Source organism: Bos taurus, chromosome 12 (genome assembly GCF_002263795.3).
Source record: "Bos taurus isolate L1 Dominette 01449 registration number 42190680 breed Hereford chromosome 12, ARS-UCD2.0, whole genome shotgun sequence".
Lineage (NCBI taxonomy): Eukaryota > Metazoa > Chordata > Mammalia > Artiodactyla > Bovidae > Bos > Bos taurus.
This window is the reverse complement of record NC_037339.1, coordinates 11,372,965-11,474,645: the sequence shown is the minus strand read 5'-3', so window position 1 is coordinate 11,474,645 and position 101,681 is coordinate 11,372,965. Positions and strand designations below refer to the sequence as shown.

At 41.9% G+C, this 101,681-nt stretch overlaps 2 protein-coding genes across 3 annotated transcripts; both read left to right on the top strand.

The window, feature by feature from the left end:
- The first annotated feature begins 11,378 nt into the window (after window positions 1-11,378).
- MTRF1 (mitochondrial translation release factor 1) lies at window positions 11,379-53,019 on the top strand. 2 transcript variants are annotated; one of them, XM_059891970.1, is made up of 11 exons: window positions 11,388-11,444; window positions 13,802-13,898; window positions 14,377-14,805; window positions 20,056-20,147; window positions 21,909-21,990; window positions 23,970-24,077; window positions 32,279-32,451; window positions 36,484-36,601; window positions 41,530-41,666; window positions 44,363-44,461; window positions 51,734-53,019. In XM_059891970.1, exons 3-11 carry the CDS (start codon window positions 14,385-14,387, stop codon window positions 51,845-51,847), a joined length of 1,344 nt encoding a protein of 447 aa, XP_059747953.1. In that variant the 5' UTR covers window positions 11,388-11,444; window positions 13,802-13,898; window positions 14,377-14,384; the 3' UTR covers window positions 51,848-53,019.
- Window positions 53,020-60,217: 7,198 nt separating this feature from the next.
- Window positions 60,218-98,977, top strand: KBTBD7 (kelch repeat and BTB domain containing 7). Its single transcript, XM_059892185.1, has 2 exons — window positions 60,218-96,752; window positions 98,640-98,977. The coding sequence occupies exon 1, from the start codon at window positions 60,498-60,500 to the stop codon at window positions 62,538-62,540; it is 2,043 nt and encodes a 680-aa protein (XP_059748168.1). The 5' UTR covers window positions 60,218-60,497; the 3' UTR covers window positions 62,541-96,752; window positions 98,640-98,977.
- The last annotated feature ends 2,704 nt before the right edge of the window (window positions 98,978-101,681 follow it).

Here is a 101,681-nt window from a genome sequence, read left to right as displayed (position 1 = left end):
CATGTTTTGCTGTCCTGGGAGATGTAAGAATTTCTGTAAGGGAAATCTATGTATCTTCAGCTTAATTTTTTTGTGAACCTAAAACTGCTCTAAAAAATAAAATCTTTTTTTTTTTTTAATCCCTAGCCTTACAGTTCCTTGGTTTCATATCCAAAGAACTTCACTTTCTACCCCATTTTAGCTACCCACTCACATGGCCAAATTTAGAATCAGCAAGACCTGCCCCACCTCCTAAATCATAAATTCTAGCAATCTACTACCTTATTTTTAAAATTATTTTAAATGAGAAGACGTTTTCCAATAACCTTTTAACTCCAAGGAAACTTGTTACAGCAGGCACAACTACCTGTTATTGAAGACAAGATGCCAGCTTCCAGGATTAGTAGCCTATCAGGGCGGCATTGAGAGATGTCTTTCTGCCATTACCTTGAGGCTCCAGCATCCGGCCAGCATGAAGTCAAGAGCTGTTGTACTCAGTGGGCTGTTTTGTGTATAACACTGATTTCTGATGCTAGTGACTCCAGTCAGATTCTTTGAGAGACAATCCACGTTCTAATGACAATTACATATCTTTCCTTCTGCAAACCTATGCTGATTCCTTAATAAGAGTCATTCACTTTTCAAGATGCAGGAGATCTAAGCAAGCTCAGTTCAGTTCAGTCACTCAGTCATGTCCAGCTCTTTGCAACCCCATGGATTGCAGCACACAAGGCCTCCCTGTCCATCACCAACTCCTGAAGTTTGCTCAGACTCATATCCATTGACTCAGTGATGCCATCCAACCATCTCATCCTCTGTCATCCCCTTCTCCTCCCACCTTCAATCTTTCCCAGCATCAGGGTCTTTTCCAGTGAGTGAGTTCTTCGCATCAGGTGGCTAAAGTATTGGAGTTTCAGCTTCCATATCAGTCCTTTCAATGAATTTTCAGGACTGATCTCATTTAGGATGGACTGGTTGGATCTCCTTGCAGTCCAATGGACTCTCAAGACTGTTCTCCAACACCACAGTTCAAAAGCATCAATTCTTTAGTGCTCAGCTTTCTTTATAGTCCAACTCTCACACCCATACATGACTACTGGAAAAACCATAGCCTTGACTAGACAGACCTTTGTTGGCAAAGTAATGTCTCTGCTTTTCAATATGCTGTCTAGGTTGGTCATAACGTTTCTTCCAAGAAGCAAGCGTCTTTTAATTTCATGGCTGCAGTCACCATCTGCAGTGATTTTAGAGCCCCCCAAAATAGACTGCAAGGAGATCCAACCAGTCCATTCTGAAGGAGATCAGCCCTGGGATTTCTTTGGAAGGAATGATGCTAAAGCTGAAACTCCAGTACTTTGGCCACCTTATGCGAAGAATTGACTCATTGGAAAAGACTCTGATGCTGGGAGGGATTTGGGGCAGGAAGAGAAGGGGACGACAGAGGATGAGATGGCTGGATGGCATCACTGACTCGATGGACGTGAGTCTGAGTGAACTCTGGGAGTTGGTGATGGACAGGGAGGCCTGGCGTGCTGCAATTCATGGGGTCGCAAAGAGCCGGACACGACTGAGCGACTGAACTGAACTGAACTGACTGAAAATAGTCTGTCACTGTTTCCATTGTTTCCCCATATACTTGCCATGAAGAGATGGGACTGGATGCCATGATGTTAGTTTTCTGAATATTGAATTTTAAGCCAGCTTTTTCACTCTCCTCTTTCACTTTCATCAAGAGGCTCTTTAGTTCTTCTTCACTTTCTGCCATAAGAGTGGTGTCATCTGCATATCTGAGGTTATTGATATTTCTCCTGGCAATCTTGATTCCAGCTTGTGCTTCATCCAGCCCAGCATTTCTCATGATGTACTCTGCATATAAGTTAAATAAGCAGGGTGACGATATATAGCCTTGACATACTCCTTTCCCGATTTGAAACCAGCCTGTTATTCCCTGTCCAGTTCTAACTGTTGCTTCTTGACCTGCACACAGATTTCTTAGGAGGCATGTCAGGTGGTATTCCCTGGTTTTCCATCTCTTTAAGAATTTTCCACAGTTTGTTGTGATCCACACAGTCAAAGCCTTTGGCATAGTCAATAAGACAGAAGCAGATATTTTTTTCGGAACTCTCTTGCTTTTTCAATGATCCAATGAATGTTGGCCATTTGATCTCTGGTTCCTTTGCCTTTTCTAACTCCAGCTTGACCATCTGGAAGTTCACGGTTCACATACTGTTGAAGCCTGGCTTGGAGAATTTTGAGCATTACTTTACTAGCGTGTGAGATGAGTGCAATTGTGCGGTAGTTTGAGCATTCTTTGGCATTTCCTTTCTTTGGGATTGGAATGAAAACTGACCTTTTCCAGTCCTGTGGCCACTGCTAAGTTTCCATATTTGCTGGCACATTGAACAGCACTTGAACATAGTGCAGCATATTGCAGCACTTGAACAGCATCATCTTTAGGATTTGAAATAGCCCAACTGGAATTCCATCACCTCCACTTTGTTTGTAGTGATGCTTCATAAGGCCCACTTGACTTCACATTCCAGGATGTCTGGCTCTAGGTGAATGATCACATCATTGTGGTTATCTGGGATGTGGAGATCTTTTTTGTATAGTTCTTCTGTGTATTCTTGCCACCTCTTCTTAATATCCTCTGCTTCTGTCAGGTCCATACCATTTCTGTCCTTTATTGTACCCATCTTTGCATGAAATGTTCCCTAGTATCTCTAGTTTTCTTGAAGGAACCTCTAGTCTTTCCCATTCTATTGTTTTCCTCTATTTCTTGGCATTGATCACTGAGGAAGGCTTTCTTATCTCTCCTTGCTCTTCCTTGGAATTCTGCATTCAAATGGATATGTCTTTCCTTTTCTCCTTTGCCTTTCACGTCTTTTCTTTTCTCAGCTATTTGTAAGGCCTCTTCGCACAACCATTTTGCCTTTTTGCATTTCTTTTTCTTGGGGACGGTCTGGTCACTGCCTCTTGTACAATGTCACAAACCTCTGTTCATAGTTCTAGGGCACTCTGTCTATCAGACCTAATCCATTGAATCTATTTGTCACCTCCACTGTATAAATCGTAAAGGGTTTGATTTAGGTCATACCTGAATGGTCTAGTGAACGGTCTACTGAATGGTGCATGAAGCCAGCTCATGCACCCTTCTATTCTCAGCATACCTCCTCTTCAACTGCATCTAACTTGCCAGTTTCCATGTACAACATTTTCTCCTTATCTATTCACTCATTCAATCCACATTTGTTTTCAGCCCTTCAGCACCCATCGGTTTACTTCTTTCTTCCCCTTTCAGCAAAAATGGCACCTTCTAAACTTCTAGACTCTTGAGAGTCCCTTGAACTGTAAGGGGATCAAACCAGTCAATCCTAAGGGAAATAAGTCCTGAATATTTCATTGGAAGGACTGATGCTGAAGCTGAAATTCCAATACTTTGGCCACCTGATGCAAATAACTGACTCTTTGGAAAAGACCCTGACACTGGGAAAGATTGAAGGCAGGAGGAGAAGGGGACAACAGAGCAACAGAGCATGAGGTTGGATGGCATCACCGACTCGATGGATAAGAGTTTGAGCAATCTCTGGGAGTTGGTGATGGACAGAGAAGCCTGGCATGCTGCAGTCCATGGGGTCACTAATAGTCAGACATGACTGAGTGACTGAACTGAACTAGCCTATGCAGAATTAATTCTTCCATCAGTGCTTTAAGCACCAGGATTCCCTGGTGGCTCAGACAGTAAAGAATCTGCCTGCAATGCAAGAGACCTGGATTCAATCCCTGGGTCAGAAAGATCCCCTGAGAAGGGAATGGCTACCTACTCAGTATTCTGGCCTGGAGAATTCCATGGACAGAGGTCTATGGGGGTTGAAAAGAGTCAGAGGCGACTGAGCAACTGACACTTCCACTTTCACATGAATAAAGAAACTGCCAAAAAAAAAAAGGAAGAAAAGAATAAGAAAAAGAAAGAAAAAGCTGACACAATCACAGAAATTTAACACTGACTAGCTCTTTGTGGGTTTCCCAGGTAGTGCCGTGGTGACGTATCTGCCTGCCAATGCAAGAGACCCAGGAGATGCTGGTTCAATCCTGGGCTGGGAAGATCCCCAGAGTAGGAAATGGTAACCCAGTATTCTTGCCTGGAAAATTCCATGGCAGAGGAACCTTATGTGCATGGGGTCACAAAGAGTCGGACATGACTGAGTAGTTGAGCACACAAGTAGATATTTGATATTTGATATTTAGGAAGTTATTTTTATTTTATAAATAAATAATTTTTATTTAAATTATAAAATAAAAATGTTATAAAATATAAATATAAAAAATAAAATAGAAATATAAAAAATTATAAAATAAAAAAATTATAAATATTTGATATTTAGGAAGTTATTTTTAATTATTAAGAGTGATCATATGATTTAAAAATCTTTATCTTCTGCAGCTATATACAAAAATGTTTACATATGAAAATTATGACATTTTTTTATTTGTTTAAATTAATCCAGTTAGTATGAAAAGGTGGAGGAGGGCAAGTAAAATCGAGTTGATTAACACTGAGAATTCATGATGAATGCACAGGGGGTTGTTTTACTGTTCTATTTTTGAGCTTGTTTGAAATTTTTCATAATAAAAAGAAAAAAATAAAAAGATACATATTTACACACAGAGTATAGATTACAGAGTGTTCCTCAATGGAGGATTTGGAAATCAGTTGGAAAGTACTTCAATGCTTCTAGAGGATATTTGAAGACTACTGTTAGTAGAAAAAGATATAAAGACAATTCATTGAAATGCAAATTTGAAATGTAGAATTCAAGCCTGAAGTAAAAAATTTAAGAAAAATACTTAGCCTGATACTTAGGTTGAAAAGAGAAGAGATGAAATGTCAAGAAGTTGTAGGAGACAACACTAAATGAGCCTGTTAACAAAGCTGACCTCATCCTAGGATAATACCAGTTTATGGGATAAAAGATGAATTCCCGGATCTACCCCTCCCCCCCCCCCCTTTTTTTCTAGAGTAAAAGGAATACAGTATAAGTTGACATTTCAGGACCTCTTAATTAGCTTTCGACTGTGATCATTATTTGTGATCTGTCTCAGTTAACACCAGCAGGTGGCGTGTTTGTTAGGTTTATTTTTTTTCAAGCTCCAAAAAATTTGAGAACCTGAATGAATATATGAAAATAAGAAATGCTGGTTTTTCATTATTCATAACCACTTCTCTCAGGAAAGATTGTTTATGAGAATACAAGAAGAATAATCTTTGTTTTTCTACTTTACCATCTTATTGAGAGATTGAGTTTTGTATTAAATTGCTAAATAACTTCTTTCACTTTTCCTCTAGTAGAATATATCTGATTAAAATCCCAGGCCATTGCTGATCTTTCCATCGTGAAATGTCTGAATATGTGGTCAAGAGGCCAAACTCCAGGGAACCAGAAAAATATGTATTATAGCTTGTGTGCTGGAATTTAACGTTGCTTCCAGTGCTTTTGAAAATTTCCCACATAGGACCAAAGGTTTCAGCTCAGCCTGGAACAGTCTCTATACCTACTCTTGTCGAGCTCCCCAAGGAACATCCAGGGCTAAGGAAAGTCTGCTGCTCTGCCTCTTGGAAAGCCCTAAGCAGACACTTTATTGATGTGAAGTTTCTGCAGAAGGGCACAAATCAACCTCCTATTGGCTTCCCTGGTGGTTAGGAATCTGCATGCTAATGCAGGGGACGCTGGGACGTGGGGTCAGTTCCTGGTCTGGGAAAATTCCGCATGCCACGGAGCAACGAAGCCACTGTGCCACAGCTACAGAAGCCCAGGTGCCTAGAGTCGTGCTCAGCAACAAGAGAAGCCGCCGCAATGAGAAACCCATGCATTGCAACTAGAGAAAGCCCACACGCAGCAACGAAGACCCAGCACAGCCAAAACTAAATAAGTAAACAAATCTTAAACAAACCAAAACCTCCTGTGAGTACTCTAGGCACGGGAGTATCCTCAGAACCTTTAAAACAAACCAGAAGTCTCTGAAAGAAAGCCAAGTGAAAATCTCCATTCCCTACTCCTTTGGGCTTGGGGCAGATTTTGCTCTAAATGGAGCTGAAAAATGGCCCCACGAATTTTGGTGTCTTAGCGTGCTCCAAGATGGGGTGGGGGTAGGGGGAAGCAGATCATTTTGTTTATGACAAAGAAATACCAAATTGCATTGCCCATTACAAACTCATTCAACAAAAAAAACTGTTCATAGTTGACTTGATTTTCAGAAATATGCTTTCCTAATTTAATCAAAATGCTATTTTTTTCCCCCACTGAAGAAAACCTCTGTTATTACTATTTCTGGAAACTTTTTTGCTGTAATGTATCAGAATATTTGGAAATAGAAGTTGTTTAACGTCATAGAATGATTCAACAATAACTTCCATAAGGCTTTTCAATCAAACATAAAAGAATGTCTTTTTTTTTTTAACAGCTTTCTTACTTACAATACCCATCACAAAATTTCTGTAAATTTGTAATATTATAAAAAGGAAAGTACAGTTTACCTATAATTCCACTGACCTTTTTTTTTTCCCTGCCTCTCTGCATGACTTGCAGGATCTTAGTTTCCTGACCGGGGCTGAACCTGGGGCAACAGCAGTGAAAGCGTAAGTCCTAACCACTGGACCACCAGGGAATTCCCTCCACCAGACTTTTAAATATATATACATCATATATATATATATAAAATAGAATAGTTTGATAAGTTTTTTAAACATCCTCTTTTACTAAATGTATTGTAGACATCTTTGAATACTAATAAATACAATTATAGCAACATTACTTTCTTTAAAAAACATGGAGTAGGAAGCAATATTTATTCTTTAGTGATTTTTTAAATAGATAAATAACATTCATAAAGTATATAAAGTTTTATGTACATCACAATAAATTTTTACATATTGTCTTACAGTTTTGGAGGCTGGCAAGTCCAAGATCAGAGTGCTGGCAAGGTAGATTTCATTCTGAGGCCTCTTCTCCTGGCTTGTAGGTGGCTATTATCTTGCTGTGTGCTCACGTGACCTCTTTGCACTCCTTGTGAAAGAGAAGGGAACCAAGAGAGACTATGCAGACTCTCTGGTGTCTTCTTGTAAGGGCACTAATCCTATCAGATTAGGGTTCCACTTATATGACCTCATTTCATTTAATCACCTTAAAGGCCTTATCTCTAGTACAGTCATACGGGGAGTTAGCTTCAATATATTGAATTTGGGAGGGATACAATTCAGTCCATAGCACTAAAGTTTATTTTTTAAAAAGAAAGCTTTATAGAGATCTCTTCAAGAAAATTAGAGATTCTAAGGGAACATTTCATGCAAAGATGGGCTCAATAAAGGACAGAAATGGTATGGACCTAACAGAAGCAGAAGATATTTAGAAGAGGTGGCAAGAATACACAGAAGAACTGTACAAAAACGATCTTCATGACCAAGAAAATCATGAGGGTGTAATCACTGACCTAGAGCCAGACATCCTGGAATGTGAAGTCAAGTGGGCCTTAGAAAGCATCACTACGAACAGAGCTAGTGGAGGTGATGGAATTCCAGTTGAGCTCTTTCAAATCCTGAAAGATGATGCTGTGAAAGTGCTGCACTCAATATGCCAGCAAATTTGGAAAACTCAGCAGTGGCCACAGAACTGGAAAGGTCAGTTTTCATTCCAATCCCAAAGAAAAGCAATGCCAGAGAATGCTCAAACTACTGCACAATTGCACTCATCTCACATGCCAGTAAAGTAATGCTCAAAATTCTCCAAGCCAGGCTTCAGCAATACGTGAACCATGAACTTCCAGATGTTCAAGCTGGTTTTAAAAAAGGCAGAGGAACCAGAGATCAAATTGCCCACATCCACTGGATCATGGAAAAAGCAAGAGAGTTCCAGAAAAACATCTATTTCTGCTATATTGACTATGCCAAAGCCTTTGACTATGTGGATCACAATAAACTGTGGAAAATTCTTCAAGAAAGGGAATACCAGACCACCTGACCAGCCTCTTGAGAAGCCTATATGCAGGTCAGGAAGCAACAGAATTGGACATGGAACAACAGAGTGGTTCCAAATAGAAAAAGGAGTGTGTCAAGGCTGTATATTGTCACCCTGCTTATTTAACTTATATGCAGAGTACATCATGAGAAACGCTGGGCTGGAGGAAGCACAAGCTGGAATCAAGATTGCCGGGAGAGATATCAATAACCTCAGATATGCAGTTGACACCACCCTTATGGCAGAAAGTGAAGAGGAACTAAAAAGCCTCTTGATGAAGGTGAAAGAGGAGAGTGAAAAAGTGGGCTTAAAGCTCAACATTCAGAAAACTGAGATCATGGCATCTGGTCCCATCACTTCATGGCAAATAGATGGGGAAACAGAGGCTGACTTTATTTTGGGGGGCTCCAAAATCATTGCAGATGGTGATTGCAGCCATGAAATTAAAAGATGCTTACTCCTTGGAAGGAAAGTTATGACCAACCTAGATAGCATATTCAAAAGCAGAGACATTACTTTGCCAACAAAGGTTCGTCTAGTCAAGGCTATGGTTTTTCCAGTGGTCATGTATGGATGTGAGAGTTGGACTGTGAAGAAAGCTGAGTGCTGAAGAATTGATGCTTTTGAACTGTGGTGTTGGAGAAGACTCTTGAGAGTCCCTTGGACTGCAAGGAGATCCAACCAGTCCATTCTACAGGAGATCAGTCCTGGGTGTTCTTTGGAAGGAATGATGCTAAAGCTGAAACTCCAATACTTTGGCCGCCTCATGCAAAGAGTTGACTCATTCGAAAAGACTCTGATGCTGGGAGGGACTGGGGGCAGGAGAAGGGGACGACAGAGGATGAAATGGCTGGATGGCATCACCAACTCGATGGACATGAGTCTGAGTGAACTCCGGGAGTTGGTGATGGACAGGGAGGCCTAGAGTGCTGCAATTCATGGGGTCGCAAAGAGTCAGACATGACTGAGTGACTGAACTGAACTGAAGTTATATATTTGCATTGTTGTTGTTGTTTAGTCACTAAGTCATGTCCAGCCCTTTCACCCCCATGAAATGTGCACATCAGTCTTCCCTGTCCTTCACCATCTCCTGGAGTTCACTCAAATTCATGTCCTTTGAGTCAGTGATGCCATCCAACCATCTCATCTTCTGTTGTCCCCTTCTGCTCCTGCCCTCAATCTTTCCCATCAGCAAGGCCTTTTCCAGTGAGGTAGCTCACTGCATCAGGTAGCCAAAATATTGGAGCTTCAGCTTTAGCATCAGTCCTTCCAGTGAATATTCACGGTTGATTTCCTTCAGGATTGATTTGGTCTCCCTTCTGTCCAAGGGACTCTCAAGAATCTTCTCCAACACCACAGTTCAAAAGCATCAATTCTTTCACGCTCAGCCTTCTTTATGATCCAACTCTCACATCTGTACATGACTGCTGGAGAAACCGTAGCTTTGACGATACAGACCTTTGTCAGCAGTGTTAGCTGTAATATATTGAATTTGGAAGGGATACAATTCAGTCCATAGTACTAAGGTTTATTTTTTAAGAAGAAAGCCTTATATATACTACTTAAGTTATATATTTGAATAATATATCAAAATAAAAAGTCAAAAGCTTTTGTTGAATAATTTAGGAGAATGATTTACGTGGTTTCTCTGGAATTTGTGGGGCTTCCTTGGTGGCTCAGCTGGTAAAGAATTTGCTTGCAGTGCAGGAGACCTGAGTTCGATCCCTGGGTTGGGAAGATCCCCTGGAGAAGCAAACAGCTAGCCACTCCAGTGTTCTTGCCTGGAGAAGTCCATGGGGTCGCAAAGAGTCAGACAGGATTGAGTGACTTTCAGTTTCTGGAATTTGTGAGGTCAAAGATTTTTGTCTTTTCTATTCATTGCTAAATTCTCATGTCTAGAACAGTGAGAAGCACATAACTAGCGCTCCGTATTTACTGAATGAATGAATGAATGCTTTCCTTTCTTTTTTTTCTGGAGGAGGGAGCTAGTATCAGAGCTTAAGAGCCATAGATTATTAAGACAGGTAAGCTTTTTCACTAGTTCTTTTCCTTGGACAAGTTACTAAAATTCTCTGTGCCATAGTTTTCTATTCTGCAAAATGGGTTATTTTAGGGTTGTTGTAAGGATTAAATTAATTAAAAGGCTTAAGCCATTTAGAATAGTATCCAATATGTAGTTGGTAGAAGTGGGTACCTTGATATAAGCAATAAATGCTAGATATTTATGTTTATGCCTAATTCCCCTTTTTATATTTATGTTCATAACCTAAGAAAATATCCTGTGAAGTCGGTAATATTGAATTCTTGTTGCCTCTGCTTTTCAGGAAGAAATACTGAGGCACAGAGTTCAAATGACTTGTAAATATGATCTGCAACATAAATAAGTATACTACTTGAATATTTAAAGTAAGGCAATATATTTGCATTTTGCTGGAATTGTTTATTATTTATGTTTTTTAATGCTTTACTTAATTGATGGTTTACAAACCTAAATTGAGCCCCCAAATTCTGTTTATGCGTATACAACAGATATAAAGTCACTAACTTGTGGCTATATATGGTCTCCCATATTTTGGATCCTCCTTGTGACTTTTAGGGCTTCAGTGGTAAAGAATCTGCCTGCAATGTGGGAGACCAGGGCTCCACCAGGGTAGGGAAGACCTCCTGGAGGAGGAAATGGCAACCCACTCCAGTATTGTTGCCTGGAGAATCCCATGGACATGGGAGTCTGGAGGCCTATAGTCCATGGGGGTAAACAAAGAGTGGAACACAACTTGCTATCTGAGCACTGCTATGAATTTTTTAAAGATATACATTTACAGTCTCAACTAGCCATTATGTATTTTCTCAGGCAAGGAAAGCTGAGAAGTACAGCTATTAACGTTCAGAATCCTGTAAACTTTCGAATCCTCATTTATTAAAAAAAAAAAATCAGGAATCCGTGCTCTAGTGGCTCCACAGGTAAGGAAATTTTTGTATATCAAGAGCTCTTAATCAGAACTGTAGAGAACTTCCCTTTTGAGCTTGCCTGAAACTGGGAAAACCGAAGCTGCAGCTTCGGCCTAGGGGGTTGGGGGCGGGGCGCCTGTCCGACATAAACTACAACTCCCAGGACTCCCGGGCAAGCGCTCCCGGGAGTCATGGTTCATTCAACACCCGAGCCCGCGTTGCCCGTCCCTTCTCCCTCCCCTGGCAAGCCACACTTTGGGTTCTGACTCCAGATGAGCAAGCCCACGGCCGTCTCGGGGAACGTTTTCTTGCTGTACCGTTTTCTCTCTTGTTTCCTTTGATAGCTCATGTTGCGCACACTCAAGAACTCCTCTGCCGCAGAGGAGTGGCGACGCCCGAGGAGGCGGGGTCGGGCTCTAACCCAGACTGGGTGAACCCGGAGGTGAAAGGGATCCGGTGACCGATGGGCTGAAATGTAGTGGATCCCAGAAGGTTCCGACTTCAGTAAGGAAACCTAGTGTCCTTAATTTTTTTTTAAGTACTCACAGTTCATGTCTCTTTTCTGATCTTAAAAGTCTATTTTCTTTCTCTAGCTTTTTTTCCCCCTGGTGCCTCCCTGTGGGATCATTCTTGATACCGAGTAACTCAGTGTAACTTACACGTGATACCCTCGTGCGGGCTTAGTGTCGCTTCTGATTTGCCGAGGCTGAGAGTTCCTAGAATTTCAGATTAATCTTGTTAACTGCATGTATGGGGGCGAGGGGGTGAGGGGTGAAGGAGAAGACTTGAAATTCTCAAGTATAGATAACCCTAGAGGGTGAAGGTCTTAGGGTTTACTTAACATTGAAGTTCATGACCTAGAGAGGTATTTTACTTGTTCAGCCGCTCAATGGTGTCCGACTCTTCACCAGGCTTCCCTGCCCTTCACTATCTCTGGGAGTTTGCCCAGACTCCTGTCCATTGAGTCGATGATGCCATCTAGCCCTTTCATCCTCTGTCCTCCCCCTTCTACTAACTGTTCCTAAAAAGGAACTCTAGCTAGAAGTGTTTCAACAAAAATCTTTTTTGCCGTTTTTTACTCTGTCCTTTTTCAAATGGACACACCTGTGATGGAGACTAGATGTTGCTACCCATCAGGGTTCTTGGCCTCCTTAATCACTAGAAAGTGTTCAGAGGCTAGTCGGGATATTGAAACAAGGCTTTATTGAGGCCCCTGCTACAGCAGGGGTGAGCCAGAACAAGTTTGCTTGCTTGCTCACTTGCTGGGGGTGGGGAGAGACAGGCAAGCTTGTTCGTGTCCAGGAGTCGGAAGGAGGGGTAGATTAGGTGGTTCGTCCCTCCCTTTGAGGGGTCATGCTGAGGACCATGCTTGTACTCCCAGCTCTTCAGGCTCTTGGGAGGTGGCAGGTGGGCTTTTTGGTCTCTTTGTATCTAGGTGTCCAGAATTTGCCCCAACTGCACATGCACGCGGTTAAGTCCCTTGTAGTTTCTTTGTGTTGTGTTGCTCCTGGAGATGTTTGTCCAGGGGCAAGCATGGTAGCCCTGCACCAACAGGGTCCCAGGTCCCAGCCCCCAGCCTGTCTCAATGTGAAGAGGAGTAGTAACTCCTGCTGGAGGACTAACATTTGTGGCTACTGGACCCTGGTGCCCTCTTTAGAGTGTGATTAAGTTACATTTTGTTAGCAGAACCCTGCAAATTTTGAATATTTTAGATACCATTCTATTTCTTAGAAAATAATGATATCCAAGTTAGCTGACCTGCAATGATCAACTGAACTAATATATTAATACACCTAGCATAGTAGGAGGAGAAGGCAATGGCACCCCACTCCAGTACTCTTGCCTGGAAAATCGCATGGATGGAGGAGCCTGGTAGGCTGCAGTCCATGGGGTCGCTAGGAGTCAGACACGACTGAGCGACTTCACTTTGACTTTTCACTTTCATGCATTGGAGGAGGAAATGGCAACCCACTCCAGTGTTCTTGCCTGGAGGATCCCATGGACAGAGGAGCCTGGTGGGCTGCTGTCTGTGGGGTCGCACAGGGTCGGACACGACTGAAGCGACTTAGCAGCAGCAGCAGCAGCATAGTAGGAACACTGGAGATAATAAAGGTTGATTCTGATCAGTTTTGACCCTTACTTCAGATTTGAACCTCAGGATTGTAGGGGCAAAGTATTTTTCTTAGAACACTTTATCTTCTCCCTTTCTTATTCAGTAATCACAAATGTGTACATTTGTTAGCTCTTTTGGTTATCTCTGTTAGAGGGAAGGAGAACGGATAGTTATTGGACACAGCCAAATTCACCTAACTTGAAATTTTTTAAGTAATTTTTTCCTTGATTGTAAAAATGCTATGTGCTGTATGTATAGGAAATTCAGAAAACACTAAAAAGTAGGGGAAAAAGAAAAAGTATCTATAATCTCACAACTAGAGACCATAGTATTAACATTTTGGTGTGTATTTTTATCTAGTTTTCTTTTTTCAAAATAAAAATTGCCCTCAATTATGAGGGGTTGCTGCTGCTGCTGCTACTGCTAAGTCGCTTCAGTCATGTCCGACTCTGTGCAACCCCATAGACGGCAGCCCACCAGGCTCCTCTGTCCTTGGGATTCTCCAGGCAAGAATACTGGAGTGGGTTGCCATTTCCCTCTCCAATGCTTGAAAGTGAAAAGTGAGTAAATGTCCCCATAAATCCATGTATTCCATATGCTGTAGAAAATTTGAAAACCTAATTGATAATATATTGTTTTTGAGTATGCTTTTTTCATTTAGTGTAATTAGCTTCATTGTCTTTTTTTAAAAGCCAAATTTCTACATTTTTACTATTAATATGTAAAGTTTTTATCCTTTAAATCTCAGCTAAAAGGGAAGCATCTTTGAAGGGAGATTGCATAGTTGGGAATGAAAAACGCTGAGCTCTGAACAGGCAACTTGCATTCAACTCTGCCTGAAACAGGTAGAATGAATAATCATGATTAAGTTACCTGACTTCTTGGGCATCTGGGTACCTAAAATTAAAGTATTAGACAAGGAAATAGTATTTCCTTCAAATTTAGAAATCTGTTAACATATGAGACACCTAAGCTTGCATGGTTATTTTGTACTTGTGCTTATTCACACACTCAATTTTAGATTCTGGATCTGTTATAAGAAATAGGTGATGCAACCTATTCTATTGATATATTTATTCATTATACTCTTACTCATTTGCCTTAGTTAATTATATATGGTGAGTGGGTGGAAAACAGTGCTGTCTTCATTTATTTTGTTTGATTCAGAGATTTGAAGAATCGTTTTCCTTTGTGGGTTATTGAATTTGGGGACTGTGTGTGGAGCTGGCTGAGGCAGTGAACTGAGCTAGATTGCTCGAGGTTCCTCCCAGTTTTTCTCTCTGTGGAGTTGATATTTTTCAACTTGCGCTTATTTTGTTTCAGACGCTGAAATGAATCGTCGTCACCTATTTGCTTGGCTTTTCAGACATCTGTCTCTTAATGGTCACCTCCAGTGTCATGTCCATCGCCATTCTCATCAGCTTACACAGATCCCTCTTGACACAAGGCTGTGGGTCTTTAGGCGAAACAGGAATCACACTGTCCATCGTCTGTTAAATAAGAATTGCTCCAGGAGATACTGTCATCAAGATACCAGCATGCTGTGGAAGCATAAAGCACTACAAAAATATATGGAGGACCTGAATAAGGAGTACCAAACACTTGATCATTGTTTGCATCACATCTCTGCCAGTGAAGGGGACCGGAGGTCCTTGACTCGACGGCATGCTGAGCTGGCCCCGCTTGCGGTCATTTACAAAGAAATTCAGGAGGCTGAACAAGCCATTGAAGAATTAGAATCAATGTGTAAAAGTAGGTAAAAGATGTGTGTGTGTACAAGTACAGGATTGATTCTCTAAGTTAAAGGTATATTGAACTCGAGCTCTTAAAAAAACGACGAGTAATAAGCCCTACAATTGGAAAGGACAGGACTCTGTACTGTAAGTCTGGGTGTCTGACAGCTTCTAAAGAGTAACTCCTACTATGAGACTGAGGTCCTCACAGTCCTTGCCAAGATGCTGTTAAGGTCTGGGAAACTGAATACTGACCTTTTCAGAAGCTTTAATTTATTGGATAGATCTTTGTTGAGCACTGTCCTGGATGCTACATACCATGGACACAAAAATACAATTTCTACCCCATCAGAAGGCTCATGTAGTACGGGCATTGTTTCATCACCCTCGGAGGAAACCCTGCACCCTTTAGCCATCTCATCCCAATCCCGCCATCCCTACCAGCCTTACTTTCTGTCTCTACCCAGTTACTTATTTCAGGCATTTTATATAAATGGAATCATCCAATATGTTAGCTTCTTTCATAAGCTAAGATTGGCTTCTTTCACTTAGGATATGTTTAAGGTTCAATTTCATTGTAGCATGTTTCTGAGCTTCATTTCTTTTCATTGATGAATTATGTCCCATTGTATAGATATCTCACCTTTTATTTATATCCATTCATGAGTTGTTGGTTATTGAGTTGTTTCCACTTTTTGGTAATTATGAGCAATGCTGTTACGAATACTTGTGTACAGTAAGTTTTTGTGTGGACATATATTGCCGTATGGTAACTCCATGTTTAATCTTTTGAGGAGCTGCCTGACAGGTTTTCCTAAGAGGCTGCACCATTTTACATTCCATCTCCCATGTATGAGAGTTCTGGTTTCTCCACATCCTCTCCAACCTTTGTGATCCACCTTTGTGATTCTAGCCATCCTAGTGTGTGAAATGTGATTTTGACTTTCATTTCTCTGATGAATGTGCCTATTGTATGTCACCTTTGGATAAATGACTGTTTAAATCCTTTGCCCGGTTTTTAAATTGAGTTGTCTTTTTTATTATTGAGTTGTACGAGTTCTTTATGTTACAGATACAAGTTCCGTATCAGAAATATTATTTGCAAAATTTTTCTTCCATTTTGTGGGTTGTCCCTTGAAGCACCACCATTTTTAATTTTGATGAGGTTTATCTTTTTTTTTCCTCTTGTTTGTGTTTTGGTGCCATATCTAAGAAACCCACAGTCACGAAGATTCAGATATGTGTTTTATTCCAAGAGTTTTATATTTTTAGCCCTTATATTTAGGTCATTGATCTATTTGAGTTAATTTTACATACATAATGTGAGAGGTGTTAATTTTCAATTTTAGTATCTCTTAATATTATTGTCTTAACATTTTTCTTTTATAAACAGTTTCCAGAATATATAGAAGTTGAGAAGTATAATGGATTAACCTGGGATTTAACACGTACTTTGCTATTAGCTTTCAGTTTAATTTATAAGCTTTATTCAGTGTATCATCCTGGGTATCATCTGTGTATCAAGCTTTATTCTGCGTATCATCGTTTTTTATGTACTTGTTGTATTGTTGGCTGCACTGGGTGTTTCTTGCCGTGTGCAGTCTTTCTCTAGTTCCGGGACTACTCTCTCGTTGCGGTGCGCGGGCTTCTCATTGCAGTGGCTTCTCTTTTTGTGGAGCACAAGCCCTAGGGCTTGCGGGCTTCAGTGGTTGTGCACAAGCTTAGTTGCCCCGAAGCGTGTGGGATCTTCCCAGACCAGGGATTAACCCGTGCCCCCTGAATTGCAAGGCGGATTCTTAACCACTGGACCACCAGGGAAGCCCTTCTCACCTCTTTTAATGAGTATTATTTTTCACTCTTTTGCATAATTCCTCTCAAATTTGTAATTATTTGGGAAAGTTGCTTGCACATATTATACATGTTAGTCACTCAGTCATGTCGGACTCTTTGCAACCCCATGGACTGTAGCCCACCAGGCTTCTCTGTCCATGGAATTTTCCAGGCAAGAATACTGGAGTGGGTTGCCATTCCCTCTCCAGGGAATCTTCCCAACTCAGGGATCGAACCCTATTTCGCATAATAGAAGCTTACTAAATGTTTTCCAATTAAACTGACACAAACTCTGTCAGCCATGTTTGTATCATGCAATATTAGTAGATTCAATTAGTAGATTGCTTCTAAAGTTTCTACTACAATTCTGCTATTTTATAATAATAGTGATAATAGCTACATTTACTGAGTCTTATTATGTGCCAGGCACTAAGCTAAGTATTTTGCAAATATTAATCTCATTTGAATGCTCACAATGACCTTATGAGGTAGGAATTTTTATTAATATTCCCACTTTATAGATGAAACCGAGAGGTTAAAGTGCCAAAGGTCACTTACCTGGTCCAGAGAGGAGCAGGGATTTGAACCCAATCAATGAGATTGCACAGCTGCTTCTCTTATTCACTGCCCAAGGATTCGAAGTCCAATATACAGTCTACCTCTGTAATATATCTTGCATGAGTCTTCTATCCTTTCCACTACTTTATATCTTCGTTATAGCTCATCAAAGATGTTTACAATAAATTCCTAACTTGTAGTCTCATCTCCAAGCTTTTCCAGCCTAGTGAGTGAGTGCTCAGTCATGTCCAACTCTTAGTGACCCCATGGACTATGCAGTCCATGGAATTCTCCAGGCCAGAATAGTGGAGTGGGTAGCCTTTTCCTTCTCCAGGGGATCTTCCCAACCCAGGGATTGAACCCAGGTCTCCCACATTGAAGGCAGATTCTTTACCAGCTGAGCTACAAGGGAAGCCCAAGAATGGGTAGCCTATCCCTTCTCCAGCGGATCTGCCTGATCCAGGAATCAAACTGGGGTCTCCTGCATCGCAGGCGGATTCTTTCCCAACTGAGCTATGAGAGGTTCCCAGCTTAAGTATAGCCTTAACTATACTACTTTCCTACTGTGAATTTTCAGTAAATCCCATTGCCTATAAATATAGATTGTTTGGCTTGGCATTTAAGAGTCCCTGCAGAGTGACCCCCACCTCTCTGTGTAGTCTTATTTCCCTTTGCATGTTCTATCTTCCAACCAAAATAGACCAATTTGCCATTTCCTGAATATACTCAGACCATCCCATGTCTTTGCTCATGTTCTTAACCCACCAATTTCATCTTCTTGAAATTCAGTCCTCTTACAAAGTATGGCTTGAATATCATACTCTGGCTTCACTCCCCTCTGTAAAATAAGTATGATTACCTTTCTCTGTTTTGTATTCTAATCTCTTATGTAAATGTCTTAACTTCAGTCCCTTTCCCTGAGCCTCAAGTACAGGGCCTGTGTCTTCTTTTTATTTCCTGCAGCACCAGTCACAGGGTATAATAGACTCTTGACTCTGTTGACATTGAATTGAATCTGGTGAAATTGAATTAGGTTGGATTTTACAGTTCAGCAAGGAATGATTGCAAATCAGCAGGTGTTTCTGGTATACCTTTGACCCAGCCAACACATTGAGGTGTTTGACTCAGCCGACACATGACTCAACACATTGAGTCACGGCAGCCTGGCTGCCGTCTGAGGCTTACGTGCACAAGGCGAGGCCAGCAGTGATAGTACAGTTCTGCAGCAGGCCATTTATAGTTAGAAATTGAGGTCAGGGGCTTCCCTGGTGCGCCAGGGGTTGAGACGTCACCCTCCTGACCCCTGGTCAGGGAGCTAAGATCACACACACACACACAAGGAAGAGATTCGCACCTTATTTGGGAATCTTCCTTAAGGGTCAAAGTCTGGGTTAGACTACCCTTAGGCCTCAGTGGCACTGCTTTTACTACCTATTGTAACAAGGTGAATGTGTCCATCTTTGCCAGCAGACTGAGCCCCTTGAGGCCTGAACCATGTTTTATTCATCCTTGGGTCCCCAGCAACTAGAGCCAGCGTTAAATGTTGAAAAACGGAATGAGGCATAGAATTCCACCAGACCCCAATGACTTCCATGGCTAGAGAAGGATTTTAAAGAGCCTTCTCTCTTATGAGTCTTCATTTCTAATTTTTTAATTATTTAGTATCAAAAATGTCTACCTCATTTAGCACACATCACCACTGACAAATGGAGTCTCTAGGCATCTAAAGCAATGGGGTCAAAGGTTACAGGATTCACCCTGTTCGGCCACTATCTCATTGACAGCTTGTTTTGTGAGAGTTCCAGGATTTAATTTTCAGCTTTGAAATGTGAAAAGAACCACTCTTTCCATAAAGCAGAGGTTGCCAAGATATGTGGGTTTTTGACCCATGTGGTTGTTTTAAAAAAATGTTTACTAAGGATGAGCATTTTTAAGAGTGCTCAAAATTTATGGAGGTTCTAGCCGTGCTAGATTACTCAGTGTGCTAACCAATGACTGCCACCTTTAGACAAGTAGTCACCCCAGTTTACTCTAAAACTTAGCTTATTTGGGTCAGGAAGATGTCATCACTGATTTTTATATTTACTTATAGACATTCATATCACCAGCTCTTTGGAGCAAGATTATACTTATTTTCACACAAGTTTTTTGGACATACTTAGCATAAGGCAATGGCACCCCACTCCAGTACTCTTGCCTGGAAAATCCCATGGACGGAGGAGCCTGGTAGGCTGCAGTCCATGGGGTCTCTAGGAGTTGGACACGACTGAGCGACTTCACTTTCACTTTTCACTTTCATGCATTGGAGAAGGAAATGGCAACCCACTCCAGTGTTCTTGCCTTGAGAATCTCAGGAACAGGGGAGCCTGGTGGGCTTCCATCTATGGGGTTGCACAGAGTTGGACACGACTGAAGCGACTTAGCAGCAGTAGCAGTAGCATATACTTTGGAGAAGGAAATGGCACCCCACTCCAGTACTCGTGCCTGGAAACTCCCATGGACGGAGGAGCCTGGTAGGCTGCAGTCCATGGGGTTGCTAAGGGTCGGACATGACTGAGCGACTTCACTTTCACTTTTCACTTTCAGGCATTGGAGAAGGAAATGACAACCCACTCCAGTGTTCTTGCCTGGAGGATTCCAGGAACGGGGGAGCCTGGTGGACTGCCGTCTATGGGGTCGCACAGAATTGGACATGACTGAAGCGACTTAGCAGCAGCAGCAGCAAATACTTAATTGATATTCTCTAACTATTGTTGTAATAGTTCTTTTTTATAATCCCTTGCCTTCACAACATAAAATTTAGTAGATTGATGTTAGGTAGCTATTTAAGAGTTTCTTGGTGAGTATTTAAACATTTTTACTATTATTTGATGGTTTGTAGGTCTAAATAAACAAGATGAAAAACAGCTACAAGAACTTGCATTGGAAGAGAGGCAAACCATTGCTCAGAAAATCAACATGTTATACAGTGAGGTATGTTTTAAGAGGTAAACTAAACATAATACTGTGAATATAAAGGAATACTGTTCTTGCTCAATTATGTTTTGGTGCTTAAAGTACTTTCTAAACACCAGTTTTATTAAGTTTTCTCTTAGAATGATTGATAATGTTGGGTTTAGTGCTGTAATTTACGACAGAATGAGATTGAGGTGAAGAGATTGTGATGGCAAAGAAAAGAACAAGCTCCCTATCTCCAGACAAAAGTATTCCAAAGCTGAATCTACTTCAACAAGGGGAGGAGTCCAGGGTTTTTAAGTCTTAGAAAAAGGGAGCGGCTCATGCTGCTTAGGTTAAATATGGAATGAATCCAAGACTGTAGAGACAATGGGTTAATGTAAGTCTTTAGCCCCTTCTGGCTCAGCGGATGGATTGTCTAAAAGAAAAGGAAGATCCAGCACTTTGTCTTATGTTCCCCTTTGCCATGTCTGCCGTCCGCCTACCTTCAGTCTTCCCTACTCTGGGAACCCAGTAGATGGGCTTTTGTTTTTAACTGAAGTACGGTTGATTTACAATGCTGTGTTCGTTTCAGGTGTACAGTACAGTTATTCTGTTACGTATACACATACACACATATATCTTCTTTCTCAGCTTCTTTTTCAGTATAGGTTATTACAAAATTTTCCGTATAATTCCCTGTTCTATACAGTAGGTCCTTGTTGTTTATTTTATATATAGCAGTATATATTTGTATATGTTAATCCCAAACTCTTAATTTATCCCTCCCACTTTTCCCTTTGATGACCCTAAGTTTGTTTTCTATGTCTGTGCATCTATTTCTGTTTTGTAAATAAGTTCATTTGTATCCTTTTTTTTTTTTTTTTAAGATTCCACAGATAAGCAACAGTGTATGATATTTGTCTTTCTCTGTCTGGCTTACTTCACTTCGTATGATAATAATCTCTGGAGGGGCTTTTTGAGGGGTTGAGGAGGATGTGGTGGAGGTATCAATATTTTTTATCCCTGATGTAAACAGCTAGTCAAAAACAGAAGTCAGACGTCTGACTCCTAGTCTAATATTCTCTCCATCAGGGCATATCATTTCTAGCAGAGATGGGCTGTTTCAAAAACTGTCAGTAGGAAGAGTCCATGATACATGAGTAATTTCAGTTTGATTTGAAATTTTTTAGTAATAATAAAAAGAAAACTGCTTCCATTTTCTTCCTAAGAGGGAAATTGGTTACTTTCTTTATCAGAAAGTCCCTCTTTTTCTTATTACACTGAGAAAATATTTGAGCCTTATCTTGGGAGTCCTCAATCTACTCTTTAAACAGCAACTCTGCTGAGAAGACAGGGCATGGCCTGGCACTGGCATTTATTGCGGGAGAGAACATGTAATCATATATAAAAAGTCCTCATTTTCTCCAAATGAAGACTTTGAAAGCTTTCTTTCATTACATGAAAGAAGCTACTGTTCAGGACTACTAGAAGCAGAATCTGAAGAAAACTGAGTGGAACACTGGACTTTGATCTGAACTTCTGCATTTTAGAAAATTGAGATAATCTGATAGCATTGTAGAAACTATCCCAACAAGTAACTTCATTGTTTGACATAAACTGATTGCTTATCTTAGGCCTAATTAGGTCTGCTTATTAAAGCCAGACCTCTTTTGGGATGATCTATGATTTTATTAATTACTGATTTTATTAATATTTGCGAATCTCTTGTCTAAGTTCAAGTAATAACAGCATACCTGGAAACTATACACACTAATACTGATTTTTCTCCCTTTTCAGCTTTTCCAGAGTCTACTGCCAAAGGAGAAATATGACAAAAATGATGTTATTTTAGAAGTGACATCTGGAAGAACGACTGGAGGTCAATAAAATAATTTTTTTTTTTTTTTGCAAGCTTACCAAGAGAATGATTTATTTGGTGACAGAAACTAGTGAGTCACTGAAGAGTCTCCTGGGACTGATGTCGGAGTGAAAGATGAACATGACAAATGGGTTCTAGCTCCAGTGATTCTAGAAAGCTAGCAGCATCTCAGAAAGGAAGCAGCGGGTTATGAGTCAGAAGACAACGTCCCAGATGGGCAGCACTCAGTTTCCACTCCTGTGGAAACAGCGATACCTGGTAGTTTGTGGCTAAATGACACAATAGATGTATTATACGTACTACTGCTGCTGCTGCTTCTAAGTCGCTTCAGTCGTGTCCGACTCTGTGCGACCCCAGAGACGGCGGCCCACCAGGCTCCCCCGTCCCTGGGATTCTCCAGGCAAGAACACTGGAGTGGGTTGCCATTTCCTTGTCCAATAAAATAATTTTATTGTAAATGATCTTAAAAAATACTTGAAGGTTACCTTGATTTGACACACTATAACTTTAAAAGTTTGTTAAATGTGTTTCCCTTTGGAAGCAGTTACTTCTCAACTCCTAAGGGGCCTTGTATCAATACTTAAGGAGGACTTTCCTAAAATTTCCTGGAATTTCTTCTCCTAGAAAAAGCAGAAATTTTTTTTTTATTGAAGTATAGTTGATTTATAGTGTTGTCTTAGTTTCTAGCATACAGTGATTCAGTTACACCTATATATATATTCTTTTTCATATTTTTTTTAATTTGGTTTATTACAGGATATTGAATATATTCAATTCTAGTGTGCTATACAGTAGAACGTTGTTGTTGATCTTTTATGTATATAGTATTATATATCTGCTAATCCCAGACTCCTCATTTATCCCTCCTCATTCCCTATCCTGGAGAAGGCAATGGCAACCCACTCCAGTACTCTTGCCTGGAAAATCCCATGGACGGAGGAGCCTGGTAGGCTGCAGTCCATGGAGTCATGAAGAGTCGGACATGACTGAGCGACTTCACTTTCACTTTTCACTTCCATGCATTGAAGAAGGAAACGGCAACCCACTCCAGTACTCTTGCCTGGAAAATCCCATGGATGGAGGAGCCTGGTAGGCTGCAGTCCATGGGGTCGCTAGAGTTAGACACGACTGAGTGACTTCACTTTCACTTTTCACTTCCATGCGTTGGAGAAGGCAATGGCAACCTACTCCAGTACTCTTGCCTGGAAAATCCCATGGGCTGCCGTCTGTGCACTCACACAGAATTGGACACAACTGAAGCAACTTAGCAGCAGCAGCATCCCCTATCCCCTTTGGTAAACATAAATTTGATGTCTGTTTCTGTTTCATAAGTAAGTTCATTTGAGTCATAGTTTAGATTCCACATAGAAGTGATATCATCTGATACTTGTCTTTCTTCCTTTTCTGACTCACTTCATTTTGTGAGATAATCTCCAGGTCCATCCATATTGCCGCGCAGATGGCGTTACTTTGTTCTTTTCCAAGGCTGAGTAGTGTTCCATTGCACATGGATGCCGGACCTTCTTAACCCATTCATCTCTCAGTGGACATTTAGGTTGTTTCCATGTCTTGGCTATTGTAAATAATGCTGCAGTGAACACTGAGGTGCATGTGTCTTTTTGTATTAGAGTTTTCTCCAGGTATATGCCCAGGAGTAGGATTGCTGAGTCATATGGCAAGTCTATTTTTAGTTTTTTAGGGAACCTCCATACTGTTTTCCATAGTGACTCTACCAGTTTCCATTCCCACCAACAATGCTGGAGGGTTCCTTTCTCCCCACACCTTCTCCAGCGTTTGTTATTCATAGATTTTTAATGGTGGCCATTCTGAGCAGTGTGAATTGATACCTCCTTTGTAGTTTTGATTTGCGTTTCTCTAATAATTAGTGATGTTGAACATCTTTTCATGTGCCCATTGTCCATCTGTATGTCTTCTTTGGAAAATGTATAGTGACTGAATATTTTTTTATTTTCTTTTAGGTGATATCTGCCAACAATTTACCCGAGAAATATTTGATATGTACCAGAATTATTCAAGCTACAAACACTGGAGATTTGAACTTCTGAATTATACACCAGCTGATTATGGTAAGTGTGTTTGAGGATTTTGTCCATAGACGATGCTGAAAATTATTTTTTCTCTGCTTTTGATTAGAACCATGTTGTCCTGTTTTTTAAAACATATGGTCTGTATCTACTAAATATTGTGACATGGACTCATGAATTACAGTGGCTTACTATAGTAGAATTCTTGCTATAGAAGAAGAGAATGGGAGAAAGAGAAGCATCCTCTCAGGAAGGAATATATGAATTAGCAAAACTTTTCCTGTGGAGGGTTGATAAATGCCTTGCCTGGGAAATCATTGTTCTGTTATACAAAGCCAAGATGTATTAAACTTTTTACTCTAAAGTACTTATAATGTGTTAGATGTTTATGGGAATGCAGAAAAAGTTAGTCATTTATCTTTAGTTTCAAAATGCTCCCACTCAAGCTGGACTGATAAAAACTTAGACAACATAAACAATAAGAAACTAGTGCAAGTCTTTAAAGTTTTAAATACTCAGAGTATGTTAAATTAGAACAGCTGATAATTCTGTTTTGTTCCATTCTTTTAATTCATCTGGAAGTTTTTTAATCTGCTTGGTTACACAGAGATACACCATGGTAGACAGAGGGCCCATGAGTAATAAGTCACAAATGATCAAAGTGGGGAAAGAAGGTTCACATAAGTGACACAATCCAGGGAAATGAACACCAGTGGCGAGCATAGGAAGTGTGTGCTCAGGACAGGTTTGAAGTACAGCCAGTGGTCAGGAAAGAGGAAGACCAGGAGAGCAGAGGGAAGGAGTAGTCTGAGCAATGGCATGATGGTGGGGAACATCTTGCAGTGTGTGTAGAAGTGGGGAAGCCAGTTAATCGGGATATTTGTGATGAGAAGTCAGAGGAAATAGGTTTGAAAGAGTAGATTTTCAGCAGACAAGAAAGCTGAACAAGCCTTGATTATTAGGGAGCTATTGAACACTTTATTAATAAGAATATCATTTGATAAATATATATTGTAAGAAGATTATTTTTTCTTTTTTATTGAAGTATAGTTGGTTTATAATATTTTTTCAATTTTTGATATATATCACAGTGATTCATACACACACACATATAATTCTCTGTGCTATACCATAGGTCCTTGTTGGTCTTCTGTTTTATGTCCACAAAGTGAAAGTCACTCAGATGTGTCCGACTCTTTGTGACCTCATGGACTATACAGACCATGGAATTCTCCAGGCCAGAATACTGGGGTGGGTAGCCTTTCCCTTCTCCAGAGGGTCTTCCCAACCCAGGGGTCAAACCCAGGTTTCCCGCATCGCAGGGAGATTCTTTACCAGCTGAGCTACAAGAGAAGCCCATTTTATGTATAGTAATGGCACCCACTCCAGTTCTCTTGCCTGGAAAATCCCATGGATGGAGGAGCCTGGTAGGCTGCAGTCCATGGGGCTGCTAAGAGTTGGGCACGACTGAGCGACTTCACTTTCACTTTTCACTTTCATGCATTGGAGAAGGAAATGGCAACCCACTCCAGTATTCTTGCCTGGAGAATCCCAGGGACAGAGGAGCCTAGTGGGCTGTTGTCTTGGGGTAGCACAGAGTCAGATACGACTGAACGGGCTTAGCAGCAGTGTATGTATGTTAATCCAAATCTTCTAAATCTCTTCCTCTCTTTCCACTTTGGTAACCAAAAATTAGTTTTAAGGTTATTTTGACAACAGTGTGAAAGATGGATTGAAGAGGCTAGATTTAAGGCAGGTGGCTGAGAGGTTATTAGAGTAACCAGGTGTGACTAAGAGTTAGAATTGGGAGTAGACATATGAGAGACCTTCAGAGGAAGAATGGGCAAAATTTGGTAACTGATGAGAGAAGCTATTGCTTGCCAACTGTGTCTGGCATGCAGTGTGGGTTATTTGATCCTTAAAACCCTGTGAGATGGGTATTGTTAATCCTATTTCACAGATGAAAATCTAGGCTCAGAGAGTAAGTAACTAATCCAAGATCACACAATGAGGAATGGCAGTCCTGGGGTTAGATTTAAGTCGACACTACATCCCATTAGTTTATTCTGACACAAAGGAAATGAGCCACAGGGACTTAATCTTTCTAGCTGAGACGATTGCAATATTCATTCATTCCAAATGAAATACAAATTGGAAGGCAGACTTCACTTGGGAAGAACAGTGAAAGTGGTTTTTGCATGATTGTGTGTGTTGTTATAGTGAACATCCCTTTAAAAATATCCAGTAAGTGCTGAAGTTGTGTAATCAGAGCTTTGGTGAGACAATAGAGTTGAGGAGAGATATTTGATAGCTGTTAGAACAGAGATGGGGGCTTCCCTGGTTGCTCAGCTGGTAAAGAATCCGCCTGCAATGCAGGAGACCCTGGTTCGATTCCTGGGTTGGGAAGATCCCCTGGAGGAGGACGTGGCAACCCACTCTAGGATTCTTGCCTGGAGAATCCCTATGGACAGAGGAGCCTGGTGGGCTATAGTCTGTGGGGTCACAAAGTGTCGGACACGACTGAGCAACTAAGCACAGCACAAAACAGAGATGATGTCTGATGCTGAGAGGGAATAAGTGAGGGAGAGTCTATAGAGAGGGTACCAAACCATGGAGAATGGCCACATTTAGAAAAATAGACTAGCTGGCAAAAGAAAAAAAGGGGTCAGGTAAGCAGGAAAAAGAATGGGGACAGTATATACTGTGGACGCAGGAGAGAGAGTTTCGAGAATGTAATCAGAAGCAGCATTAGAAAAGAAAGAGTGTCATCTCTGAGATGCATATTTTGAATTCAACTTTCAGCAATGAAAGGGAGATGCACTTGACATCAGGAGGAGAGTTTCTGCTCCAGGGACGCAGAGCAGACAAACAATGGTTGGGAAGTCTTTTTTTAAGATACACTGACTCCCTAGCAAAATAAAATAAAAGACATTTTAAAAAGTACAAAGTTGAGCTTTCCTGGTGGCTCAGTGGTTAAGACATGGTTTCAATACCTGGTCCGGGAAGATCCCACGTACCACGGAGCAACCCGTGTACCTCAAGGACTGAGCTTGTGCTCTTGAGCCCACAGCCGCAGCTGCTGAAGCCGGTATGCCTAGAGCCCATCTCCACAGGAAGAGAAGCCACAGCAGTGAGAGGCCCAGCACCACAACTAGAGAGAAGCCCCTGCTCCCTACAGCCGGGGAAGGCCTGTGCCCTGCAGCAAAGACCAGCACAGCCGTGAATAAAATAAATAAGTCTTTTAAAAAAGAAACAGATTAATGTATACAAAATAGAAGGGGAAAAACAAGGTAAAAATCCTTTTATCAAAAACGAAACAATTGGGGGAATTCCATGGCAGTCCAATGGTTAAGACTCTCTGCTTTCATTGCTGTGGGCCTAGGTTCGCTCCCTAGTGCGGGAACTAAGATCCATGTCTCACCCGCCACCAAAAAAAAAGGAAAAAATTTAATACTCTATTCATATACCTTTAAAATTAAAACCTAAGAATAGACCTTTATCCATTAAAATTATAAAATATAATTTATTTACTATAATGAGGAGAAGACAAAGATATGGATAGAGAATAAAATAGAGACGGGGAAAAAGTATCTATCTTACAAAATATGTATGTTAAAGTATATGTATGGGGCTTCCCAGGTGGCACTGGTGGTAAAGAGCCTGCTTACCAATACAGGAGACTTTAGAGATTCAGGCTTGATCCCTGGGTCAGGAAGATCCCCTGGAGGAGAGCATGGCAACCCACTCCAATATTCTTGCCAGGAGAATCCCGTGGACAGGGGAGCCTGGTTGGCTACAGTCCATAGGGTTGCAAAGAGCTGGACATGACTAAAGAGACTTAGCACAGCATATATATATATATGTATATGTATATATATATATATGTATATGTATATGTACATACTTGGGAGGGATTGGGGACAGGAGGAGAAGGGGACGACAGAGGATGAGATGGCTGGATGTCATCACCTACTCGATGGACATGGGTTTGGGTGAACTCCGGGAGTTGGTGATGGACAAGGAGGCCTGGTGTGCTGCAATTCATGGGGTTGCAAAGAGTCGGACACGACTGAGCAACTGAACTGAACTGAATGTTTAATTGAAATATAGGGAACTCACAGAGATTCACATAGCACTAGAAGCTAAGATTGGGAAAAAATACACTTAAATGTAAAAATTCATGTATCAAATGACTTGAAGTGTTTTAGTTTTGTGATCTTGGGACAGATAGGGAAAACCCTCAGCCATTACACAAGTAGTCAGTACTAGGTGATTACAAGATTAGTCTTTGCAGGGTGGTGGCTCTTGACGTGTAGTGTAGGTCTATCACTGTCATTCTGTATTCCTGAGTTCTAGGGAGTTGAGAAAAATGTCTTTCAAATTGAAGGGGGCTTCCCTGAGTGACTCAGTGGTAAAAAATCCACTTACCAATGCAGGAGACTCAGGTTCAATCCCTGGGTTGGGAAGATCCCTGGAGAAGGAAATAGCAACCCACTCTAGTATTCTTGCCTGGAAAGTCCCACCATGGACAGAGGAGCCTGGCAGGCTACCAGTCCATGGGGTCGCAAAAGAGTCAGACACGACTTGGTGACTAAACAACAACAACAAATGAAATTTATTATATTCTCTCTTCCCTCCCAACCGATTAATGTTTATAATTATGTTTTGTTATTTTCTGCTCACCAGCTGAATTCAGGGAGAGGTCATTAAAGTAATGTGGTGGTTGGGACTTCCCTGGCGGTCCAGTGGTTAAGATGCTGTGCTCCCAGTGCCGGGGGCATGGGTTCCATCTCTGGTTGACGAACTAAGATCCTGCAGGCCACACATCGAGGCATAAAAAAATAACTAACTAAATAAAAATAACGTGGTGGTTAATTTAATGTGTCCAGATATTATACTTTCACCACAACTGTTGAGAAGTAAATTTATGAAGGGAGCCCTGGCGTCACTGAAGAGCTCTCTGGTAGCTTTTTCCCGCAGCCAGGACCTTACAGTGGGAACTCTAGTAGATGAATTGAGAAACCTAAGGGCAGTTGGAGTAAATGGATCTCAAGGTAGCAGTGTTGGCACTTAGTGGCCAAAGGCAATATGGGTGTGGTTACCATAATGGCCAACAGAGTAAAAGGAGCAATCGGAATAGGCTGACTTACGCAGACGGGGCATTGGCTGGTTGACATGTGTCCCTGGGAGTAAAGAATGGAAGCCTGCTAAATTCTTATTTGATCTGTATAAGCAGAAAAGTTCTAGGTCAAATGAACAAAAGTCTAACCTGTGTCATAAAACCAGAAGTCATGGCCCCTTAGTCAGTTCCCAGACTTGAGCCAATTTGTAGACCTAAAACCCCTTGAATACAGGCAAGAGTGAGTCCTCTTGAGAAAGTCGGTACATGCCAGAAATTTATATACTGCCAGCCTTTCTTCCAGGCTTTCCTGGTGGCTCAGACAGTAAGAATCTGCCTGCAATGCAGGAAACCTGAGTTCTATCCCTGGGTTGGGAAGATCCCCTGGAGTAGAAAATGGCAATCCACTCCAGTATTCTTGCCTGGAGAATCCCATGGACAGAGGAGCCTGGCAGGCTACACTCCATGGAGTTGCAAAGAGTGAGACACGACTGAGCAACTAACACTTTCACTTTCCCTAAAGGGGAGTATTAAATGCATGATTGTCTATAGAACTAGGTCTAACTGAGGACTAAGAGGAAAAAGTACAGTATATAAGGACTGTTAGATCTGACAGTATAGAGTACAGTCATTTGCAAAACGGGGAGGAGAATGGGAAGAACACATGCAAAAAGTTTTATAATGTTTTTAGTAATCATACTGGTGGCAGAACTAATACTGGCATTCTGAGACTGTTGTTTATGAAATATGGGATAAAATAGAAGAGTAGTTATGAGATACTCTGATTCTGGTATCCTCTCTGTCTTTGGGAACCAAGATTCTCAGTATGGAAAGCAAGTGATACAGGAATGTTAGAGAAGACATTGTGATCTTTAATTTATATTAGAAGTATCAGTTATCAAGAACAAGTTGTCTGAGATTTTATCCTATTTGCAAGACAGAAATTTAGCAAGTCAGTTTCTTGGGTCAGGGACAAAGGATGGTTTATGACTCATGGTAGTAGCAGCAACCAGAATATCAGCATTTTTGTGCTGGTTTCATGAACTCCACATCCCAAAAGGCAACTGGAAGAAGGTCAATGACACCTGCCCCCATGGTGGGTTTAAAAACACGAGAAGAATCCTGAGCTTGGGGTTCTCAAGTGTATTTTATTTTGCTGAGTCTCCATTGCCATGCACGCAGGCTTAGTTGCCCTGCAGCATGTAGGATCTTAGTTCCCTGATTAGGGATCAAACCCATGTCCCCTGCATCGGAAGGTGGAATCTTTTCCTCGGCTGTGCTGGGTGGGCCACGTGGGCTTTTCCTCTAGTTGAGGTGAGCAGGGGCTCCTCTGTAGTTGCGGTGGCTTCTCTTGTTGCAGAGCACGGGCTCTAGGGTGTGTGGGCCTCAGCAGTTGTGGCTCCCCGGCTCTAGAGCACAGGCTCAGCAGCTGTGGCGCACAGGCTTAGCTGCCCCACGGCATGTGAGATCTTCCTGACCAGGGATGGAATCCGCGTCTCCTACATTGGCAGGCACTTGTCCTTAGCTCTAGAGGGAGACATTGTCTCCAAAGCTTTTTTATTTGTTTGTTCACTAAACAAATACCCTTAAAAATATATTCTGGAACAAAAGGGCAGGCAGTTCCTTGTTTACAAGATGTGCAGAAATGCAAGAATTTGATAAGGAATTGTTTCTCAACATCTCTGTAAACTCATGAGGTATTTCCTATCTCTGTCCATTGAAAAGGTTTGGAAACAATGACCAACCCAGTATTAGTAAATATCCCTAGTCCCCAAATATTGAAAACATTGAAATGTTATTTTCCTTCGAAAGGAACCAGGGGTTCTTGGAGAAATGGCTGAATCTAGGTCTTTTTTTTTTTTTTTTAAAGTCACTCAGTCATGTCCAACTCTTTGTGACCCCATGGACTATACAGTCCCTGGAATTCTCCAGGCCAGAATACTGGAGTGGGTAGCTTTTCCCTTCTCCAGAGGATCTTTCCAACCCAGGGATCGGGCCCAGGTCTCCAGCACTGCAGGTGGATTCTTTACCAGCTGAGCCACAAGGGAAGCCCATAGAATTGGACTATCACCCTTTTACAACCTCTGTGGTACATGAAGCATCAAACATTGTCAACACCATAAAAACAGACAGCCAGACATTGTCTGTCTCCTGTTGTCTTGCCAGAGTTCAATCTAGTTTCTGGATCCAGCTGCCCAGTAGCAGCCAGTACAGAGGGCAGAAAAGAGATTGAAGCATGCCAAGAGTATGCAGTCAGCAAAACCAAGCTGTGGGAAATTTCTATATGTCAACAGCCCTGATTCCTCAATGGATAACTTGAGATGGGTGATGAACTTATAGACTAGAGGCTTGAAAGACATATCAACTTTTTTAAATGGACAAGACTATACTGTAGTGCCTAGGGCAGCACATTAGGTAATAAAATTATAGTAGAGAAGGAAATAAAAAATACTGGTTACCTGAGAAAGGGAAGGGATTGTAGGAAAGGCAGGCCTATGGGAGGGCTTTGCAGGTGCCTAATAAAGTTCTTTTTCTTAATCTTGAACCATGCATTTGATTCATGTGGTTTTCTACGTCTGTATATTATTTTACAATAAAAATATTTTTTTAAACAATATGTTCAATAAGAAGCTAGCTTAGGCATTGTGCTTATTTTCCCGCTTCACAGACAAGCAAGAATTAAATTTCAATAGATTTTGAAAGCTTGGGAGAACCTACAGAATTATTCATCATTATCATATTGCTGTGTTATTGAGCACTCATATATGGCACCAAATTAGCCTAAGATTGCATCGATTCAATGCAGAAAATGCCCCAGTATTCTTTTTTTTATAATACTATTTTTATAAAAGTGAAATTTGTTCATCATATAAAAACTTTACAACAAAAACACTTAAGATGAAAAACATGCTGCTGTTCTATTCTCCAGAGATAACCATAAGCAATCGTTTGGCATGTTCCCTATTACATATGCACATACTTAGGCTGGGAAGTGTCTTTGGGATCTACTTTCTGTTCTCATCTCAGGCTCTGTGCTCACAGAGGCCTTTCATGGAGGCCATTTAAGGTCCTGGTCCCTTCCAAAGTAGAATGTATTATCACTCTGGAACATCTTTTTTCATAGGTGGGCTACATCACGCAGCGGCCCGAATTTCTGGTGATAACGTCTATAAGCACTTGAAGTACGAAGGTGGGATTCACCGGGTTCAGCGAATCCCCGAGGTGGGGCTGTCATCCCGGATGCAGCGTATTCACACGGGGACAATGTCGGTGATCGTCCTCCCCCACCCAGATGAGGTAACCCCCTGCAGGAACCCCGTTCCATTATCCGTGAAGATCCACCGCAGTTTCACTGTCCACGAAAAGCTCCTGTGCATTCTACTTACAGAATGCTTCTGCACCCCAAACATGTGAACTTCTTTCCCCCCACGAAGCAGTCCCTCCATTCTCTGTGGACAAGTGACTGTCCTACAGTTCAGCTCACGTCTGACACCGTCTCCCTGGGGAAGTTCCACAAGCTGGACTCAGCCCCATAGGACAGCCGCCCCAGCCACATCAGAGCCAGACGTGAGACCAGGCTGTCTCCTGTGCTCCTGCATCTGGAGGGTCCCGTGACCCCCTCCTTAGTCTCAGTAATTTACTAAAGGGGCTCAAAAACACAGGAAAACAGTGTCCTTACTAGTGCGTGCATGCTGTTGTGTCCAACTCTCTGTGACCCCACGGACCTCTGTCCTTGGAATTCTCCAGGCAAGAATACTGTGGTGTGGGTTGCCGTGCCTTTCTCCAGGGGATCTTCCCAACCCAGGGATAGAACTCGAGTCTCCTGCATTGGCAAGAGGATTCTTTACCACTGAGCCACCTGGGAAGCTCATACTTACTAGACTACTGCTTTATTACCAAAAATATAGCTCAGGAAGGGCCAGATGGAAGAAACTCAGAGAACACAAAGAGGTGTATCGCTTCCATACCCTCTCTAGGCTCACCACCCTACCTTGCAGCAATCACGTGGAAGTGCTCTGAATTCTGTGCTTGGGGGACTTTTATGGAGTCTTCCATACATAGACATGATTGGTTAAATCAATCGACTTTGGGGATTAATTCAACCTCCAGCCCCTCTCCCGTCCCTGGAGATTGGGGTGGAGCTGAAAGCTCCAGCCCTCTAGTCCTGTGTTTGGTTCCTCTGGCCGTAAGTCCGCAAGCTGTGGTTATCTGGGGTTTTCCAAAGGTCACCTTATTAACATAAAGTCAACTGTGGCTCAGAGGGCTTGTTACGAATACCAAAGGACAGCTTTGTCACTCTCATCACTTGAGAAAATATCCAAGGGTTGTAGGAGCTCTCTGCTGAGAACTGAACAATATATATTTCTTACCATAAATCACAATGTCACAACTAATGCTTAGTCCAGTTAATAGTTTCCTCAGTCATCAAAAAGTATCTTTATAGCTATTTTCTTAAACCAGGATGCTATCAAGTTTCACTTATTGCAGTTTGTTGTTCTAACTCTTTATGCCTGGAACAGTCTTCCAACCTTTTTTTTTTTTAAATGACATTGACATTTTGAAGAGTCTAGACCTTTTGTCTTGTAGAATGTTCCACATTCTGGATTCGTCTGTTTCCTTATAACGCTCTTTAACTTGTTCCTTTATCTCCTGCATTCTATGAAAAGTTGTATTTAAATATTCCATTCTATTCAGGTTATACATTTAGAGCAAGAATACTTCGCAGGTGTTGTTATATTCATGTTGCGTCTCATCACAAGTCATAGAATATCAGATTGCCCCACTTTTAGCAAGGATCACTGTGAGCATTTAGTGAAGTTGGTGACCACAAAAAAAATCCTGATTGTGAAAGTGTATTTCTCCCTTGATAATAAGGGAATAATCCAAATAATATAATAATATAGTAATATAAGTAATATATCCTATTCCCAACAACTTTTCTTCCATGGTCTTTAACATCCAGTAGTGATCTTTGCCTGAATTAGTTATTTAGTTTGGTGTTTCAAAATGATGATTTTCTAATTTCATCATTCCTTCTGCATGTATTAACTGGCATTCTTCACTGTGAAGAACTTTCCTCCCCACTACCTTCTCTCCTCCTTTCTTCTCTTTCTCTTTCCATTTTTATTTTACCTCATTGTAAACTCATATATTGAATTTTGTATGTTTGTGACTTCATTATAGACTTACAGATTTATTTTTTAAATTCAATAAAATATAATCACTATTGTTTTTCTTTTTGAAAAAATTGAGGTGTAGTTGATTTATACTACTATGTTTCAGGTGTACAACAAAGTGATTCACTATTTTGAAAGGTTGTTAGCCACTTATAGTTATCATAAAATATTGGCTTTCTTCCCTGTGCTGTACAATATATCCTTATAATTCATTTATTTTATACATAGTAGTCTGTACTTCTTACTCCCCTACATCTATTCTTCTCTTCCCCTTTTCCTCTCCTCACTGGTAACCACTAGTTTGAGTCCATTTCTTTTTTGTTATATTCACTGCTGCTGCTGCTGCTAAGTCACGTCAGTCGTGTCCGACTCTGTGCAACCCCATAGACAGCAGCCCACCAGGCTCCCCCGTCCCTGGGATTCTCCAGGCAAGAACACTGGAGTGGGTTGCCATTTCCTTCTCCAATGCAGGAAAGTGAAAAGTGAAAGTGAAGTCGCTCAGTCGTGTCTGACTCTTCGCAACCCCATGGACTGCAGCCTACCAGGCTCCTCCATCCATGGGATTTTCCAGGCATGAGTACTGGAGTGGGTTGCCACTGCCTTCCCCAGATCAGATCAGATCAGATCAGTCGCTCAGTCGTGTCCGACTCTTTGCGACCCCATAAATCGCAGCACTCCAGGCCTCCCTGTCCATCACCAACTCCCAGAGTTCAGTGAGACTCACGTCCATTGAGTCAGTGATGCCATCCAGCCATCTCATCCTCTGTCGTCCCCTTCTCCTCCTGCCCCCAATCCCTCCCAGCATCAGAGTCCTTTCCAATGAGTCAACCCTTCACATGAAGTGGCCAAAGTACTGGAGTTTGAGCTTTAGCATCATTCCTTCCAAAGAAATCCCAGGGCCGATTCAAAAGCAGTTATATTCACTGCTGCTGCTGCTAAGTCGCTTCAGTCGTGTCCGACTCTGTGCAACCCCATAGACAGCAGCCCACCAGGCTGCCGTCCCTGGGATTCTCCAGGCAAGAACACTGGAGTGGGTTGCCATTTCCTTCTCCATTGCGTAAAAGTGAAAAGTGAAAGTGAAGTCGCTCAGTCGCAACCGACTCGTGGCGACCCCATGGACTGTAGCCCACCAGGCTCCTCCATCCATGGGATTTTCTAGGCAAGAGTACTGGAGTGGCTTGCCATTGCCTTCTCCAGTTATATTTACTAGTGTGTTTTAATTTTTAGACTCCCTATATAAGTGATACTATACATATTTGTCTTTCTCTGTTTGACTTATTTCATTAAGCACAGTACCCTCCAAGTTCATTTATGTTATTGCAAATTGCAAAATTTCATTTTTTCTGGCCGAGCAATATTCCAGTGTGTGTTTGTGTGTGTGTGTGTGTCACATCTTTATCCATTCATGAATACTTATGGTTGCTTATGTATCCATTCATGGATAATTATGGAAGCAACTATGGTTGCTCCATATCTTGGCTGTTATAAACAGTACTGCTGTGAACATTGGGTGAATATATCTCTTTGAGTTAAGGTTTTTATTTTCAGATATATACCCAGGAGTGGAATTGCTGGATATGTTAGTTCTATGTTTAGTGTTTTGAGAAACCTCCATGCTACTTTCCCCAGTGATGCACCAATTTACATTCCCACCAACAGTGTACAGGGGTTTCCTTTTCTCCATATGGTTCTGATGTTAGATGATAGCCTTTCTTTCTGATGATAGCCATTCTGACAGATGCAAGGTGATGCCTCACTGTGGTTTTGATTTGCATTTCTCTGATGATTAATGATGTGGAGCATCTTTTCATATGCCTGTTGGCCACTTGAGTGTCTTCTTTGGAAAAATGTCTATTCATGTCTTCTGCCTTTTTAAAACAATGTATTTTGTATCTAATATAGCTTTGTAGGATGATAGATAATAAAACTTTTGAAAGATTACATAACTCAGCGGTCTCATAAATCAGTGTTTAAAATACCATCTATTGGAATAGGGTGTTTATGGTTCTTTCTTTGTTATAAGTTATTTCACCTCTTAGTCAAATGGCTGTGATTTAAAACAGTACAGTTTATTTGAAAGACCTTGGGATCAGTTTAATATTTAAGTATTTGTTGAGTATGGAATTTACTCATGCTGTACTTTTGGTTCTAGGTCGATGTGAAAGTGGACCCTAAGGACTTGCGAATAGATACATTTCGAGCCAAAGGCGCAGGAGGGCAGCATGTTAATACAACCGATAGTGCTGTCAGACTTGTCCACATCCCCACAGGTGAGCTAGTCCTTTTGCCTTTGTACTTTTAACTCTTTTTTTTACATCTTATAAAACTGTTCGGCATTTAGAAAGAGTTTTATGTTAGTGTCTGTGTTCTTGCACAAACCCTTTAAAGATGACACTGGAGGGACTTCCCTGGTGGTCCAGTGGCTAAGACTCCACACTCCCACTGCAGAGGGCCCGAGTTCAATCCCTAGTCAGGGAACTAGATCCCACGTGCCACAACTGAGAGATACTGCATGCCATGATGAAAGATCCTTCGTGCTGCAAGTAAGACCCAAAGCTGCCAGATAAATACCTAAATAAATAAATACATAAAAGATTTTCTGAAAGAAAAAAAAAAAAAAAGGTGACCCCTTTGAACCCATGACTGGGTCATGCGTTTGGGTTCAAAGTCTCCAGTGTGTTCATATTCCCTTCTGTTTGGACAAAGTCCCTCCTTGGCTGTGTATATACATATAAGAGTGAGGTAACTCTTAAACTCTTAAAAGAGTGAGTAACTCTCAGTGCGTGGGCGCCACTTACCCAGTAATAAGTTTCGACAGTCGGGGAGTGAATCAGCTTTTTTTTATCAGGGCCCCTGAAATGTCAGCATTTGTAGAACTTTTTCTCTTGGGTAGTTTTCTCCTAAGCAGGTTTACCAGGACACACTTGACAGTAAAGTCAGGGTCTCCCCATTCAGTAAGCAAACTTTCACTTAATCGTTTTTTTCAGTCTTGTGCCTCACACTTGCCTTCCTTTGTACCTTTGAAGACTCAAGTCTGGAACTTTCCTTATTTAATTCTCTGAAGACTGTACCTTCTGCCTCTTACAGACTGAGGGAGGGGACTTGAAAATGTAGTTGTTATATAGACTTTCTGAGTCTAGTCCCCAAACGGTCAGCCCCAGTCTCTGGGAGTCCTCAGTATAGTGCTTCATAAAAGTCTTAAGGATCTATACGTATATCTTAAAATATAAAAAAATACAAGGAAACAGTTATTTTAAAATTTTAGGTAGTGGTTACTTCTGGGAGGCATGACATAGCTTCTGGCTTGGAAGGGGGCAAATGGGAGGTTTAAAGGGCATTTAGAAATATTCTTTGTGGCTCAGCTGGTAAAGAATCTGCCTACAGTGTGGGAGACCTAGATTCAGTCCTGGGTTTGGAAGATCCCCTGGAAAAGGGAAAGGCTACCCATTCCAGTATTCTGGCCTGGAGAATTCCATGGACTGTATAGTCCATGGGGTCACAAAGAGTCAGACACGATTGAGGGACTTTCACTTTCAGCAATATTCTATTTAAGCTGCGTGGTACATATATATTCTTTTACATTATGCATATTCTTCCCTATGTGGAGTATACAATTGACCCTTAAACAACATGGGTTTCAACTGCATTTTGTTGTTTAGTCACTAAGTAGTGTCTGACTCTTTAAAACCCCATGGACTGCAGCCCGCCTGGCTTCCCTGTCCTTCGCTATCTCCCAGAGTTTGCTCAAACTCATGTCCATTGTGTCAGTGATGCCATCCAACCATCTCATCCTCTGTCGTCCCCTTCTCCTCCTACCTTCAATCCTTCCCAGCATCAGGATCTTTTCCAGTGAGTCAGCTTTTCCCAGCAGGTGGCCAAAGTACTGGATCTTCAGCTTCAACAACAGTCCTTCCAATGAATATTCAGAACTAATTTCCTTTAGGATAGACTGCTTTGATCTCCTTGCAGTCCATGAGACTCTCAAGAGTCTTTTTCAACACCACAGTTCAAAAGCATCAATTCTTCGGTGCTCAGTCTTTTTTGTCCAACTCTCACATCTGTACATGACTACTGGAAAAACCATAATCTTTGACTCTACAGACCTTGGTTGGCAAAGTGATGTCTCTGCTTTTTAATACACTGTCTAGGTTTGTCATAGCTTTCCTTCCAAGGAGCAAGAGTCTTTTAATTTCATGGCTATAGTCACTGTGCAGTGATTTTGGAGCCCAAGAAAATAAAGTCTGTCACTGTTTCCAATTTTTCCCCTTCTATTTGCCATGAAATGATGGGGTTGGATGCCATGATCTTAGTTTTTTGAATGTTGAGTTTTAAGCCAGCTTTTTCACTCTCCTCTTTTACCCTCATCAAGAGGCTCTTTAGTTCCTCTTCACTTTCTGCCATAGGGGTGATGTCATCTTTATATCTGAGGTTGTTGATATTTCTCCCAGAAATCTTGATTCCAGCTTGTGATTCATCCAGTCCAGCATTTCACATGATGCACTCCACATAGAAGTTAAATAAGCAGGGTGACAATATACAGCTTGACGTATTCCTTTCCCAATTTCGAACCAGCCCGTTGTTCCATGTCCGGTTCTAACTGTTGCTTCTTGACCTGCATACAGGTTTCTCAGAAGAGAGGTAAGGTGGTGTAGTATTCTCATCTCTTGAAGAATTTTCCACAGTTTCTTGTGATCCACATAGTCAAAGGCTTTAGTATAGTCAGTGAAGCAGAAGTAGATGTTTTCCTGGAATTCCCTTACTTTCCCTATGATCCAAGGAATGTTGGCAATTTGATCCCTGGTTCCTCTGCCTTTTCTAAAACCAGCTTAAACATCTGGAAGTTCACAGTTCACGTATTGCTGAAGCCTGGCTTGGAGAATTTTGAGCATTACTTTACTAGCGTGTGAGATGAATGCAATTGTGTGGTACTTTGAGCATTCTTTGGCATTGCCCTTCTTTGGGATTAGAATGAAAACTGACCTTTTCCAGTCCTGTGGCCACTGCTGAGTTTTCCAACTTTGCTGGCATATTGAGTGCAGCACTTTAACAGCATCATCTTTTAGGATTTGAACTAGTTCAGCTGTAATTCCATCTCCTCCACTAGCTTTGTTCATACTAATGTTTCCTAAGGCTCAATTGACTTCACACTCCAGGATGTCTGACTCTGAGTGACCATACCATCATGGTTTTCCAGGTCATTAAAATCTCTTTTATATAGTTCTGTGTATTTTTGCCACTTCTTTCTAATCTCTTCTGCTGCTTTTAGGTCCACCTTTTCTGTCCTTTATTGTGATGATCCTTGCATGAAAGGTTCCTTTGATATCTCCAGTTTTCTTGAAGAATTCTCCTAGTGTTTCCCATTCTATTGTTTTCCTGTATTTCTTTGCATTGTTTGCTTAAGAAGGCTTTTATCTCTCCTTGTTATTCTTTGGAACTCTGCATTCAGTTGGGTGTATCTTTCCCTTTCTCCCTTGCTTTTCACTTCTATTCTTTTCTCAGCTATTTGTAAAGCCTCCTCAGACAACTACTTTGCCTTCTTGTATTTCTTTTTCTTTGGGATAGTTTTGATCACCACCTCCTGCAGAATGTTATGAACCTCCATCCGTAGTTCTTCAGGCACTCTGTCGGCCAGATCTAATCCCTTGAATGTATTGGTCACCTCCATGCATAATCATAAGGGATTTGATTTAGGTCATACCTGAATGGCCTAGTGGTTTTCTTTTTCTTCAATTTAAGTCTGAATTTGGCAATAAGGAGCTCATGATCTGAGCCACAGTCAGCTCCAGTCCTTGTTTTTGCTGACTGTATAGGGCTTCTTCATCTTCGGCTGCAAAGAATATAATCGATCTGATTTCGGTATTGACCATCTGGTGATGTCCGTGTGTAGAGTTGTCTCTTGTGTTGTTGCAAGAGGGTGTTTGTTATGACCAGTGTATTCTCTTTACAAAACTCTGTTAGCGTTGATCCTGCCTCATTTTGTACTCCTCCAAGGCCAAATTTTCTATATTCTAGGTATCTCTTGACTGCATACTTTGCATTCCAGTCCCCTATGATAAAAAAGACTTTTTTGGTGTTGTTCTATAAAGTCTTATTGATCTTCATAGAACTGTTCAACTTCAGTTTCTTTGGCATTAGCGGTTGGGTTATAGACTTGGATTACTGTGATATTGAATGATTTGCTTTGGAAATCAACTGAAACCATTGTCATTTCAAGATTAATTACACTCAAGTACTGCATTTCAGACTGTTTTGCTGACTATGAGGGTGACTCCATTTCTTCTAAGGGATTCTTGCCCACAGTAGTAGTTATAATGGTCATCTGAATTAAATTCGCCCATCCTGTCCATTTTAGTTCACTGATTCCTAAGATGTCGACGTTCACTCTTGCCATTTCCTGCTTGGCCATGTCCAACTTACCTTGATTCATGGACCTAACATTCCAGGTTCCTATGCAATATTGTTCTTTACAGCATCAGACTTTACTTTCAGCACCAGACACATTCACAACTGAGCATCGTTTCCCCTTTGGTTCAGTCTCTTCAGTGTTTCTGGAGCTTATAGTAATTGCCCTCTGCTCTCCCCCAGTAGCATATTGGACACCTTCTGACCTGGGGGACTCATCTTCTGGTGTCACATCCTTTTGCCAAGAATACTGGAGTGTTGTCATTCCCTCCTCCAGTGGACCACTTCTTGTTAGAACCACCTGGGTCTATATAAATGCAGATTTTTTTTCAATAAATGTGTATTTGTATTATAAGTTGAAACACCTTATTTAGATATCAGAATCTAGAGAGCCATCTACAAGAATTACCGTCATAACTCATGTATAGTTTCTGTGTACTTCATCTAAAATGTTTTTCATTCTTTTCCTGATTAACCTTTCCCCCTTTAAAACGTTCCTCAGTTCTATCTTCTTTATCAGTTTTATTGTGATATAATAGACACCTCAGGGTTTCCCAGGTGGCTCAGTGGTAAAGAATCTGCCAGCAATGCAGGAGACACCTGTTTAATCCCTGAGTCAGGAAGATCTCTTGGAGCAGGAAATGGCAACCTGCTCCAGCATTCTTGCCTGGGAAATCCCATGGACGGAGGAGCTGGGTGGGTTGCAGTCCGTGGGGTCACACAAAGAATCAGACGCATCTGAGCGACTGAGCACGTGAGCACGCACTCTTTACCTCTGATCCCTGTTATTTTTCAGGACTTGTAGTGGAATGCCAGCAAGAACGGTCACAGATAAAAAACAAAGAAATAGCTCTGCGTGTGTTGAGAGCTAGACTCTACCAGCAGATTATTGAGAAAGACAAGTGTCAGCAACGAAGTGCAAGAAAACTGCAGGTAAGATTTATTAGGTGAAATAACTTGATGGCTCTGTACAGAAAGCCATCATCTTGTATAGGAAAATGGAGTAAATATTCTTAATCTAATGGAAGTACCTTGGAGCGCTGGAAAACATGTTCATTTGTAAACAGCAATAATTTAATACAGTTGGTTATGGCTAAACTCAGACATGCCAGTTTGCAAATAAGGAGAGGAGATACGTATAAATTAAAAATTATTTCCCAGTTGTGTTCTGTGTTTATATCATAGTTATCTTTAAGAGGAAATCAGTGTAAAAGACAATTCTCTAGAAATTAAGAGACTTTACAGGTTTTTAATTTAAAAACCTATGCTTTTATTATAATTTTATGTAGAATCAAAAATATATGGCATGCAAAAAACTGGTAATAGTGATTGCTTCTGATGTGTCTGGGAACAAAGACTAGAAAAGAGATTTATTTTTTGTTTATACTCTTTTCTACTTTTAAAATTTTGTACTATATACATTTATATTATTTATACAAATATATACATAGATAAGTTTTAAGCAAAATGAATAAATGTCATTGTTTTAAGTAAACCAAGTGTTGTATGATTTTAACTTCTGAAAAAATAAAGTTTGTCTTTGAGAGAAACTGGAAGAGACAGTGGAACCCAGAAATAACTGTGTTTCTGTGTTATTTACAGGTAATTATACTTCAGTAAATGTGGGAGATTTTGTGGCCTGTTAGGATAATGAGATTGTATAAAACTAAACATCAATTATTCTTTTCACATAGGTGTCCTAGTCTTTCACACTTTTGCCCTTTTCATTTATTTCCCTTACTAACTTGCAGATAGTAAAAGTGCCAGAATAAATAATATATCAGTCTTAAACACTATCAGCTGTGCCACATTTAATGAAAGACATTAGGGTTTTTAAAAAAATATTTATTTATTTATTTGGCCGCACTGGTTCTTAGTTCCGGCACGTGGGAACTAGTTCCCTGACCAAGGATCGAACCTGAGTCCCCTGAGTTGAGAGCAGAGTCTTAGCCACTGGACCACCAGGGAAGTCCCAGACATTGGGTTTTACTTGCCATTTGACATTTTGGCATCACACAGTAATTTTCAGAGTAAGTATTGGCAATCGGCCTGTTTTGCAGATTTGGGGGGTTGTATCTACTTCAGTAGTTTGGTTTGAAAGACCAGAAAAGACCTTCTTGCCTCCCTTTGTCCATCTATGTGAAGTTTTTTAGCAGATGTTTCTAATGCTTAGGAGTTTTTCTTCCGCCAGTATATACAGGAGCTTTTCTATGGGAGGCATTGTGCCAGGTTCTGAACCCTGGCTCCACTTGGCACCTGAAGAGCTTTGCAGATGTTGAGATTCTGATATAACTGATCTTGGTGGGATCCTAGGCACTAATATGATACTTTGGGATAGTGGTTTCCAGACCTGGCTGGTTGCAGAATGGATGGCCTGGGGAATGTTTTAAAAATACATTACCCATAATTTAGTATTTCTTAGGTTAGGCTTTGGAATCTTTCAACAATTTCCCAGATACTCAGCCATACTTAAGAGTTTAGTGTCATACTGTTTGCTTTGTAAGTTGTAGGAATGTCTTTTTTTTTTTTTTTAATCTTAAAAAGTGAAAGTGATATAGTTGTAACATATTGCATAGCAACTGTGCTTCAATAAAAAATAAATAATACAATAAATTGTCAAATCAAAAGTGAAAGTGAGTGAGACAGGATATTGTGCGCCTTGTATGTGAGGGATGGAGGGCAGGTGAGCAGACGAGACTATGAATAACCACCACCTAAGGTAGACCGGTGTGCCGTGAAGAAGATTCCAGGTGCATGGGTTTTGAAGGAGGAAGATAACATATTTTTCATGTTGGGACCAGGAAAGTCAAGATGGTACGAAAGTGCTAGGAAGCGCATCCCTTGAGGTGATGTTTTAGCTGGGTTAACAGACTTGCACATAATAATGAAATGGCATACTAAGTGGAATTTTTGAGGTTCACATATTTTCAGAAATAATTTTGGGAAAGTTGGCCACATTATGAAGTACAATTGAATGCTGAGTTGAGTTGTGAGTGCTTAGTAGTCAAGGAGCCAAAGAAGGAAATTGACCAAAAAACCCAAAACACTGTGCTTTAGGAAAACTAAGCAGGGCAATGCAATGTAAACAGGGAAATGGAAGATTAATTTTTACAGGAATGTAGTGAAAGTCATGAGCCCTAGAATGATAATAAAAATGGCAAGGGCAGGATATAATAAAAGACCCTTGAATCCTTGGGAATTGGGGAGAATTGAGATAAGCTGAAGGTCCTTTCAGTGTCTATATCAAAGCCTGCCAGATAGTCAGCCCCCATGAAATGTCTGTCAAAGTGTATAGGATGTCAAGTTCCCTACTTAGGTCAAAAGAAACATTGTGGGGTCATTTACAGAAACCACAGGAAGAACTGACTGATATAGAAAGATAATTTGGTTTTAAATATTTGGGGTTTGAGGTACCAAAGAAACATTCATTCTTATCCCATAACTAAGCTTTACAAAACTGTAGTCTTCAACAGTAAGTTCTGCCCATTCTTATTCCTGGTCACTTTGTATCTTGGAATTTAGAAAATAATTAAACTGTTAAAATAGAAAAGTAATTTGCAAGCCCTTTTTCCATTGTGATAAAGATAATGATAAAGTTAAAATATGAATTGCTTTTTGTTATGGCACAGGTGGGAACACGAGCCCAGTCAGAGAGAATCCGGACATATAATTTCACCCAGGATAGAGTCACTGACCACAGGATAGCATATGAAGTTCGAAATATTAAGGTAACAACACTGAGTATGTTTCATTTGCCTTTGATTTTTGAAGAAAGTACAGTCAAATTCTAGAGTAATCTTTGAAATATTACCTTTAAAATATTACTGAGTTTATGTTAGTATCCCAAATCTGCAAACATTTTTCTTAGTTTGCTGATAAGAAATACACTCTTTGTGCCAATATGAAAAAGCTGTCTTTTAAATTCAAAATTCTGTTATGCAATCACAGTGTATTAATGGATTTTCAATATGTCTATCAATTTTCTATTGCCGTATAATGAGTAACTGCAAATTTATTGCCTTAAAAGAATGCCTATTTATCATCTCAGTTACTGTATGTCAGAAATCCAGGAATGACAGAGCTGAGTTCTCTGCTCTAGGTCTCACAAACCTGAAATCAAGGTGCTGGCCAGCCGGCCTGCTTTTGTAGAGCTTGGAGTCCTCTTCTGAGCTCATGTTGCTGGCAGCATTCTATTTCCTTGAGTTGTAGGATTGAAGCCCCCATCTTCTTGCTGGTCATCAGCTGTGTGCCGCTCTCAGCTCCCAAAGGCCGCCCACAGCTGCTTGCGGTCTAGTCCCCTCGATGGGCCCTTTCCCACTGAAACTCTTGCAGAAATGGCCTTTTTAAGGGATCGGCTGTTTAGGTCAGCCCCACCTGGAAAAGCATCACTAATCAGTCATCTGATCACTGGAGTGATCATCATCACAGCTTCTGCCTGCTCTAAAGGAAGGGGATTTTGCCAAGGTGTGGACTCCAAGGGGCATCTTAGAATTCTGTTTACCACAATGTGTATCATTAGATTCAGGTGTTCAATGATGCTTTCAGGAAAAAGACCCTGTCAGTTTGATTTGAACATTAACCTAACTAAATCCCATGTCACCAGGATCATTGACAGTAATCCATTAACAACAAAGCACAGGAAAAAATTTTTTTTTCTTCCACTGAAGGGGAAAATAAACTGGTTCCCATAAAGGACTACATGGAAAAGGCAGGAGGTAGAAGGTTTTGATCCTTGTCCTGGCTACCATGTGATACCTCGGGCTTCTTTCACTTGATTCTGTCTCATACACAGAATTAAAGTCCTGATTTTACAGAAGAAATATCTATGGTTTTAACATATTTAGAAATTTCTGTGTTTCTTAGGCCATTTCCTCTGTCTTCTCAGCAATTTCAGGCCGTCTTGCATAGGAACATAATAGCCTGTTGAAAAGGAGAAAATATTTACCAACTTCCCTTTCCTCAGGAAACACACAGTAATAATACCCAAACACGTTTGGTCATGGTGTTCTAGTTACAACATCATTTTTCAGTTGTTTTTCTTACAGTGGTGATGGTTTACCATGAGACAGCTACATTTTTGTGACCAGTAATATTTTTTAGAAGGGCACACAGGTGTTCAGCAGTGCATTCAGTCATGAAACAGAGGTTAACTGGTTTTTATAGTTATAAAATATATGCTGCTGCTGCTGCTGCTGTGTCGCTTCAGTCGTGTCCGACTCTGTGCGACCCCACAGATGGCAGCCCACCAGGCTGCTCTGTCCCTGGGATTCTCCAGGCAAGAATATTGGAGTGGGTTGCCATTTCCTTCTCCAATAACTTTGGCCTAAATACTAATATGTTATTACTAAACTAGCATGCCAGCCTCAGAAAGAACAAGGACAGTCATATTGGTATGCTCTACTAATCACTAACCAACTTAAAGGGAAAGAAAGAAAATGCTCCATATTAGTGAAGGGAAAAGGCTTGAAAATGGTATGAAAACAAATTGTTGAGGTAAAACATTAAAATCTGTGGAGAAGGGAATGGCAACCCACTGCAGTATTCTTGCCTGGAGAATCCCATGGACAGAGGAGCCTGGTGGGGCTACAGTCCATGGGGTCGCTACGTCCATGACTTAGTGACTAAACTACTCAGACTCTTAAGGTAATTTCAGTGTTGGTAACCTGATACTAGGATGTTTTCCATATTACTCATTTTTTTTGGTCCTAGTTGAGACAGAAGCTCATCAAATCCTGACATCTCTCCTGCGGGAGAATGTCCCAGACCAAGGGGGTGGGCAGGTCTTGAGGTGAGAGCAGTTACTAAACAGAACTCCCTCTGTGCTCGTTCTGGTATCGAAGAGGCAAGATAACTGGCAGCAGGGTTCCTTCTCAGGATCACGTTTGCTGCCACATCAGTTAATATCAGAGCCCTTTAATCTGGAGGTGATACTGTAACTTGATTGCACTAATTCGTTTTTCATTATTGATAGCTGTTTTATTTACACCCTCCCACATACAGTCCTGGGGACCACTGTAAACCTCTCAGACGACTTGTATTTTTGTAGCACTACGAGATTTATTTACATCCCTATAAAGACAACTGTGAAAATCACTCAGTTGTGTCCAGTTCTTTGCGAGGCCATGGACTATACAGTCCATGGAATTCTCTGGGCCAGAACACTGGAGTGGGGGCCTTGGACTTTGACAGACGTCCTGCTGTGTGTTTGAAACAGGAAAGTCAGAGTATTTCCTGTGTGTCAGCCTTCCCAGGTAGCGAAATGCAGGAGCAGGAAAGTCTGCCTTTCGCCACATGCACAGCCACTGACCCGGAGCGGAGGCTGTGTGGGCAGTGAGTGGCACCCATGTGTGGCTTCCAGCTCTGCTGCCGGCGGGGCTCAGAGCGGCACAGAGGGAGGAGGGTCCACGATCCTCAGCCACCCGCCAGACTGAAGGCCGGAAGCAACTTGACGTAAAATTCGGCAGGATCTTCCCTCCCCTAGCCCCTTCTCTGTTAGACCTATTCACTTACAAATGGTCGCTTTCCAGGCTGAAAGATCTGTTGCCTGAGGCGAGCAGAGAGCTTAACCTCCAGTTTCTACACCGATCTCAACCCTGTGGTCTCTCAGCATCTGTTGTGTGAGCTACTGAAGTGACCTCTTCCTCCCTCTGATTGGAAACTCACCTGGCAGTTTTTGGATTAGAGAATTCTTATCTCCTGCCTTGTCACTTTGGGAATTTTGAATTTCTTTGCTTTTGTTTTTAAGAAGTAACCTAAAATTTCCTACAGCACTAAATAAAATGGTACTGGTCCTGTCCTTCAGAAAAAAAAAAAAATTAAAATCTGTACACAGGACAGAGAAAGAAACTAGTCAGACTGCATGATTTAGGAACTGAAGAGTTATATTGGTTGCCCAAAAGTTTGTTCAGTTTTTCCGTAACATCTTATGGAAAAACCCAAATGAACTTCTGGCCCAACCCAACAGATGAGGCAGGAAAAGTGATAAAGGCCTTAGCCCCAGGGCAGCTGCTGTAGGACTGAGTGGAAAGGAAAGAAAGTCGGCGCCTGAGGGTCTCTGCTCAGCCCTCCTCCGCCATTCTACAGCCAGGCCTCCTCCCTTCTCCATGCACAGAGCTCTTCATGGAGTGGCTGTATTCTTCCAAGATCATGATCTTGACCCAAGACAATAATTGGTTTGTTTGGTAAGGAAGTCCAGACAAGCCCCAGCCAATGAGCTTCTTCCCAGGATTTTTAATTGAGACAAATATGCTCCTTCTCTCTCGGTGGATGAAGCTGAAATATGTAAAGCTTACAAGAGGTTAGAAGCCGTATTTCCAGCCATGGCGAGCAGCAGTCTTCAGTGAGGGAACACTGGAAGCTCATATATTGATATTTTATTTTTTTTAACAGGCATTTATTTATTTGGCTGTGTCAAGCCATAGTTGCAGCACACGGGATCTTCTTGTGGGCTCCAGAGCACATGGGTTTAGTTGCCCTGGGACATGTGGGATGGTAGTTCCCCCAGCAGGGATTGAACCCGTGTCCCCTGCTTTGGGACGGGGATTCTTAACCACTGGACCAGCAGGGACGTGCCACAGCTGATGTAGTGAAAGGAGCAAAACTGGGAGAACGGGATACAGAGAACCCTGATGGTATTGTTAGTGATCGGGGTTCTTGGCCTTCCCTAATCAATAGAAATTGAGTAGCCACCAGATTAGGAATTCAGGTAAGGCTTCATTCAGGCCCCTGCTGCAGCGCAGTTGGGGCAGGAACAAATAACAGGTTCCCAAAAGTACTCTCTTCTGGATGCAGGGATGAGCTTATTTTTTATGTGGGGTGAGGGTAGGGGTGGCTTAGGTGTTTTGCCCACCCCTTAGGTGGTGGTATGGTGTTATGCACAGTACCAAGCTTTTTTTTTTTGCTCCAAGCCCCTCAAAAAATCACAGTTGGGTTTTTTGGTCTCTTTGTATCTTTTGGGTCCAGAATTTGCCCCAGCTGCCCATGCACGCAAGTTATTTTTAGGCCCATACAGTTTCTTTGTATTCTGTTGAGAGGTGTGTCCAGTGCAGCCAGCATCGCAGCACTGCAGCAAAGGGTCCCAGCCCCCAGGCCTGTCTCAGTATGAATTCCCACGTAATTTATACCTGAGGCTTAGCTTCATTCCCAGGGTGGTAGCAGTTCAGTTCAGTTCAGTCGCTCAGTCATGTCCGACTCTTTGCAACCCCATGAATCGCAGCACGTTAGGCCTCCCTGTCCATCACCAACTCCCAGAGTTCACTCAGACTCACGTCCATCGAGTCAGTGATGCCATCCAGCCATCTCATCCTCTGTCGTCCCCTTTTCCTCCTGCCCCCAGTCCCTCCCAGGATCAGTCTTTTCCAATGAGTCAACTCTTCGAGTGAGGTAGCCAAAATACTGGAGTTACAGCTTCAGCATCAGTCCTTCCAATGAACACCCATGACTGATCTCCTTCAGAATGGACTGGTTGGATCTCCTTGCAGTCCAAGGGACTCTCAAGAGTCTTCTCCAACACCACAGTTCAAAAGCATCAGTTCATCGGTGCTCAGCTTTCTTCACAGTCCAACTCTCACATCCATACATGACCACTGGAGAAACCACAGCCTTGACTAGATGGACCTTTCTTGGCAAAGTAATGTCTCTGCTTTTGAATATGCTATCTAGGTTGGTCATAACTTTCCTTCCAAGGAGTAAGCGTCTTTTAATTTCATGGCTGCAATCACCATCTGCAGTGATTTTGGAGCCCAGAAAAATAAAGTCTGACACTGTTTCCACTGTGTCCCCATCTATTTCCCATGAAGTGATAGGACCAGATGCCATGATCTTAGTTTTCTGAATGTTGAGCTTTAAGCCAGGGTGGTGGCAGTAGCCTTGTACATTCCTGCCCTTGGGTTCTCTGAAGTCAGCCAGAAATATGTTTATTATGAATTCCCTTGTAGATAATTTTCTTTTTAACTTACCTAAGTTGTAAGCTCAGATTACCATGTAATATCTGAGCCACTTCCCTGGGGGCTCAGTGGTAAATTACCATGCAAGCAGGAGATACAAGAGATGTGGGTTTGATCCCTGGGCAAGGAAGATTCTGTGGGTCAAGAAATGGCAACCCACTCCAGTATTCTTGCCTAAGAAATCCCATGGGCGGAGGTGCCTGGAGAGCTACAGTCCATGGGGTCAGAAAAGAATCGGACATGACTTAGCGACTAAACACCACCACCATCATGTAATATATTATTTTGTATTTTTATTCTGTTTCTGAAAGTCCCTGTGCAGATTGCTTTCCACCAGCCTCTCCTGTCCTGTATTCCAATTACACTGGAAATTTACTCTTGCCCTGGGTGTTCATTGCACTGTTTCCATACCTCTCTTCATACTCATTCTTTTGACTGAAGTGCTCTGTTTGTCTCTATTTGGAGAAATACTATTCTCTTTTTAAGATCTAATTCAAAATGTTCTTCTTTTTTTAAAAAATTTCTTACCCTGTATTATGCTTATGTGTTACCTAACTTTCCCACTAGATTGTAAGCTTCTGAAAGCTGGAAACTACAGCTCCCTCATCTTTGATCTTTTCCCTGGTGGCTCAGAGGTTAAAGTGTGTGCCCGCAATGCGGGAGGCCTGGGTTCAGTCCCTGGGTTGGGAACATCCCCTGGAGAAGGAAATGGCAACCCACTCCAGTATTCTTGCCTGGAGAATCCCATGGACAGAGGAGCCTGGTGGGCTACAGTCCACAGGGTCGCAAAGAGTCAAAGACACTTTGACACAGAGACTTAACTAGCACTCTGGTTAATCCAATTGAACTCTAAATGTGATGTGATTATCAATAAGAGTAATGACCCTTTTAACATAATTTTCAGATGATTAAATCACACTGGCAATAATCATAATAATTTGAGCTTACAGGGCACACTAATTTTATAAGCAATTTTCGAATTATGTTCAAAATGGTATATAAATCAGTTTTAAAATTTCATCAAGTTTAATCGACATTTTACTCTATGCTAGTGTTTTGTAGAATACAAAGATAGTAAGGCATATCTTTCCTCCTACAGTTTAATTTGAGAGATAAATGTGTACACTTAATCTGAAATTGAACTTCAAGACTACTCAGGAAAGACTAAATATAAGAGTAGTTCATGCCTACATCTAAACTTTAAATGGTCTGTGTTCCAAATGTCAGTATTAAAATATTTCTGTTAAGTGAATGTCTGGATTTTGAGCATTTCCAGAAGAGGAGACTCTGCTAAATCACTAATTCCAACAACTCTGTTACACAGAAACTTTATAACACAAGAAAGGTGCTCAAAGTCATTATTTTACTCATTTCTACTTCAGGGAGGACTGCTGGGAAGTCTTAACTGAAACAGTTTCCACCCAGTGGAATTATTTGGAGGTTTAATAAATGAGGGTTTTTTCCCTTCAACTTTTAATTTTGACAGTTCAAGCACACATGTTTAACGATTAGCTCATATATATATTCCTAGACCTGGATGGAACCTTTGTTAATACTTTGCTATTCTTGCCTTCTCTTCCGCCTCCACTTCGTCTATGTATACACTTGTGTTGCCGCTGAACCACTAGAAAGCAAGTTGTAGGACTCAAGACAATGTCCCCCAAATATTTCAGCATAAATATTTTTCAATACACAGGACTTCCAGATTTTAAAGCCAATGTGTTCCTAATTTAAGAAAAAACAGAACTATTATAAAGCACTTCTGGATTAAATAATTTGAATTTGGAAGATTGGCTAATTTAAAAATGCTAATTTAAACTATTTAAGAAAGAGTATAATTCCATTTACTTAATTTTTAGATTCACTTTTTACATAAAAAGTCAATATTAACTAGGGAATCCTCCCAAGTTAGCAATTGTGTTCATTACATTGTAGATTAGTAATCCTTTGTTGCTATTAAATAATGATTTTAAAGAAACAAAATATATAAATGCTTAATTCTTTGTTGTGTTTCTATCTAGTAATCAAGTTTTCATGGTAACTGTCTTTTACCAGGAATTTTTATGTGGGGAGAAGTGCTTGGATCAGCTAATTCAGAGACTGCTTCAATCAGCGGATGAAGAAGCCATTACTGAATTTTTGGATGAAAACCTTAAATCAGTGAAATAAAGTCTGATTTATAATTTATTATTGTAGAAATGAAATGAGCCTACATCAAGAAGTAGACCCAAGCAAGGAAGTCTTTTTGAAAGTTGATAAAGTGCAGCTAAAAATACACAGTACTCACAAAAATATTTTTTTAATGAATCAAGTCACGTTTCTTGACCTAAGAGTTTTATTTTAGGTTTCCTGTAAAGTACAGTCCAACTTTTCATGTAGAACCAAAGTATGCCTCTTCAGAAAGAGACAGTATTGAGAATTGACTGTGTGATTTAGAGCAGATCATTTGTTCTCTGTATATACCTTTTTTTTTAAAAACCATCTATAAAGTACTTTTGCCTGGAAAATCCCACAGATGGAGGAGCCTGGTGGGCTGCAGTCCATGGGGTCGCTAGAGTCGGACACGACTGAGCGACTTCACTTTCACTTTTCACTTGCATGCATTGGAGAAGGCAATGGCAACCCACTCCAGTGTTCTTGCCTGGAGAATGCCAGGGATGGGGAAGCCTGGTGGGCTGCCGTCTATGGGGTCGCACAGAGTCGGACACGACTGAAGTGACTTGGCAGCATAAATTAATTTAAATACATTTAAAATCTATTACTTCAGGACTTTCCCCATGGTAGAATCTAGTGATATAAACTTATAAACTTCCTTAAAGACAACGTACTGTTATTCACGTCAGTGTTAGGACTTAAACTACTACTTTTAAATAAAATAAATAAAAGTTGTGAAGAATATGAGTCAATAACGATGAGCACTAGTATACAGATGGTCGAGCTCTGTGAGGGCTGAATGAACTCTGTACTGTGCAAACTACAAGTCAATATTTAAAGCAGACTCTCTGGCTTCTGTTTCTTATTGTTCTGACTTCATAAGCATTCACAAATGTGGTGTGATGTGAGTAATTCACTGGGGCCGGTTTTGTGCTGTGACATGTAAAACCTAGTCCTTACCTTAGAGAGCTTCCAGCTGAACAGGGAACCAAAATATGTCACCAGCCCTAATTCCAAGTAGCACACTGTATTTAGTAATCGTTCTCGGGAAGCTTTTTGAGTAAAAAAGAAAGTGGTTGTTATTGTAGACAGTTCCTCAGAAAGGAACTATATGCCAGAAAAGACTGGTTAAAATAGAGTTTTAAGACCAATTGAATTATTTGGAAATAAAGATGAGAGGAAAATTTTCTCTGAAGCTTTTATTTTGAAAATCAAGTACTCAGAAAAGTTTTACACATAATTTTAAATAACCAGTTCAATGAATTGTCTAGATTCAACTATTGTTAATATCTTGTCATATTTGTCTTTTCTCTTTCTCTGATTCATACACATACAGCGGTTGTTGAACTATTTAAAAGTTTGTTATTTTTTTAAACAATTTTATCTTTTGGATGCACTTCACAGCATATGGAATCAGTTCCTCAACCCAGGATCAAGCCCAAGCCCCCTGCATCGGCAGCATGGAGTGTTGACTACTAGGGAAATCCCTGGACTATTTAAAAGTTAGTGTCTAATCTTATAACACTACTAAATATTTTATCACATCCTAAGAATAAGGGCATTCTCATACAAAATTATAACTCTGTTATCACACTGAAAATTGGAAATGTTAGTTGCTCAGTCATGTCCAACTCTGCGATGCCACGGACTGTAGCCCAATTCTTCGGCGCTCAGCCTTCTTCACAGTCCAACGCTCACATCCATACATGACCACTGGAGAAACCATAGCCGTGACTAGATGGACCTTTGTTGGCAAAGTAACATCTCTGCTTTTGAATATGCTATCTAGGTTGGTCATAGCTTTCCTTCCAAGGAGTAAGCATCTTTTAATTTCATGGCTGCAGTCACCATCTGCAGTGATTTTGGAGCCCAAAAAAATAAAGTCTGACACTGTTTCCACTGTGTCCCCATCTATTTCCCATGAAGTGATGGGACCAGATGCCATGATCTTAGTTTTCTGAATGTTGAGCTTTAAGCCAACTTTTTCACTCTCCTCTTTCACTTTCATCAAGAGGCTTTTTAGTTCCTCTTCACTTTCTGCCATAAGGGTGGTGTCAACTGCATATCTGAGGTTATTGATATTTCTCCCAGTAATCTTGATTCCAGCTTGTGCTTCTTCCAGCCCAGCTGGATGTACTCTGCATATAAGTTAAATAAGCCGGGTGACAATATACAGCCTTGATGTACTTCTTTTCCTAAAGATGAGCTAAATTCAGATTAAACACGTTTGGTAAGACTACTTCATAGATGATATTGTGATACTGTATCATATCAGGAAGTCCCTGCTGTTAGTGATGCTAAGTTTGGAAGCTGGCAGACTCTCCATCGTAATGGAAATGGAGTAAGCTCTCCATGCTTTCTTTAATAATGAGTATATAATCTGCAGGGTAATACTTTGTCATGAAAAACATTTGATTTCTCATTGTGCAAGGCAGCTTCTGAAATGACCCCAGTGATCCCCGTTCCTGGCATTGCACACACTTGTGTAATCTCCCTTTGAATGTGCACCATGTTTATTGACTCTTTTCTAACAGGTAGAATACGATGGAAGTGGTGGGATTGTCACTCCTGATACGAGGTTGTAGAAAGCCTCGCTTCTGGCTCTGTTTCTGCCTCTCTCTTGGGTCACTCGTGCTGCTGGCAGCAAGATGCTGTCATTAGCAGCCCTAGGGAATGAGCCTCATTGTTTGGCAAAACTGAGTCCCTTGGTCCAGCAGTCCTCAACAGCCTGCCAGCTGGCACACGAGTGGGCTTGGGAGTGGACCGTGTACCCCTAGTTGTGTCCTGAAATGACTGTGGACAGTCTTAACTGATTTCAGGAGAGCCCTACTCCAGGACGTGACCCTCAGACACAGAGTCCATTATGGTTTCTTGGTTTCAGCCACTAATGGGGTAATTTGTTACAACCCAAATATGTAACTGATACACCCAATGACCTTTAATCTCATTGATTTAACCTCAAGGAATGATTCTTGCTTTGCCTGAGACATCTGTTACATTTGGAGTTACCAAATGGTGATGTTCTCAGACTTTCATTCTTTCTAAATTTATTAGCTGACGTTCTTTTAAAATTATTTATTTATGTATTATTTGGCTGTGCTGGGTCTTTGGTGCTGAGCAAAGGCTTTCTCTAGTTGCAGTGGGAACGGGGCGGGGGACGGCAGGGCTACTCTCCCTTGTGGTGTGCAGACTTCTCATTGCAGTGGCTTCTCGTTGCAGAGCACAGGTTTTAGGCTTGTGGGCTCAGTAGATGTGGTGCACGGGCTTAGTTGCCCTATGGCATGTGGGATCTTCTCGGACTAGGGATCAAACCCATGTCCCCTGCATCAGCAGGCAGATTCTTATCCACTGTACCATCAGGGAAGTCTAGAAACAGATTTTTGTTTTCAGGCATGTTACGTAACAGAGAAACGTTTATTTAAGGAAATGTAAATATCAATAACCTCAGATATGCAGATGACACCACCCTTATGGCAGAAAGTGAAGAGGAACTAAAAAGCCTCTTGGTGAAAGTGAAAGAGTAAAAAGTTGGCTTAAAGCTCAACATTGAGAAAACTAAGATCATGGCATCCAGTCCCATCACTTCATGGGAAATAGATGGGGACACAGTGGAAACAGTGTCAGACTTTATTTTTTTGGGCTCCAAAATCACTGCAGATGGTGATTGCAGCCATGAAATTAAAAGACGCTTACTCCTTGGAAGGAAAGCTATGACCAACCTAGACAGCATATTCAAAAGCATAGACATTACTTTGCCAACAAAGGTCCATCTAGTCAAGGCTACGGTTTTTCCAGTGGTCATGTATAGATGTGAGAGTTGGACTGTGAAGAAAGCTGAGTGCCGAAGAATTGATGCTTTTGAACTGTGGTGTTGGAAAAGACTCTTGAGAGTCCCTTGGACTGCAAGGTGATCCAACCAGTCCATTCTAAAGGAGATCAGTCCTTGGTGTTCTTTGGAAGGACTGATGCTAAAGCTCCAATTTTGGCTACCTCATTCGAAGAGTTGACTCATTGGAAAAGACTCTGATGCTGGGAGGGATTGGGGGCAGGAGGAAAAGGGAATGACAGAGGATGAGATGGCTGGATGGCATCACTGACTCGATGGACATGAGTTTGGGTGAACTCCGGGAGTTGGTGATGGACAGGGAGGCCTGGCGTGGTGCGATTCATGGGGTCACAAAGAGTCGGACACGACTGAGCGACTGAACTGAACTGAACTGAAGTATTAAAACATCATGTGAAAGAAGGCAAAATGAAGATAGTCTACCTTAATGTTTTTCATTAGTCTGCCTTAATGTTTTCTCAAACCTTGGTGTTTTTACCAATCACTTGGGAAACTTGCCATAAGGAAGATGCTGATTCAGTAGGTTTGGGGCCTGCGATTCTGCATTTCCAACAAGCTCCCAGGTGATGACCGACAATCATGATGGCCCACAGACACCACTTGGAGTAGCAGGGATCTAGGACATCTGTTAGTTACTGAATACTTTCAGTTGTTCTATACTTTATTTTTGGACAATGCAATTCAGTTCAATTCACAATCCTACATTATGCAGATAGACCTTTAGTCCCCCAAACTAGAAAGGTAAACTTGACATTTTTAATTGTAAGTAGAAAAATATTAGGAATGGACCTTTAACCATGCCCTCCTCCAGGGGATCTTCCTGACCCAGGGATCGAACCAGTGTCTCCTGCATCTCTTGCTGGGCCTTTAAGCCAAAGATAAATCAGGGTTCTTGTAAAACAGTCTGGAAAGCCAAAGTTCATTGCCTCGTATAATCAACACCTTTAAAATAGCAAGGAGTACCAAACTTTATTTAACAAGTACATTTTGGAACTTCCCTGCTGTTTCGGTGGCTAAGACTCTGCACTCCTAATGCAAGCAGCTGGGGTTTGAGCGCTGGTCAGGGCACTACAGGGGCTTCCCAGGTGGCTCAGTGGTAAAGACCCTGCCTGCCAATGTAGGAGACACCGGTTCGATTCCTGGGAGGGGAAGACCCCGCCTGGAGGAGGAAATGGCAACCCACTCCAGTATTCTTGCCATGGACAGAAGAACTTGGCAGGCCGCATGCAGTCCGTAGGGTTGCAAGGAGTCGGACACGACTGAGCAACTGTGTACCCACTCAAACAAGGAACTGGATCCCACATCCTGCAACTAAGACCTGGCCCAGACAGATAAATAAATATTAAATAAACAAACAAACCTTAGAGATAGTTTGAAATTGAGTCAAGGGACCTGGGATCACCAAACTACTACAAAGAAATTGTTTTTAAAATCATTTGTCTCCAGTGTTGGGGGGCAACAGTGATTAGGAAACGCATTGGCAAGGGTAGAGCTTCTGGGCTGCTGGTGATGTTCTATTTCCGGGCCTGAATGAAGGCTACATGGCTGTGTTCATTTCGTAATAACTGTATTTACAATTGAGTTCTTTTGGACAGTTGCATTCACCTGTGTAACTACCAACCCAATCAAGAAGACAACATTTCCATCACCCCTGAAAGCTTCTTTGTGTTCCTTTCCTGTCAACCGAGCAATCTGTTACCTCCACCCACTCCCCCAACAGTGGCTGCCTCTTTCATGATTTTGATTCATCAGAACTTATTTTCACTGTTCTGGAACTTCACATAAATGGTCATAGAGCATATACTCCCTGTATATCTAGTTTCTTCTGTTCAAAATTTTTGATATTCAATTTACAATTGCAGGCATCAAAGACTGTTTCTTTTTATTTCTGAGTAGTATTGCACTGTATGAATATAGCACAATTCATTTCTTTCATTCTATTGATGCATATTTGGATTATTCCAAGTTTTGACTATTACGGATAACGCTTCTATGAACATCCTTGGACAAGTCTTTTTTTAAAAAAAATAACTTCATTTATTTCTTTTTGGCTGTGCTGGGTCTTTGTGCTGAGTGGGCTTTTCTAGTTTCAGCAAGTGGAAGCCGCTCTCTAGCTGCGGTGCTCAGACTTCTCTTGCTGCAGAGCGCGGGCTCTCGGGCACTTGGACTTGAGTAGCTGCGGCTCCTGGACTCTAGAGCACAGGCTCGGTAGTTATGGCGCACGGGCTTAGTTGCTTTGCTGCATGTGCAGGGATCGAACTCATGTCTCCCACACTGGCAGGTGGATTCTTTACCACTGAGCCACCAGGGAACCCCTGCACAAGTCTCTGTAGACGTGTTTTAATATCTCTTAGGCAGATGCATAGGTGTGAAATTGTTGGGCATTTAACATTCAAAGAAACTACCGAACAGGTTTTAAAAGTGGATATATCAATTTATAGTCATAGTAGTAATATATGAGGGTTCCAAAGGCTCCCTATTATCACCAACATTTAAATTGTCGACCTTTTTAAAAAAATTTTTAATTGAAGGATAATTGCCCTACATACAATGTTTTTGTTGGTTAGTATTGTTGATCCTTATTTTTAATATTATTGATCTTAAGTTTAGTCATTCTAGTGGGTGTGCAATGTTTTCTCATTCTGACTTTAATTTGCATTCATCTGATGATGAACAACACTGAAGGTTGAACAGCTTTTTATATGTTTATTGAATATAATATAATATATATTACAGATAGTTTTTCCTAGTCTCTGACTTGCATTTTTATTTTGTTTTTCACTGCTTTTTGATGGGCAAAGCTGTAATCTTCTTGTTGTTGTTGTTTTTACCAAAAAAAACCATTTTATTTTTACTTATTGAGCACACAGAGTAGTCAAATTCGGAGACCTGAAGTAGAATGGTAGTTACCAGGGATTTTAGGAAGGAAGACAGAGACATTATGAATGGGTACAAAGTTGCAGTTTTGCAAGATATAAACAGTTGGATGGTAGTGATGGTGGCAAAACAAGGTGAATATACTTAATCCCAAAGCAATTAAAAATTTTAAAATTGTTAAAATGGTAACCTTTATGTAAAGTATGTTTTATAGACATTAAAATTTTTTTTAATTGTTTTTTTTCCCAGCTGGTGTTAGTGCAGGAGAGAAAGCAATCATGATTACTAATAACTTAGTTCTCTCTGGTGTACCTGAAAGACACACAAGGAAGGTACAGAAGAGATATTGGGGCCCAGAGCCCCACTTAGTTTAACGTCTCTATCCTGGAGTACTTCCATTAGGCCCTCGTCAGTTAATCAGAAAAGAAAGACAGTTTGACTAAGAGTTATTCTTTTGTGTGTTATTCACTGATTCATGTACTAATACTAAAGATTTAATTCACTAGGTTATGGTAACACATGGCAGGCAAACTAGCAGCAGGAGCAGACTGGTTTTTAAATAAAAGTTCTCTAACCTTAACCCCTAACTTAACTTTAAAAAAATCTAAGCACTTGATTTTGAATATTTAAATGTTGATCTGTCATATATAAACACTTTTGTACAGCATAAACTACTATATTATTTCAAGGAATGTGTAAGCATGTATGAATACCATGTTTTGAGGATCTTGGGGTTTTGTACAGTACAAGGTATGTTTGTTTAAATATTTTAATTTAGAACTCTTCTTTGTAACTTCTTAGTAAAGACAATTATAGAATCCTTAATTGATTTTTGGAAAAGATGCAAAAGAAGAAATATGAGTAACCCTCTTATTAAGAAGTTATGAAAATAATTTTGCTCCCTAGTTGATGAAGTGTTGATTAGGTGAGAGGTCAATGTATCTGTGAATGTGCCTGATTTGCCCATGTAAGACCATCAGAAATGCTGTTCTCTAGCTGCCGTCTATGGAGTTGCACAGAGTTGGACACGACTGGAGCGACAGCAGCAGGACCTCATCTTTGTCTAAGATATCCTGCTCAACCTACATATCATTTAGTACTGAAAATACTGTAATACTCTTCAGAACCTTGGAAAAGAAGCCACAGTAAACACTGCAAGTTTTCTTTGTAGAAACTGCTCATGGTTTCGAATAAGTGGATGCCTCATTTTTCATAAATTCTAAATGAAAAGCCAACAGTTACTCAATATTTGTGTTTTAGTCACAGTGTAAACAATTATTGATCTAATCAACAAGTATTTATTGAAGCATCCTATGTCCTATGAAATTTAGATCATTCCATTCTCCCAGAATCCAATGAAATGCTATTATCCCCAATTTCCAGACAGGGAAAAGTTCTGACAGAAAAGTTGCACGACTAATGAATATTAAAACGGGACTTCCACTCTAGACTTCAAACCCACAGCTCTAAACCATCAAACCTGGAATAAACGCTTGCTGATTCTGTTAGTTAAACCAGTAGACCCCCAGAAGCCTCGCGATATTACTGGAACTACTGATCCCAACATGCACAGCGGCTCCTGTGAGGCAGCCTAAGCCGCAGAGTCCGCGGGGTCCCGGCATGCCTCGAGGCGCGAAAGGCAACCTGGGAGTCGTAGTTCTCCTGGGCACCTACCGGTATTGCCAGCGCGGCGGTGGCGGATCACTTGGTTCCAGTTTGTAGGTCCTGTGAGGGCGAGCTGAGGCGGAGAAAGGGCGTGGAACTGGAACCGGGTGAGTCAGGCACTGTCTACGCGATAAAGGGAGGCGGCACCGCGGAGCAGGGCTGACTTAAATCAGCGCGGCAGTCTTTTCAGGGACACAGCGGTCTCGGCGTCAGCGAAAAGAGAGCGAGGAGGCGCCAGAGCCTGGTTCTCGTCCTTCGCTCCCCGCCGCCCTCTCCACTATGCAGTCCCGGGAAGAAGCTCCGCGCTCTCGCCGCCTCGCCAGTCCCCGCGGCGGGAGGCGTCCCAAGAGGATTTCCAAGCCCTCAGTTTCGGCTTTTTTCACGGGCCCGGAGGAGCTGAAGGACACGGGCCATTCTGCAGCCCTGCTGGCCCAGCTCAAGTCCTTTTACGACGCGCGGCTGCTCTGCGATGTGACCATCGAGGTGGTCACCCCCGGCAGCGGGCCCGGCACGGGCCGCCTTTTTTCCTGCAACCGTAACGTGCTGGCGGCCGCGTGTCCCTACTTCAAGAGTATGTTCACCGGCGGCATGTACGAGAGCCATCAGACGAACGTGACCATGCACGACGTGGACGCCGAGTCCTTCGAGGTGCTGGTCGATTACTGCTACACCGGTCGCGTGTCATTAAGTGAGGCCAACGTGCAGCGCCTTTACGCGGCCTCCGACATGCTGCAGCTGGAGTACGTGCGGGAAGCCTGTGCCTCCTTCCTAGCCCGCCGCCTTGACCTGACCAACTGCACGGCCATCCTCAAGTTCGCCGACGCCTTCGACCATCACAAGCTGCGATCACAGGCCCAGTCCTTTATAGCCCACAACTTCAAGCAGCTCAGCCGCATGGGTTCGATTCGGGAAGAGTCCCTGGCAGATCTGACCCTGGCCCAGCTGCTAGCTGTCCTGCGCTTGGACAGTCTAGACATCGAGAGTGAGCGGACTGTGTGTCACGTGGCGGTGCAGTGGTTGGAGGCGGCTCCCAAGGAGCGGGGTCCCAGCGCTGCAGAAGTCTTCAAGTGTGTCCGCTGGACCCACTTCACTGACGAAGATCGGGGCTACCTGGAAGAACTGCTGACCAAGCCCATTGTGAAGAAGTACTGTCTGGACCTTGTTGAAGGGGCCCTGCAGATGCGGTATGGTGACATGTTGAGCAAGTCTCTGGTGCCCAAGCCAGAGAGCAGCAGCAGTAGCTCTGTTGTGTCCATAGCAGAAAATCCACCCCAGAGGCTGGGTATGTGTGCCAAGGAGATGGTGATCTTCTTTGGCCATCCCAGAGATCCCTTTCTGTGCTATGACCCATACTCGGGGGACATTTACACAATGCCATCGCCTTTGACCAGTTTGGCCCACACTAAGACTGTCACCTCTTCAGCTGTCTGTGTCTCTCCAGACCATGACATCTATCTAGCTGCCCAGCCCAGGAAGGATCTCTGGGTGTATAAACCAGCCCAGAATAGTTGGCAGCAACTTGCTGACCGCCTGCTCTGCCGGGAGGGCATGGATGTGGCATATCTCAATGGCTACATCTACATCCTGGGTGGGCGTGACCCCATTACTGGAGTGAAATTAAAGGAAGTGGAGTGCTACAGTGTTCAGAGGAACCAGTGGGCCTTAGTGGCTCCTGTACCACATTCCTTCTATTCCTTTGAACTCATAGTGGTTCAGAACTATCTTTATGCTGTGAACAGTAAGCGCATGCTCTGCTATGATCCTAGCCATAATATGTGGCTGAACTGTGCTTCACTTAAACGGAGTGACTTTCAGGAAGCCTGTGTCTTCAATGATGAGATCTATTGCATCTGTGACATCCCAGTCATGAAGGTGTATAACCCAGCCAGGGGAGAATGGAGGCGTATTAGTAATATTCCCCTGGACTCAGAGACCCACAACTACCAGATTGTCAATCATGGCCAAAAGTTGCTCCTCATCACTTCCACAACCCCTCAATGGAAAAAAAACCGGGTAACTGTGTATGAATATGATACAAGGGAAGACCAGTGGATTAATATAGGGACCATGTTAGGGCTTCTGCAGTTTGACTCTGGCTTTATTTGCCTCTGTGCTCGTGTTTATCCTTCCTGCCTTGAACCTGGTCAGAGTTTCATCACTGAGGAAGATGATGCACGGAGTGAGTCTAGTACTGAATGGGACTTAGATGGGTTCAGTGAACTGGACTCTGAGTCAGGAAGTTCAAGTTCTTTTTCTGATGATGAAGTCTGGGTACAGGTAGCCCCTCAGCGAAATGCACAGGATCAGCAGGGTTCTTTGTAAATATTTTGAAATACTAAGATGTTTCTATTGCTATGAATATATCTTAAAAAGATGTCCTTTCCTTTTCTGGGGAAAAAAGAAAACTTTGATTAGGATTGCATATTTGGTTTAGAAAGGGTAATGTTTGAATTGCTAATGTAATGTTACAAAATGTAAACAGTCCATGAAATAAGCTATATAATAATTTACTGTGCTGAAAGTGGAGATTAAAATATGCAAAAAAAAAATGAACCATGTAATTGATGAGAATGCTTGCTGGTTTTTTTCCGTGTTCAAGAATTTGTTGCACTAGTGAATTGTTTTCATTAATTACATGGTTTATATTTTGATTATCTAATTTAGTCTTCTGTTCATTTTAAAATTCTGTTTAGTGTTGTGGGGGGAAGTTAGCTTTTTCATTTTTGTGTAGAAAATTGGACTAGAAATTGTTGGCAGGTTTCGAAGATTTATATCTTCCCTCTGAATAATGAAAGTAGTAGATTTCCCAAATTCTCACATAGTTTTTAGTATTCTAAGTTTAATATAGTTTGTTAAAATTTGGTTTGGTTTTCTTCTCTTCTGCAAAGAAAAACAATTGGACATATAATTAAGGTTATCAAAGAGTGATTTCATTTTGATAATGGACAGAATGGTCTTAAGCACTCACAAAAAGTAAGGGAAAAAAAATCAGGATTCCCCTGTCTTACAAAAAATTTTCCTTTTTATTTTTGGAATATAAAATGTGTACTTGCTAAATGTGACCATTTTTCTGTCTTAAAAAGCATCCATTCTAGTAGTACCACTATTTAGACCCTTCTAAACCAAAAACAATAGATAACTTGCCGTATTTTTTCATTTATACCTGATACATGTTACACTGAATCAGAGGAGCAGTTGTTTTTTCACTGGACTGTGATTGGGTAATGTAAAGTTTTAATCCATTGGTCATGCCTTGTCTTAAAACGTTTATATGCTTTCCTACAACATTTTGGCTGTATAGTTTTGGTGTTTGTCTTAGAGAATTCTTTGGCAGGAAGTGATTTTTGTGAGGTGATATGGCTTTGAAGATGTGTATAAGCTAAAAACAGTATTTTATTGAGATCAGTAGTAGTTATTGTGTCTATCAACTCTAAAATCAAGTGCCAGAGAGAACTTTAAAATTTTAAGCTGTGTATAAAATTGTTTTATGTAGCATTGAAATTTTCTGTCAGTTTTGTAAGTCACTGTAAATGATTATCAGCTTGAAGTTATTTTTATATTAAAAGTTGACAAATAACATAAGTGGATGATGACATTTGGGGCCAAAAGTGAGAATATGTTTCCTCTAAAATACTTCCCTAAGCAGTGGTGTACCTGGTTATTTTATTTATTTGTTTCTCTCCTATATTTCTCTGTGAACCATGCTCCAGTCTGATTTTTGGTTTTTTTTTTTTTTTTATCACCATAATAAGGGAAGATGTAGAAATAGAGACTTAAGTTGCACAAATTTGATACTGTTAAATACGAGAACATATGGGTACTTACTTTTTGAGGGTCTGTTAATACATACGGTTGTCACAATACATAAACATGATAAATAGTGTATATGTACAAATGCTTGTGGTCTATACATTTTTTTATACTCACTTAGTTTATCTTCTTGAATCGTTGTTCAGCAACATACTAATTCCTCGTCTATACTTATTCTCTAGTGACCAAGTGCTGACATTTCTTTTTACCCAGGCAGAGTACTGAGGAGTGTATTCTGGAGAACAGAATTTTGAAACTAAGCAAAGGGAGGGAGAGAGAAAATGGTTTAAAAAAGCCAAACACACAAATAATGTTTTCTTAGCCATTTCGATGGGCCACTGGAAGAATCTGCAGGAGGTTCCTGTCTAATATTATTTAGTGAAATAAGATTCTTACTCCAGCAGCGTATGTTCCTTCAAAACAGCAAACAGTGCTAGTTTTTGTTCCATAGAGGGACGTCAACAAGCACTGCTCCTAACGTGGAAAGCTCTATCTTAATTGTATTTTTTGGCCCACTTTTCTTCACCAGTAACTTCTTGTTGATAGTTTTTTGTTCTCTAAGATTGAAATAGAAACAAGCTGTTCACAACCACGTTATCCATCTACAGAATTAAGCTGTGCAACCAGTTGATAAGAGACATTCTCTCATGTGTCATTCTCATCCTCTGAGTTAGGTATAAGCTAATTAGTAGTAAAATATTGGTTTACAAAGAGCTTTTCTTAGAAAGGATTTTGGTTTCTTAATATGTTTGTGAATTAAGGATAGATGTTAACTTTTTTTTTTTTTTAATAGAAAGTGATTTGTACATGGTTAGTTACAAATAAAACTGGCACTAGAACCCCAGGCCTTCTGACCTCTTGATTGAGTTTGTGCTAAATGTACAAAACCCTTGCTTACATAGTGACACAAGCAGCAGAGCAGTGTTGAAATCCCTTCATCACAGGAAAGCTCCTTTGTCTCAGTTTCACAATTAATCGACACAGATTTTAGCAAATGCTTAATATAATGTCATTTGCAGGATTACTGTGTGTAAAACTTAAGAATGATCTTACTTATTTTTTGTATCTATCTGCCTGTAGTCTGAAAAACTCAGAGAACCCAAATTATTTCAACTAATTTAAATATTCAAATGGTTAGCATTGGTATTTTCAAAAGGACAAAAAAGGGACTAATTTAGTGAACAATTTGGGTTTAGGATTACAGTTAAATTATAATTTCCTTCTATATCCTCTAGTTGAGCAGTGGTGTGTGTGTGTGTGTGCTTTTTTTTTTTTTTAGCCTGTTTCATACCTGGATCTTACTGATAATCTGATGAAATCTTTTGACCCATTCCCTAGAAAAATGTACATGTTTATGTTTTCATAATTTCAAAGGTGTTAGACATTTCTGCAGTTCATTTGCACACCCAGGGTAAGAACACTGTAACAGTCCCAAGAACACTTCTACAAAAAAGGAATTAGCATTTTGCAAGAGACATATTGCTCAAATGTTTGTGAGGGGGGAAGGGCATTATTAAAATAGAGCTTAAAGAAATCATATGCATTTTCCACCTGAAAGGGATCTGAGTATCAGAACAAAGACAAAATTGACACTTGGTGAATTTCAAATTTCCTCATGATGTTATGCCTGAGAACAGTGAGTGAAGTAACTAAATGTAAGTGGCTTAAAGAAATGGGTCAGATGAGCTAATGTATATGAAACCTTTGACATGTGATATGATTATTGTCTAAAGTGAAAGAAAGTGAAGTCTCTTTGAGACCCCATGGACTGTAGCCTACCAGGCTCCTCCGTCTGTGGGATTTTCCAGGCAAGAATACTGCAGTGGGTTGCCATTTCCTTCTCCAAGGGATCTTCCCAACCCAGGGATCAAAGCCAAGTCTCCCTCATTGTAGGCAGACACTTTACCATCTGAGCCACCAAGGCAGTCCAGGGATTATTGTCCAGGAAGGCTGCATATATATTAGTCTTCAAAGTAAATTATAAGTTGCAGGTATTTCAAACTTGATATCACAGCTGTTTATTAGGTATCTAAATTACAAGAGTTCTTTATCTCACGATGACCAGGTAAACAGGTGCTTGGAAAGGGCGTCTACCCATAAGGAATTTATTTAAGGTATCATTTAAAAATACAAATTTGCTATTCACTGCTCATTAAACTAGAAACCAGTATTTTGCCTGATGTCATTTTCACCAATTTGTGCTGAAATGAGGAAAATAGATAAAACAATGGGCAAAGTGAAGTCGCTCAGTTGTGTCCGACTCTGCGGCCCCATGGACTGTAGCCCACCAGGCTCCTCCGTCCATGGGATTCTCCAGGCAAAAATACTGGAGTGGGGTGCCATTGCCTTCTCCAGGGGATCTTCCCGACCCAGGGATCAAACCCCGGTCTCCCGCATTGCGGGCAGATACTTTAACCTCTGAGCCACCAAGAAAGCCCAAACAATGGGTAAGTTGTAAACTAAAAGTGTTTAATTGATTTTTTTTTAATGTTCATGAATTGGAAATATAAAAAGTTTGCAGTTCTATGTCAGTCCCCTAAACTTGAAAGTTAACTTGTCTTTGAAATCCTAACATCTATCGCTTGCTTCTTAGTTGTTCTACTTTACTCAGTCCTCTCATTTGATCTCTCCAATATGTGCTTAAGAGTGTCAGCATCTTTTCATCATAATATTAAAAGAATAGAGCAGGAACGTGTAGGAAACAAAATTGTTTATATAAAATATGGCTAAGACTGAGCGACTTCACTTTCACTTTTCACTTTCATGCATTGGAGAAGGAAATGGCAACCCCCTCCAGGGTTCTTGCCTGGAGAATCCCAGGGACGGCGGAGCCTGGTGGGCTGCCGTCTATGGGGTCGCACAGAGTCGGACACGACTGAAGCGACTTAGCAGCAGCAGCAATTCTAAGAGCATTTATTGATAAACTGTTTTAGAACCATAGAGATTGATAAATGTATACAAACAAAAAATTTTAACAAAGCGAAACAAGATACAGTGTTCACAGAAGCTGCCAAGTCTTCCAGTACCAGATAGACAATACATTGTGTCAGTTCAGTTCAGTTCAGTCCCTCAGTGGTCCGACTCTTAGCAACCCCATGGGCTGCAGCACGCCAGGCCTCCCTGTCCATCACCAACTCCCAGGGTTTACCCAAACTCATGTCCATTGAGTTGGTGATGCCATCCAACATTTCATCCTCTGTCATCCCCTTCTCCTCCTGCCCCCAATCCCTCCCAGCATCAGAGTCTTTTTCAAATGAGTCAGTTCTTCGCATCAGGTGGCCAAAGGATTGTTGTGTGCTCCCTCCTTAACCTGGACCGTTTTGTCACCGAGGTCCGTTCTACCAGCTCCTGTTCTCACTTATTTAACCTTGTGAACTCAACACTGTCCAAGACACAGGGTGTAGGGAACAGTATTGTTGCAGACCATTCCCCTCCTTTTCTGAGGCATATTTTCTCAGAAAGTGTTCTACCCTGTGAGCAATCACCTCTCTATGACAGAATGAATCTTTTACATTTTCCAAAGCAATTTTAGCTGCTCAGAACCACTATATCTTCAGTTCAGTCACTCAGTTGTGTCCGACTCTTTGAGACCCCAAGGACTGCAGAACGCCAGGCCTCCCTGTCCATCACCAACTCCCAGAGCTTGCTCAAACTCGTGTCCATTGAGTCGGTGATGCCATCCAACCATCTCATTCTCTATTACCCCCTTCTCCTCCTGCCTTCAATCTTTCCCAGCGTCAGGGTCTTTTCAAGTGAGTCAGTTCTTCCCATCAGGTGGCCACAAAGTACTGGAGTTTCAGCTTCAGCATGAGTCCTTCCAATGAATATTCAGGACTGGTTTCTTTTAGGATGGACTGGTTTGATCTCCTTGCAGTCCAAGGGACTCTTAAGAGTTTTCTTTAACAACCCTGGGGGTGGGGAGAGGTGGCAAACTGTCCCTTAATTCTGGGGAAATTAGCAAATAGCAGTGGCTGTCACTTCAAGGCACAGCCTGATCTAGTCTCAGTATCCTTTTGGCTTTCCTTGTACAGAGAAGGTATCATGGGGCCATGTTTTCCTCTCACTTTATACTTTAGGGATCTGTGTATGGTTTGTTCAACAGAGACCCTATAGTTTTGAGGGTTTTTAAAGATTTTTTTTTATGTGGACCATATTTAAAGTCTTTATTGAATTTGTCACAATATTGTCTCTGTTTGACATTTTGGGGTTTGGGGCCTCAAGGCATGTGGGGTCTTAGCTCCCCAAAAAGTGATTGAACCTGCGCCCCCTGCATTGGAGGGCTGAGAATTTTTAAGTAGAGACTTGACAGTTGAATCTGTTTTGTCAAGAATCCTCTCCTGGAGGTGTTGACAGTGCAAGGCAGAGGGGCGAGACCAGTTAAAGGAAGGCAGATGGAGTCCAGACTGCGAGACTGAGGTAGGAGATGGATGGGCTCCTGGGCCAGACAGCGGGTGTTTGTCAAGTGGAGTAAAAGTCAAGCTTCATTCTCACGCAGACACTCCAAGGACAAAGCTAGTGGCAAGAGCTGAGCACTGCTGAAGTAGAGAGAGAAAGTGCCCACTCCGAGATCAAGGAAAACTTCCCTACCTGCACATGTGCAGAAAGGCTCCTTGGGGGTTGAAAAGGGAGAGAGCCCCACTCCATAACAAGTGTGCACAGGTACCCACTATCCATCTTAGCAAACAGTTGCTCATGCATCTTGGGTAGGGTCCAAGGATAAGTGAGGTACGGAGAAAGAAACTAGATAATTGGCCAAATGTAAACAAAGACCCGGAAGAACTGTCCCATATAAGTGAGGGAAGTTGCCTTCTGACTACTGCAGTCTTGGTTCAGGACTCCGCACTCCTCTCTGGGCTTGTATCTCTGCCTGGTTTCTGAATGACTCTGTTCCTTCTCACTCAGGATGCCTGCGTTCCTCTCCAGGTGTATATCTCTCCTTACTTTCTGGCTTGCTGTGCTCCTCCTCGTTAGAGAGGATGCCCATACCTTTTCTCTCTGGGTGTGTATTTCTTCCTAGCTTCTGTCTTAAATAAACTATTTCTCTGTGTACTCTCCCAGATGTTATGCTGTCTCTAATAATAAACTTTGTACCTATTACAGTTTTTGCCTCCTTGAAACATTCTTATTTGCAAATGGGGTAAAGAGCCAGGGCCACATTGCTTCTAGCTTCTAGCCTCTAGTCAGCTGGTGGCTAGGATTCCTCATTTGCATCCAGGCTTCCCAGGTGGCGCAGTGGTGAAGAATCTGCCTGCTAATGCAGGAGACACAAGAAACAAGGGTTCGATCCCTGGGTTGAGAAGATCCCCTGGAGTAGAAAATGGCAACCTACTCCAGTATTATTGCCTGGAAAATTCCATGGATAGTGGAGCCAGTCCTTGCAATTGCTGAGCAAAGCACACACACCCAACCCAGATTGAATTCCTGGGCAGGGAACTAAGATCTCTCTTCAGGACTGCTCGCGACTGTCTCCTAGCGCAATTGTGGGCTTGATGAGGAAGGGTCAGGCATACGAGAGACTGAGCTGGATCTGTATTTGTATGTTTAGAGGTGAGGGAGCTGAGAAAGGAAGTATGAAAGGACTCTGAGAAAGGAAGGACTGCAGGCTATTTCCTAAGCTTCCGGCTTGCCTTTCATGTGAGGGTACAGGCCAAACTCCTACACAAAAAAGGCCCTGAGATGTAAGGCAGAGACTCAGAAGTGAGCTATGAAGTGTCGGCAGGGTGGTTCTGACCCGCTGAGGTTCTTCATGAGCCTGGGTTCGCTCAGCACTGTCCCCACAGCTCCTAATGAGTGAGTTGTCTTCATTCTCATGGACAAAGCACACCCACCAGGGTTACATCTATGTTGCAGCCTGCAGGGATGGGCAAAGAGAGGAAATGGAGAGCGCAAAATTCCTTTTTAAAGCACTTTTACACCACTTCTGCCATTTTTTCACGGGGAAGAATTTCATCATATCACCATATCCAGCCACATGTTTACCTGAGAAATATCATTAGATGAATAGTATATGTCCAGCTAAAACTCAGGGTTTCTGTTATTAAATAGATGAATAAATGAATAGATTTTTATATAGATGTGCCAGGCTTCTGTATTCAAGTGTAGACAATTCACAACATGAGAGCTTTGTTACTCTGATGGTCATTTCAAATCTCCCTAACCCTCCTTCTATAGTAAATTCACAACCAAAAGTTAAATTCCATATAATGCTGAATATTTAGAAAAAGCAGAGGAACCAGAGATCAAATTGCCAACATCTGCTGGATCATCGAAAAAGCAAGAGAGTTCCAGAAAAACATCTATTTCTGCTTTATTGACTATGCTAAATCCTTTGACTCTGTGGATCACAATAAACTGTGGGAAATTCTTCAAGAGATGGGAATACCAGACCACCTGACCTGCCTCTTGAGAAATCTGTATGCAGGTCAGGAAGCAACAGTTAGAACTGGACATGGACCAACAGACTGGTTCCAAATAGGAAAAGGAGTTCGTCAAGGCTGTATATCGTCACCCTGCTTATTTAACGTATATGCAGAATACAGGAGAAACGCTGGGCTGGAGGAAGCACAAGCTGGAATCAAGATTGCTGGGAGAAATATCAATAACCTCAGATATGCAGATGACACCACCCTTATGGCAGAAAGTGAAGAGAAACTAAAAAGCCTCTTGATGAAAGTGAAAGAGGAGAGTGAAAATGTTGGCTTAAAGCTCAACATTCAGAAAACTGAGATCATGGCATCCAGTCCCATTACTTCATGGCAAATAGATGTGGAAACAGTGGCTGACTTTATTTTTCTGGGCTCCAATATCACAGCAGATGGTGACTGCAGCCATGAAATTAAAAGATGCTTGCTCCTTGGAAGGAAAGTTATGACCAACCTAGACAGCATATTAAAAAGCAGAGACATTACTTTGCCAACAAAGGTCCGTCTAGTCAAGGCTATGGTTTTTACAGTGGTCATGTATAGATGTGAGAGTTGGACTATAAAGAAATCTGAGCACCGAAGAATTGATGGTTTTGAACTGTGGTGTTGGAGAAGACTCTTGAGAGTCCCTTGGACTGCAGGGAGATCCAACCAGTCCATCCTAAAGGAGATCAGTCCTGGGTGTTCATTGGAAGGACTGATGTTGAAGCTGAAACTCCAATACTTTGGCCACCTGATGCGAAGAGCTGACTCATTGGAAAAGACCCTGATGCTGGGAACGATTTAAGTGGGAGGAAAAGGGGACAACAGAGGATGAAATGGTTGGATGGCATCATCGACTCAGTGGACTTGGGTTTGGGTGGACTCTGGGAATTGGTGATGGACAGGGAGACCTGGCGTGCTGCGGTTCACGGGGTCGCAAAGAGTCAGAACGACTGAACCGAACTGAATGCTGAATAATGACAAAAATAATTTGTTTCACAAACAAATGCATCCTTGAATGCCTTTAACACACACGCACATACGAACGCTTGTCACATCCTCACCCTTAAGTCCTATGTCAGTTCAAGTATTCCTAGAAATAACAGAACTTAAGCCTCCAGAGTTAGGTTCCCTCTGCCTAAATGCCTAAGCTCTTTTCCAATCCCTTCCTCCTCTGGGAACTTACCAGTATAGTCCTCTTACTCATCCATACAACACTCCCACTATTACAAAAGAGAGGAAAAAGAGAATGAACTGAGTTTGAGAATACAGGAGCCAGGTAAGATTTGGAGACACCAGGGGATGATGCGGTGCCCCTTGGGCACCTCTGACCCACTGTAACTAGGATGGGCACTCTCAGGCAGTGGTAATAGGACACGCTGTTTTTCTGCCTTAGGGCTTTCTCTGAAGGCTCATTCTCCAGGCAGTGCTTCTGCAACCAGAACACAAGAGTTCAAGGGAAGTCCTCATTCAGCGAAGGATGGATATCGGTAGATACATGCCTCAGTAGCCCAACTTTAAGAAAGGGACAATTTGGAAATGCATTCTGTGTGGATCCTCAGAGGGTGCCCTCCTGGACTCAGCCCCAGTCTCCCACAGCAGTAACAACCCAGTAACACATCTTCCCTGTGTCACTTTCAGGGTATGGTCAACCATGTCACATCGCAGAAATCTGATTTGGCAGTTAGAATGTCACTGGTGCTGTTTTGATTTCCCAGGTGGCTCAGCAGTAAAGAAGTCACCTGCCAATATAGGAGATGCAAGATATGCAGGGAAGCTCCCCTGGAGTAGGAAGTGGCAACCCGCTGCAGTATTCTTGCCTGGAAAATTCCATGGACAGAAGAGCCTGGCGGGTTACAGTCCAGCTGGGTTGCAAAGCATTGGATACGATTGAAGCGACTGAGCATACACACACACATTACCTCCTTAATACTTATTTAGCTTACAATGTGGGAGATCTGGGTTCAATCCCTGGGTTGGGAAGATCTCTGGAGAAGGGAACAGCTACCCACTCCAGTATTCTGGAGAATTCCATGGGCAGAGGAGCCTGGCAGGCTACAGTTCATGGGGTCACAAAGAGTCAGACACAACTGAACGCCTTTCGCTTTCACTTGTTTGAAATCAGGAAATGTGCATACAACACTCACAAAAATTAAATGGATTAAAGAGTTAACCATAAGACCTGATACTGTAAAACTCCTAGAATAAAGCGTTGGGAACAATTTCCTTGACATTGGTCTTGACAATGATATATTTGAATATGAAACCAAAAGCGCAAAAGAAAAAAGAAATCAAATTATACAGCAAAAAAAGCAACAACATGAAAAGACAGTCTACAGAGTGGGAGAAAAATGTTTGCAAGCCATATACTGGATAAAGGGTTAATATATAAAATATATCAAGAACTTGTACAACTCGATAACAAGACACAACCTGATTTAAAAGTAAGCAGAGGACCTGAATCAATATTTTTCTAAAGAAGACATGCAAATGGCCAACAGATACAAGAAAAGATGCTAATTGCCAGGGAAGTGCAAATCAGAACCACAATAAGATATCACTTCACATCTGTCAGAATGGCCATTATCAAGAAGCCAAGATATAACAAGTGTTGGCAAGGATGTGGGGAAAAGAGAGCCCTTGTACCCTGCTGGTGGGAATATACATTGGTTCCAGACTATGGGAAACAGTATGGATGGTCCTCAAAAAAAAAAAAAAAAAAATTAAAATAGAGCTACCATAAGATCCAGCAATTCCACTTTTTGGTGTATATCCAAAGGAAATGAAAATAGGATATTGAAAGTGTATATACAATCCTGTGTTTATTATATAGCATTATTCACAATAGCCAACATATGGAAACAACCCAAGTGTCCTTCAGTGAAGAAATGGGTAAGGAAGATGTGATTGATACATATCTATACAATGGAATATTATTCAGCCATGGGAGGGAAGGAAATCCCGCTGTTTGTGACAAGATGGATGGACCTTGAGGGCATTATGCTAAGTGAGATAAGCCAGACAGAGCCTATCATATATAGTATGGTATCACTCATCACTTAATGTTGAGTCTAAAAAAGGCAAACTGGTATAGAATAGAATGGTGGCTGCCAGTGGATGGAAAATGGGGGAATTAGCACTCTTGCCTGGAAAATCCCATGGATGGAGGAGCCTGGCGGGCTGCAGTCCATGGGGTCGCTAAGAGTCGGACACGACTGAGCGAGTTCACTTTCACTTTTCACTTTCCTGCATTGGAGAAGGAAATGGCAACCCACTCCAGTGTTCTTGCCTGGAGAATCCCAGGGACGGGGGAGCCTGGTGGGCTGCCGTCTATGGGGTCGCACAGAGTCCGATACGACTGAAGCGACTTAGCAGCAGCAGATGTTCTTAAAGGGTATAAAGTTACAACTAGAAGGTGAATAAATTCTGGGAAATCTAACGTGCATTATAGTGACTATAGTCAACAATACTGCATTTCCTTTTCTTTTTTTCTTTGCCTTGTGGCCAATGGAATCTTAGTTCCCTAACCAGAGGTCAAACCCATGCCCTTGGCAATGAAAACACAGAATTCTAACTACTGGACTGCTAGGGAATTCACTAATCCATAGCCTTTTTTTTAAGGTATAACTGAGGTAACTGTTAGCATCTTTTTGATGAACTCATACTAATATCTCTAAAACAGAATTCCTCTAAATATGTAATTTCTCTAAATTCCTCTAAGAATGTATTTTCCTCATATACTTGCTTAACTATGAAGCCATAAATAAAAGCATGAGATATGCCCCAGGTCGCTAGGTGAAAGAAAAGGGTTTCTACTGTTCTACTGATTTGAATAAGCACCGTGGTAATGGAAAATCCCATGGACAGAGGAGCCTGGTAGGCTACAGTCCATGGGGTCGCAAAGAGTCGGACACAACTGAGCACACTTTTAATTTAATTTAAGTTTTTCATTTTAATCCTAGTTTGACCTCATAGGGTCAGATACTCTCCTACCTGATATGAAGGAGGGGCTAGTAAGCCTGATTTCTACTCAAAGAAAAGTCTTTCCCTCCTCCCCCACTTTCCTTTGATTATACAATTGTAGCCCACTTAATTCTCGGGGGAGAGCTCTCTTGCCTGCTTGCTTGCATCTCTCGGTCTCACAAATGTCTTATCTTAATGAAGCTGCTACTTGCCTGTCACTTTGCCTCGCGTTGAATTCATTCTGCGCTGAGATACGAGGAACCTGAGCCTCAGTAAGTCGGCACTAGATCCATGTGTGCTAAGTAGCCTCAGGCGTGTCCGACTCTTTGTGACCCCATGGACTGTAGCCCCCCAGGCTCCTCTGTCCATGGGATTCTCCAGGCAAGAATACTGGAGCGGGTTGCCATTTCCCTCTCCAGGGATCTTCCTGACCCAGGGATAGAACCTGCATCTCTTACGTCTCCTGCATTGGCAGGTGGGTTCTTTATCACTGGGAAGACCACTAGGTGAGTGATTCTAATTAAAAGACTGTGGGTTCATTCCCAGATAAGGTATTGGTTGGCTTAAAATCCCAGCGCTTGGGTTCAAGTCCCAATCTGAGGCGCACTGTTTCACAACCAAGAAACTGACATTGATACAAATCATTGACATTCATATATTATCACTTTTAGCCTAAGGGCGGGAGTTCCCTGGAGAAAGAGAATCAGGCATGGCTTTCTTGACAGATTAGAGGTTGTTTTTGGCTTAAGCCATCTTGTGATCCAAACCTGGCTTGACTTTGAACAGGTCTTAGTAATTAATGATCTTAAGGGGAGGAAAGAATGCAGAGGCAAAAGAAGTAACAATAGCTAAAATAATGTATCTGTAGTGAACACTCCCAGTTCTATTTCAATGGTAAAGATCAGCCTAAAGCACTCAACCACCAGATAACTGGAACCTAAGGGTGATGATGTCTGTCTTTTCTGACCCTCAACTAAACTTCAATCAAGTAAATACTCTATTCTGTTGACTGCCCAAGCCCCTTCATGAATATGCATATACCCTTAGCTTAAACTCTTCCATATGGCTCAAATGGTAAAGCGTCTGCCTACAAAGCGGAAGACCTGGGTTCGATCCCTGGGTTGGGAAGATCCTCTGGAGAAGGCAATGGCAACCCACTCCAGTACTCTTGCCTGGAAAATCCCATAGACGGAGGAGCCTGGTAGGCTACAGTCCACGGGGTCGCAAAGAGTAGGACACGACTGAGCGACTTTGCTTTCACTTTCACTTAGCTTAAAAATCCCCCAACCTTCTGTTGAGTGTTCTCCTTACTTGCTGCAAATAGTGAATTCTTCCTTCTGATGCCAAAAGCTTGACCTCTGTGCACTGGTGCCGAATCAAATCTCAGAGACAGAGTTTTGGGTGAAGTAGAATATCTTTACTGCTTTGCCAGGCAAAGGGGACACATGCTCTCAAGACTGTGTATCCCAATCCAGGAGGATTTAGTGGAGAATTTTATAGCAATGGTTCCGGGTGAGGGGGAGGTTGCTGATATAAGGATCAGAGTGTGTGCAGGGCCTGCAGTCCTTGAATCGGGCCTCAGGTGGTCTCCTGATGAGCTTCTGTGGTTCTCAAGGTTCTTAAACTGTAACGTTCTCTCTGGAATGAAGAATGCTTCATCAAGTAGTTAACATCTGCATTTATCGGGGGCTTTAGTTCTGCAGAAGAGCTCAAAGATATTGCCATGCGTATCCCTTGAGGCAGAGGGCCCTGTCCCAGGGCCACGCTGTTGTTGCTGGACTGCTCCTCCCTGGTCTCTACATCCCCTCTCTTCTCTGATTGGCAACTATATGAATCTGCCCTTTGGAACTCAGGGAAGGTTATTGAGTCTGAAACCTATTTCCTACAAACAAGAAACAAGGACAGAGAAAAGCTTTATGCCCAGGAGCCCCGCAGGGTCCTGCTGGCTTTCACGCCTCCTGATCTTTGTGTCCTTGGTTATGTCTTTTGACTTGACACCTACCAAGAGGTGAACCCAGTTTTCAGCTAACACTACTTTTATATGCATGCATGTGTGTGTGTCTATTTAATTCGTGAAATTAGACTACAAGTGCAATTAAGATACAAAACTGTTTTATTGCAAATATTCCTTGTACTATGCTTTTATAACCACAACTTTTTCTCTCCTCATTTCTCTGACCTTTTCCACCCAGAGTCTGTAATCCATCTGTCTAATTTTTTAACTTAAAGAATGGTACATAAATGAAATCATATGATATGTAACCTTTTGAGGTCATTTTTTTTCACTCAGCATAATTCTCTTGAGATTTATCCAAGTTATCTTGTGTGTCAGTGATTCATTTCAGGGAGTGTGTGTGTGTGTGTGTGTGTGTGTGCTCAGTCACTCAGTCATATCCGACTCTTTGTGACCCCATGGACTGTAGCCCGCCAGGCTCCTCTGTCCATGGAATTTTCCAGGCAAGAATACTGGAGCGGGTTGCATTCCAAACGGTTTAGCAGCAATCCCACCCGACCCCAAAATCTGTTTCTCCATAAAAGCAATGAGAACACAACAAAAACTCTCAAAATAAACTTACTAGAACTCTGGAAATTAAAGGCTTGCAACATTCCGAGAAGTGTTTGTTCAAGAAAAACAGTTGAATATTGGTAAGAACAGTGAGCCTTGTGATTTTCTTACCATGCCCTCCACCCATCCCTCTGTCAACTGAAGAAAAACGCGCAACTTCAAAGTTATGAATTAGGGGTCTTACTAAGGACTCTAGCCTGGGAGGCAGTGTTTCAGATAGCTCTGAGGAACTGCTCCAAAGAGACTGGGGAGGAGCCAGTATATATATGAGATTTTTTTTCTGGGAAAAAAAAAATGTAGCTGCATATCAAAAGATTACTGATAATCAGAAAAAAAATCATATCTCGAGTTAATGATTTTAGTGATTTTCCAGGTATGGGAATATACAAGAATCTGGGTTCCTTGGAGTTAGTCCTTAGATATGCATCTTAACTATCCAGGGCCAGTCTCCAAAGCACAGTAATGCTCCGTGTTCTTTTCTACCTTGAACTCCTGTCAGAGTGCACGGTCAGTGGGCGACTGTAGTAGCTAATGGCTTGATCCTTGTAGAACTGGAAGCAGTTCTTTGTTTGTTTACAGTGCTCCCTGTTGGTTATAAATTAGACCAAAATTTGGGAGGAATTTGATGATCCATTTGTCCCATAGCACTAGGAACTCTCGTTCCTAGATCACAAGAAGATTTCATTGTAAGGGCACTCAGTGTGCTGTTTTTGGATTAGACCTTATTGGTTACCTAAAATCCTCTGGATCATCTGTGTTGCTAGTCTCTTATGATCCCAGAAATGATTTCCCTTGTTTCCTCCATATCTGCACTTGCACTATTACAATTATTCCATATAGTTAAATGAGTAATCAATTGCCTCAAAATTGCCATCAGTTGCCAAAATGGCCTCAATCAACCATCATTCATTTTGTCAGAGGCCTGGTGACACATTGAGTACTGCAAGAGACAGCAGTCTTATAGGCAGGATATAAGTGATATCAGTTCAGTTCAGTTCAGCTGCTCAGTCATGTCCGACTCTTTGTAACCCCATGGACTGCACCACGCCAGGTCTCCCTGTCTATCACCAACTCCCAGAGTTTACTCAAACTCATGTCCATTGAGTCGGTGATGCCATCCAACCATCTCATCCTCTGTCATCCTCTTCTCCTCCCGCCTTCAATCTTTCCCAGCATCAGGGTCTTTTCCAATGAGTCAGTTCTTCACATCAGGTGGCCAAAGTATTGGAGTTTCGGCTTCAGCATCAGTCCTTCTGACAAATATTCAGGACTGATCTTCTTTAGGATGGACTGGTTGGATCTCCTTGCAGTCCAAGGGACTCTCAAGAGTCTTCTCCAACACCACAGTTCAAAAGCATCAATTCTTTGGCACTCAGCTTTCTTTATAATCCAACTCTCACATCTATACATGACTACTGGAAAAACCATAGGTTTGACTAGCAGACCTTTGTTGGCAAAGTAACGTATCTGCTTTTTAATATGCTGTCTAGGTTGGTCATAACTTTCCTTCCATGGAGCAAGTGTCTTTTCATGGCTATAGTCACCATCTGCAGTGATTTTAGAGCCCCACCCCCCAAATTAAAGTCTGTCGCTGTTTCCACTGTTTCCCCATCTGTTTCCCATAAAGTGATGGGACCAGATGCCATGATCTTAGTTTTCTGAATGTTGAGCTTTAAGCCAACTTTTTCACTCTCACTTTCATCAAGAGGCTCTTTAGTTCTTCTTTGTTTACTGCCATAAGGGTGGTGTCATCTGCATATCTGAAGTTATTGATGTTTCTCCCAGCAATTTTGATTCCAGCTTGTGCTTCATCCAGCCAAGCATTTCTCATGATGTACTCTGCATATAAGTTAAATAAGCACGTGACAATATACAGCCTTGACGTACTCCTTTCCCTGTTTGGAACCAGTCTATTTTTCCATGACCAGTTCTAACTATTGCTTCCTGAACTGCATACAGATTTCTCAAGAGGCAGGACAGGTGGTCTGTTATTCCCATCTCTTGAAGAATTTTCCACAGTTTGTTGTAATCACACAGTCAAAGGCTTTGGCATAGTCAATAAGACAGAAGTAGATGTTTTTCTCTTGCTTTTTCAATGATCCAGCGGATGTTTGCAATTTGATCTCTGGTTCCTCTGACTTTTCTAAATCCAGCTTGAACATCTGGAAGTTCATGGTTCATGTACTTTTGAAGCCTGGCTTGGAGAATTTTGAGCATTACTTTACCAGTGTGTGAGATGAGTGCAATTGTGTGGTAGTTTGAGCATTCTTTGGCATTGCCTTTCTTTAGGATTGGAATGAAAGCTGACCTTTTCCAGTCCTGTGGCCACTGCTGAGTTTTCGAAATTTGCTGGCATATTGACACTTTAACAGCATCATCTTTTAGGATTTTAAATAGCTCAACTGCAATTCCATCACCTCCACTAGTTTTTTTTTTTTTTTTAATTGGAGGCTAATTACTTTACAATATTGTATTGGTTTTGCCATACATCAACATGAATCCACCACAGGTGTACAGGGGTTCCCCATCCTGAACCCCCCTCCCATCTCTCTCCCCATACCATCCCTCTGGGTCATCCCAGTGCACCAGCCCTGGGCATCCTGCATCATGCATCGAACCTGGACTGGCGATTCGTTTCCTCCACTAGTTTTGTTCATAGTGAGGCCCACTTGACTTCGCATTCCAGGATGTCTGGCTCTAGATGAGTGATCATACCATCGTGATTATCTGGGTCGTGAAGATCTTTTCTGTATAATTCTTCTGTGTATTCTTGCCACCTCTTCTTAATATCTTCTGCTTCTGTGAGGTCCATACCATTTCTGTCCTTTATTATGCCTATCTTTGCATGAAATGTTCCTTTGGTATCTCTAATTTTCTTTAAGAGATCTCTGGTCTTTCCCATTCTATTATTTTCCTCTGTTTCTTTGCATTGATCGCTGAGGAAGGCTTTCTTATCTCTCCTTGCTCTTCTTTGGAACTCTGCATTCAAATGGGTATGTCTTTCCTTTTCTCTTTTGCCTTTCCCTTCTCTGCTTTTCATAGCTATTTGTAAAGCCTCCTCAGACAATCATTTTGCCTTTTTGCATTTCTTTTCCCTGGGGATGGTCTTGATCCCTGCCTCCTGTACAATGTCACGAACTTCCATCCATAGTTCTTCAGGCACTCTGTCTATCAGACCTAATACATTGAATCTATTTCTCACTTCCACTGTATAATTGTAAAGGGTTTGATTTAGGTCATACCTGAATGGGCTAGTGGTTTTCCCTACTTTCTTCAATTTAAGTCTGAATTTGGCAATAAGGAGTTTGTGATCTGAGCCACAGTCAGCTCCTGGTCTTGTTTTTGCTGACGGTATAGAGCTTCTCCATCTTTGGCTACAAAGAATATCATCAATCTGATTTTGGTATTAACCATCTGGTGATGTCCATGTCTCTCAGAGTCTTCTCTTGTGTTGTTGGAAGAGGGTGTTTGCTATGACCAATGCGTTCTCTTGGCAAAACTCTATTAGCTTTTGCCCTGCCTACAAGACCTTCTAGACCTAATACCCCCAAAATATGTCTTTTTCATTATAGGGGACTGGAATGCAAAAGTAGGAAGTCAAGAAATACCTGGAATAACAGGCAAATTTGGCCTGGGAGTACAGAATGAAGCAGGGCAAAGTAATATAGCTAGTTGTTTACTGTCATGTAAGGACGTTAGGGTGAATTCTCTTAAGGCTTCCATGTAGGCAATTACATATTCTGATCCTAGTGAAGTCACGAAAATAGCTGCTAAATGGTTGTAATACAGATCTCTTGGTCCATCAGGCTCGTATTAACAGTAAATTTGCCATGCTGCTGCTGCTAAGTCGCTTCAGTCGTGTCCGACTCTGTGCGACCCCATAGACGACAGCCCACCAGGCTCCCCCGTCCCTGGGATTCTCCAGGCAAGAACACTGGAGTGGGTTGCCATTTCCTTCTCCAATGCAGGAAAGTGAAAAGTGAAAGTGAAGTCGCTGAGTCGTGTCCGACTCCTAGCGACCCCATGGACTGCAGCCTACCAGGCTCCTCCATCCATAGGATTTTCCAGGCAGGGGTACTGGAGTGGGGTGCCATTGCCTTCTCCATAGTCACATCTAAATTGGCACATACATGACCTTGACATAAGGGAATTCTGGAATACCCCTTCCTGTCCATCCTGGTGGAAGTCAGAGCCATAGATTGGTCCTGCAAAACCACTGAGTTCCATTGGGTCCTACTCGATATATTCCTAGTCACCTGATCCAATTTGTGTCATACCAATTGCTGTCTTTAAAGGAAATGATATATGGTCATTTTCTTAAGGCACCCTACCTATTTTCTAGTCATTATTATGCTGATAATCTGTAGTTTGATTTAATTGTTCCCAACATGGGAGGCCCTTAAATGACCACAGTCTCGTGTTAGCCATATAAATCCTTCCCATAACTGAGAGATAGGCCTTCCTAATAATTGGTAAGTTATATTTTTTCAGTGAAATTTAGCTCATTGTTCTGATGGAGCTTGAGTAGCTTTAAAGGAAAATTCTTATTTCTGACCAGGGTCATAGCAAGTATGATTGATTGGCCCAGTGAGGGGTCCCATCTTAGTAATATCAACAGTGACCCAGACATAGCTATAACTTCTTTGTTCTAAAACAAATTTTCTAAAGTCCATCCAATCAGAGCCTTGGAGAGAAGAAACTCACCAAAGTAAACCAGAAATATTGAACATAGATAATTGACAAGAAACCCATCAACTGGATTGATTTCTAAAATTTGCATCGGACTGTGCCCACAACAGAAAAACAATTGCTTCATGCTCAAAAGTCCAAGAAATCAAGAAAATATTATAAATAATCAAATAGGTCAGGTTTGGCATCTTGGGATAACTGTCTATTTCTGATGCCCTCATCTTGTCCTGGCATGGGTGTCTTTCTTGCTTTTCGAATGTCGTTTGAAAAAGAATTTTATGCATTTGTTTCTGTCTGTGCTGGGTCTCTGTTGCTGCATGGCTTTTCTCTGGCTGCAGGGAGTGGAGGCTACATCCAGGTGCAGTGAGTGAGCGTGTCTTGTGGAGCACGGGCTCTAGGGCGTGCCCGCTTCCATGGTTTTGGTGCCTGGGCTCAGTAGCTGTGGCTCCCCGGCTCCGGAGCACAATCTCAATAGTTGTGGCACACGGGCTCAGAGGCTCTGCAGCATGTGGGATCCTCCAAGACCGGGGATTGAACCGAGTCTCCTGGTTGCAGGTCATAGGGTATCAGATCTCCATTTAAAGATAAATTACTGTGATAAGCTTCAGAAACCAGGTTAGAATGTCCTGCTAATAATTTAATTAGATTCTCGCAATAATATAACATATCCCCTTTCAACATGGGTTCATACAATCCTTCATCCAGTCTCATAGGTCTCCCCAGGATTATCTCAAAAGGAGATAAATGATATTTGCCAAAAGAAGTGGATCTGAAGCTGAGGACCAGTGGAAGGGCCTAGGCCAGGGTAAGGAATAAGCATTCGTTCAGTTCAGTTCAGTTCAGTTTAGTGTCTCAGTCGTGTCTGACTCTTTGTGACCCCATGAATCGCAGCACGCCAGGCCTCCCTGTCCATCACAAACTCCCGGAGTTCACTCAAACACACATCCATTGAGTTGGTGATACCATCCAGCCATCTCATCCTCTGTTGTCCCCTTTTCCTCCTGACCCCAATCCCTCCCAGCATCAGAGTCTTTTCCAATGAGTCAACTCTTTGCATGAGGTGGCCAAAGTACTAGAGTTTCAGCTTTAGCATCAGTCCTTCCAATGAACACCCATGACTGATCTCCTTTAGAATGGACTGGTTGGATCTCCTTGCAGTCCAAGGGACTCTCAAGAGTCTTCTCCAACACCACAGTTCAAAAGCATCAATTGTTCGGTGCTCAGCTTTCTTCACAGTCCAACTCTCACATCCATACATGGCCACTGGAAAAAACCATAGCCTTGACTAGACGGACCTTTGTTGGCAAAGTAATGTTTCTGCTTTTCAATATGCTATCTAGGTTGGTCATAACTTTCCTTCCAAGGAGTAAGCGTCTTTTAATTTCATGGCTGCAGTCACCATCTGCAGTGATTTTGGAGCCCCCCAAAAATAAAGTCTGACACTGTTTCCACTGTTTCCCCATCTATTTGCCATGAAGTGATAGGACCAGATGCCATGATCTTAGTTTTCTGAATGTTGAGCTTTAAGCCAACTTTTTCACTCTCCACTTTCACTTTCATCAAGATCAAGAGGCTTTTGAGTTCCTCTTCACTTTCTGCCATAAGGGTGGTGTCATCTGCATATCTGAGGTGATTGATATTTCCCCCAGCAATCTTGATTCCAGCTTGTGCTTCATCCAGCCCAGCATTTCTCATGAAGTCCTCTGCATAGAAGTTAAATAAGCAGGGTGACAATATACAGCCTTGACGTACTCCTTTTCCTATTTGGAACCAGTCTATTGTTCCATGTCCAGTTCTAACTGATGCTTCCTGACCCGCATATAGGTTTTGTAATCTTAGTCTATTGGGTTGGTTTTTTTTTTAAAGATTTTTCTGATGTGGGCCATTGTAAAAGTCTTTATTGAATTTGTTACAATATTGCTTCTTAGGTTTCAGGTGTTTTGGCCTCAGGGCATGTGGGATCTTAGCCCTCAACCAGGGCTCCAGTCAGCAGCCCCTGCACTGGCAGGTGAGATCTCAACCACTCGACTGCCAGGGAAGTCCCAAGCAATTGGGGATTTTTTTAATTAATTGGTTTTTGTTTTTCCTGGGTCTTTGTTGCTGCTCTTGGGCTTTCTCCAGTCGCGGCGAGCAGGGGCTGCTCTCTAGTTGCAGGTGTGCGGCTTCTCCTCGCTGAGACCTCGCCCGTTGCAGAGCACTGGCTCTAGGCACAGGCTTCAGCGGTCGTGTGCGTGGGCTTGGTTGCTCTGGGGCCTGTGGGATCTTCCCAGACTAGGGACTGAACCCGCATCCCCTGCGTTGGCGGCAGATTCTTAACCATTGGACCACCAGGGAAGTCCCCAGTTGGGTTTAAATGGTCCCATTTGTTCTTTAACTATTCTGTGTAAACACAGAAGATTGGTGGCAATAAGTGTAACAGAAGTGCTACATAATCAGCCAAATCTTACAGATTTCTTTAACAAATTGTCAGGTAAAGTGAGTTGTTCTATAGCTACAGTTCTGAGGGGGTTCCCCAAATAGGACTCACTCTTTCTAAAATCAGTTTCCCTACTGACTGTGCTTGTGGCCCTTCTGCCGCAAGTGTCAGAACACGCACATCAAAGCAAGAACATACTGATAACCTTAGGGAAACATTTGTATAAAATCAACCTGCCAAATTTCAAAGGGACTTGCAGGCAACAGAAAATTTCCTTAAGAACTGTGTAATGACTTCCTCGGGTTTTATTTTGGACAAATGGTAGATCTTAAATAGACCATTTGGACTATTGTAAAATAAAGCTTCCAAAAACACTGTTTACCCTATAAGATGACCTTATCTGGGTTCCAGTGAGTTAACTTCAATAGACTGAGCTTCAGATGGAAGGATAGGCCTTCCATTTGGGTTTGTCCAACACTCTTTGCTGGAGCTGAGCCTTCCTCCTTTTTGTGACCAGGTGTCTTTCTGGTGCCATTCCCTGAAACTTTATGTCAGTAAAGTTACCTTGAGGCTGAACGTGAAAAACAGTTGTTAGCTGGTTGTTTTGTTTTGTAAAGCCACTCTCTTGGCAGCATGATCGGCTAGTTTCCTTTTTCTTCTGCAATGTCAGCCTTTGAATGATCCAATACCTTAATAATAGCAAGTGTGCTCAGACGCAGATTTGCAGCTAATAATTCTCAACTTGTTTCCCAATTTTAACAGGCGGCCCTGAGGATGTCAAAGATCCTTTTTGTTTCAGAAGCTTGGCACAATCACGTGCCACCCCAAATGGGTCACAGCTATGTGTGCAAATATTACCAGATTTTCCTTTTGCCCACTGGCAGGCTCTTGTTAGTGCTGTTAACTCAGCCTGTTGGGTAGCAAAGATATTAGGCAAGGGAGCATTGTCAAGGATAGATTCAGGAGAAACAGTGACAAGGTCAGCCTGGTACTTTCCATGAGGTCCTCTCAGGCAGGACCCATCAGTAAAAAATATAAAATCAGGACTAGTTACTGGGCTTTCTTGAAGACCAATCCCAGGCAATAAAAGATTGTCAGTTAACCAATGTTTTTCATTCTTGACCTCTGATTTTTCTGGGAGCAAGGTGACTGGATTAAGTTTGTTATACCTGTGAAGAAGTTAGATTCAATGAGAGCAAAACGATTTCATGAGAAGTTAATGAGCTTGCTGAATAATGTTGTGTGTGCTGAGAGTTTAACAAAGCTTCTGAACAAAGACAGTGAGAAGGGTGACTCATAACTGTTTCTTCTGAGGACTGACACAGCTCAGATGTTGCTGTGACAACCTGGAGACAAGAAGAAAGGCCCTTAGATACCTAGTCTAGCTGTTGGCTGTAATATCCAATTGGTGGGTACTAACTGCTGGGTTGCTGGGTTAATACCCAGCCACGTTGATGCAACATCATTGTTTTCATGTCTAAAAAATGGGGCTTCCCTGTTGGCTCAGACAGTAAAGAATCTGCTACAACACAGGAGACCCAGGTTCAATCTCTGGGTCAGAAAGATCCCTTGGAGTAGGGCATGGCTACCCACTCCAGTATTCTTGCCTGGAGAATCCCATGGACAGAGCAGTCTGGCGGGCTGCAGTCCACAGGGTTGCAAAGAGTCAGACATTGGCTGAGTGACTAACGCTTTCATTTTCACTTTTCTTCATTTTTTTTCCTAAAAAGAAAAAGAGGTAGGAAATTCCCTGGTGGTCCAGTGGTTAGGACTCAGCACTTCCAGTGCCCAGGACCAGGGTTCTGATCAGGGAACTAAGATCCCACAAGCCACACAGCCAAAAGAACAAAAGAAAAAAATCATAATTTGGATGCCCCAGGGCTGAGACCTTTGCCAGGAGGCTTTGAAGTTCTCCGTGGTTTCAGAATGTTCTATTTCACAGTAGAGAGATTCGGGTTGGTCTTGTTTAAGCAAGCCATATAATGGTTGAACCACTAAGGAAAAATTTGGAATCCAATTTCTTCAAGGCCTTGAAAGCCCCTTTATTGCCTTTTTGTCTTCAAAGTAGGGAACAATACCAAAATGCCTTTCACTCCATCTAGAGCAATTAAAAGTCCCTTTGACGGTAGCTTCTGAAGTAAACACAAGGTACAAATCAGCTACATATTGTATAAGAAATGATGTATGTGGAAGAACCCGATCATCTAAGTCTGCTTTTAATATTTGGGAAAGTTAAGTGGGGCTTTCAAGATAGCCCTGTGGCATCACAAGTCCCTGTATATTGCAGTTCATCCCAAGTGAAGGCAGAAAGATAGGGGTCATCAGGTTGTGCAGGAATACTAATGAATGCACTTCAGAGATCTATGCCAGAAAAGAAGTCACTATCTTCAGGAACACAGGACAGTAAAGTATGGAGCTTTGGCAGTGCGGAATAGCACAGAATAATAATAGTGTTGGTAGAGCTCAAATCCTACACCAATCGCCAACCTTTGCCATTAAGTGTTTTAACGGTGAAGATGGGAGTGCTGCGAGGGCTGGCACAAGGCACAATAAGCCCTTCCTTAATGTAGTCACTCAGTCGTGCCCGATTCTTTATGACCCCATGGGCTGTAGCCCACCAGGCTCCTCTGTCCATGGAATTCTCCAAGCAAGAACACTGGAGTAGGTTGCCATTTCCTTCTCCAGGGGATCTTCCCAAACCCAGAGATCGAGCCCAGGTCTCCCGTATTGCAGGCAGTCCCTTTACCAACTGAGCCACCAGGGAAGCTCCTTGATGTTAGCTGATATCAAAGATCTTAATCCTTCTCTGGCCTCCTGCCTCAGTGGGTATGTACCAGTATTGGGCAGAGGCTTATTCTGGTCCATGGTAATTTTTTTAAAAATTGTATTATATTATATATTTATTTATTTGTTTGTGCCGGGACTTAGTTGCGACACACAGGATCTTGGATCTTTGTTCGGCATGTGGGATATTTAATGTGGCATTTAAACTCTTAGTTATGGCGTGTGGGATCTAGCTCCCAACCAGGGATCAGGTAGACCCCCTGCGTTGGGAATGCGGACCACTGGTCTTAGCCACTAGACCACCAGGCAAGTCCCCAAGTCCCCACCAGGCAAGTAATTTAATGGGTAATGTGGGATGTATTTTTCCAACGTCAGTAAGATTCATTGCCCGTAATCCTCCAGGTACTGAGCCCAGCAGTTTTTCTTGTTCTGCATCACCTTCATTACGCGTCACAGACATTATATGATGAAGAAAATCTTACTGATCCTTCAGTGCTAAAAATATTGCCCCCTTAGGAGTAAAAGCAATATGGGCTTCATAAGTTTCTGGTAAACTCCACCTACCAGGTGAATAGTGGCAGTTTCTACTCCGAGAAAGCAGTGCCTTCCTTTAAAATCTCCTAAGTAAAATTCTAAAGGGGATGATTGAAAAGTCTTAATGTGTGTGCGCTGTGCTCATTCGTGTCTGACTCTTTGTGACCCCATCGACTGTAGCCTGAATTTTCCATGGAATTTTCCAGGCAAGAATACTGGAGCAGGTGCCAATTCCTACTCCAGGGGCTCTTTCCGACCCGGGGATCGAACCTGCGTCTCTTGCGTCTCCTGCACTGGCAGGCGGACTCCTTACTCCTGTGCTGCCTGGGAAGCCCAAGAGCCTGAATAGGTGCATTAGAAACCCCTACTGTGTGCACTGAAATATTTCTTTGAGGGAGCCTTTGATTTTGGTAGCGTTTAAAACTGAAAAGGTGGACCCTCTGTCTATGAGGGCTTTAATTGTTTCCCCTTGTATTTTCACTTCTATTTACCCCAGAGTTTTAGAGAAAAGAAGAGGAAAGACTACCAGTGTTCCCCAGGAGCAGCCTTTCATTTGTGTTTAGCTTGAAATTCTAGTTAGAAGTTCTGTTTTCCCCTGAAATCTTTCCAAATTTTTTTGCAACTCCTTCTCTTATGACCAGATTTTCCACAGTAAAAGCAAGTTTTATATTCCTTTGTCAGCCACGGGTTGAACAGGGGTTTGTTAACCAGTGACTGACCTTGACTTCTTAATTGGGATGATTGAAAATTTATAATCCTTATTTTAAGAGCTGGATTTCTCTCTCTCTCTCTTTTTTTAAAATAAATTTGTATTTGTTTTTGACTGCAGTGGGTCTTTGTTGCTGTGCGCGGGCCTTCTCTAGTTGCAGCGAGCAGGGGCTGCTCTTGTGTGCAATACGTGGGCTTTTCATTGCCGCGGCTTCTCTTGCTGTGGACCACAGGCTCAGTAGTTGCTCTGAAGCATGTGGGATCTCCCCGGACTAGGCAGGCAGATTCTTAACCACTAGACCATCAGGGAAGTCCCTCGACTTTTTAATGGTTTCAGAAATTTGGATGGCCAGTGTGATAAGGGTGCTTATATGTAATGCTGCTGCTGCTGCTAAGTCGCTTCAGTCGTGTCCGACTCTGTGCGACCCCATAGACGGCATCCCACCAGGCTCCCCCGTCCCTGGGATTCTCCAGGCAAGAACACTGGAGTGGGTTGCCATTTCCTTCTCCAATGCATGGAAGTGAAAAGTGAAAGTGAAGTCGCTCAGTCGTGTCCGACTCTTCGAGACCCCATGGACTGCAGCCCACCAGGCTCCTCAGCCCGTGGGATTTTCCAGGCAAGAGTACTGGAGTGGGGTGCCATCGCCTTCTCCAATATGTAATGCAGACAAACTTAAATCATGTCTTTTAAAAAACTATTTATTTGTATTTATTTTATTTATTGGGTGCAGTGAGTCTTCGTTTTCTTCACTGTGGCATGAGGAATCTTTGGTCATACAATGTGAACTCTTAGTTGCCACACGTGGGACCTAGTTCCCTGACCAGGGGTCGAACCCAGGCCCCCTGCATTGGCAGAATGATGTCTTAGACACTGGAGCACCAGGGGAAGTCCCTAAATTGTGTCTCTTAATTAGAATAGCCAATTTCTCATCTATGCCTTCTGAAAGAGCAGAATTAAGCAAAGGATCTTTTTCGTGATGAGAAAATGATTCAGATGTCATGCCAGAATATTGTTTAAAAGTTTTCTTGAACTCCTCCTAATAATCCAGAATTTATTCATCTGGTTTTTGTTTATACTGCTGAATCTTTGTCCTATCTACAGTCTTGGAAAAGAGCTGTGGGACAAATCTGAGTCATTTTGTGGCCTAATTTCTTGCATTCAATTCAAGCCTCTAGACTATGCAGCTCAGAATCTGTTAAGGGGTGTGTCCATTCTGCTTTCTCTATCTATTCCTCTGCCTTACTTTCTGAACTGAGAACTGTATTAATTGTAATCATTGATAATTAATCTGGGTAACTCAGATTCCTTAGCAAATCCCATGGGTCTCAACTCAGGCCAGGACATTCCTTAACCGAAGCTCTAAGTTCTGCTCATGTCAAGGTTGTACACATAAGTACTAAGGACGGTTCCCGGGTTGTAAGAAGTATTTCCTCAAACGGGACTGTAATTACTTCATTTGTACAAAACATGTTTTATCAAACTATAGGTTATTCACCATAATTCCAATTTTATGTCCTCCTTCACTAGGGGAGAGGAAACAGCAGTTGGCAGAGGTGGCAGAAGAGAGAAAGGGACAGTGTCTGGGTCAGGCGGTTCAGATAAAAGAGGGTATGAGACAGGGGCAGAGGGAGAGCCTGGGTTAACGCTAGTGACTTCTTAAAACTCCAGTATCGTTTCCATCCATGTTTTGCTTGTTTCCTGCAAAGAAATTACTTTATCGTTTCCTCTTTTAAAAGCCTCTGAATACCGATCAGAATAAGCATTCCATTCAGCCTATCTGATCTCATTGCCATCTTCCTCTAGCTTTGCATACACAAAAAATTAATTTTGAAATGTCAAAAGAACCTCAATTTGGTAATTTTAGGTTGAAATCTCTTTTAATATGATTTTCCCAATTAAGTATTTGCAAGTATAAATTCTTTATATATAGCACATGACCTTGGCTGGGGTGTTGTTAGAGGCTGGCAATCTGTTGCTCTTTTTTCTTCTGTTCTGACGGCTTTGTTTCCCGTCCTGGGGTTGGTTTGTCAAGATGTCAGTAAGTGCTGATGGTGATGACTGGGTGCTGGACCAACGTGCTGTTTATGAACTTAGCTCCGCTAGGTGTCACCCTAGAGTCATCTCAGCTCTTTTACGTGTCTGGGTTTCTCACTCGTAGGGTCTAAAACTGTTGCGGGTACTCGGAACACCGATGGCCAGCTCTCAGATATGGGCCTGGGACAAGAAGTTTTTAAATGAAATGAGGGCTTTGCCTGTGGGACTGCCTCCACCACTCCTGTACGTTTCTCAGTTGCCGTTGCTGGCCAAGTGGAGGTGTTCCTTTTGTTATTCAGAGCTGAAAGCTCTCGTGTGATATTTTGTGATTTATTCCAGCAAACTCTATTCAAATAACCAATTCAAGGAAAATTGATAGGCTAGTCTCCTCCCTAATCACTCAGTCCAAACCCACTCAATGTCTTTCAACTGAGTAAAACCATCCAATGTCTTTGTTTGTTTTGGGGGGTTTTTTTGGTCTTTTGTTTTTTGGGGTTTTGTTTTGCCAGTGTCTCTCAATGGGGGTGGGCTTCCCTAATAGCTTAGCTGGTAAAGAATCCTCCTGCAATGCAATTGAGCCCTGTTCAATTCCTGGGTCGGGAAGATCCTCTGGACAAGGGATAGGCTACCCACTCCAGTATTCATGGGCTTCCCTGGTGGCTCAGCCAGTTAAGAATCCACCTGCAATGCAGGAGACCTGGGTTCGATCCCTGGGTTAGGAAGATCCCCTCGAAAAGGGAAAGGCTATCCACTCCAGCATTCTGGCCTGGAGAGTCCCATGGACAGAGGAGCCTGGTGGGCTACAGTCCATGGGGTCGCAAACAGTCAGGACATGACTGAGTGACTAAGCACAGCACAGCTCAGCCCCCTGTATCTTTTTATTGAGCAAAATCTTCTGTGTTTTTCAAATGGGGTAACCCAGGTACCTCTTCTAGAAACCAAGTTCAAGGAAAACCTATTCCTCACAGTAAGGAGTTTGTCCACCACAGAATAAAATTTAGGATCACCAGCTAATAACAGGAGATCCCAAACCCAGGATCTCCCAAATTCATCAGAACTCACCCAGAGACATGTGGGCACCAGGGGCCTCTGCTGGTTCCAGATCCTCATAGAGTTCAGGCAAAGGACGAAAGTCCACTCTGAGTCCTTTCATGATTGCTAAAACTATCTACTGAATAAAAACTCGCAACCTAAAAGTTGTGAGTTAAGTTTTATTTGGGCATTTCATTGAGGACTATAGCCCGGAAGATAGCCTCTCAGATAGCTCTGAGAGACTGCTCCAAGAAGACCCAGGATATATATAGGATTCCCCCCACCCCACCGGGGGACAAAAAACAAACCATGTAGTCAAAATGTAAAAGATTACTGCTAATCAGGAAGAACAGACATGTCAACTTAATGCTTTTAAAGTTCTATGTATGCGAAGATGCAAGAATCTGAGTTCACTGAAATTATTCCCTAAATATGCATCTTAAACAGGGCGAGTATCCAAAGCACAAAATGCTTCCAATTTTTCTCCAGCCTAAATTCCCCTGGCACAGTGAATTGGTGACTTGGTGACTTGGTGTGTGACCACAGTCCCTAATGGCTTGATCCTTGTAGAACAGGAATGGCAGGCAGTGCTCTTTGTTTACACCCCTCTGCCCAGCTCCGTGGAGGCCTGGAAGTCAACAGCTTCATAATGACAGTAACTGTGAAAACCAGTAGTTTAGCAGCCACTGTAGGGGACAGAATGGATCTGGAGCTCTCTAAAGGCGCATCTCTAGAGAGCTGTCGCTGGTTGGCTTGTCTGATAGCTCACAGAAAAGCTCTATCATCACTACTTGTTTTTATTTGACCTGTTTCAGAGGACACTCTGTGAAAACAGCTTGACATACACAGCATTTGTCAAAAAGGAAAATAAAAGATCAGTGGCACAACAAAAGAAAAAATAGATGAATTGGATTTAATCAAAATCAAACATGTGCTTCATATGATGGGATCGGTAAAGTGAAAAGACAACCCATGAGAAAGGAGAGCATATTGGCAAGTTATATATCTGATATATATGATTTGTGGTTTGTGTCTAGAATATGTACAGAACTCACATAATTCAAAAATGAAAATAAAAATAACCCAATCAGAAAGGGAGAAAGGATTTATACCGTGATTTCTCCAAAGATACGCTTTGTTTTGTTTGTTTGCTTAGTTGCTAAGTTGTGTCTGACTCTTTTGTGACCCCATGGACTGTAGCCTGCCAAGCTCCTCTGTCCATGAGATTTCCCAGGCAAGAGTACTGGAGTGGGGTGCCATTTCCTTCTCCAGGGGATCTTCCTGACCCAGGTATTGAACCTGAGTCTCCTGCTTTGCAGGCAGATTCTTTACCACTGAGCCACCTGGCAAGCCCCCAGAGAAGATATACAAACAGTCAACCAGCAATGAAAAGATGCTAAACATCAATAGCCGTTAGAGAAAAACAAATCAAAATCACAGTGCCATACCGCTTCACACTGGCTTGGATCGCTATAATCAAAAACAAAGCAAAAGAAAACAGTGTGGGCCACTCATGTCCAACAGGTGTGGTGCCTCAGCACCTTCCTGCCGGGACAGTTGCACAGCCCACGAGGGCCAGTGAGGGTGGGCGTCCACCCATCTGAAGGCTCCTGCTCCAGCCAGTGTGGAAGGAAGGGCCCCACCGAAGTGCCAGTTGATAGAAAGGAGCAAAGATTCCTCCCTCCCTGTTGAGAAATCTTTGATTTTCTCCAAGAGGACCTTAAATAGCATCTCCATAAGAGAGGATCTAACCACATATCTCCCCAGCAAAGTCACACCCTGGTCAGGAAATTCCAGGAGGCAACACCGTGATTGCAGTTTCCAAGCAGTGACTGTGTAGCTGTCAGAGGGCATCCCTGAAAAATGGGAAGAGAAGAGAGTGAGGGCCTAGAAAGATGAGCATATTGGAGCAAAGATGAGTTCGGTAACTTCACCACTTCACAAAAGGTGAAAGTGACCGTGGAGATAAGAGTTGAACTCAGGCCGTCAGAGTTCAGAACTACAGTATCAGTTCAGTTCAGTTCAGTTCAGTCACTCAGTCGTGTCCGACTCTTTGCGACCCCATGGACTGCAGCACGCCAGGCCTCCCTGTCCATCACCAACTCCCGGAGTTCACTCAGACTCACATCCATCGAGTCAGTGATACCATCCAGCCATCTCATCCTCTGTCTTCCTCTTCTCCTCCTGCCCCCAATCCCTCCCAGCATCAGAGTCTTTTCCAATGAGTCAACTCTTCGCATGAGGTGTCCAAAGTACTGGAGTTTCAGCTTTAGCATCATTCCTTCCAAAGAAATCCCAGGGCTGATCTCCTTCAGAATGGACTGATTGGATCTCCTTGCAGTCCAAGGGACTCTCAAGAGTCTTCTCCAACACTACAGCTCAAAAGCATCAATTCTTTGGCGGAATAGGGTATGTATATTCAATGGAATATTACTCAGCCATTAAAAAGAATGAAATAATGCCATTTTCAGCAATATGGATGGACCTAGAGATTGTCCTACTGAGAGGAGTTAGTCAGAGAGAGAAAGAGAAATATCATATGAAATTCTTTATATGTGGAATCTAAAAAGAAATGATACAAATGAACTTACTTACAAAACAGAAAGAGACTCACAGACTTAATGCATGAATTCATGGTTGCTGGGTGGAAGGGATAGTTAGGGAGTTTTTGTTGGACATGTACACACTGCTATATTTAAAATGGATAACCAGCAAGGACCAACTGTATAGCACATGGAACTCTGCCCAATATTATATGGCAGCCTGGATGGAAGGGGAGCTTCGGGGAGAATGGATACATGTATATGTATGGCTGAGTCCTTTCACTGTTTGCCTAAAACTATCACAACATTGTTTGTTAATCAGCTGTAGGCCAATATAAAAATGTTTTAAAAAGAACTATGATTATTATCACAGTGACAAATACTGATGGCAGAGCCAACAACCGTAAGACACAATAGTGATCTTTGTTGGATACTTTGCATTTAGCTGGAGTCCAGGCTGTGTTTAGGTGAGGAAACCTGGTGGGTGAATTTGCAGTCAGAGCTCAAAAGTGTGTAGGCCTGGGCAAGTCCTAGGCAACCTGGAAGTTTCTTATATCCCTGAAGACTGAGCTAAGTCTTTGAATGTACAAGTCCTCATAAAAAAGTGAAGGAGAACTTGAAGGACACATGTTCTGGAAATCTAGTGAATATGAACAAAAAAAGACTGGAAATTTGTTAAATATATATGTACATACATGGGATTCCCTGATGGCTCAGACAATAAAGAGCCTGCCTGCAATGCGGGAGACCCGGGTTTGATCCCTGGGTCAAAAAGATCCCTGGAGAAGGAAATCGCAACCCACTCCAGTGTTCTCGCCTGGAGAATCCCATGGATGGAGGAGCCTGGAGGACTACAGTCCATGGGGTCGCAGAGTCAAACACGACTGAGCAACGTCTTTATCTTTTATGTACATACATACATAAGCAAAATACAACAGCAACAGATGAAAAATAACAGGTGTTGGCAAGAATATGGGAAAACTAAAACCCCCATTTCCTGCCAGTGGGAATGTAAAACAGTACAGTGTCTTTGGAAAACAGTTTGATTCTCAAAAACTTAAACGTAGAGTTACCATATGACTCAACAATTCCACTTCTTGGTATATCCAAGAGAATTGAAAACAGACGTCCAAAAAAACCAAACTGTTACACAAAAGTTCATAGCCTCATTATTCATAACTGACAAAAAGTAGGAAAAAAAAGCCCATTCACTGATAAATGAATTAAAAATGTTAATATCAATGCAGTAGAATATTATTCGGCCTGAAATAGGAAAAGAGTTCTGATTCATGCTACAGCCTTGATGAACATTGAAAACATTATAAGTGAAAGAAGTAAGATAAAAAAGGGCACATACTGTGTGATTACATTTGTATGAAATATCCAGAATAAGTAAATGCATAGAGACAGAAAGATTAGTGGTTACGTAGGTCTTGAGAGCTGGGCATATGGTAAGTGAGGAGGAAAGAAATAGTGATGGTAATATGCAGGGACTTTCTTTGTGGGAGGGTGATGAAAATATTTTGGAATTAGCCTTTATTGTACGACTATCTAAATCATGTATATATCTAAATGCCAAAAATAAATAATGGCATAAGTGAGTTTAATGAGGATATAATTTCCAGTTTCAATATATAAAAATAAGTCATTTCTATATACCAGCAACAAACATAAAAAGAGCTTTTTAAAGATGTCTTTAGAATAGCATCAAAAATAGGAAATATCTAGAAATAAATATGAAAAATATATGTAAGACCTCTCATCATAAAATATATAAAACTTTGTAAACAGATACTTATTAATTAGACTTTAATCAACTGAAGTCTCTGTCCATGTTTACCTCTCATGAAGTAGAAAATACAACATTTCTTTAGTATTTCTTCCCAAATTGATTCTTTTTCTTTTTTTTTTCGCTCAGTTTGCAGCATGTGGGATCTTAGTTCCCTAACTAGAGATAGGACCCATCGCCCCTGCATTGGGAGCTTGGAATCTTAACCATTGGACCAGGGAAGTTCCACCAAATTGATTCTTAAGTTTGATGGAACTCCAGGTTTATTTTGGAGGAAATTGACAAGCTAATTGTAAAATTCATTCAGAAACTCGGAGGGTCAAGGATAGCCAGAACATTTTCAAATAAGAACAATATATCTAGTAGTCTCATATTTTGAAACTTACTGTTAAGCTATGATATTTACAGAGGGTGGCGATGGCACGCCACTCCAGTACTCTTGCCTGGAAAATCCCACGGATGGAGGAGCCTGGTAGCCTGCAGTCCATGGGGTCGCTAAGAGTTGGACACAACTGAGCGACTTCACTTTCACTTTTCACTTCCATGTATTGGAGAAGGAAATGGCAATCCACTCCAGTGTTCTTGCCTGGAGAATCCCAGGGATGGGGGAGCCTGGTGGGCTGCCATCTATGGGGTCGCACAGAGTCAGACACGACTGAAGCGACTTAGCAGCAGCAGCAGCCGTAGGATAAAAAAGTGAACTGTAAACTTTATAATTTTTACTGCTATTGTGAATGGTGTTTTGCATCAGCTTGCTTCTGGTGTTTACAAATACAACACATTTTGATTTTTCTCTAGCAATCTTACTAAATTATTTTATTAAAATTATAAAATACCTGTACAGAGGTGATTATAAACTTACTGAGCGACACTAAGGAAGATTTCAATATCCAGAGAGATAAACCATCTTCTTAGGTAGAAAGACTCAATATATTAAAAAAAAAAAAAAAAAAGAATCTGCCTGCGATGCGAGAGACTGGGGTTCGATCCCTGGGTTGGGAAGATCCCCTGGAGAAGGGAATGGCTACCGACTCCAGTATTCTTGCTTGGAAAATTCCTGCCCTGGTGGCTCAGATGGTAAAGAATCTGCTTGCAACGCAGGAGATCCAGCTTCAATCCCTGGGTTGAGAAGGTCGCCTGGAGAAGGCAATGGCAATCCACTCAAGTGTTCTTGCCTGGAGAATTCCATGGACAGAGGAGCCTGGCTGGTTATAGTCCTTGGGGGTCACAGTCAGACACGACAGAAAGACTTTCACTCATGGTATGTTAATTTATCTCAACAAAGCTGTTGTTTTTTTATTTTTTAAAAAATAAATTAAACTCTTGATTTTATTCAACCAGTGTTTTGCAGACACACGCCTCTCCCATCCAAGGTTCTCATCCAGACACCAGAAACTCTGAGCCCTTGGTTGGGAGCTGCCTAGTAACAGCAGGTGGGACCCACACAGAGTGGAGTGGCAGAAGGACCCCACACTTTTATTTGGCAGCACAACATGGCCTGTGGGGTTTTAGTTTCCCGATCAGGGATCCAACCTGAGGTCCCTGCATTGGAAGCACAGAGTCTTAACCACTAGACTGCCAGGGAAGTCCCTGTTACTTTTTTTTCTAAGACTTCATTTCCTTTCTATTGCTGAATAGTGTTTTATAGTATATATGCACCACAATTTGTTCAAACATCACCCATTGAAGGACCTTCAGAGATACTTCCAGTTTTGGGCTATCATGAATAAAGAAATATTGCTTGATATGAAAAATTTTAAATATACAAACAACTCTTATTTTCATATTAAATCCACCCAACTTCAGGGGACTTCAAGCCAAAATAATAGCAATAATAATAATCAGTTAGCACTTGTGTTTTTAAAAATCATTTTTATTAATAAAGGCTGAAATACTTCATTCTTTATTTCTTGACTTTACTAAAGCTCTCGTGGCTCAGACAGTGGAGAATCTGCCTGAAGTTCAGGAGACCTGGGTTTGATCCCTGGGTCAGGAAGATCCCCTGGAGAAGGAAATGGCTTACCACTTCAGTATTCTTGCCTGGAAAATCCCATGGACAGAGGAGCCTGGGGGGTTATAGCCCATGGAGGAACATGACAGAGCAACGAACACTTTCAAGGCTCATATACCTTAAAAATTAAGGTTTATGACACATGCATGCTCTGTATGCAGCCATTCTCTGCTTCATCTAGTATCAAGGCCCAGGGTTTTATTAGGGCTTCCCAGATGGCTCAGTGGGTAAAGAATCCACCTGACATGGGTTTGATCCCTGGGTAGGGAAGATCCCCTGAAGCAGGACTTGGCAACCCACTCCAGTATTCTTGCCTAAAGAATCCCATGGACAGAGGGGCCTGGTGGGCTATACAGTCCATGGGGTCGAAAAGAATCAGACACGATTGAAGTGACTGAGCACAGCATACATATGGCCTTTTCACATGTTGGAATTATTTAGTGGATTGACTTTTACTCTTTATTATCTGTCTCCTCCACAAGAATGTACACTCCATTATAAGGGAGACTATGTCTGTCTTTTTCAGCATTTCCTAACATATTGCCAGACGATATTTCTTCTTGAAAGAAGAAATAAGTGAATGTGTTTGGGGCTTATTTGCATTTATATGACAAACACCTGCATTTATAGATCTCATCATTTAGTGAGTTATCTATCTTTGAGGGAGCGCTATTATGGCACCATTTTTTTCTGGTTGTCATAGCAACCCACTGGCCTCCAGAGTTACAAGTTAATTCTGACGCACTTATTTTCCCAGAAGTCCAACAGTATTTTCAATTATGAGATAATGACGCTATTATAAATCACATTTCTCATACTAAAAGGGGCATTTGGGGTTTTCACTTTATCTTTTCTGAAAATGGCAGAGAATTAGAAAGGAAACAAGCCTGTCCATACTGATAAATGCTAGGAAGAGCAGAACAAAACAGTATGAGACACATCTTTACTGCTAATCCTTTCCTATTTCCTCCAAGTCCTCCACCTTTCCATAAGCATCATGAATTTTGTTTAGTTTCCTGTTATCATCAAAGTTTTGAAAAGTAAATACTACAAAACAAACTCTAAAGAGTTCTGCTACAGCTTAAATATTTTCTTGTTTCTCTCCTTGTTGGTATTGCTTTAACATGTCCTGTGAAGGGGCTTCTCTGGTGGCTCAGCGGTAAAGAAGCTGCTGCCAAATGAAGGAGACACAGTTTCAGTCCTTGATCCGGGAGGATGCCACATACCTCGGAGCAGCTAAGCCCGTGCGTGCCCCACAACTGTTGAACGTGTGCTCTAGAGCCCGGGAGCCGCAACTACGGAAGCCCCAGAGTCTAGAGCCTGAGCTCCGCAGCGAGAGAAGCCGCCGCAAGGAGAAGCCCACGCAGCACAACTGCGAAGGAGCCCCCGCTCACCACACCTAGAGAAAAGCCCTTGCAGCAGCTAATACCCAGCACAGCCAAACATAAGAACAAATAAAATGAGTTTGAAAAATGTCATGTGAAGTAACTTAAGAGTCTAACAAAAACTGAATTTTGCTCTGAAAAGTTCCTAGGTGAGGTATTTCTCTCTCCCTCTCTCTTTACATTTTAGGGACAGGCACTGAGAAGTTTTTTATTTTATTTTATTTTTTTTATCAGGGTATAATTGCTTTACAATGTTCATCAGTTTCTGCTGTACAGCAAAGTGAACCAGCCACACGTATACATATAATCCCCTCTTCCTTAGATTTCCCTCCCGTTTAGATCACCGCAGAGCGTTGAGTTCCCTGCGCTATACAGTCCGTTCTCATCAGTTATCTATTTTATACATAGTAGTGTATATATCGGAGGAGGCACTGGCACCCCACTCCAGTACTCTGGCCTGGAAAATCCCATAGACGGAGGAGCCTGGAAGGCTGCAGTCCACGGGGTTGCTGAGGGTCCAACATGACTGAGCAACTTCACTTTCACTTCACTTTCATGCATTGGAGAGGGAAATGGCAACCCACTCCAGTGTTCTTGCCTGGAGAATCCCAGGGACTGGGGAGCCTGGTGGGCTGCCGTCCATGAGGTCGCACAGAGTCAGACATGACTGAAGCGACTTAGCAGCAGCAGCAGCAGTGTATATATGGCTTTACATGTGGCATAGTGATAAAGAATCTGCCTGGCAATACAGGAGACACAAGAGACAGGGGTTCAGTCCCTAGGTTGGGAAGATTCCCTACAGTAGGAAGTGTGGCAACCCACTGCAGTATTCTTGCCAGGAACATTTCATGGACGGAGAAGCCAGGTGGGCTACAATCCATGGGCTCTCAGAGAGGTGGACATGACTGAGCCCAACAGTGTATATATGCCAACCCCAATCTCCCAGCCCATACCTCCCTCTCGTCCCCCTTTGGTATCCATATGTTTGTTCTTTACATCTGTGTCTCTATTTCTGCTGTGTAAACAAGTTCATCCAAACTATTTTTCTAGATTCCACACATATGTGATAATATATATTTGTTGTTCTCTTTCTGACTTACTTCACTGTATGACAGCCTCTAGGTCCATCCACTTCTCTGAAAATGGCACAATTTCATTCCTTTTTACAGCTGAATAATATTCCATTGTAAGGATGTGCCACATCTTCTTTATCCCTTCCTCTGTCAGGGGATATTTTGGTTGCTTCCACGTCCTGGCTACTGTAAATAGTGCTGCAGTGAGCATTAGGGGGCATGGATCTTTTTGAGTTATGATTTCTCCAGATATATGCCCGGGTGTGGGATTGCTGGGTCATGTGGTAGCTCCAATTTTAGTTTGTTAAGCACCTCCCTACTGTTCTCCACAGGGCCTTGCACCCATTTACGTTCCCACCAGGAGTGTAGAGGGTTCACTTTTTCCCACACCCTCTCCAGGCTGTATTGTTTGTGTACTTTAATGATGGCCATTCTGACCTGTGTGAGGCCATACATCATTATAGCTTTGATTTGCATTTCTCTAATAATGAGTGGTGCTGAGCATCTTTTCATATACTTTTTGACCATCTGTATGTTTTCTTTGGAGAAATGTCTACTTAGATCTTTTGCTCAATTTTTATTGGGTTGGGTTCTGTTTTGTTTTGATATTGAGCTGCATGAGCTGTATGTATACTTCGGAGATTAATCCCTAGTCAGTTGCTTTGTTTGCAAATATTTTTTTTTTCTATTCTGTGAGCCGTCTTTTCGCTTTGTTCATGGTTTCCTTTGCCGTGCAAAAGCTTTTAAGTTTACCTGGGTCCCATTTGTTTATTTTTGTTTTTATTTTCATTAATTTAGGAGGTGGATTGAAAGAGATCTTGTAATTTCTGTCAAAGGGTGTCCTGCCTCTGTTTTCCTCTAAGAGGAACATTAGTATCTAGCCTAACAGTGGCACTGGAGGTAAAGGACCTGCCTGCCAGTGCAGAAGACATACAAGACATGGGTTCAGTCGCTGGGTTGGGGAGAGCCCCTGGAGGAGGGCACAGCAACCCACTCCGGTAATCTTGCATGGAGAATCCCACGGACAGAAGAGCCTGGTGGGCTATAGTCCATAGGGTCACAAAGAGTCGGACATGCCTGAAGCTACTTAGCAACACACAGCCTAACATTTATGTCTTTAATCCAATACATGGATAGTTTCTTCGGATAGAGCTGGATCTGTAATATCCATGATGGCATGGTTAAGTCTCTCCTAGGCTTCTGTACTGGAACTCTTCCCTTACCCCTCTGGTTGCCATATACTTTACTGTTCTATGTTCACATCATTTCTGTAGCTACATTATGTTCTAAATCAGACTCATAGTAAAGTTGTGTAGTGGGACCTCTGTGCCTCTTTAAGGTTACATATCTTCTCTGATTATTTTCTTTGCAACTGAAGTTTTTGAGGGCCATGTGTATATATACCAGAGGATTTGTCATCTAAAACCAAGGAGAGCAGAAGGAAGTGGGACTGAATATGTGTGTGTGTGTGTGTGTGCGCGCGCGCGCGCGTATGCGTGCGGTTTTTGGTTTGGGGTTTTTTTTGTCGGTGGGAGAGGGGATGTAAGTAACAGAACGGGCTTCCCAGGTGGCTCAGTGGTAAAGAGTCTGCGTGCCGATGGAGGAGATGCAGGAGAGCCGGTTCGATCCCTGCATTTGGAAAATCCCTCGAAGTAGGAAATGGCAACCAGCACCAGTATTCTTGCCTAGAAAATCCCATGGACAGAAGAGCTTGGCGGGCT

What these genes read in the sequence shown, in the direction of transcription:
- MTRF1 (XM_059891970.1), top strand. Translation starts at nt 14,385, where the DNA reads ATGAATCGTCGTCACCTATTTGCTTGGCTTTTCAGACATCTGTCTCTT. An exon ending in ATCTGGAAGAACGACTGGAG is followed by an intron (nt 21,991 to 23,969) that starts GTCAATAAAATA and finishes ATTTTCTTTTAG; the next exon opens with GTGATATCTGCCAACAATTT. An exon ending in ACTTGTCCACATCCCCACAG is followed by an intron (nt 36,602 to 41,529) that starts GTGAGCTAGTCC and finishes GTTATTTTTCAG; the next exon opens with GACTTGTAGTGGAATGCCAG.
- KBTBD7 (XM_059892185.1), top strand. Translation starts at nt 60,498, where the DNA reads ATGCAGTCCCGGGAAGAAGCTCCGCGCTCTCGCCGCCTCGCCAGTCCC.